Source organism: Manduca sexta, chromosome 17 (genome assembly GCF_014839805.1).
Source record: "Manduca sexta isolate Smith_Timp_Sample1 chromosome 17, JHU_Msex_v1.0, whole genome shotgun sequence".
NCBI lineage: Eukaryota > Metazoa > Arthropoda > Insecta > Lepidoptera > Sphingidae > Manduca > Manduca sexta.
The window spans coordinates 7,187,490-7,327,150 of record NC_051131.1 but is presented as its reverse complement, the minus strand read 5'-3'; the positions used below and the strand labels follow the sequence as shown (position 1 = coordinate 7,327,150).

At 34.9% G+C, this 139,661-nt stretch overlaps 8 protein-coding genes across 12 annotated transcripts; 3 read left to right on the top strand and 5 right to left on the bottom strand.

Moving 5' to 3' along the window:
- Window positions 1–3,210: 3,210 nt before the first annotated feature.
- Window positions 3,211–19,982, bottom strand: LOC115453884 (VPS35 endosomal protein sorting factor-like). Its single transcript, XM_030182609.2, is given in 21 exon segments — window positions 3,211–3,452; window positions 3,618–3,883; window positions 4,097–4,265; window positions 4,352–4,443; window positions 4,446–4,490; window positions 4,890–4,968; window positions 4,970–5,062; window positions 6,267–6,426; window positions 6,673–6,842; window positions 9,421–9,567; window positions 10,854–11,035; window positions 11,374–11,425; window positions 11,427–11,478; window positions 11,557–11,732; window positions 11,852–12,194; window positions 12,507–12,679; window positions 12,950–13,104; window positions 13,224–13,365; window positions 13,608–13,712; window positions 19,491–19,581; window positions 19,661–19,982. Coding segments are annotated over 21 exon segments (2,802 nt in total). The 5' UTR covers window positions 19,681–19,982; the 3' UTR covers window positions 3,211–3,362.
- Window positions 19,983–30,238: 10,256 nt separating this feature from the next.
- Window positions 30,239–33,621, bottom strand: LOC115449073 (mpv17-like protein). The gene is made up of 4 exons (XM_030176778.2): window positions 33,022–33,621; window positions 32,473–32,606; window positions 32,230–32,361; window positions 30,239–32,142 (listed from the first exon to the last, which is right to left on the bottom strand). The coding sequence occupies exons 1-4, from the start codon at window positions 33,146–33,148 to the stop codon at window positions 31,957–31,959; spliced, it is 579 nt and encodes a 192-aa protein (XP_030032638.1). The 5' UTR covers window positions 33,149–33,621; the 3' UTR covers window positions 30,239–31,956.
- A 2,430-nt stretch (window positions 33,622–36,051) lies between these two features.
- On the top strand, window positions 36,052–44,940 carry LOC115449068 (tectonin beta-propeller repeat-containing protein). 2 transcript variants are annotated; one of them, XM_030176768.2, is made up of 6 exons: window positions 36,052–39,219; window positions 40,645–40,841; window positions 41,214–41,381; window positions 41,734–41,820; window positions 42,635–42,950; window positions 43,458–44,940. In XM_030176768.2, exons 1-6 carry the CDS (start codon window positions 36,408–36,410, stop codon window positions 43,637–43,639), a joined length of 3,762 nt encoding a protein of 1,253 aa, XP_030032628.1. In that variant the 5' UTR covers window positions 36,052–36,407; the 3' UTR covers window positions 43,640–44,940. The 2 variants fall into 2 exon arrangements, with proteins under 2 accessions (XP_030032628.1, XP_030032627.1); XM_030176767.2 differs by having other exon boundaries at window positions 41,214–41,423.
- A 10,847-nt stretch (window positions 44,941–55,787) lies between these two features.
- LOC115449064 (splicing factor 3B subunit 1) lies at window positions 55,788–65,213 on the bottom strand. The gene is given in 23 exon segments (XM_037439567.1): window positions 55,788–56,033; window positions 56,115–56,331; window positions 56,738–56,950; window positions 57,330–57,572; window positions 57,644–57,825; window positions 57,919–58,101; window positions 58,189–58,377; window positions 58,503–58,661; window positions 58,755–59,047; window positions 59,250–59,408; window positions 59,490–59,688; window positions 60,059–60,262; window positions 60,391–60,674; window positions 61,070–61,259; window positions 61,463–61,713; window positions 61,811–62,003; window positions 62,772–62,882; window positions 62,884–62,967; window positions 63,515–63,594; window positions 63,703–63,829; window positions 64,393–64,440; window positions 64,442–64,665; window positions 64,912–65,213. Coding segments are annotated over 23 exon segments (4,041 nt in total). The 5' UTR covers window positions 64,961–65,213; the 3' UTR covers window positions 55,788–55,874.
- Window positions 65,214–65,816: 603 nt separating this feature from the next.
- On the top strand, window positions 65,817–85,632 carry LOC115449062 (vigilin). The gene is given in 19 exon segments (XM_030176759.2): window positions 65,817–65,930; window positions 66,013–66,079; window positions 70,579–70,843; window positions 71,955–72,170; window positions 72,476–72,682; window positions 76,481–76,696; window positions 76,907–77,090; window positions 81,129–81,259; window positions 81,430–81,613; window positions 81,857–82,770; window positions 82,772–82,814; window positions 82,945–83,231; window positions 83,319–83,567; window positions 83,647–83,784; window positions 84,059–84,153; window positions 84,302–84,347; window positions 84,349–84,516; window positions 84,648–84,860; window positions 84,955–85,632. Coding segments are annotated over 17 exon segments (3,756 nt in total). The 5' UTR covers window positions 65,817–65,930; window positions 66,013–66,079; window positions 70,579–70,624; the 3' UTR covers window positions 85,201–85,632.
- A 9,771-nt stretch (window positions 85,633–95,403) lies between these two features.
- Window positions 95,404–97,866, top strand: LOC115449072 (phosphatidylinositol N-acetylglucosaminyltransferase subunit P). Of its 4 annotated transcripts, none has more exons than XM_030176774.2 (3): window positions 95,404–95,621; window positions 96,721–96,849; window positions 96,932–97,866. In XM_030176774.2, exon 3 carries the CDS (start codon window positions 97,047–97,049, stop codon window positions 97,542–97,544), a length of 498 nt encoding a protein of 165 aa, XP_030032634.1. In that variant the 5' UTR covers window positions 95,404–95,621; window positions 96,721–96,849; window positions 96,932–97,046; the 3' UTR covers window positions 97,545–97,866. The 4 variants fall into 4 exon arrangements, with proteins under 4 accessions (XP_030032634.1, XP_030032635.1, XP_030032636.1 ...); XM_030176775.2 differs by lacking the exon at window positions 95,404–95,621 and adding an exon at window positions 95,661–95,828; XM_030176776.2 differs by lacking the exon at window positions 95,404–95,621 and adding an exon at window positions 95,664–95,838.
- A 15,010-nt stretch (window positions 97,867–112,876) lies between these two features.
- On the bottom strand, window positions 112,877–115,902 carry LOC115449069 (serine/threonine-protein phosphatase 2B catalytic subunit 3). Its single transcript, XM_030176769.2, has one exon. It carries the CDS (start codon window positions 115,661–115,663, stop codon window positions 114,179–114,181), a length of 1,485 nt encoding a protein of 494 aa, XP_030032629.1. The 5' UTR covers window positions 115,664–115,902; the 3' UTR covers window positions 112,877–114,178.
- Window positions 115,903–121,823: 5,921 nt separating this feature from the next.
- Window positions 121,824–132,457, bottom strand: LOC115449071 (protein RER1). The gene is given in 6 exon segments (XM_030176773.2): window positions 121,824–122,018; window positions 124,307–124,530; window positions 125,865–125,961; window positions 129,107–129,211; window positions 131,853–131,891; window positions 131,893–132,457. Coding segments are annotated over 6 exon segments (588 nt in total). The 5' UTR covers window positions 131,932–132,457; the 3' UTR covers window positions 121,824–121,934.
- Window positions 132,458–139,661: the final 7,204 nt, after the last annotated feature.

The following is a 139,661-nucleotide window of genomic DNA, read 5'->3' as shown; positions in this document are numbered from 1 at the left end:
ACACTATTTATAAAACTACAAACGTCAAAAATGTGATAATGTTGCCAGGTAAAATAAAGGATTAGTTCCATTTCTACACTTTTTGCCAAGCTATAAGGCTACTAATTTATTTATTCCTTAATTTTCGCTTGACCCATTACAAATATGCACCAACAATGATGCGATACGAGAGATTACGTTAAATTTTTCGAGACCTTTGAAATATGTTTTCTGCATTAGTACCATCTAGTGGTCTATATAAAGGATACTTTCGATATGTGTGCGTGCGTATATGTACACGAAATACCGATCTTTCGCTGCTTCAATAGCAAACAGTACTATTCTCAGATATTCGTTATGATGAAGCAAAATAAATATATAGATAAATTGTAGCATAGTATATACCTCTAGCATATAAGCAAAAATAGAAACAAAGAAAAGTATTTGGACGTAATTATAAAAATGTGACTTTTTGTGACTTCAATGCCAACTAGCGAATGAAATTGCGGCGGAGCCATGAACGGATCCATAAGCAGTAATCCATTGCAACGTCATCAGAACGTGTGTTTATAAGGTTCGTACAGCTACTTTTTTTGTACTCTCATTAATATAAAATACCAAGGGACCATTAGGGAACAAAAGAACATCTGCCTGCTATTATTATTATTATTTCTCACCTCTCGTATTGTAAGAATAGCTGATAATATTGTGTTGAAGTTGTCGTTTAACATATCTTTTCGTTGTGCTACATATTTCTGTACGTGCGGATGTATTTTATTCTCTGTTTTTAATTGTGAAGACGATTTCGAATGATTTTAGACACGATTTTAACTTTAATTTGAAAACTACTTTTTTATTAGTATTTTTGACTTTTTAAAAGTCTTTTTAAACTACTTTTTTTTTAAGTTTTTAAACTACTTTTAATAGCATTTTGACTTTAAAGTCTTTCAAAGCACAGCACAACTAAAAGATATAAGTTGAACGATTAACTTCAACACAATATTATCAGCTATTCTTACAATAAGTGATTGATTTTAGAAATAATAATAATAATAGCAGGCAGATGTTCTTTTGTTCCCTAATAGTCCTTGGGTATTTGGGTATTAATGAAATTCTAAAAGTATTAAGGCAATATCAACCACGTTCTGATGGCCGATACAATGGACACTAACTTGAAATTCTTAACATTTTCGCTTATAACTTTTTATTTATAGTTCTACGACAAAAAGTTACTGGACCAAAGTTGTAAGAATTTAATTTGCAACAAAAATGTTTATACATTTTTTTGTCAGATAAATAGTTTAAGAGATACATCGTAAAAACCATTTCAACCCTTATTTTCAAGATGGCGGCCGTAGGACAAGGGGTGGCGACCTACAAACTTGGATTAGCTTTTAGACTGACCCCTCTACTACTTCAAACAAATAAAATTGCGTCTCTAAAAACGCTGTAACCCCAAATGTAACTTTTCTATGGACTAAAAGAGTATAGAGGATGACGAATATGGTCACGTGACATGCGGCACTTTGAATGCATAAAATGCCGTCGACTCCGCCCCTTACAATAGTGATATATTAGTACCACAAACTTTGTATCGATATCGAAAAATGAAAAGAGAGATAAATAAGCCCAAAAAGATCAAATACAAAGGGGTTAGGTTCTACCATACTATAAATATTAGACAAACTGTAACTGATTTATAAGTAACAATTTTTAAAGAAAAGTACCTGTTGTGACAAACGTCCAGTTGTGATTAATTCATTTTGTACATTTGCATGTTGCACTATTCCTTGCTAAAAATATAAGTTACAGATTACGATATTTAATACATGATAAATTGAATGAGATAGCGTAGCCAGAAATTATTTGGTTGGTATTATTTTATAATAAGTTATTATGCTCTTTGATGGAGAAACATAACTATGTCTCAGCAAAACTAAAATCAATGAGCGTAAAGATGGTGGTTAAGATAATCAATTATAATAATTATTTGCAATAACAACAATATGATTATATATCTATTTCCGTGCATGCAAAGGCATTGCTTGAAATATTAGACCGCAATTGTAAAAATATATTTTGTTTCATTGGTTACGCAAAAACAATTCTATTATTATTCATAGCAATATATTACAGTAATATTACTATTAGGTGAAGTATAATAATCATTACTATTTTTCTTACCGGGAATATTGTTGCGGAAACAGTTACCTTTACTAGCGGTATTTTTAACGTGTGGTTTATGCAATTCTTCTCAAAAAGTAAAGAACGAATATATGTATTTGGTGTAGGATTCTAATCACGTCGCCCAATATTCTCAATCCATTTAACACTGGTTTTTAAATTTTATGGTAATCTAAAAAATATTCTAATTTCACTTAGTTTGTCGTTCTGGATAATACAATATTGATGTGTGCTCTAACATTCTTTCAAAGATAAAACCGTAACTGATAGACGGACGTCTGTTGAAATATCGATATCAATAATTTCCAAACAAATCCACCCATCCTTAAGCTCGTGTTTAAACAAACATAATTATTTTAATTTTTATATAACACGTCTAAAAGGGTCCAAAGCTTAACAAACCCGTCCCAGTGTGTTGAAGTGAACGAAATATTGCCATATTCGAAGAAAACAGTTATTTTTGTCCTTTTTGTTGTGTGCCAAATAAGCTTTGAGTAAAAGAGATAGACATATATATTTACAATTCTGCGTCGATTTCCTAACATAAATATAACTTATTCATATAGCTAACTTTTGAGGGTTGGCCTCTTTATTATTTAGTCATTGGTTTCTCAGCTTTGTTTATCTGACGGCTTGCTGTTTGTTCAGCTTTGTTTATCTGCTAGCCAATTAGATTCAGGTTATATCTCAATATTAGCCAATCACAACGGCCCTATGTCTACACACTGCGAAGGCTGCCATGCCGTCAGCACTGAGAAAGAGACTTGTTATCACTGCAATACTCCGTCCTTAGATAAATAACGTCTATGAATAAGAGGAGACATTCTTAATGAAACTTATCTATATAAAGTTTACAGTTGCTAAAGTTATATAATGTAACACTGTAGTGATATAGGGTGAATTTTGAGATAGGGAGTAAGGTCCGCATGGATTCGCATTTATTAACGAATATAAGGTGATCTTTTTGGAATTTCGAACCTTAAAAGTACTCAAACCTCTAATAGTTCTATGGAGTCTTTGACATTTATAATCAACATGAAGAACTGATCAAAATACACTATATAGATTTATGTACAAAATATTCTTAGTTCTAAGAATTTGATAAGCGTTCTGCCTTGTCACTGGGAATCAATAGATGACGCGTGCATTTATGCCTTGCCTACTGTGCCCGTACTCATGAAGGTTTTTTGTCATACGTTTTATGACGTTGCCACGGCATTGTCTAGCTTCTTGAATAATTGAGCGCTGATCAAATTACCGTCATTTTCTAACACGGTTAGAAGAGATTTCTGAAATAGAACATAAATATTATTTTAATTAATTTATCAGCGTTCCAAAATATTTTACAATTTACTTGGATCAAGTTAACACTAAATGAAATAAACATTAATGTATAAAATAAAATATCAAAAAACGAAGTAGGAATGAAATAAAATGTAAACAGTGGTACATACGGCAAATATACTGTTTGTATCTTGCAATTTGAGCCCCAACATCCATAGGTTAACAGCCAAGTTGTACATAGACTTATCTTGTAAATCACCACGCCTTATAACCCGCCAAAATAGCTCCAAAGCCAAATTATACTGTCTATTCTGGTCTTTGCTATCGCCGCGGACATGCAACACAACCAACAGTTCTTGACAAATTTTCGTTGCGTATTTCTCCATGGTTTCTATAAATTTCGCTTCGGAAGCGTATAATTTGTCATTAGAGAGCACTGCGAGAAAAAAAAACACTAATACAAATCCGACAAATGAATATTTAGTATAACACTACTACCTAGCAGGAAAGAATGCTATGGATATGAATTATATATATTTTGTCTCATTGTTAGTATACTGAACAATCAGTTATATTTAGTTAGTGATTTTGATATTACATTGCGATATAAAACGCATGTCTCAGTTAAAATATGGAAAATAAATCAAACCTGAATCTATGTGATAAGAATAATTTTCCTGTGTCAACTCGCACAGGAGATCCAAAGTACGCAAAAGCACGCCATAATACAAAGGCTCTGTTTTGCGCCAGTGTATCCTTTCCATAGTTCTTATAAAACCGTTTAGGATGTAAGCCTTGCAATTACTCTCCACATTATCCTTAAACAATAACACGTTAGACAAGTTTCGTACAAGATCCCTGTTTCTAAAAGACTAAAAATTACCAAGTGAAGACGATAACTCACTGGGAATACCAATAAAGTTGACAAGAAATCACTCAAAATGCCTGCGACCCTAAGGTTAGTTGGTTTTTTCTGGGCATCCTCTAATATGTACTCGGAATATCAGGTATTAGTCCGATGAGTGCCTTAAAATTTGCTTCAGCTGAAATATCAAATTCATTTAAACACATTCTCGTTCTAAAATATTTTAATTTTATTTTTAACTAGCGTAGTAGCGACCCCCGCGGTTCCGTCCCGGTAGCAAAGCACATATTATGTCTACATTAATTTTCTATCGTAGTGTTTATCTCAGCTCAATTCATCGCTCAGTTTATATAGCAATAGTGGGCAACCGCAGAGGGGAGGCACGTTCGTGTGAGAGGTTTATTTTGTCACACGAGGTTGTATTTTACGATAACTCCTAAGATATTCAATTGAATTGTATGGTATAAAACACAATTATAATATTGTGCATAAAATACTTAATGTAACATATTTAACTTACTAAGGATTATCATGTCCGTCTAAATAGATTTCATATAAAATATACGATTTAGTTTACCTTGTCCAATACAATTGTTGAGAAGTGCTACCTGTCCGGAAAGTAAGTACAAATGTGCCTTCGTAAGTGTGCAATGCAGTGGAAGGAACTGTAATGAAACAGTACGCAGCGCATGCCCGTTGTAACCATTTGCCGTTCGAATCATTGGCGCGAGCCGCTAATGTGTTCACGGCCTACAATATAAAATAGTATTAGAACAATGACTCAACTGACCCGCAAAAACTAATTTGAATGCTCCACAATAATTTATGTTAGAAAATACTATATAAGCTGTTGCTGGGCTTCATAGTTACGCTTTAACCTTCAAGGACCAAAGGGAGACTACAAAAATCGCTGTGTTAATTAAGTGTGCCACCCACAACTAAATACTGTATTATGTTATACATACATAGTATCACGAATCTATCCCATATGTGTAGGCAGAGACTATGGATTGCCACTTTACACGATTCTGGCGTTCTTCTCTCGCTTCCTCCACTTTCATCAATCTTTTAATGCATTTCCTCCGCTTTTGAGGGTACTTTTGACCAGGCCTCTACTAAGAATGTCAGATATCTGACATTAGGTTATTATCTGACTGTTCGGTGCGGTCGACCCCTACCAGCTTATCCATTAACATTCGCCTTACTATATATCCTCTTTGTCAATCTCTTATCATCCATCCCCTCCAAATGCCCAAAACCAACATAGCATACCCTTCTCAATTTTGATAACTACATCCTCTGTCACTCAACACATGTCCATCACTTTAGTATTCCGCACTTTATCAATTATAGTCGCCTTACACAGGCTATTTAACGCTCTCTGTTCCACTGCTTTAATTTTTTCTTTCATGCTTTTTCTGCCATAGCCAACTTTCACTAACATACATCAGAGTGGGCAATAACACTCCTCTATAGACAGCAATAGCAGTGATAGCCTAGTTCGGTGTGGAACGGACTGCAGAGACGAATGTCCGCAGGTTCAAATACCAAGGGCACACACCTCTGACTTTTCTAAAATCATGTATGTATTCTTTGTGAATTTATCGTTCGCTTCAACGGTGAAGGAAAACATCGTGAGGAAACCTGCATTATTATAATACAGGGCTGATATTATTATTATAGACAGCTAGTCGTGCCCTTTAGGACACCTTGCGGCTACCCATAAAAGTTGCAACCCCACTCACCACTATCATATCTACCATCACTTGTAAAAACCCAACCCAGATTATATACACTCTTACTCACTGTAGCCTGTCATTACCGATTATAATATTGCAATCTTTTATGCTGTCGTCCCTTTCTAACACCTCAACTTTCTTTATTATTTTATGCTACATTGAAATGAAGTTCTATGAAGTCAAGAACTATTAGTTACAAAATATCGTTAACTCACGTGCACCAATGTTATGAGCACACCATCCAGCTTAATGAAAGAAGATCTGCATTCTACGTAAAAGTTCAACTGTTGTTCTAAGTCTTGGTAAGTCACCGCTTGTACGAATTTGTTGATCAGCTCGCTGCACAGTTTATTCTCATCCTCTACTGTGACTGCACTGTGATAAATATTTCCAATAGGTATTAATTGTCGCATACATAAAATAAAGCAGTGTGCTAAAGTCGAGGGAAATCAATTGTTTGATTAGCAGGTAATTGATTTCGCTCGGTATTAGATAATATTGCATATAACACTATGATCATTGTCTAAGCCAAAAGTGTAATAATGCGCCCACCCAAAAGCCTATGAGCGCTAATGGCTAGAGGCAATAAGTCCACTTGATTAAAATATTTTCCAAACTTACGTGATAGAGTCGTGTAATATACAGCACAATCGCAATAGGCAGGCGATCACAATGTGATCCTCGATATGGACCGAGGTGTGTCTTGTAAAGTAGATAGACAGGACTGTTTTAGCCAACAAGGTACGAGCGTTGGCTGATTGAACCAATTCTACTAACGGCATGAATGCATCCTGTCGAGAGAATTGTTGTTAATAACAATTTTGTTTTATTAACATTAGATGATTCTCGCGGCTTCATTCGCGTGGCAGACATTAACCGAAATAAAAGTACCACTGTATACTTTTTCAGGATCAAAGGTACCTCATGTGCCAAATTTCATCCAATTCCGTTCAGCGGCTACTTCTAAATTTCCTAATATCTTATGTTGCCTCAGAAATCTGAACTCTGCAGTCCATTATAAGAGAGTACGTCACTTCATTATGTTGTTTTCGCTAGGTGTTGCCTCTTTCCGTATTTTACGCCACACAAAGGGCACATTGTTTGTGAAAACGGATGTTAACTTTAGTACAAACTCAACGCAGAGTTAACATTGGCAAAGGGTGTGATTTCTTAGAGTTACTTGAAACATTAGGATCATATTATAAAGTATTTAAAATATTTGGTAATATAATTAAGGTAAATAGAACGCTGTTTCATATCTTCCACTGTACGTTTTACAATGTAGTTTTAAGTCTAGACAACAAGTCCAAAAAGATGTTAATTCTTATCATGCTCATAAAAATAATACAAATTTTAAACTCGTGTATTCCTTTACAAACAATTTCTTAACAAACGAAGTTAAAACAAGATTCCAGCATTACTTAATGTAATTTTTACTTAAGACAATGGAACAAATTTATATTGTCTTAGCGGTGCAGCGCTACTGCAACGCCCTGTACTGTACTCCTGTACTGTAACGCCCGCGCAGTAGTTTATTTTTGGTGTTTAATAACAATGATAAATAATGGACATAAATTACCAGGAATTCAAACTTTATTATTGGAAATTTCTTCTTGTTACTAAATCTTCGAGATACATTATTCTAGAAGTCGTTCCGAATCGAATGAACCGCCGCTCACATTTTTAGGAGCTTTACCAAGAATTAACATTGGTTTGAACTTGTTAACTCGACTAAAAGGTATAGAAGAATTTTTTATTTTATGAACCAGAATGAGTTTTACCAATAGATAACCAATTCCTGTACATTTTTTTTCTATAAGCCAAACTTTCTGTCGAATGTAAATAAGCAATATATTAAACTAGCCACGTCTAATGATGTCTGTTTACGATAACTAACACTTTAAGATTGAGACGTTGATATCGCTTGATCATACAAGAGTGACATAGTTGTGAACTTTACTGCGGCGTGATATAGCGCGACCTTGAAGTCGGGAAGTCAGAACCATATCTTTCACCTAGGTGTTGTTATTATGAAAGAAACGTTTTAGCATTTTAATCAATGAGTGTGTCAATGTTTGGTCAACTCTTAAGCTGAAATTATGTTAGTAGTAGTTGTCGCAAGTATTGAGTAGGTACTGTCACCGATTCGAGGCTTGTGGTTATTGTCCTACGAATCTATACTATTATATAATGCTGAAGAGTTTGTTTGTTTGTTTGAAAGCGCTAATCTCAGGAACTACCAGTCCAAACTGAAAAATTCTTTTTGCGTTGGATAGCCCTTTGTTCGTGGAGTGCTATAGGCTATATATCATCACGCTATACCCAATAGGAGCGGAGCAGTAATGGCTAATCTCAGGAACTATCGGTCCAAACTGAAAAATTATTTTTGCGTTGGATAGCCCTTTGTTCGTGGAGTGTTATAGGTTATATATCATCACGCTATACCCAATAGGAGCGGAGCAGTAATGGCTAATCTCAGGAACTACCGGTCCAAACTGAAAAATTCTTTTTGCGTTGGATAGCCCTTTGTTCGTAGAGTGCTATATGCTATATATCATCACGCTATACCTAATAGGAGCGGAGCAGTAATGGCTAATCTCAGGAACTACCGATTCGAACTGAAAAATTCTTTTTGCGTTGGACAGCCCTTTGTTCGTAGAGTGCTATATGCTATATATCATCACGCTATACCTAATAGGAGCGGAGCAGTAATGGCTAATCTCAGGAACTACCGATTCGAACTGAAAAAATCTTTGTGTGTTCAATAGCCCTTTGTTCGTAGAGTGCTATATGCTATATATCATCACGCTATACCTAATAGGAGCGGAGCAGTAATGGCTAATCTCAGGAACTACCGATTCGAACTGAAAAAATCTTTTTGTGTTGAATAGCCCTTTATTTGTGGAGTACTATAGGCTGTATATCATCACGCTATGACCAATAGGAGCGGAGCAGTAATGAAACATGTTGCAAAAACGGGGACAATTTATTAGTTTTGAGAGCTTCCGTTGCGTGCGCTGCGTAAACGGTTAGAGTTATGCAACAATGATGTATGACGGGATTGTTCCTCTTAAAAGTTCTAAAAATATATTATAAAACAAAGTCCTCCACTGCATCTGTCTGCCTGAACGTGTTAAACTCAAAACTACCCAACGTATTAAGATGAAATTTGGTATGGAGACAGTTTGAGACCCTGGGAAGAACATAGGCTCCCGGAAACTACTACTTTTATAACGGAAAACTTTAGCCTGAAAAACTTTATAACGCGGGCGGAGCCGCGGGCAAAAGCTAGTAATATATATTTCTTCCTTTCCGAAACTGGCAAAATCAAGATAATCCAAATAAATTTACGATAACAATACCACCCACCATCAAAAACAATTCCTCCACATCTGGAATAGACTTTAACATCCTTTTGATGACAATCTGAAACTGCCCCGAGAATTCGTCGGCCGGTGTGCCACACTTTATCATGTACCGAATTGTTCCTCGCAAGATTATGTTCACATATTGCGTCTGAAACAACGAAATCACAATGAATATCTGCATATTAATTTCAGCATCAAATAGCTATCAACTAGCTAGGAATCATTGGTGATGTTTATCAGTACGCATAATACGGCTAAATATACATAACTAAAATAATTTTGTGAGTAACGTAAATTTATGAAATGAAAAGTAAACAAGGGACTTGATTTTAAAGGCCTGTTTCATAAGTTTTAAGTAAATTTTATTTAACAGTTATCGAATTAATATGTTTATAGTATTCATTCTGGAGTAAAAATGATGTGCCTTTTGTATTTGGGCGGTTTATACATTTATGGACGAGTACCATTTACTTGGAAGTTAAGAAACAGGCCCTTAATTAGCCAACGATAATTTTTTTGTTTATTTTATTGCTTTGAATGATGAGACGAGCTTGCCGTTCGCCTAATGGTAAGCGATACGACCGCCCATAAACAGCAGAAACACCATCTAACACCTTGAATTACAAAGTATTGTTTGGTATTCCACTGCGCTCGCCATCCTGAGACATGAGATGTTAAGTCATATTATGTCCAGCAGGTACACTAGCTATAATGCCCTTCAAACCGGAACACAAAAGTGACTACACTGCTGCTTGGCGGTAGAAATAGTCATTGCGGTGGTACCTACACAGGCGGACTCGCACATATGAGAGACAATAGAATATAAATCGTCTCATATATCGCTATTTTCAATGAACGATCCCTATCGCTTTTTACGACATATCTCAAGCATAAACCAATCAGAACAAAGTTATTCTTGACATGGATCTTTTTTTTATTCCTTTAATAACGAGAAGACCTTACCGTTCGCCTAATGGTAAGCAATACGACCGCCCATAAACAGTAGAAACAAAATCCAACACCACGAATTACAAAGTGTTGTTTAGTATTCCACTGCGCTCGCCATCCTAAGACATGAGATGTTAAGTCTTATTATGTCGTCCAGTAGAGACATTCATTCAGTGGTTCATTCTAAGCATCGGGTTGAAAGCTGAGATTTGGATCGTTTATTGAAAGCGGCTTTTAATTGAAAAATAAAATCCGAAACGAAATTTTATAAATTTGAGTTGGAGTAATTCTTATTAAAAAATATATAAATCATGAATAATTTCACAACGCCATACATTGTCTATTAACAGAAGGACAGAAAAGGCACGAACCGGTGCCCGAGTATAACGCAATTGTTGACTCGAAAAGGAACCCTAGCTGGATTATTAGCAAAATAAACGCTAGATATTAATTTTACAGACATTAATAACTTAATATACAACTTACCGATAAATGTGTACACGCAAACTGCAGCCAGGGGCCTAACACTAGTAAAAAGTTAACAGTTGGTCTAATATTGTTCGCAATTTTCCACCACGATTGGATTAAAGCTTCCGAGGCTACTTGACGGTAATTCTCTGTCGTACATAAGTGTTCTCCCAGAGTCATTAAAAGTTCAGTCAACATTACTGCAACAATACAGACAATTGGTAGATGACAAACTAATACACACATTAAGGCAAACTGATTTAATAAGAGGAAGCTGAGCGATAAATCTAAGCCCACTGCACCTGATGGTAGGTAGAGGAAGGTTCAGATAATGTCGATTGACAAGAAATTATTACCCTTCTTTACACATTTCGTATGATGGTTGCTATCCGGGCCGATACACATATTGTATTAACACCAGCAGTGGGTAGATGGGAATTGATCTAAATAATAATTTACCGCTGCATTTAATTAATGTTAAATGCTGATATGCAAACACTGTTACTGTTATGTAAGAATAATAAATATAAATAATTACCCATTTTATCAGCGGAGTTTTGAATGAGTTGTAATATTTGCGATGATTTCTTTTATAACGTCTGGGGCGTCGAATGCAGAAAGGATACAACAAAGGAAGAGATCACTGCAACAATATTTTTACAATAATAAATCTGCATGTAATAATTGATGTATACTTACAACAAACATATTTAGTACATACTTGTTCGGAATTTGTTCACAAGTTTGCAGGAATTCTTCTAAAAGTGCGTGCCTGGAGTCATTCAAGATCAAAGTGCCATACAATAACCAATCCACTGCCGGCACATAGAGACTCAAATATTTGTCGGTTGTTATAAGTTGCGATTCATATTTCTTTCTCATTGTGACATTAAAGATCTGAAACACATGATTAAATATCTGAAATACCAATTTTTGTATCACTTGCCTAAATAACATAATTAACAATTTAACAAGTGTTGCTCTATGCGTTTATTAAACATTATATAATGACTCACCTGCTGATATTCTTCAAGAAATTCTTTGAGATTATTGTAGAAGAACTGAGCACTGTCATTTCCTAATAATTTAGAAGCGACTTTACACAAATAAACTCTCAAGTAAGCCGCGACTAGAGGATTACCGATCCCTCTGATCATATTTGTGATTCTAGCAACGGCAGGTTTTATTTCATCTTTTGATATGAAAATGTAGCATTTTAGTAGTGACATTTCCATGTACAGACGTGGCAATAATTCTCTTATGGATGCCATTTTGTACATCCAGTTTTGGCATGTCTCCTTTGCAGATTCGGGAACTTCATTTGGAACAATGTCATCAATGGTTTTATTGGTTTTAGATCTGTAACGAAGCATAGTTTATCACGCGTCTGGAATAGGAAAGAAAGGGAAAAGGACATTGTTTTAGCTAATTACATGAATAACTCATGGATTAAGGCCATCGAAGGGCCTCAGCCGGCGGCAGCTAAATAGTCCCAAATTTAACTATTTAATAGATAAGGAGCTGTTTTGTTTGACAGGCGAGTAAAAAAAAGCTGCAAGATTCGCCCCCTCCCTCCCCAACGCTCTTCCTAAGGCTACGGCTGCTTCCATGGTATGGAAGTGTCTAATCATCTAATAATAAGGTTCATTATCAATGATGAATTGTACTCACCCAAAACTCTTAACTTTTAGTCTATCAAAAACAAGGTTCCCAAATGTATCCAATATATCAGTGATAAATATAAATTTGCTTGGATAAAACTGCATAACACTCACGTCTGATAACAGTTTTGAACACTGAATACCTATTTTGAATGCTTTTACTCTCTGTTCAGTATCCCATGCCTGAAATTTTTTTTCAAATATTTACTTGGTTGTTAATTTATCCTAAACAAAATTGTGTGCATATTTATCTAAACGTTGTGGTTACAATTTTTTTTTTCCATCTAGTATATTTTCGTGAATAAATTGCCAGTATTATCATTAATACTTGTTTACACTTAAAAGCTAATTGGATACTGCTCTATGTAGCATTGCATAGTTTATTCAAAACAATTTATACACAAAATATTTGCAAGATAAAGTTGACTTCGTACATAAAAACACTTAACATACCTTTTTAATTTCATCACTGAGCATGTTGATCTTGGTGACAAATTCTTGTTGGCTCAGGCCAATGGTCTTTCTGATAGAATCTTCATCGAAATCATCCAATTGTTCTAATCTGTGTTTTACTTTTTCATTTAGATTTGATACCTGTCTTATTAAAGCTGAAAAGGAACTAACTTAAAAGACGAACCAAAAATAATAACAGAAAAATAAATGTTTATTAATTTTGTCAGTGGATTTATATTATACAAGATACACATTAAATAATTTTAATATATACTTTGCTCTCCACCGGGCAAGAAACTACTGACTATAGTCAGTTTCTCTCCTGTTGTGTATTTATTGAGAATTCCTATTCGTCTTGAATTCCATGCTTTTGCAAAACTTTCAGTAGGTTTAACAACTGCAATGGGTTCCATATCCTAAAATATAATTATTACCCAATTAGGTACTGTTAAAATTCAAACTGGGACAAATGGTAAGCCTTATTTTGTCAAAACATAAATTCTTAGCATATGACTGTCAGAGATATATGTGATTATTAGATAAGGCAATTACTAATAAATATTGCACAACACCAGTCCATATGTTAAACAAGACTATCCTAGCTACACATATTTGTGGAGACTACTACTACTGCTGCAGTACTTATGTAAACACTTACATCCTCCAATTCCATTTGGCCAAACTTCAACAATGGATCAACTTCTTCAAAACCTCCACTCCATTTGTTAAAATAATCCATAAAATTTTTAGTAACACTCTCTTTCTGCAAGAAACAATTCAATAAATAACATTAACTTTTAGTAAGGTCAAGAAGTATTTATTTTACTAATTTTAATAAACAAACTAAACATGACATATAGTCCATTGAAATGTTACATTTTTTAGGCCTTACCTTGCGTTTTTTAGAGGACGCAATTTTATTTTTTTGAAATGTAGGGGGGGTCAATGTAAAGCTAAAGCCAAGTTTGTGGGGTCGCCACCCTTGTCCCATGGCTGCCATCTTGAAAATAGGGGTTGAAATGGTTTTTACGATGTATCTCTTAAACTATTTATCTGACTAAAAAAAATTGTAAACATTTTTTGTTGCACATTAAATTCTCTACAACTTTGGTCCAGTAACTTTTTGTCGTAGAACTATAAATAAAAAAGTTATAAGCGAAAATTTTAAGAAATTCAATGTTAAGCAATGTCCATTGTAACGTCATCAGAACGTGTGTTTATAAGGTTCATAATACTGTTTTTGTACTCTCATTACGTACAACACAAACCCGCGGTTGTCGGCTTGTACGCGAATTACTTGGATCCTGAATCGCTTTGGCACAGATGAAGCAAGTATTATGAACCTTCTAAACACACGTTCTGATGACGTGACAATGGACATTGCTTAACATTGAAGTTCTTAACATTTTCGCTTATAACTTTTTTATTTATAGATCCGCGACAAAAAGTTACTGGACCAAAGTTGTAGAGAATTTAATTTGCAACAAAAAATGTTTACAATTTTTTATTGTCAGATAAATAGTTTAAGAGATATATCGTACCCACAAACTGGGTTTTAGCTTTACACTGACCTACGCTTCAAAAAAATAAAATTGCGTGCTCTAAAAAACGCAACCCCAAATGTAACTTTTCAATGGACTAATATTAATCACTTGACATTGAAATTTGGAAATATAATCATTTTTGAAAAGAACAATCATTAAGTGGGTTATGCAGGGGCTGTAACATAATGAACTGTCCCACTGAAGCAAGTTGATAGAGGGTCTAAATGTGCATTGATTTAACAATCATATATTTATTTAGTTAGTATTTGGGAAACATAATATTTTGCCCAACATAAAATAGTTTAAAAGTTATTTTCACACTTAACTTTGTTAATAGCTAAATCTATACACATTAAGATCCTCTATTGCCCTGCTTCAGTTGGACAGTTTATCATGTTACACTACTATATATTATAAACGGTAAAATAAAATAAAATTTAAACATAAGAATATTTTTTTTTTTATTTACATTAAAGACTGTTTTATAAATTCTTGTAGCAAATAATTATGCTTTGAGTATTCTAATTTAATTGTAAACAAAATAAGTATGTCTTAAAAAATCCCAACTATTATGTTTACTGTAAGTATATAAAATAAAATAAAAAAATATATAAATAATACATATTTATCTGAAAACTGTGACCAATGATACTAAGATTCTAAACAAGATTACTAAATGCATATAAGGTGTTTGGGTAAGATCGGATACGAGGTAAGATCGTATAATGAAGAAATACCACGAACCCAGGGTTATTTTTTAGTTTAAGATACATGGGCGGCTACGCTGTTTCTTTTTGCCCCGCCCTATATACCACAGTTGATACTACGACCAAGAACAGGTGCGCTAGGTGCAGTGAAACAAAAAAGGTGGATTTTGCTCTCCTTGAAATTATTGAGACTTCTGTTTCATTTTGTGGACATTTCCATACTAGCTTAAGAAGCGTTATTAGAACGAAGTCCGAACTTACCCCGCGAATGCCAATCTTTTCTAAGCGTTTTAAATTTTTATACAAATATTATCACCTATTTTTAAGCTTACACAGAGAGAATTGGAAGATGATTACATTATCACATAGAATAGCATTAATAATAACCAGTTTTATGTATAAAATGCCGCTACCGCTTGAATTTTTTAGGAGAAAAAATAATTTTTTCCTGACTCCTCGCAACACACCGAAAAATCATCAGAAATTAGCCACACGCACCTTATATTATGTATGTCAGAAACACTGCCGACATAGGTATATGATGGTATTATGTACACTTAATAAAATGCACAATGTTATTTCAAATTTATTGGTTGTTCATTATGTTTCTTTTTTTTAACCTGTCTATATGTTTGTTAGCCCAGCTAACAAACATATAGTCAGGTCAGCTTAAGGAAGTGAAAGCTATACTTATATTTACAAAGCTAACTTGACAGCTAATCCATAAATAACATTGTAATCACCTGACAGTGAAACAAAAACTGAACCAGAGTAGTTTTGCTCTGTGGAGAGATGATCACTGATCTAAACTAAAACTGCAAGCACTGTTTGAAATCAAGAGGTCCTAACAATTTTATGTCTAAACACATTTTGCATGATTGTTATTTCAAAATACCCAACATTTATCCGGACACCCATATTGATATTGACAAAACATTCATCTTTTCAGCTGGGAATCGTCCACTGCTGGACATGAGCCTCCCCCATTGAGCACCACAGGGACCGGTTTTGGGCCGCCCTCATCCATCAGACTCTGGAGACCCTCACCAAACATTATATCCTCCATATAAATAAAAAGTGTCTAAATGATGTATTGGCTGGAATTAAAATCAATTTGGACATTAAGAGTTATTTTAGTAGACCACCGACCATTCATATACTTACTAATCAATATAATCCTGAAACACAAATGGTGTTCAAACTCTTCTCAATATTAAATATTAATACATATGATTTAGATATTAGTCATATTATGATGATGTTACTTATATATATATATTATGCCAATTATTATTTTCTAAATTACCAATGGCCAGATATTATCATGATGTGCTGCTAAGTATTCTTTCTCTTCCGCTAGTTAAGTTGGCGGTTTTACTAGTTAGAATACTCGTTTCTGTTGAGGTTTGCATAGACAAATACAAAGCCTTTTTTATAATGTAATGTAAGCTGGCCGCGTAATAGTATGTATCTTTTTGAATTATTGTATTTGGAATAAAATAACAATGTACTGCTACTAAGCAATGTGTGCTAGTCTAATACGGTTGTCTAACATGTTAACTCTATTAAAAATATAAGTTCCTATTCGACGGAAAACCTTGTTTATTTTTCACACTTACTCTGCAGGGGCGACTCGAAGCCCAAGAGTTTCTACATAGAGCAATATACCGAGGGTATAGTGCTAAATAAGTGCCCAATAAGTGTCAAAAAATCAAAAATCGTTTTATTGGTCTATCTTAAAGAGTTCTTGACGCTCTTTCCATTGGTCTAATCCAATAAGCGGAATTCATAGTATAAAGCGAATTAAGTACTTCATGTAATAACCCAATAAAGTGGCCACCTTGCGCCATTACTAATAAGCTAAAACACTATAAAGTGAGTTAACTAGATATATCATATTTTTTAGTTTACGCTTAAAGCAGTTATAACCCTTTATTGGTTTTGAGTGTCCAATGATTTCCACGCAAACTACCAACAACATAAAGGTAAAATCCATTATTTAGTATTTAACGGGATTTAGCTTTAATTATCTGTATAAGAAAACAAACTAAACCAAAGGTTAAAACAAAATAAATATGTTTTTTTGGGTATTATTTTTCGATTTTATTTCAAAAGATATAAGTTATGTTGAGTTATATGGTATTTGTTTACTTTGTTAACTAACTTTCTTCAAATTATGTTTGGGGAAGAACCCAATAAATCAAATTCCTAGGGCTATTGTGGACAGTTTGTGACGAGCATCACACGTAGCCAGCGAGTTTTGTTTTAATTAATCTCAATTTAGTGCTAATTATTTGTGTTAAGTTCTACGATGGGTGATCGAGGAAGGAAATTTGTACAACTAGGTTGTATTAAAACGCGTAAATTTTATTTTATGAGTACTTTTTCGTATATACCAAGTTACTCAGCTATAATTGCTCTATCCATGAACAAAATATCCAAATCTTTACATTGTCATTACATATTAAAATTTAAATCATATTTAAATTACAAAAAACTTCCAATGATAACGATCGCACACTTAGCAAGAAATACGTTTTGATAAAGAACAATAAACATATCCTAGTCTTCCCCATCTTTTTTAAAGCGACCTTAGATGTTAGTGTAGATATTATCACTGATGCTGTAGATAAAGCAGATTTGTTCAGAGTTTTTAATAGTGACGATCAATGCGGCAACAAAGAACCACCTAAGAAAACAAGCTCTGAAAATGTTGCATTTGAACAACATCTAGCATCATTTCCTGTAGCGGAGTCCCATTACTATTACATATTAAATATGTTACGAAACTTAAATGCTGAACCTACTACTTAGCTTAATAAAAATGTAACATTTGATCAAAATACGAAAAATCCGACTCGAAAAAAAAAATTATAAGAAGTTTAAAAATCATTTAAAACGAAAAAAAATTTGTTAAGCAGATACAGATACAGATAAAATTGTGCTAATATCGAAGACTCATTTATCTCTATCGTATGGATTTGCAAGCGGTGTTGCAGATACCAAATGGAGGAGAAAAAGGTATATCGTAGGTATACTACATGAGAAAATTATTATCATACAATTTTACGATATATTAATCAAATTACCAAATAAAGCCTCTGTTGGAGTAAATTAAATGGTAAAAAAGGGAGTTTTAAAATAGGTTCACCCCTCTATTTGTTTTAATTGACAGTTACCCCAATCTATCAAAGAAATTAGTGTTTTTTCTGATACCTTTAATGGACCAAACAAGATCCAGTACATTTCAACACCTCTGCACTGGACTGTTAAAAAATCGGTCATTTAAATACAATTGAACAGAAATTCTTAGAGGGCAGCCACACTCATATGGAGGTGGACTCCATACATGCTGCTATTGATGCAACATCAAAAAATAAAACAATAAGCAGCGAGAGTGGAAGAACAGTTTTACAGAAACTAGAAAGAAGAGGACCAAGACAATTATGAAAAAAGAAGGAAAAGAAACAAATTAAATCAAATGTTATAAAGTGAAAGAATTCAAATATAATGAAATGTTAGAATTAAAGGAACAGGCCTGCAATAATAAGATACAAAAATATAGAGAACATGAAAGAAACAGGAAACTTGCTAAAAATAAAATGCATTAAATAATATGTTACAGGAGACTTAAATATATATTTTGATTTCCATATGTCCGAGAATTTTCATTACATAGATGTGTGTGAAATGAATTAAATACACCTAAAATAAATAAATAAAACCAGAATTAAAAGACAGTCTAATCTGCCTCCAGTTGATGTTCAATTACCAGATGAAATAGAGCACCTATAATTCATTAAATTACCCATCAGCCTTGCTGAAAACAAAAACCTGATGAATATGTGAGAGAAACACATTATACCCGGGAAACTCCAAGTGTGGATACATGATATGAAGACCTACACCAAACTGCCAACCTCAGTTAGTGATGAAGAGTGATTTATCCTCTTATTTTATGACTTTCATTCAGTAAACTAATTGGTAAATTACAATAAATGTTTCATTTTTATTGGGGTAAAATCCAATAAGTCGGCACCCTTTGTATTAACTTATATTATTTTACGATAAAATGGACTACCCCAGATTCTCAAAAATATTTTATTACACTAATTAAATATATAGAATTTTAGCACAACATACTCATTATAACAATACTATTTGAATTTCATATATGTTGGTGCTTAAAACTTAAACATTGAATATCTCGAAAGTAACAATTTCATACTTATTGGCTTTTAGCACTATACCCTCGATACATTAGAATTGATAAAAAATCAACAAACTTACAAATAGAATGGGGTCAGTTTTTAAGGGATGATTAGACACTTCAAAACTGGGACACTGGTTCATTAAGCGCTTTTGTTTCTTTAAACATTTCCTGAAACAAAAACGTATTTGTTTATTTCAAAATGGAATAAAAACAATAACCATTCAACCACTATCTGGATTCATCCAACCATTCAAAATACGCCGGCATCCTGGTATTTCTTCTTAACTATATACAATCAAATAGTTGTATTCAGCAAGTAGTGACTTTTCATATAATAAAATAATCCAAATTTTTTAGATTGTGTATCATAAAACAATACTTTACAAAGATAAATTTATATCTAGGTAATGTCAATCAGATGTCAAATGTCAATACAAAATTGATCTGGGGGCTTAGACGAAAGCCAAGCGTGACGTTAAGCGTACTCGCTAACGCCTAATCGTCAAATGCTAACGCTTAAACGTCAACGTGACTAAATCGGTAGACAAAGTACACATTGTACGTTAGCCGCCCATTCCGCAGGTTTACACGCTTAGTCGCGTCGAATTCTATTAGTTTATGGTATAGCGTGAGAGATTGTCAAATGCAATCATCCATCTTTGTAGTTTGCATTAATTTCGGCGCGAGATTGCCAGATTTGGAATCTCGAGTACCTATATGCAAGCTATGCAAAATGTGGTTTTGTGGTTTAAAGCTGTACTTTTATGAATATTGTTGTATACCTAAATATAAATAATAAAATAATAACAAATAAATTGAAAATATAAGCATAACAAAATTGTTACACTCTGTAGGTGGAAATGGTATTTTTTTGTTGTTGTTTTGTAATGCTTTCTTATAAATCATTTATGCACAGGTATTGTAATACTTTTTCAAATGAGGACTTTCTTTTTATTATTATTATGCATGGAAGATCATCACATAGACGTCTTCAACCAGACGAAAACATTCTTTACTTAATCGAAAACGATTGTTAAATTGCAATTCTTTCTAAATTACAATTTTCTTCATTTCGCAGCGATATATTCTTGTTCGTCTCTGACAATGATATTTCGTTATTAGCGGCCCACAATAGTTTTAAACTATGCATAATAATGTAAAAAAAAAAATATTTCACTAATTTTCCAGTAGATGAAAACCGTAGCGTGAGGTCTACAACTGTTGATAAATAAAACATGAATCGGTGACGCTAAATAGCAGTTTCAGTTGTCAAAAATTACACTTGTCTACCATTTGTATGTTTCAGTTCTCTATGGACTGTTCATTAGTCACGCTAACGTTAACGTTTCTTTCCGAATGTCGAATTGAAAATTTTTGTCTACCAATTTTTGCTGCAGTCACGTGACTTCTCTTCAGCATATGTCATTTTCATACATTTTGGACTTTCCGTAAGTGTGAACGCTAACAGAAAAGGATTTTTGTCTAGACCCCCTGAACACTCAAAGAGAATACAAATACTACGTAAGATGAACACTGAACAGGGGGCCTAGACAAAAGCCAAGCGTGACGTTAACCGTACTCGCTAACGCCTAATCGTAAAACGCTAACGTCTAAACGTCAACGTGACTAAATCGGTAGACAAAGTACACATTGTACGCTAGCCGCCCATTCCGCACGTTTGCACGCTTAGTCACGCCGAATTCTGTTAGTTAGTCTATGGTATAGCGTGAGAGATTGTCAAATGCAATCATCCATCTTTGTAGTTTGCATTAATTTCGGCGCGAGATTGCCAGATTTGGAATCTCGAGTACCTATATGCAAGCTATGCAAAATGTGGTTTTGTGGTTTAAAGCTGTACTTTTATGAATATTGTTGTATACCTAAATATAAATGATAAAATAATAATAAATAAATTGAAAATATAAGCATAACAAAATTGTTACACTCTGTAGGTGGAAATGGTATTTTTTGTTGTTGTTTTGTAATGCTTTCTTATAAAGCATTTATGCACAGGTATTATAATACTTTTTCAAATGAGAACTTTCTTTTTATTATTATTATGTATGGAAGATCATCACATAGACGTCTTCAATCAGACGAAAACATTCTTTACTTAATCGAAAACGATTGTTAAATTCCAATTCCTGCAAAATTTCAATTTTCTCCATTTCGCAGCGATATATTCTTGTTCGTCTCTGACAATGATATTTCGTTATTAGCGGCCCATAATAGTTTTAAACTATGCATGATGATGTAAAAAAAGAATATTTCACTAATTTTCCAGTTGACGAATACCGTAGCGTGAGGTCTACAACTGTTGATAAATAAAACGTGAATCGGTGACGCTAAATAGCAGTTTCAGTTGTCAAAAATGACACTTGTCTACCATTTGTATGTTTCATTTTTCTATGGACTGTTTATTAGTCACGCTAACGTTAACGTTTCTTTCCGAATGTCGAATTGAAAATTTTTGTCTACCAATTTTTGCAGCAGTCACGTGACTTCTCTTCAGCATATGTCATTTTCATACATTTTGAACTTTCCGTAAGCGTGAACGCTAACAGAAAAGGGTTTTTGTCTAGACCCCCAGAGGGCCTAGACTTCAGAGCCTAGACAAAAGCCAAGCGTGACGTTAACCGTACTTAGTCCATTGAAATGTTACATTTTTTAGGCCTTACCTTGCGTTTTTTAGAGGACGCAATTTTATTTTTTTGAAGTGTAGGGGGGGTCAGTCTAAAGCTAAAACAAAGTTTGTGGGGTCGCCACCCTTGTCCCACGGCCGCCATCTTGAAAATAGGGGTTGAAATGGTTTTTACGATGTATCTCTTAAACTATTTATCTGACAAAAAAATGTATGAACATTTTTTGTTGCAAATTAAATTCTCTACAACTTTGGTCTAGTAACTTTTGTCGTAGAACTATAAATAAAAAGTTATAAGCAAAAATGTTATGAAATTCAATGTTAAGCAATGTCCATTGCAACGTCATCAGAACGTGTGTTTATAAGGTTCATAATACTTTTTTGTACTCTCATTAATACCCAAATACCCAAGGGACCATTAGGGAACAAAAAAACATCTGCCTGCTATTATTATTATTATTTCTAACCTCTCTTATTGTAAGAATAGCTGATAATAAACGCAACCCCAAATGTAACTTTTCAATGGACTAACTCGCTAACGCCTAATCTCAGAACAATGACAAGCATAGAAGTAACACTATGACATTTGAGTGTACTGTGTCTTAGACAGCAAGAAATTTAATTGTGTTGCGATCCCTTCTGACATCTTATCGATATCGATAGATGCTTTGTCTATCGGCTATGGTAAATTCACAGACCTGTTAAAATAAACACTTTTCGGTCAGTCAACTACAAACCGTTGCAAATTGCTATTTTAGTTAAAGGCTAAAAAAAGATATTAAAACCCTGATTTGGTATTCATGTACGATAAAAAGTCTGGGTATATAAAAGCACTCGGTAAAAGCTGTTAAATTACAATAAACTATAGAACTACCGGCGTTCTTCGAGCTAAATTTTGTCCAATTTTCATTTGCTATTTACAGCAGTTTCCATGCCTTCCGAAACGTCATTTACTAAACACAAAAATGGTTTAGCATTTAGATTATTAAATTAAGAAACTGTTAGAAATTTCGGAAGGAATGGAAACCGCTGTAAGCAACAAACAAGAAATCGGCCGGAATTTCGTCTAGGAGAAAGCCAGTACGCCTTCTGTTCTTTTCTGACTTTCTTAGGCATTAAAAGATACCCAAGAGGTGGGATTTGACAGAAGCTACTAAAATGGGACAGTAAAATTAAAACACAGCGGTATCATTCATGTCACATATGTTTGATAACTTATTTCAATGTAAATAAAACTTTGTCAAAATGCTTAGAGCAAACACGGTGCTGTTTTTTCCAAGCCAATTGGGACGAGCTATGGCAACGATCCATTTTTGCCTCATAGCATCATCTGTAGGGAATCTGCAATGAAACACATTGTATGAAACACACTATGAAAATCAGATAGTTTCCTCGACCCCAGCCTTCGCGCACGGTTTCCAAGTGGCTTTTACCACTACACCACCGTATATTGAAAGTAAAAGGCAATTTATGCAAAATAGTAAACTACAATATACCAACATTTATGTTATCGAAAGAATATGCAGCACAACACTATTGAACACGACTACGTAAATTGGTAAAAATGAAAAATACTTAATAATGACTGGATCGAATGGCAAACAGCAGATTATAATATGACTAAAGCATAATAAAGTATAATTAATAACACTTTTTGCACTTATGTACAGGGTTTAAGCAAATATATTAGGTTTTTTGTTTACTCGCCGATGGAAGCTGATGATTTCAGTTTCATTTTCTTTACGAGAAGAATGAGATTTACACCCCACAATAACGCAGGCCATTGCTTGTTCCTAGGGCTATATTTTACTTAAACAGCACTGTGTATTTATTAAAATTAACAACAATAATTTACACAACATGTAGCCACTTTAGAAAAGTACGCGCTGAAGTATAACGTAACTAAATTGTGTGAGTGCGTTTGTGACATTGTTTTGAGATTGGCAAGTTGGAACATTTGACATTTTATTTGCTTTTTAATTCGGCATCATAAAGAGGACCAAAGGTAACCATATGATTATTTTAAAGTGTACGCAAGCCGACCTTAGCAACATAATATTTGTCTCGTTCTTTTCAACGGTTTTGGCCTATTTGAAAAAATAGGATAAGTATATGAGGGTAATTTAGATTCCTTCTATGCTTGTTCTTGTTCTGAGCGCCTAATCGTAAAACGCTAACGCTTAAACGTCAACGTGACTAAATCGGTAGACAAAGTACACATTGTACGCTAGCCGCCCATTCCGCAGGTTTACACGCTTAGTCGCGCCGAATACTATTAGTTAGTCTATGGTATAGCGTGAGAGACTTTGTAGTTTGCATTAATTTCGGCGCGAGATTGCCAGATTTGGAATCTCGAGTACCTATATGCAAGCTATGCAAAATGTGGTTTTGTGGTTCAAAGCTGTACTTTTTTGAATATTGTTGTATACTCACCTAAATATAAATATTAAAATAATAATAAATAAATTGACAATATAAGCATAATAAAATTGTTACACTCTGTAATAATATTTATAGTGCTTGATCAGAGATAAATAAACCAAATAAACTAGGTCTGAATTTTCAGAAAAAAAAATTGTGTTTTATTTTAATGGTATGGCTCTGGAAACTAGTCCGTTGAGGCCTTGAAAGATCTGATGTAGTGTTTTCTAATAAATGACGGTCCAACTCGTCGAAAATTGGTCCAGAAATACATAAAAGTACTTGAAAAAAAGAAAAAAATTATGTGTAATGGTGTTCAATGTTTATACCATACAATTTTGTCAGTATCTATATATATAAAAATGAATTGCTGTTCGTTAGTCTCGCTAAAACTCGAGAACGGCTGAACGGATTTATCTTATCTTGGTCTTGAATTATTCGTGGAGGTCTAGGGAAGGTTTAAAAGGTGAGAAAAATTCGAATAATTGCCGGGAAAATCCTCAAAACAGCATTTTTCTATTTCCCATACAAACGTTTTCTAACTAATACGTAGAGTCAATTTGAGCTTTACTGCTATTGTATAAAGTTCACTGTTGTCTAAGCAATGTAGGTGTGTTCCTAACATCAAAGCAGTGTGCGTTGGAGCACAGAATATAATAATGTAATGTCGCGTTCTGAAACTCAACAAAAGTGATATCGCGGACCTGACTAAATTGAACAGTCACAAAATTTAATATATCATTAGTTATTTGGTTGGCTTCACGATATTATTTCTTTTGTTTTACTTTAAAATGCATGTTTTCGTTATGGTCAATTTTGAGCTACTTTTGCATATCTATACTTATAATAAATCTGTAGAGAGGTCAATTCTGTACATGAAATATATTTCCAAAATAACTGGGGGTGATTAGGGATCGATACTGATGCCAAAAATGCAATTAGTAAAATTTTTGTCTGTCTGTCTGTATAACCGTTATAGAAACAAAAACTACTCGACGGATTTTAACGAAACTTGGTACAATTATTTGTCATACTCCTGTGCTGGTTATAGTATACTTTTCATCATGCTACAATTAATAGGAGCAGAGCAGTGAAGGGAAATCTTGGGAAAACGGGAGAAGTTACTCCATTTTTTAAGCTTTCGTCATTTCGTGTGCAACCTTAATGGTTAAAAGTTCCTTCGATTTCACCAGGATCCCATTATCAGACCCTGACCGGACAATCGGACCACCTGCATACCACCATAAATTAAAAAAACATCCCGACAAATTGAGCACCTTCTCCATTTTTGAAACCCAAAATCCACGCGGGCGAAGCTGCGGGCGGAAGCTAGTATTTTAAATAATATGTTCAATGCAAAATAAAATTGAATTTGTAGTTTTAGACGTCGTAACCATGGTCACAACATATCACAATATTTACCGTATAATAAAAACATTTACTTTGGATCAATTTTTGCCATTTTTTTAGGAAATACTGGTTTCATAAACTGGCAACCTTAAAGAAATGGCAAATAGCAAACTCAAATGTATCCATGGACAGAAATAAATTTAAAAAAAAAAGGCAAACTCAAATGTCAACGAGTTGATTTTACAGGAAGTGACTATAAATCAATGACTAAATATAAAGAGGACAGGCCTCAAAAGTTAGCTATATGAATAAGTTATATTTATGTTAGGGAAATCGACGCAGAATTGTCAATATATATGTCTATCTCTTTTACTCAAAGCTTATTTGGAACGCAACAAAAAGACAAAAATAATTGCTTTCTTCGCATATGGCACTATTTCGTTTACTTCAACACACTGGGACCGCCTTGCGGCAGAAACGCCATTTTATGCGGGCCAGTCAGCAAGTACATGTAGTGTCAGACGATGTAAACAAATCTTCATAAATATTGAATTTAAAGTAATATAATCATATTCTCAATTGTTCAGTGTGTTTATTAGTGTATTTGTTAAGTTTCGAAAATGACTCAGTGTTGTGTGAAAGGATGCAAATCGAATTTACGCAAGAAAGACCCCGAAATATCTTTTCATAGGTTAGTAACTGTTTTTACCGAAAATTAGCAAATATCTTTGTATATTTACTTTTTGGATGTGTTTTTATCAATTAAAATGATATGTGGATCTGGTTTGTTAAGCTTTGGACCCTTTTAGGCGTGATTTATACACATTAAAATCATTATGTTTGTTTACACACGAGCTTAGGGATGGGTGGGTGGATTTGTTTAGAAATTATTGATATCGATATTTTAACAGACGCCCGTTTATCAGTTACGGTCTAAGTAAAATAGTAATGATTATTATACTTCACCTAATAGTAATATTACTTTAATATATTGCTATGAATAAATTTAGAATTGTTATATAAAAGAATAGATAAACATAAAAGAAACAACATAAAGATGAAATGTAAGATATATTTTTACAATTGGCTGTCTTATGTTTCGAGCAACCTTTGCATGCACGGAAATAGATACATAATCATATTGTTGTTATTGCAAATAATTATTATAATTGATTATCTTAACCACCATTTTACGGTCATTGATTTTAGTTTGCTGAACCATAGTTATGTTTCTCAATCAAAGAGCATAATAATAAAATAAAATAAAACCAACCAAATAATTGCTGGCTACGCTATCTTATTCCATTTATCATGTATTAAATAAATATCTTAATCTGTAACTTAAATTTTTAGCAAGGAATAGTGCAACATACAAATATAGATCAAACACAACTGGATGTTTGTCACAACAGGTACTGCTTTGTTTAACAATTGTTACTTATAAATCAGTTTCAGTTTGTTTGTTTACATTATGGTTTGTTATATTTATATTATGGTAGTTCCTAACCCTTTCGTATTTGATCTTTTTGGGGCTTGTTTGTCTCTCTTAATTCTTCGATGTCGATACAAAATTTTCGGTACTAGCATATCACTATTGTAAGGGGCGGAGTCGGCACCATTTTATGCATTAAATGTGCCGCATGTCACGTGACCATATCACCCATCCTCTATACTGTTTTATCATTGCTATAAATCAGAACTATAAATAATGCAAGTTACCGGTGATAGGCGGCATTAATTATCGTTTTAGATCGATCTTTGCCGTTTCTGCATACTTGTAGACACAAGCCGACATTTTTAAACAAAGTAAATGTGGGTGACAATCAATGATAAAAGAAGTATAGAGGATGGGTGATATGGTCACGTTACATGCGGCACATTTAATGCATAAAATGGTGCCGACTCCGCCCCTTACAATAGTGATATGCTAGTACCGAAAATTTTGTATCGACATCGAAGAATTAAGAGAGACAAACAAGCCCCAAAAAGATCAAATACGAAAGGGGTTAGGAACTACCATAATATAAATATAACAAACCATAATGTAAACAAACAAACTGAAACTGATTTATAAGTAACAATTGTTAAACAAAGCAGTACCTGTTGTGACAAACATCCAGTTGTGTTTGATCTATATTTGTATGTTGCACTATTCCTTGCTAAAAATTTAAGTTACAGATTAAGATATTTATTTAATACATGATAAATGGAATAAGATAGCGTAGCCAGCAATTATTTGGTTGGTTTTATTTTATTTTATTATTATGCTCTTTGATCGAGAAACATAACTATGGTTTAGCAAACTAAAATCAATGACCGTAACAATGGTGGTTAAGATAATCAATTATAATAATTATTTGCAATAACAACAATATGATTATGTATCTATTTCCGTGCATGCAAAGGTTGCTCGAAACATAAGACCGCCAATTGTAAAAATATATCTTACATTTCATCTTTATGTTGTTTCTTTTATGTTTATCTATTCTTTTATGTAACAATTTAATTTTATTCATAGCAATATATTAAAGTAATATTACTATTAGGTGAAGTATAATAATCATTACTATTTTACTTATCGGGAATATTGTTGGAAAACAGTTATCTTTACTCGCGTTAATTAAACGTGTGGTTTATGCATATCTTCTCAAAATGTAAAGAAATATGTATTTGGTGTAGGATTCCAATCACGTCGCTCAATATTCTCAATTCATTTTGCCTTGGTTTTTAAATTTTTGGTTATCTTAAAAAATATTCTAATTTCACTTAGTTTGTCGTTCTGAATAATACAATATTGATGTGTGTTCTAACATTCTTTCAAAGACAAAAACCGTAACTGATAAACGGGCGTCTGTTAACTCTTGGTCTCTCGTGGCTCGCCGGCGAGCCAAGACAGCTACATGACATTTGCGTGTGTCACGGGATTATAACCTTATATACTACATAATAAGGTTATTTTTCCGTCACACGCGTAGCTGTCAATGTTTGGCGGCAAACATTCAGCTACCTGTACATATTTGAAAATAAAATTTTGACAAGTCATGACGGGTTAAAATATCGATATCAATAATTTCTAAACAAATCCACCCACCATCCCTAAGCTCGTGTGTAAACAAACATAATGATTTTAATGTGTATAAATCACGCCTAAAAGGGTCCAAAGCTTAACAAACCAGAGCCACATATCATTTTAATTGATAAAAATACATCCAAAAGGTAAATATACAAAGATATTTGCTAATTTTCGGTAAAAACAGTTACTAACCTATGAAAAGATATTTCGGGGTCTTTCTTGCGTGAATTCGATTTGTATCCTTTCACACAACACTGAGTCATTTTCGAAACTTAACAAATACACTAATAAACACACTGAACAATTGAGAATATGATTATATTACTTTAAATTCAATATTTATGAAGATTTGTTTACATCGTCTGACACTACATGTACTTGCTGACTGGCCCGCATAAAATGGCGTTTCTGCCGCAAGGCGGTCCCAGTGTGTTGAAGTAAACGAAATAGTGCCATATGCGAAGAAAGCAATTATTTTTTGTCTTTTTGTTGCGTTCCAAATAAGCTTTGAGTAAAAGAGATAGACATATATATTGACAATTCTGCGTCGATTTCCCTAACATAAATATAACTTATTCATATAGCTAACTTTTGAGGCCTGTCCTCTTTATATTTAGTCATTGGTGACAATAGGTATCAACGCAGTGACACCCCGTCGCGCACTGAATGCGGAATTGGACATAGAGGTGAACACTTCACCTGTATTTTTTTCGACACATTTTAAGCTTTCAGTACATTTCATTATCTACATATCTAGACATATTTTTAATTAAAGAGTAAGTAAACGTTTCCATTTTATAATTTAACAAAAGGAACCAAAAGGTTACCTACATGTTTTATGGAGGTTTTTGTCGATTTTATTCTACTTACCAAGGTGTTCAGCTATCATACTGCACCTATGTGACCATTTATGTAAAATAAAAGTGGTAAAGAAAGATAGGAATCCTTTAAAACAAAACAAAACTTCCACATAAGAAGTATATACTGGTTACCAATATCGGAGTCGGTGACTAATTAAAATGAAACATTTTCTCAATATATTTGTTTATTTATTTATTTTCCCATGTATGCATTACCATATACTTACCTACACCAAAGCTTACACCCAAAAAACTGTTCAGCACTACAATAAAGTAAGAAAAAATGGCAGCAAAAAATAAACACCACCTTAAATAAAAAATATATAATATATTTTTACCTGCACTCACAATTATTATGCTTAACAAAAATATATTATTTAAGTATAATATTTATTATCACATTCTAAGTAGGTACTTATTTATCGTACATATAATACTGAATACACTTTAAAAACGTATCTAATAGGTATAAATACCTCATTTTGCTATAAACAGTGGTTGTTACATTAATTCAGAATGTGTTTCACCAGCACCAGACTAGAGGGGTGGACTAATGTCTAAACCTTGTCAGTAGTAGAGGAGGTTCGTGCTCAGAGATAGGACATTCAATAATACAGGGGTGGTGTAAGAAAAAGAATTGAATGCAGTCAGCAATAAAACTAAAAAGAATTGAAACATTAAATTGGCTGATTAAACATACTTTTTTACATACACTTTCCAAATATTATTTTCTTAAAAACCTCCTTATTAACCCCCTCTCCATTCAGCCTAAGGTTATTTATTGTTATTCAACGATACTTTATCATGTGTCATGGCTAGATTCTATAAAGCCACTATAGTCTTCATATTAAGGCGATACCTCAAGGTCCATTTTCATACATTTTGTTTCACCTTTAATCTGGGTAACTAAACAAGTATTGGCAAGTAAAGAATTTAAATTCACGTCTAGTTAGTGATTAGTTCTCGCAGTTGAAAGAAAAACGTAAAAATAATTAATAATCATGGATATTTCGGCGTTTAAAATTTAATATGACGTAATTTTACAACTAATAGGCATAAATACTGAATATTATATAAACCAGGGTCAGCCAAATATTTCGCTTCCGGCAAGATTTGGCTTATCGGTTTATTTTAAAAGTCACTATGTGTATCAACTTTCACTATGAAAAGCGTTAAATCAATTGATTACAATATGAGAATAATATCCAATAATTACGTAATTTTTTATTAACAATTTTAAATTCAATATTGGAATTGAATAATCTATGGTTGAGTAATACTTGTGTTTAGATGTATAATAAATACAGAAATAGCTGAATGGATTTTGATGTAATTGGGCACACGGGTAGACAGATAGGTATATCCTGAGTGTACACATGGGCTACTTTTTATCATGGTAATTTGCTCCCATGGAAAATAATAATATAATTTTTTAACAGATGTTTTAAATATCTGTTTATAGTGTCATATAAATATGGACAGAATTCTCTATTGTTTTGGGTACATTAGTAGGAGGAAAGGGCTTTCACGCGAGCGAAGCCACAAGCTATAACTATAAAAATAAAAGTTGAGTTATTTAATTTACATTTTCTGAATCAATATAAAGGTACCATCTAGCTATATTACATATCAAATCATGTTTTTTACAGCAACTGAACTAAGAATAATTCGCCACATAAATCAAGTACAAACACATATTTTCAACTAACTAAAATAAAAAAAAAAAAACCAAAAGGATTGCCACAAAAATGTTTCAATATTGGTTGTAAAAAAATAGTTTTAGTTAAAGGAATACGCTAAAAAACAATATATTACAGATTATCATTGCTACTAAAATCATTGACATACTTTCGGGAAAAATGAATTGAGTGTTTTTAAATTTTTGTTTTAACTAAGTATATCTTTACAATTCTAAATGTTATTGCCAGTCCCAATAAAATTGTGTCTAAAAAATTTCAAATGTTTCTAAAATTATAGGTAATTATGTCTATCATAACAATAACATCAACAATTGCCATTGCCATGCTAATAAATAGCTAAACTTTTAATATATTAATATCACATATCTTTAAGACCATTGTTAACACATAAGTTATTAAATCTATGTACTGCATACTGATAAAAATTGTACTATAATAAATTAAATGATTATAAAATTTATATATTACCGTGATAAAATTCGATACCTAGCTTTGAGCTTAGATAAATAATTTAACTGGACTTTGCCCAGGTTTTAAAACTTCACTATTTTGCTCTAAATGTTTCATGTATGCTAAGAAACATGTCCAAATTAAACTGCAAACACTGATAAAAGGTACCCTGTTACGTGGTGGAATTAGACAGAAATTGATCAATGCTACAGCAGGCCAGACTGACGCTCCAACCTGAAATTAATACACAATATGTTGTAGCACTTTAAATGTTAAGTAATTGTAGACAAATAAAGTTGATAATGTCATATTATATAATACCTTATAGGTTGGAAGGAATTTTGCTTTAACTTCTAAAACAGATTCATTAAAAGCTTTTCCTTCTAATAAGCTCATACCAAAGTAAAAACTGCACATTGCAAGCGGTGTATATGAAAGAGTTTCTACAAAAGTCTGAAAACATAACAAAATTATTTTTATTCAATGAATATCATCAATCATTATATGTAAATATAAGAGACCATTATTCTTATATTGAATCTAACATATCATAATTTAACTTACTTTAATTATGCCAGACCGTAATGACGTTCCAGGCCACATAACATTGGCAACAGTCAGCCAGGAGTAAAGAGTAGGAGCAACATAACAGGAGCCATATAATCCAAACCTTGCACATCGCCACCAGTCATAGTTTTCTAAAAGAACATTCAAAGGAACTTTATATGTCAGAAATATAAGTATTTAGGTTAATTTTCTATTTCCACATATATATTATATTGTGATATAAATCAGAGACCTAACTATAGGGTGGCATGACAGCAAAATTCCACTGGGCCCCTGACCGGACAGAAATAGGGCTAAATTACCTACTTTGGGGTTCTGGTGCACAGGCTTAAAGTTCAGGCTATTTTACAAATAAAAAAAGTCTCATTGTGATCTAAAAATATGTCGCTGGATTTTGCACTAGCAAGGGGCCTCATTCTATGTATTTGCCACAGGTATAGTTTTGCCACTGACATGAAGGCTACTTTACGACAGTTTAGTTTGTAATATGTTATAAATAGAATTATAAATCACTATGTTATACTTAATATAAAAATTGTTTCATACCGAAATTTTTTCCTTCAAATGTTTGTTGTATTAAGCTCGAAATTGGCCATATAACACCATAAGATGCCATTCCCCTTAAAAGGGGATATTTTATGAAAACATTTCTCAGCTTACTGTAAGCTCCCATGGCGATTCCAGAAACAATTATAAATAAAGTATTGCTTATATAAGAATCTCATATTTATACAAGGTCTTTGCTAATTTGCACGAGGAAGCTTCGTGGTCTTTGGGCACATGCCAAATCATAGAACATGTGCCAAACAGCAAAGGAATATAAAATAAGTTTGACATTTAGGAAAAATAAACAAACCATCCTCAGATAAACCATCACAAACCATTAACAACCACATAAATAGTGTTGCAAAAATGAAAAATTTCAATGAATCAAAGTGCGTACAGGCAAACGCAAGGTCGGACGCCCGCCTACAAGGTGGACGGACGACCTGGCTAGGGTCGCAGGAAGTCGCTAGATGCAGGCTGCTTCCAACAGGTTGACGTGGAGATCCTTGGGGGAGGCCTATGTTCAGCAGTGGACTTCCTGTGGCTGATATGATGAAAGTGCTTGATTATCTATTTAGCCAAAAAGAATACAAATACTACGTAAGTATTTAGCTCAAACGGATATCGGGTAGATTGTCATACAAAATATTTTAGCTGATGGAACCTAAGATGTTTTTATTAAATTATTACATTTGTAAAACGTTATTTGATGCAACGGTTACTTAATATACCGTTTAAGTATCCATTTTCGGAGTTTCATAATCTGAATTCTGTTTTTGTACTCTGATTTTTTTAAAAAATGGATGGATATGCCCGGGCATCCACTTTGGCCCGGCCAATGGACGTGGAGCCACTAGTTCAGAATCTGAATTACCGAATGTGTAAGCCGGCCTAACTTTCTCCATCTTGCGAAATTTTAAAGAGATGTTGCCTACTCGACAAGCATAGAAATAACACTATGACATTTGAGTGTACTGTCTTAGACAGCAAGAAATTTAATTGTGTTGCGATCCCTTCTGACATCTTATCGATATCGATAGATGCTTTGTCTATCGGCTATGGTAAATTCACAGACCTCCTAAAATAAACACTTGTCGGCCAGTCAACTACAAACCGTTGCGATTGCTATTCTATATAAAGTCTAAAAAAAGATATCAAAACCCTGATTTGATATTCAAGTACCAAAAGAAGTCTGGGTATATAAAAGCACTCGGTAAAAAGCTGTTAAATTACAATAATTTAGAGAACTACCTACATAGGCTATATAGGCTTTCATCGAACTAAATTTTGTCCAATTTTAATTGCTATTTACAGCAGTTTCCATGCCTTCCGAAACGTCATTTACTAAACACAAAAATGGTTTAGCATTGAGATTATTAAATTAAGAAACTGTTAGAAATTTCGGAAGGAATGGAAACCGCTGTAAGTAACAAGAAATCGGCCGGAATTTCGTCTAGGAGAAAGCCAGTACGCCTTCTGTTCTTTTCTGACATTCTTAGGGATTAAAAGATACCCAAGAGGTGTGATTTGACAGAAGCTACTAAAATGGGACAGTAAAATTAAAACACAGCGGTATCATTCATGTCACATATGTTTGATAACTTATTTCAATGTTAATAAAACTTTGTCGAAATGCTTAGAGCAAACACGGTGCTGTTTTTTCCAATGCCAATTGGGACGAGCTATGGCAACGATCCATTTTTGCCTCATAGCCTCATCTGTAGGGAATCTGCAATGAAACACATTGTATGAAACACACTATGAAAATCAGATAGTTTCCTCGACCCCAGCCTTCGCGCACGGTTTCCAAGTGGCTTTTACCGCTACACCACCGTATATTGAAAGTAAAAGGCAATTTATGCAAAATAGTAAACTACAATATACTAACATCTACGTATTTTATCGATAGAATATGCAGTACAACACTATTGAACACGACTACGTAAATTGGTAAAAATGAAAAATACTTAATAATGACTGTATCGAATGGCCAACAGCAGATTATAATATGACTACAGCATAATAAAGTATAATTAATAACACTTTTTGCACTTATGTACAAGGTTTAAGCAAATATATTAGGTTTTTTGTTTACTCACCGATGGAAGCTGATGATTTCAGATTCATTTTCTTTACGAGAAGAATGAAATTTACACCCCACAATAACGCAGGCCATTGCTTGTTCCTAGGGCTATATTTTACTTAAACAGCACTGTGTATTTATTAAAATTAACAACAAAAATATTACACAACATGTAGCCACTTTTGAAAAGCACGCGCTGAAGTATAACGTAACTAAATTATGTGGGCCCGTTTGTGACATTGTTTTGAGGTTGGCAAGTTGGAACATTTGACATTTTATTTGCTTTTTAATTCGGCATCATAAAGAGGACCAAAGGTAACCATTTGATAATTTTAAAGTGTACGCAAGCCGACCTTAGCAACATAATATTCGTCTCGTTCTTTTCAACAGTTTTGGCCTATTTGAAAAAATAGGATAAGTATATGAGGGTAATTTAGATTCCTTCTATGCTTGTTCTTGTTCTGAGTTTGCCTACCATAGGCCCATAATTTAATATTCCAATACATATTTAGCATACTTATTTATTTTTTTAGTGCGAATTCTATAGAATATTTTATAAAGATAATCTAAAGTGTTAACATTAAATCTTAGTTGTATGTAATGAATATTGTTAAGAATTCTATTTTTATCTTTGATAAAACATGTAAGTAAGTACGCTATTTTAATTATTTATTTTTTCATCATTGTATTATCTATTTTATTAGTATTTATTTATCTAAACACAAAACTCATAATATCACGATTTATCCTTAGAGAGGTACGCAAAGGTCCCAACGGGGCACTATGTGTTGTCCATCTCATCATGTAATCGGCGAGCCTTTCGCCATGTCGGGCACAAATACTAGACTTCAGTTTAATACTAAATACAAACACCCAATATCATTTCCATAAAATCTTGGATACTATTTAATTCTTGTAACACTGGATGTTGACTATGCCTTCTCGCTCCCACTGTCGCCAGTCTGACTGTCCATCAGCTGTCACTCACTTTCATCGGTGATCCGAATAGATTTTCGTTTTTTATCATTGACAATCGTCATTACAATTGTTAATACACTATGTTTATCAGGAATCCTTATTCAGAACACAATTAATATTAAAACCATAGAGGAAAAAAGTTGCGATGTTGCGATAAACTTACTTCCGTGGCGGATCTACCATATATATTATAAATCTCTTTGGATCTACCTCTGCAATATAACAAGAAAAATTAAAATGTATCAATACTAGTGGAAAAAATAGCAGGATGCTAATCTTGCAGTAGATAAAATAAAAATAGTTGGGTTAAAGCTAAATTTGCATTATGTCCAGTAATTCCTTATTGTTTTCAATCAACCATGAAGGTAAAGTGTATGCTTTATCTACTAGTGGCTCATGTTGGAGAGAATTTATGTACTTGGGTTTGGAATTCAAAACTTTATCTGCTGTGCCGCATTTTCTGTGGGCTGTAGGAGGCGATAGACAAATTTACCTACATGTTCATGGCTTAGAAATACCGATTCGAGTCAAAGAAGAATCATACGAGAATGAAAGGTGGTTGCCACTAGAAGGATTCAGTGGTAGGCTGTTGCCTACAGACAGGTATCATTTCTCATCACAAGATGGCACAAAGGACCGATCTATTGACCGCATTAGATTACCCTCTATGGCTTGGCAGTGGGAGGGTGACTGGCAGCTAGAATTGACATTGGATGGTCAGCCTTTAGATCATGATGGTTGGAGTTATGCCATAGATTTTCCAGCACAATTTGGTCCAACTAAACAGTGGAAGTCTTGTGTGAGGAGAAGGAAATGGATAAGGTACAGAAAGTTCAGTGCTATGAATTCATGGTGTGCTATAGCTCCTCTACACAAGGATCCCACACAGGAACCATTTATAGATGTCAGTATTGGTGGCAATCAAATACCATATGCCAGTTCTGGCACACTGTCAGTTTGGGCTATAACAGCTCATGGCCGTGTAATGTATCGGACTGGTGTAAGTACAACCTCACCTGAGGGCTTGAAATGGATTAATATTAGCATTCCACCAAACTGTGATATTAAACAGATCTCTGTAGGTTCTACTGGTTTAGTATGGGCACTTCTTTGGACAGGTAGAGTTATTGTAAGAAAAGGGGTTACTAAGGATTGCCCAACAGGTGAGGCTTGGTTGGAAGTGAAGTCACCAAATGAAACTAAATTAACATCTATATCTGTGGGGTATAATGCTATATGGGCTGTGGGGTCTGACACCAGGGTATGGTTTAGAAAGGGTATAGATGGCAATAATGCTGGAAACTCAGAGGCTGCTGCTATAGGTAGTGGATGGTTAGAAATAACAGGCAACATGTCACAAATATCTGTTGGAATAAATGACCAAGTATTTGCCATTGGGGACTCTGATAAGTGCATTTATTGGCGAAGTGGGATTACCCCAACTGAACTAACCGGTAAGAGGTGGAAAATGATTCAAGCTAACATGCAACTCAGTCGCACATCAAGCTCAGCAAGTGTTGTTTCATCAGTATCCAACCCTAAACATCATAGTTTAAGTATGCTAAGTGAAACAGCACCAGAACGTAAGTCAAATATTAATTTACACAATTCTTGGGAAGAGTCTCATTCTGCACCTATAGAACACACCCTGCCAGTTAAATCACAACGAGAATCACGGCCTAAAAGTAACAATATTAATTTGGAAAACATTGATTTAACTGGAAAAAGTTATGAAACCACTCTCAAGAATCCACGTGCTTGGAGTCCCGTGAGAAGTGTAGGTTCAGTGGTGGGCATGGAAGCACAACCAGACAGTGACAGCAGTGTATTCGATGTTGATTCTGGCATGTTTTTTGATGATGAAATAAGTCAAACTGCCTGGGGTACCTGTGAAGCAACTTGGGCTTTTGTGGAAGCTGGAGCTTGTTCTATGGATGTAATGCAAGTACCTCATTGGTTTACTGACTTTCAAAACATAAATAATTCAGATCTTATTGCAAAGTGGAGGATTCAAATTTTGCAGAGTTTGAAAAATAGAAATAGCATTCAAAATCTTGATCTGTCGCATTATGGAGCAGCAGTGGAAGAGAAAGGCTGGACTCGCAGCTGTGAGGCCAGGCTGGTGCATCCAAGCAACATAAGTGAAGAATGTATATTGTCTTTGTATTGGCATGACTTAGAAAATACAGGAACTTTGTCAATTTTCCAAGCTGATGGTACTATAAAATTTATAATAAGTTTATGTGAAGTAACAAGTGTCTATGTGTCATCAGAACCAGGAAATGCCAGAATTAGCCTCTCAGTTCCGCGCCATAGTGAAGGCACAATTAAAATACAATTTATTTCAGAAATGGAACAAGAGGAATGGTTAAATGTTTTGGTTGATATTACATCTCAAATAAATGGTCTTTCTGGCAAACCTTCTGCCAATTCAGTATGGGCTGTAACAATGGCTGGTGATGTCTTAAACTGGGATCCAATGCCTACTAAAGTGAACAGCGAAAAAAATGGTACTTATACTAAAGAATTTCAAGTTTTTGGAAAAGACATACTTTCTGGATTAACAACAAATTTGTATAACAATTTTCCTCCTGGCAGCAGTTTAATCCTCACAGGTTGTTTATGTGATGAAATTAAACGATGTTCTATAAATTTGTGTGGTCCTGAAGTTAAAAAGCAAAGACATAAGATAGAGATGGAAGTTGTGGAAATACCATTCCATTTTAATATAAGATTTGATGAGAATGTTGTAGTTTGTAATACAATGATGTTTGGAAGTTGGGGTGTAGAGGAACGACATGAGTTACCATTGAAACCAGGCCAGGAGTTCTCGATGATAATTATTTGTGAAGTTAATGAGTTGAGAGTCGTCATTAATGGTAAAAGTTATTGTAGCTATAAACACAGAGTGAGTCCTGAAAGCATAACTTCTGTGTCTGTGAAAGGACCATTAAAGCTATTCACAATGGAATATTGCACAACAAGTGTCATTATAGGGGCAGATGAAATGTTCTGGCGCATGATGGGAGGATATTTGCGCCGCGTAGAATGTTCTGAAAACGGCGTAGTGTGGGGCATATCTCATGACCACAGGGCTTGGGTCTACACTGGAGGTTGGGGTGGTGGAGTTCTTAAAGGTATTTATAATTGGGTAGAGACAATTTCTTTTGTTCCTTTTAAAAAAAAAATACGATAGTCAAATAATAGTGCAGTAAGAATTATGAAAATATGCTTAAAAATAAAATTACGAGCATTTGAAATCAGTTGATAAAAAACAGAAAAAAAAATACGCGTAGACTGGCGTGACGTCAACGGTAATAAATATACTTTAAATAAAGATACGGTCATAACTAACAAAGAGATGGGGGATACCGCTACTATGCACTAGTGATGGCAATTAATGCTATTTAGAATTAATTTAATTAGCATGCGAATTTTCATCTCTTAGCATGCTAAATGCTAATATGTTGCATAAGTTAAAATAGTGTGAATTTTAATTTGCGAATTTTATTTCGCAAATTCAAGTGCACACTGAAGATTTACCAATTAGCGCGCAAACAACGGACTAAATTCAAGGCTAAAATTTTTTTTATTTATCGCCAATTTACCTTGTATAAATTTTATTAAAATTTGATATTCATTTATATATTATAGAATATAGAATGAATAGTATTATATAGCAAATCGTGTATGTTTTCCATAAAATTACCTTTAATTCTTTATTCAGACATATAAATTATAATACTACTAGCAAACCCGGCGAACTCCGTTTCGCCACCAGATGGCTTCGTTTTTTGTAACATTTCGTTTGGGGATTAAAAGATGAAGAAAAATATTTTTTTTTGTTTTATATTTGAAAAGGAAAAATTTTATTTCATTTCACAACAGTAATGAATTCATTTCGATTCCAAAAATGAAGTGTAATTTAGTTGAACTTCTCTAAGTAAATAATGAAAGTGAATCCAAAGTAAATACTGAATCGAAGCGTTATACGTGTCCGCAAATTATTAGGAAACTGTTAGGAAACGAATAACTTTAACCTCAATTTCATAATTTCACAGTGAACACAATACCGATTTTAAGTTAGCGTTTGAAAGAACGTGCGCATAATAAATGTCACATGAAATTAACTGAGCAGAGTACAATGAGTAGCTGTCAAACAATGTATCACGCACCGGAGTCATCTACTTAAAATGAAACGTACTTATTTTTGTAAGGGATACTCGCACACCACGTACTGGCGCCGTTGTCGTACATGCTATGTATCAGAGATGGCACTGTATGTGAAAAATGTTTTTCCCTGTTTTCCTGCTTTTCTCTTGAAATTTTTCCTGAATTTTCTTTGCTATAAACCACACGGAGCCCGAGACCTTTCCAACGAATGCAAAACCGTGGAAATCGGTTTGTGCGTTCTGGAGTTATAGCGTCAGGAAGGAAAACCCGACTTATTTTTATATATAAGATTTATAAGATTTGGTTTGGATATACCATGTTCAAGCCTTGTACTTATCAAATTTGGTAGTATTATAAGATTGTAAATACATATTTATAATTTTTTGTAGGTATTGGAAGCAAAGAAGCCATTCATTCAATGACTGATACTCAAACATATTGCGTATACGAAAATCAAAGATGGAACCCGCTCTCTGGTTACACTTCTACAGGGCTCCCCACAGATCGGTACATGTGGAGCGATATAACTGGGAAGCATAAAAGGACTCGTGAACACACCAAACTTCTGAGCCGTCATTGGCATTGGGTTAGAGGATTTTTTTTAAACATAATCATTGTCTTAATCATTGTCACTTAACTGTATATTGATAGCTAACTGTGCCTGCGAGTTAGTTCGCTTGGATTACTTTTTTAATCAAACAATATCTATATTCTGCTACCAATAATACTTGGTCCACCTGTGAAAACTAAATCCAAAATCGTTCCCTAGTTTCGAGGATGTGCGCTAGAAAACAAATAGGAAAGTGACAGTCAGAAAAGTTTCAGTTCTAAAAATCATCGATTTATGTTCCATTACTCTTCCTCAGCCACCCCCCTTTATTTTCTATTATTTTTTTTAATGTGCAAACACACCAAATTTTGCTGTTTTAATATACTGATATATGAATGTTTGTTTAAGATTTCAGAATGGATGATAGATTACAACACACCAGGTGGAGTAGATACAGATGGCTGGCAATATGCAACAGATTTCCCAGCTCCATATCACGGAAAAAAAATCTTTACTGATTGCGTCCGAAGAAGAAGGTGGTATAGAAAAGCTCAAATAATTACCGAAGGACCTTGGGTACGTGCTGGCAGCACAGCATTACTCGATATATCTTTATGGGTATGACATGTTTTTTTTTATTTTGCTTCGGTGGCATAGTAGTATTGCGCAGTACGGTCGTACGGTGTTCGCAGAGGTTGTGGGTTAGGTCTCCAGTTCGGGTAATATTGGGTTTTTCTGGTCAGTCTAATTTATTGGCCTAAAGTAAACTCAATAGGCTCCCTTCTTTTTACAGGGCACCAAACATAGATCTCGAAATTTGGGCATGGTACTCCTTAGCCCATTCTGGAAAAGGGAAAGAAGTTCTCATAACATAATATTTTATATTTTATTGATTTTTTTTAGTATTACACATTTTTTTTCTTTGAAGGTTAATGGTGACGAAGTATCTGTTTGGGCTATTACATTAGGTGGTGATGCAATTTACCGCACAGGAGTTACACCTTCAACACCGGCAGTAAGTTAAAGCTTTATTCATTGTTAGTACCGGTACTACGGGTGAGGGCGGGATCTGTTGTTCGCGGCGTCTGATCTTAGGTCATGAATTCTACCTTGAATGTCATTATCAACATTATCTTAGTGCCTACTAAAATGCAGTTTGGATTAGAAAAGGTCGCCTGTTAGGGGGCGCCTCAGTGCCTGAAGAAAGGTCTTTTATACCGAAGATGACACAGACACGTGGACTTTGACTATGGGCCGCCTAAGACGACTCACAGTCGCTCGGCTAGTATATGAAGAGTTCTATCTATGCTCAGTGTTTCTCTACGCGATTAAATCAGACATCCGTAGTAAAACGAATATCGCCGACATAGTCGAGCAGATAAGCAAGCTAAAGTGACAGTAGGCAGAGCTCATAGAACTGACGACTGGTGGGACAGAAAGTTGCAGCAACCAGCTTGGTGAAAGTCACTCTTAACAGGTTGGTCTGAAAAACTTCAGGGGAGGCTTATGTTCTGTAGTGGACTTGAGATAAATACTGAAGAAGAACAATGGTGCACCAAAATTATATATCGCCCAGGGTTCCAGAAGGTCTGGTGCCATTCCTATTCATTAACATAGAGCCAGGTATTAAAAGATATGGAGTGAAGCGGTGATGTAATTTTACATCCGGGAAACCATTTCTCGTCATTCAATAAATCTATTTAGAAAGCAAGACATACGGAAGAATGAAGTAGCTTTAGATACCCTCTTTATTCCTTGCTCCATGATTTTGTGTTTATAATTATTATACTTTTGTAATTATCTTGCTTAATAACCCTGTATCGCTGTAGGGCCAACATTGGGAACACATAAACAGCCCACAGTCATTAATCGCAATAAGCACATGCAACAATGTTGTTTGGTCGGCTGGACGAAAAGGCGAGTTGTACTGCAGAGATATTTCAAAAGAGAATCCAGGGGGACTCACTTGGAAATTAGTGGAGCAACCAAAGAGTGGCAACCCTTATATTCATAAAAGCGCTGGCGCTAAAGTAGTCTCCCTCACTGAAGTGTCTGCGTGGGTTATTCTCTCGGATGGTGCTATTGCGGTCAGGACCCATATTTCAAAAGAGAAACCAGAAGGCAAGGAATGGAAATATTTATCCGGTAAGTATCTTACAAGCAAGTGGGTCGTCGATCATAAAGCTAGAGAGGGACACCATAATGTTTTTCTTGGATTGTACTCGGGTTTCGTAAAAATAATCTTTCGATCTTGATTTTTTTTTACTATTAGGAAACTACATCCTGGGCGCTATAGGCTAGTTTTTATCTCGAAATAACTTGATCTTATTTAACAAGATAGATACTATTGGGTTTCACTAATTTAAAGGTATTTAAAATGTCTCATGTATAGTTGCATAGTTTGCGATTTTTATAAAAATACTTTTCAAACATGCCTACGTTATCACAAAATACATAAAGTTTTGTTACAATATTTGTAATGTCTGGTGTCCGTGAGTACGCAGGACGAATACGCTAATGCTTACGAACACTAAGCGTTAGATATCACTATTATACAAATATCAATTAATTAAGTATTAATTATCTCAGAAATATAAATTATGACATTATTCAAATTAATTATCAAAAGGTTTAATTACATTTTGGTTCCAGATAGCGACCTGACGTTCAAATACGTATCGAGCATGCACCAAGCAGTTTGGGCTGTTTGTTCGGCTGGGACGCTCCAGCGCCGGCTCGGTGTGACGACAGACAACCCGGCGGGCACTGCCTGGCAACGAGTTCTGTCTGGCTCTATCGTGCACGTGTCTGCGAGAGGACTGGCGCCACGCTAGCAACACAACACGCTATAGCCTGTTTTCTCTGCGAAATCGATAACACATTGAACGCCAATACCTACCAGTGATTGCATTTGTTTGAATGTAATTCAGAATTATTTTTTTCTTTTATTGGATTTTAAAGTAATGAATTGCATTTACGTTGATATGTATTTTAAATACTGTAATGTATTTTTAAGGTCTTCAAATTTCTAAACAATGCAGCGTCGGTGTAATAGTCTTGTAAATGACAAATATATATTGTAGTATCGGAAAATGTGAAGTCATGACTCATTACCTACTAAAGCTATCTAGAGGACCATTGAGTTATTTTTATTTAATTTAAAAAACGAATAAAAAATATTTTGTAGACCCAGTTATCTGGCGTTCAATTTGTTACTTTTATGAATAGCATTGTAATTGTAATTTGTCAACAAATATGTATAAAATTAAGGTGCTATTGTGTATGTAAAAGTTGTTGGCAGCGGGGTTCGGGGACGCTAGCTACGAACTCTCAGGTATCGGAATCCGATTATGGAACACGACTGATACTCGCTAGGCACGAGCAAGAACTTGCATATGGCCATTAATATGTAAACAGCTAATTGAGCCGCAGTTCCATTGCTGCGTAGGATGTGTGCGCAGAATTTACAGTTAGCTGCTTGGGTGCGTAGCCCACAGAGCAGCACATGCGACTGTGATATTGGAATATGTTGAAACATTAAACGAACTAAAACAATCCTCATAGCTATGACTAAGATGCAGCTATAGCATTGAACTACATGGATATGTTCAAAGTAGAACGAAGTACTGGCCCCGATACTTCATCTTTTAAAGCTTTTTTTTTTATTATGTAATCACTGTGTTCGCTCTGGTGACACCTATGTGGCTGCCAATGCCTTTCGCGTACACCTCATAATTGCATCAGAGGCTGAGTATGCTTTGTGGTCAAAAATGCCAATAATGAGCAACTAAAATATATAAAGTATTATGTTTTTTAAGCCAAAATTTAATCAGCTTATGATCTCCGTATTTAGATTTTTATTGATGTATTTATTAGCTTGTAATCTTTCATTAGGTGTTGTTTATTCTTTGTTTTTTAAGAGTAATTGCTCATACTTATGTCAAATAGTTTATTCTACATTTAGTATGTAATGTAAGAAAAGACAATTTTTAATTATTATTATTTTCTAGTCATTTATTTTATTTACTGGAATTACAAATTTTATGAGGTGTCTAGATTTGTATGTGCCAGCAGATATATCAAAATTAAGCTTTCTATTTATAAGCCCATATTAAACTGAGATACAAAATATAAATTAAATCTTTTATTCGAATATAATTTTAATTTAGATATTATAATACATGAAGAGCTGGAATGTATTTTTTACTTTCATTATATATTCATCTATACTATTACGTAAAGCTAAAGTGTTGGTTTGTTTGAATGGGGTAATCTCAAGAACTGCTGGTTGAAATATAAAAATATTTTGGTGTTTGAGAGCTCATTTGTCGAGGAAGTTTATAGGGTATACATGTATAACATGGCGCTATGACAAATCAATGAATTCCCTTTGATACGTTTCGTTGTGAGTGCTGCGGAAACGGTTAAAATTACCCAACAATAATGTATGACGGAATTGTTTTTAAAAAAGTTCTATAAAGTATATAATAAACAAAATATTCTGCCTGTCTGAACGCGATAAACTCAAATGTACGAACGATTTCGATCACATTTGGTATGGAGCATCGATATATATGTACTACGTACTAGATTTGGCGTACCGAACATTCACTGTGTTCATGTGAATTGAACTGTTATCCATTCAAACTGATTTTAGTATGGTATCAATATTGATGCTTATGGCTGTGTACGGAGCGCTCATAATATAAAAACGCTAGTGTGCAAACTTGGATGTGAATAAAAAATATTAGTGAAATAAGTAAAATAGAACCGTTTTTCCCCCGAAGGGTAAAAAAACGGATATTTAGGTTTCAGCCGTAGCTTGAACCACATTGAGATTAACGTTCCAATATTCATTGTCAACATCTTCAACATCCTCTATCTCACTCACTCATTAGGTGCATTCGTGACGTTGTAACATGCCATAACTATACCTGTCCTTGTCACATACTTGGTGAGCAGCGCGCGGCGGGCTCTTCCTTCAGTACCTTGAGCCGGCAAGGCCTTAGGTGTGGTTCAAGCTACGGCTGAAACCTAAATATCCGTTTTTTTACCCTTCGGGGGAAAAACGGTTCTATTTAGGTGTTCGAGCCTATGCTTGAACCACATTGAGACGTGTTTATTATCTGCCGGCGCGCTGTCCGACTAGTCCATAATATGTAAGATTTCAATATGGAACTAGAGCTAAGCGTACTGTGACTATTATTATTTTCGTGTGAAGAGAAAGACAGAGATTGTGAAAGATATTTATTCAAGGATAATATCCTCAATTTGCTTGAACAATTAAAAAGATACCTTATATAATTACCAGAACGATATATTATCAATATGTGATTAAGACCTCAAAATAAGCTTTTCATAAAATCAATTAAATCTTATATTTAATAATAAGCCTACATCACTGGTGTAAAGGAATTACTTAAAGGATTTGGGTTCCTATTAGGTTGCGGTTTTATTTCTCTGAAGTAATGCCGAAAGAATGTATTTTAGACCGCCAATTGCCCTTTTTAGAATTTCATCAATATTGCAATAATTACCAACCCAGTTGTTGGTTGCAACAACTGCTCTAAAGCTACCTGCAGATGCAGATATTCCTGCTTCTTTAAATAACGTTTTTATCCATTCCGCGATCACGGTTCGGGAAGCATTCTTCACTTTACCTTTTGTGGTAATGAACAGAGAATCATTACACGCCATGTTACGGCGCATATTCGTTATTAAAATGGTTTTCTTAATCCAGAAGATAATATCAAGTGGCACATCAAAATTATTTTCTCCTTTCTTCAGCAACCAGCCTGATTGTTTATATGAAACCGAATCAGTTTTAGACCCGAATTTAGGCCAGAGTATGATTTCATTTCCCCTATCTTCGAAGTGATCATTTCCTATCGATAAAAGTGTTAAGTCATGGACTCTTCTGCCGGTAGCGAGCAGGAGAAGCACGCAAGTGTGCCTTGAGACTGCAAAGAGATTGTTGTGATCAAATTGGTAGGTACTTAAAAACGCTAGGAGATCTTCTATAGTCCACGAAATTGACTTTTTAACCGGAGGGGTTTCAGCGAAGACGCCCTTTAATACGTGCTTTACTAGAGGATGGGCGCTGAGCTCGTCAGATCTTAAGGGATTTCCGAAGTTTGCTACAACTGACTTGTGAACGGCTATGGTCTTAGGCGCTAATTTTACGACTCTGTAGAGGTAGCATAGGTATCTAGCTAAATCGTGAGGGCTGGGATCATCTGCAGGTATTCTGTTTGATTGGGCCCAGCTGCACCATCTTGACCAGATTGGTCTATACGTGTTTAAGGATGACGACCTCCAAGATGATTCCAATAGCTTTATTTCACTTTCAGACCAGTTTAATATCTGCTTCGCCCAGCCCGTACCAACCATACCGCCAATTCCAAGCGTTCTACACCTTGAGGAGCACAATTCGTGCGGAGATCTAGAAGGTTTTCGCGAAGATTCGGAATCAACAGCGGAGGTTTCTCTTTCATTTGCTCCAGTTCTGGTTTCCAGAAGACTCTGCTTCAGTTGGGCGCTACTAGAATATATCGTCCCTCCGACTGTTGTAGGTGACGAAGTATTTGCGGAATTAAGGCTGGCGGTAGGAATATCCACCCCGATTGTATTTCCAAATTCTGCTGAATGCATCGCAGAATTGGCTCCCTGTGTCTGTCGAGTCTTCGCTGACATAACTCGAAACGACTGCTGACTCCTTCGTGGCGAAAAGATCTATATCTGGAATTCCGTATTTCTGAAATATCCAGGTTACTATTGTTTCCTTGAGGTGTCATTCTGGCAAGGCCTTTTCTCTCGACAGCCTGTCCGCTATTCCGTTGTATATCCCCGGAATGTATCGAGCTATTAAATGACAATCCATCAAATCGCATAATTCTAAGATTTGTGTCGTGGCTTTTAATAATCTTGCTGATCTGGTGCCCCCGTGTTTGTTTATGTAAGCCACAGTCGTTCGATTGTCCGATGGTACCATTATTGTCCAGTGGCGAATTTCGGCACCCAAACTTTGAAGGACTTCGTGTACAGCCCACAATTCTTTTAGGTTGCTGTGCCATTTTCTTTGACAATGTGTCCACTTTCCCCATAGATGACGGCCATTTGCTATGGCACCCCAACCTCCTTCTGCTGCATCCGTCGTGACAAAGATTGACGGGCCAGGATAATGGATCGGTGACCTCTTGTGCAGATTCTCTATCCACCATTTGAGCTGCTCAGGGGCCGCATCTGGGATATAATGTTTCCGATGGGGTCGAGTTTGTGACAGGAGACGAGCAGACTTCTGTAATTGTCGGCAATGAAGTCGCCCTAAGGGAACCGTGAATGATGCGAAGTTCAATCTTCCTAAAATCAATTTGGCGTCGTACCAGCTCCATTGAGCTTTCCTCCATAGGTCTTGAATAAATTTCTGCAACTGTTGGATTTTTGGAATTGATAACCCCTTCGTGTTCTGACTTGTGTTCCAAGTGATGCCTAGATATTCTATGGTGGTTGAAGGGATCGTCGATGATTTCGCTTGATTGATCTGCCAGCCCAGGTTCTTCAGATATTCCGTAGCGACGGTCGTTTGCTGTTCTAGAATTACGGGGTTTTCGTGCATTAGCAGAAAATCGTCCAGATACACTATCACTCGAAAGCCTTTCTGACGAAGTTGTTGTGCTACCCAGTTCGTAATTTTTGCAAATGCTGAAGGGGCGCTTGCTAGGCCGAAAGGTAGACACGTCATCTCGCATATCTTCCCTTGGTGCGAGAGTGACAGATACCGACGGTGGTTCTGATCGATGGGCACGTGAAAATATGCCTGTGAAAGGTCGATCTTCATCAGGTAATCCTTTTCTCTCAAATGTTCTGGGATCTGATGGTGATTTAGTAAGCGAAATTTTGGCGTAAAAGACATAATCGTTGAGCCTTTTCAGATTGAATATAGGGCGATTCCCTCCATCGGTCTTCTTTCTTAGAAACATAGTGGATAGGAATCCCGATTGGTGTGTACTGATTTGCAGGGCACCGGATTGTAGCATTTTCTTTATCTCTACCGACATTGCCGCTGATGTTCTGGTACGATATCTTTGGGCGTTTACTCGAGAAAATTTTGTTATTGGAGGAACGCTCTTGAATGGGATTCTGTAGCCATTTAATATTTTTAAAAGGTTTTCGGTTGCGCCTTTCCACCGATGTACAAATTTGGCTAGACGCCCCGCAGAAAAGTAGTCACTTTCGACCGCCTCTATCCTTTTTGCTTTGGTGTGTTTTAGAGGGAAAAGTTCTTTGTTGACGTCCCTTCCCTTCTGTATTTCTGGTATAGGGTATATTTCTTTTCGTGGTATTTCGCGTGTCGCGAAAACGATAGGGCACATTTTGAGAGCTTTTAGGTTTAGACCCTTGAGGTATCGCTTTTTGTTAGGGTATGTCTTTTTCTTGCTAGGAAAAAATTTTTGCACACTTAATTCTTTTATAACATCCGTAAGAGATTTGTCTTCGAATAAGTGGGTCCCCGAAGGAGGAATGTCATGAAGAATTTCTCGGAAAGATTTGCTAGAAGATTTGTAGACCTCCCTTCTTTGTTTTATTACTTCTGCACGCCGCCCGCACACATACTGCAGAAGAGCATCTGAATTCTTTCTAAATCCAGAATTTGCTGCTACAAAATCTCGGCCCACAATATTCTTAACCTCTGTTGGTAAGCTCTCCAAAACGTTTTGGAATATAATCCTCTGCTGAATAAGTCCGTTTGTTATAGCCCCTAAAGTTAGATCGAATTTCTCTAAAATCTCTACTGATTTCCAATTCGGAGTAAATTCAGCTAAAAGATTGTTTGTTTTTAAGGAAGTAAATACAAGAGTTGCCTTAAAATGCTTTTGAATCTCTGAGTATCGTACATTACACCAGCTACTGTCGCCTAACCTTTGGCAATTCAAACCATGCTTTACTGCTATTGGGTCTGCTCGTGCGATCTTAGGTTCTTGTTCTGTGGTGGCTGGCGTAAAGTCAAAAGCAGTGATATTAGAATTTTTATCTTCTGCTAATACTGCAAGTTCTTTCTGTGCTTCGGCAATCTTCCGTAGCGCAGCTTCTTTGGGACCCTGAATATCTGGTGTATGAGGATTGTCTCCACCATCTTGGGCTGGCTCATCCATTTCTTCATCGGATTGTGTACTGTCTGGAAGAGAGTCGTAAGACTTATTAAGGCTGCCTTCACAGGGTTGGTGTGCGCTCGACGCGGTGCTCACTTGTTGATTGAGAATGATAGTTTTAATGTTCTCATTTTGTTCTGATTGCATGCTGAGCAATTTGTTAAATAATAGCATTTGTTGGTTCAGAACAGTAGCAAGCAGATGGTCGCTGCTACCTTGTGCTGGCACTCGAGATTCTGATTGAATAGGTGAACTTGAAACATTTGCATAAGAGGAACGTTTTGCTTGGCTATGATACACTTCTGTAGGCGATTCAATTGAGCGTTTCGTACCCGTGGAAGGCCCCAGACTAGTTAGTGGGCTGAGGCGCTCCAATTCCTGTGACGCCTCCCGTCTTTTGGCGAGTTTTGGTTTCAGTTCCTTCACGGTACTCATAAAGACCTCGTAGGCTGGCGAATGGATCTTCTCCATTAGACTGTGTGGCGCATAGAGTAGAGCTCTTCCTAACGGCCATTTCAAGAAAGAAGCCCTTATCGCTCTGTATGACCGCTCGGATAGTGATGTAGCGGAAGGATTGAAAGCCCGTGCCAAATCCACTGTGGGGATGGCAAATCTGAGTTTTGCTTCTATTGCCGGTGGGACTTGACTTCCTCCGAACAGTTCCTCAAAAGTGTAATTAAAGACCTTCCAATCTCTCCAATTAACCGGAAAGTTTTCATCCAACGAGGCAATAACTGCCAATAAACCCTTTTCATTGTTTTCCCAAGGTTCGGCGGCAAGAGCACCCATTGACGTTAGCTCTGCCATGGTTCTGGAAGTGAAAGCGCTATTTCATGCATAGGTACTAGAAAGAAAGAAAGAAAGGACACCTCAATTGGTACGACAATTGTCGCTTAGAAAGAGGCAACATTCAATTTGATGCGACCCGTGTGACGACTCAGATGAGACGACATACTGTCTTACTTGAGACTACACTCAGTGCGACTGGCGTCTGGGCCGGGGCGGCGGTCGTCCAAATCGGGGCGACCGCCATCTCAATCGAAGGACCGTCGTCATAACCGAGGTGAAACGGTCGTCCCAATTGAGACGACGGTCGACTCATTCGAGGAGGCGGTCGTCTCAATCCGAACGATTGGCGCCTCAAACTGTCGTTTTGCCCATTGTCTCGATACGAACATACTTTCTATAAGGTATTTCTATGAAGTATTACATAGCTCATTCATCGCTGGGCCTTGAGGCGCCGAGCGATAAGATATCGTCGTTGGGCTTAAAAGCGCCGAACGGGAGAAGAAGATACTTACACGTATTGATTCAACGAATATTGAAAGCGTACTGAAGGAAGAGCCCGCCGCGCGCTGCTCACCAAGTATGTGACAAGGACAGGTATAGTTATGGCAGGTTACAACGTCACGAATGCACCTAATGAGTGAGTGAGATAGAGGATGTTGAAGATGTTGACAATGAATATTGGAACGTTAATCTCAATGTGGTTCAAACTTCAAACTCAGAACAAGAACAAGCATAGAAGGAATCTATATTACCCTCATATACTTATCCAATTTTTTCAAATAGGCCAATACCGTTGAAAAGAACGAGACAAATATTATGTTGCTAAGTTCGGCTTGCGTACACTTTAAAATAATCAAATGGTTACCTTTGGTCCTCTTTATGATGCCGAATTAAAAAGCAAATAAAATGTCAAATGTTCCAACTTGCCAATCTCAAAACAATGTCACAAACGCGCTCACACAATTTAGTTACGTTATACTTCAGCGCGTACTTTTCTAAAGTGGCTACATGTTGTGTAAAATTATTGTAGTTAATTTTAATAAATACACAGTGCTGTTTAAGTAAAATATAGCCCTAGGAACAAGCAATGGCCTGCGTTATTGTGGGGTGTAAATCTCTTTCTTCTCGTAAAGAAAATGAAACTGAAATCATCAGCTTCCATCGGTGAGTAAACAAAAAACCTAATATATTTGCTTAAACCCTGTACATAAGTGCAAAAAGTGTTATTAATTATACTTTATTATGCTGTAGTCACATTATAATCTGCTGTTGGCCATTCGATCCAGTCATTATTAAGTATTTTTCATTTTTACCAATTTACGTAGTCGTGTTCAATAGTGTTGTGCTGCATATTCTTTCGATAACATAGATGTTGGTATATTGTAGTTTACTATTTTGCATAAATTGCCTTTTACTTTCAATATACGGTGGTGTAGTAGTAAAAGCCACTTGGAAACCGTGCGCGAAGGCTGGGGTCGAGGAAACTATCTGATTTTCATAGTGTGTTTCATACAATGTGTTTCATTACAGATTCCCTACAGATGATGCTATGAGGCAAAAATGGATCGTTGCCATAGCTCGTCCCAATTGGCATTGAAAAAACAGCACCGTGTTTGCTCTAAGCATTTCGACAAAGTTTTATTAACATTGAAATAAGTTATCAAACATATGTGACATGAATGATACCGCTGTGTTTTAATTTTACTGTCCCATTTTAGTAGCTTCCGTCAAATCCCACCTCTTGGGTATCTTTTAATGCCTAAGAAAGTCAGAAAAGAACAGAAGGCGTACTGGCTTTCTCCTAGACGAAATTCCGGCCGATTTCTTGTATGTTACTTACAGCGGTTTCCATTCCTTCCGAAATTTCTAACAGTTTCTTAATTTAATAATCTCAATGCTAAACCATTTTTGTGTTTAGTAAATGACGTTTCGGAAGGCATGGAAACTGCTGTAAATAGCAAATGAAAATTGGACAAAATTTAGCTCGAAGAACGCCGGTAGTTCTATAGTTTATTGTAATTTAACAGCTTTTACCGAGTGCTTTTATATACTCAGACTTTTTTTGGTACTTGAATACCAAATAGGGTTTTGATATCTTTTTTTAGCCTTTATCTAAAATAGCAATTTGCAACGGTTTGTAGTTGACTGACCGAAAAGTGTTTATTTTAGCAGGTCTGTGAATTTACCATAGCCGATAGACAAAGCATCTATCGATATCGATAATAATTTAACATTAAATAGTACTAAATGTCACCATATAAAATTCTCACGTAAGCATAACAACCTTCCTACAGTATACAAAATAAATAATATGCCCTTGCAAGACATCCACACTATACGCGACCTAGGAGTAATCTTTGACACAAAACTTACTTTTCTCCCACACATAGACTCAATTATAAATAAGGCATCCAAAATGCTTGGCTTTGTGTTGAGAAATGGTAAAATATTCAAGAATCCACACACTAAAATAGTACTTTACAACACATATGTCAGATCTATCTTGGAGTATTGCAGTGTGGTTTGGTCACCACATTATAATATACATCAATTACGAATTGAACGTATCCAAAAAAGGTTTACGAGACATCTCGCCTACCATAGCAAGGCTAGCAAAAATCTCAACTCCTATACTGAAAGACTCAACTACTTTAATATGATAAGCTTAAATGATAGGAGAAAAGTTCTGGATATGAAATTCTTGTTCAGAGTTTTGAGAAATCATATTGATTGCCCACTATTGCTGGAGTCCATAAAACTACGTATTCCCAGTCGCTTGCCGCGACAGCCTATGGGTTTGTTGTATCCACAACAAGCTAGAAGCAAACTTAAATACAACTTTGTACTATCCAGGTTATCCAGGATGTATAATTCTCTTGGCCAGTCTATAGACGTGTTCAACAGTTCACTAAGATGTTTTGAAACTGAGGTTTTGAATGATGGTATTATATAACTAATTTATCATTTACAAAATAGAAGGTAAAGGTCATTATGTTCCTATTTAATATAAGCTATTAACATTAAATACAGTTTAATTTTTGTTCCTTAATTTTATGATTGTTAACGTTACTTATTTTATATTTTATAATTGTTTTTCCAACATATCAATGCATGCCGTGGCAACTAAAGGTAATGCATTTAAAATATTGTTAGTTGTTTGTAAGATTCAGTTGTTTTAATGTAATTACCACTGTTTGTCCTTAAAATAAATAAATAAATAAGATGTCAGAAGGGATCGCAACACAATTAAATTTCTTGCTGTCTAAGACACAGTACACTCAAATGTCATAGTGTTACTTCTATGCTTGTCATTGTTCTGAGCTCGAACACCTAAATTATTTGTTATATAGATTATGACAGTGACATTTTGTTTGCCATTTTAGTTAAAGTTACGCAACAATAATGTATGACGGAATTGTTCTTTTTAAAAAGTTCTATAAAGTTCCTGGAAAGGACATCAACATCATCAACCCGTAGCAGTCCACTGCTGGATATAGACTACTACGCCACAGACTGAGCCTGGACTGCGACTTTATGCATCTGCGCTACGTTTGCCGAAACGCAGTCTCCACTCTAAAACACGCTTACTCCAACAGCTATCTGTTCTGCAACATGTGGGGCCACCCCATTGCCACTATAATTTAGTAACTTTCAGAGCTATGTCGGTCACCTTGGTTCGCTAAGGGATTATTTCGCTCAAAATTTTGTCCTTCAGAGACTCCGAGCATAGATATAGCTCTTTCCATAACAAGTGTCCACCTTCCGTCTCCGTATGCCAAGGAAAGGACATAATACATTACTTCTATCCCGGGGCCAAATATAGCAGGACTTTTATCCCAGATTACTCTATCACGCGGGCGAAGCCGCGAACATAGGCTAGTGGAAAATGTACCGTTTTCTACCTTGGGTTCCTTATTATTCCAATAATATTTATGGTTCCGTGCATAGAAATTAACTCTAAAATCATGAAAAGTAATGATGTTTATGAGATTTTGTTGCCGGAAAATGAAAAATAAAAAAAAGAAATGTAGGCTTGCTATGAGAATTTTCTCCCGAAAAAGCTGAACGGCAAATAAAAGTTAAGAACCAATAAATTCGTTACAGTTCATCGATTACAGTGAAATTCATGCTACTTGCTGGCTGTGAACACATACGTTTGGTACATATAACACAATATTACGTGTCAAACACGCGAGTTGTTCAAGAACAGGCGAGCTCGAAAGTTTGCTTATTTTTAATTTTTAAAGACGTTATTGTTTCGGTGTTCATTATTAAAATTATTCCGCAAATTTTAGTTCATGGGACAAATTCTATGGCATTTATTTGGAATAGATATAATTTACTTCCTACAATTTAAAGATATAAAGTAATCGTAAAACATAATAAGGAGTGTTTTACAAAATCATTTCAAAATTCAACAACTAAAACATAATAGTATTTCATAATTTTATGAAAAGCTTAAGTTATATTATGATAATAAAAATTATAACTGAACCGAAAGATATTATCATCGACTTGATTGCATGCATAAACCTGTTTTAGCATCTCAGTTATTGATTCCCAGTCTCTCCAGGAGTCCACGGGAGACTTGACGGAGATCTACGTAGGCATGACCAAAAAAATGGAGGTCGCAAAAACATAAGCGAAGGTCTACGAAAATTTATCTGGTGTGATAGTACAGTACTAAAATGTTGACTTGATTTCACCTATCAAGGTAATCAGATCATATTGATAGGCGTCGTAAGTAATGGTGACCCTAACATAACAATTTAGGGATCTATGAGAGAAATAAAGTTTGGGAATCTGCCAAAAGTTTGAATCGAACTGTACTAGCTCTTACTAGAAAATTTTATGATACCCATTATACTACATTATTCATTTGAAATTTATGTAAATAATGTAAAATCGAAACACCTTATCAGTGGATATTGCGTGCTAAAATGCTTATCATAATTTGAGAAGTCCGAGATTGACCAACAGTTTTTTTTATTCGTTTTTATCTGAAATTTTTATGTTTCCCGTTTTAGATAAGATGAAAAAATGCTTTAATATCTATATTTTATTTCCTAGAATGTTATCAAATTATACAATACTATTCCAGAACACGTAATTATTATTATCAACTATCCTTTCATAGTAAGTAGTCCAGCTCATATCTGTTATAGTGGTTATTTGGATCATTCTGTATTCTCGGATATCCGGCAACCAGTGCATCTTGCCCGCCAATGTATAGGGTGTTGTAAATTTTCCAATACACATCGCGAACTTTCCTTGCAGGATGGAATAACCCCTGCAAAATAAAAATGTATTTAATTTTTTTTATTTGTAGAAAATGATGAACGAAAATATCTTCAATATTTGCAAGATTTACCTGCAGTGCATACTGGAGTATTTTGACAGGACCAAGCGCCACTCTCATACCCTCAACTGCATCCATGAAAGCTTGCACTAAATGTGGTGATGTTTCAAAAATATTGGGCCACACATGGTTTAACAAATGTACAAGCGCATCTTCACATCCAAATCCGTATACACCGAGAGCCATATGCTTAATTGCAGCACACGCGGTCTGTCTGTGCACTAGATCTCTAGAAATACGAAAATGTATATATATACACATTGCATTATTTACCTTATTTAGAGTAAGTAGTTGTAATGGTGAGAAATTACTCAATTATAAAAATTTTAAAACTATTATTAATTGTTTTAAAATTAATAAATTGCCACAATAATTGCGATTTTTTTTGAGCGACGCAAGGACGCAACATCTTTCGTCGTTCAACTTTATATTTTCACCAAATATACTTTCCATTAAATTCAGACTTAACACTTTGTCGTTCCGGAATAGGAAACATGGTAAAACAAAGTTATGTTTTAGGTTTTGTGTCACACATGCCATCTAAAAACCAATCGGTTGACGCAATGTCGTCGTTTTAGAGAAACAAAAAAAACTAGACACAATGAATAACATAAAAACCTATTAGTAAAAATTACCTGTCCATTAAAGCATCTTCAAGGAGTGGACACACGGCGTAAATGTAATCCTTCCCCATTTCGCCGATATACTCGAACAAAAATGACAGCGATTTGAGCACTCCATTTTGTACATTGAGTTCTGGGACCCGATATTCATTCATTAACGCTGGTAAAACGGTAAACGGTGAACAAGTCTCGGCTACGATAGCAATAGCCACAGTAGTACAAACTCTGAAACAGATGAACAACATAAAAACATCGAATCTGTTGCATTAGCAAAATGAGATGTTCATGTTTGAATATGCGGATTTGGAATGAAGATAACAAGATATCCAACAGGACATAGTATTATATATATTAACACATAGGTAACTTTTTATCCCGGTATAACTCCTATGTGCAATCATTATTTTTTATCTGATTTTTCAAATAGGTAGATGACACTGGCGTTACTTATGTGGTGTTATGGAACGGTACAGTCATTTAGGGACTTTTGTATGGGGAAAGAAATTCTACGCTGGTGAAGCCACGAGTAATGTCTAGTTAATTAATCATTTCACTGCTTCCAATAATTTTTAAGTACTCTATTATTTTCACTTGATGTGGTTACCTGTTTTGTCTCTCTTGTACTTTCAAATTGTTGAGTAATGTTGCTAGCACATCATGAGGACCGATGGCTTTAGCTATATAACCAAATGTATTTACGGTCGCTCGTCTTATAGCTTTTTTGTGCGCTTTTAGGAGCTCGAGCAGTTCGAAACATATTCTCATCCATTCCCTAGCAGACACAAACTCAGGACCCCTGTCAGCTATACGCCCGACCAAATCGATGCAGTTCTCTTGCACTTTTCGTGTCTGTGTAGAAATAAAATAATTAGTTATATTATTAACAATTAGTTAACGACAAACATGTAAAAAGGAAATTACCTGTTTTTTAAAATTGGGGTGAGTCTGGGAAGGAGATCTTTAATCGGTGGCGTCATTTTGGTCATTCCGATCACATTAACTATAGCCTTCAATGCTCCAAGTATCGACCCAAGCACTTCTGGATATTCCTCACCCAAATACTCGTACAGCACAACGCCAAGATGCCCCATAAGCTTTTCCTAGTAAAATTTTAATATCATTAGAATCGTACATATCTCACTAATACTGGAATTAAAACAAGATATATGTTTGCAATAATATAAAATGGTTACCTCCTGACAAGTTTTCATAACAACAGCAATTCGTGAAATAAGATCAGCAGCTTGCTGACGAACTTTGGCGGACTTATTGTTCATTCTCCATAGAATGATACCACATATCTGGGGCAGGTATGGCTTGACACGTTTTCCCAGTTGATTGACTATCGTACCGAAACCATTCAACATGACTACATCCTGAAATATGAGTATTATAAAATCGTTATACATATCTATTTTTTTGTAATTAAAATAATTATTTCTTCTTAATAATAAAGTACAAACCTCTGTTGTCTGTTCTTGGAATGCATATAAAATCCCGTCAATAAGGGCTTCCTCAAGTTTCGAATCAATATCTGCCGCACCCAAATTCGCGAGTATCTTTTCTATCGACTCCATCACCATCTTTCTGTATTGCTCATTGTCATCTTTCAAATCGTCTACAATACGGTTAATGATTTCAGATGCACCAACCTACAAAACAGGTTAAAATAGGATAACTATAAATCTTATGTAGATATGCTATAAAAAACAAATAACTTGTGTAGTTATTTTGAGGAAATAGAATTAGTGTACAAATTAATATCTTAATGTTTTACTTTATTTGCGATTTCGACTGTAGTGTCTACAAGTTGACGGTAGTTTCGTCTATCAAGTGCCATGCGATGATTCCAGAAATGTTTGAAGAAATGCGGCAAGATCTCATCCATAATGTACTGGGGCTCCACACCATCTGTGCCACAGCACTGTTTCACTACCTAAAAACAAATTCTTCAAGTCATACATTCCTACAATAGTACAAAGACTAAAAACATACAAATACGATATAAATTCAGAATGTAAAGACATACCTTCAATACGATCTTTTTCATTTCCTCATCAGGCGACTGAAACTCTCGAATAAGGATAAGCATCACTTCCCTGGTATAATAATTGGCATATTCAGCATCCATAAGTGGAATCAGATAACCAATTGCTTTCAAGAACGCAGCCAGACCTTTACCACGATGTGTGCGGATACCTTTCCACAGTGGTTTCAGAACAGAGTCGAAGGATTCAATGCCGTAAGGTGTGGCGGCTTCTGCGAGAGCGGCACTCGCCAACGCCGTGATTGTGCGCACCTTTTGTTGCTCATCTACTAAACCTGAATGGAGAAAGTATTCAGGTAAATACTTGTTATTGGATTTAGTTACATTGTTCTTAGTAATAGAATATCACTGTACACAATAAAATATAATTAAGAAAACCATGATCATTTATAACATTTCTGTACCTGCTAAATGAAATGTTTATTTTCATCATGATACTTAGTACAATAAATTTAATCCTTATGATACTTCACATACCGTGTTCAATGATCTCCACAAGTGATTTTAAATGAGGCAATATAGCACAACCCATTAAAATAGCAATTTGTTGAACAATCTTTATTCCCGTGTGTCTTGCTTGCCAAGATTTCTTTGATCTACAAACAGCTTTCAAAAACGGCAACAGTGATGGTATACCTGTTTACAATAATGTTAATTTACATTGTTAAAATAAAATAAAAATGTGAATATCTAATCAAATTATTTGAATAGCGTTACCTAAAGCAGACGCAACAACGGCAAATGCTCTGGCGGTTGTGTTTCGCACGTATTCATCAATGTTATCAATATCTGGTCTCATTGTGGAGATCATGGTGGCGAGACCAGCAGCTTTGGCTAAATTGGAGATGATTTCACGGCCCTCCACACGGGCATAGTAATCTTCGTCAATGAGAAGGGGTTCAATGACGACTAATATCTAAAAAGAAAATATATTTATAGATATAATAAAGTGATGAGCATTAAACACATTGCATAAAACCACTTGTCAAGCGTAAAATGTTTGTATTTTGTTTTTGTTGTGTATTTTGGGACATTGTGTCAGTGTTGCCAGTCGCCGAGGGGTATTAAATATATTTCTAATATGAAAAGTCTGTATTATATGAATTGCATAAATCTACATTTTTATCAATAGGGCATATATTGTAAAAATCTATACATATGCAGCCAAATTTATATGTCTGACAACACTGCAATATGTTACCTCTTGCAAAATAAATATTATTTAAAAAAAAATAATACCTATCTACATAGTGTAAGACTTGGTTCTTTGGTAGTATTGCACTTACCTTATGGACATATGGTCGGACCAAGTCATCCAATTTGTACAGAATTCTGTCAATAACTTTAACCAATAAATGTCTCTCTTGGTCTTCAAGTGTGGGACTCATAAGCAATGGCAATATTTGATTGAACAGCGGCCCAGCTCCGAATTCCCGAGCTTTGTCTGTGATTTGACGTAGTGCTGCCTTACACATAGGTGGAGTACCATTCTATAAAAAAAATTGCTAACTTAAAAAGGTGTCATAATAAAAAAAAACAAAAATGCAGAAAAGTAAATGAGTTCAATAAATTTTTAATTAACAGTATATTAAAAATGCGAAGATAATTAAAAAGTTACCTTTATTTTCAACAGCAGCTTCATTATCTTCCTCTCCTTCAGTTCCTCGGGGGAAAGAGCATCCTCGTCGACGTCAATGAGAAGTTTGTCAAAATACTGAGCATCTTCAGGCTTCATGAATGGCAGTTGCTGGCTACCTTTGGGCTGCGGGTCGAGCAGGCGCGCTGCGGCCGCCGCGGACCCGCCCAGTTCCTCCGTCTGCATGAAAAAGCCGATTGGGGTACCACCCAAGGGTGTGGGGGTTGCGGTCAGCTTACGAGCCGGAGTCCGAATTGGTACATAACCTGGGCAACAATATACTAAGTTAACGATTGAAGAGTCGAGTAGTGGGGGCGTAAATAAGCACGCACAATTTTTTAAAATACACAATTCAGCAACAGAGAATAAGAAAGCGTAAACTGCAGTAAATCCGATGGCATGAGACTGTAAATTCTGACATCATTCATCTGAAAGAAAAACTTTCTATTAAAATAGATTCTAACTTTCATAATTTAAAACACATGTATCATTTGATCACTTTCGTTGATATTGATCCATATTGTGAAGATGGCTTTGATCAATACATGTGTCCTGAAACTAAATTTTGGATTAATAACTATGGTGTAATTGTGAAGTTTATAAAATTATCAATCAAACATACTGAAATAAAATCATACTTATATTTCTATCGAATGCATACCTGCAGGAGGTGGCAAAACCTTGTACCCAGGTGGGAACATGGCATCCAGTTCTTCATCTGTGTATGGTCTGTTGCGTTCATCTATTTCTTTTTCCCAGCGATAAGCTTGCAACTGCTCTGGAGTCATGGCCGCCACATGTCCAGGGGTTGGTGTAGCCATTCCCATGGCCTTTACACCAACAGGTGTAGACTGTAAAATATTAATTTCCATACAATCAACTATTTTTCGAAACTTGTTCTCTACAGCAAACCCACCAGATTTATTGTAAAATAGTAAAATTTGGATCTATTTTTAAGAGTTATTCATTAATTGCTTTATGTAAACATCATCTTCATATTTCATAAAGAAATATTATATAATTATTTATTCGGATTTTTTGGATAAATACTTACACCTCCAGGAGTGAATACAGGTGTGTGTGGTGTAGGTGTCGCCAGAGAAGGCGTCGCGTGTGACGGGGTCGCGTGCGAGGGGGTGGCGTGAGAAGGAGTCGGTGTGGCCGCGGCCGGCGTTGCGCCCGGAGTCTCGTCCCATCGCGATCGGCGCTTTGCAGAAGGTGTCGGTGTTTCCTGAATAGTATCCACACCTGTGCCGCGGTCAGTGCGTGGTGTCTCAGCCCACCCACTATTGTGTCCAGGAGTCTCTACAAAAGGAATATAGAGAGTAATATATTTTTATAACGCGTACACAAATAGAAACCAACTTATGTATTATAAATGAAACTGATAAAGGAAAATTACCTCTATCCGTCTTTGGGGTTTCATCCCAACGGTTCCGCCTGGAGGTATGCTGAGCTGGTGTTTCTCTGCCAGGTGTAGCATGGCCTGGTGTAATATGTCCAGGAGTAGCATCCCACACCCGCGCTGAAGGCGTAGCACCAGGGGTCTCGCTCCCACGTCCTGCTGCGCCTGGAGTTTCCTCCCAAGCACCTCTCTAACAGTGTACAGCGTAATTTATTACTTTTGTAATTAGTTTAGTAATTGGGATTACATATAATCCATTTACATTAACATCAATTACAATCGTAACTTTCGTGAGTATGTTCAACACTTATTCATGTTGTTTGAAAATAGACTTGTCGTAAAATCTTATTTAAATTAAAAGTATAGTGCCTAAAATATAATTCTTATAGGTTTCCTAAAGTCTAATATTAATTAACATATATTGTGGAATATCTGATTGAATGAGTACTAAAATTCCATCTGTATTCAACTATTGAAATTAAATTACTTAATGGATTTTTTATGCCAACAGATTTGTTTAATTTGACAAATTTATTGTTAAGAATCCTTAAGTACTTTAGTTTCAATGTCTAACAGTCGCCTTCTCATAATAAATCATTACTTCACCTACTCAAAACACATACAAACGTAGGAAATAAGAGTAACCATAATCAAAAAAGTAATAATTTACCAATTAGAATACAATAATGTAATAAAAATCCAATTACAAACAACACAATTTAATTGGAAATGTTAATTGAATTGTGAGATTACTTTGTCAGTAATTGGTAATCGTAATCCTGATTACATTTTGTAATCTTTTTGCCCAATGCTGCTCCCTAAACATTGTAGGTCTGTCAAAATAGACATTCAAGCTTACATAAATCCGCATAAACATTGTGAAGCTAAATAATGTGAAAATCCCCATCAATCCTATGGGGGATTGAAAGGAAATATGTAATAGAAAAAAAAATCTTACCTCCGCATCCCATGAGGGAGTTGCTTGAGAACTAGGAGTGGCAGACACTGTCTTCTTGATAACAGGTGTCTCTTCAGAACTTTGATCCCAACGCCCCTTACGTTTTTGCTGCACTTGGTTTTGATGCCTCTCCATTTGATTGCGCGATAGGTTTAAGGGTGCCCTCACGGACCCTTTCCAATAGCTTTTTTCGTAACTAAGATAAAATTCTTATGTCAGTGGTATTTCTACTTCCAAAACATATTATATACTAATAGTTTATAAACATTATATGATTTTATCACATCACAAATATATGATTTGTGGTTCCATATGTATGAATTTTACAATGTATTGTCAAAATTGAATATATTTGACATTTTATTATATAACATAATAACTACATACTGAGAAATTAAGTACTAAAACTCTGATAACAGTTGCTTATACCATAGCAGTGTTGAGTTACTTATTACTGTTTCAAGACTATGTGAAATAAAAATGAAACCCATAAAACCTGACTTTTTGTAGTTACCAAAATAGGATAAAAATGATCATGGGTCCATTTAATTTTTAGCTAAATGTAAGCTAAATTTGGAAACAATAAATCTGAATAGAGACAGCTAATCTGTCTTGAATGATTTCTTGTACTTGTAATAAACTGCCTAATCATCCATAAAAGCTTAAGTTTGTAAACAAAGACTTTTATATATATTAAGGAATCCAAAATCCTTAAATTTTTAAAATCAATTTTGGTTACTTACTTCAGTTTCTTCAGCACGGAGATACTGTTCTTTCATAATCTCTGTGTAGGTTCTTGAACCAACATCTGGAGTTTTGCCACCTGAGAAATTAAGCATATAATATTACAAAAACATTATACATAACAATTGTATATTACAATAATGAATATTACATTCTCTATTAAAAAAAATTGAATATTAAATCAAACCTTCTGCAAAGGGATCAGTTCTCTCAGGAGATATAATCATCCTACGCCTTTTTTGGCGGTATTCATCTTCTCTGTCCGCAATTGTAGGCCTTCGTTTGTCAGCAAAAGGATCATAATCTTTGTCACTCTGAAATTTTTATTATTTATTGAAATTATTTTTAAGTTATTCATAGATTTAAATCAATTAATTTTCCTTTTAATTGTAAATGAAAATCAGGCAATTTGTTTTTTAAATTGGTTTGTACAATTATTCATGAGTTTTTAGATATTCTCGTGTTTGTAATTTAGAAATAAAAATTGTGTTTATTTAATGATTGGTGCTGTAAGATTTTTTTTTGTGATGGAATTATTTTTCTTATAGAAATATTTTTACTGCATCACAATCCATATGCATAAAATATCAGTTTATTCAAAGTGGAGGAGGCATTGGTTGTTTGCCCCTTGTTTAATCTAATCCAACCAAGCTTACATGAATAATTAAATATTATTATGCAAGAACAAGAAGTTTTAATACCAAATAGTATTAGAAACAGTTGTACTAAATATGTAGTTAATTTATAATTTTTTTAGTTAACTGATTAAAAATTTCAATGTAATTTTTCACAAATAACAATATGTTGGTGCCCTTTACTGTACTCCAGTACCTCCTCCTCCTAATGATGATATTCCGAATTAAATATTATCTTAAACCTGTGCTATATCATTCAGCAACGAAGCAGGAGCTGTGTAGCCTGCCGCTCCTTTTCTGTGCCACTGGCACATTTTCAACATCATCATCTTCAACCTCATCATTGGCAGCAATAGATGTTACATAGCCGTCGTAGCGGGACTTGCCGCCCTGTCCAGCATTATCGTATATGTCACTGTCATAATAGGTCTCTCCCAGAGACACACCCTTATTTGACCCGTTTTCAGGTTGTTCTGCTTTCTTAGATTGTATTTCTCTGATTTGAGCTTCAATGGCTGAAATAAAATATACAATACATACTTGCAGCAAACCATCCAGAATGTCACTCTACAAAGTCATTAATGTGAAAATAATTTAAACATATTAATATTAGAAATACAAATATTGAATCATTATTACACTTATAATATATTATAAATGCTATTATGTTTGGTTATAAATATAAAATACAAATATTTTTAGGCTAGAAATCGAAAGCATCATCAAAATATGGCTGTCAAACTTATAAATATTTCTATTACCTTCATGTGTTCTAGGTATCTTGTCCATTTTACCTAACCTAAGGAGCATAAATAGAATCGACGAAAACAATTATGCATTAATTCCACTTTTCACTGTTTCTATATGTATTTTATTCCAATTTTTATTATTTGAATGCGTCAATCAAAGAGCCAAAGCAGAGCTTTTTTTTTTTGGTTACCAAAGCAGAGAGCATCAATATTTTAGCCAAAGGTTATAAAACATTAGACCAAAGAGAATATTAGACAAAATATCTGAGACAAAATATGTACGGAAATCTTGAATTATAGGTACATACCTATAGTCAAAAACAAAGAGCAACATCATATTCTATAATTCATGTTTATGCACGTAGTCTATGGCCTATGGCTGGGCTCAGACATCCGTATTTTTGTGTCTGAATTTTCCGTAGTAGTAAGTAGTTTCTCTTTGATTTGAATTCAGACTCAAAATCTAGAACATTCCGGATCTACTTTGTTACGAATTATTGTATAAGCTTTTCGGAAGTAATTCCATACAAAATGACCTAACCTCAGATACGTGTTGAATTTTGTCGTGAACGAATGATTATAAATCATACTTATTTTTGTCTATAACACACCATAAACATCTTACTTATGAAATTGTTAAAATCAGAAACTGCTTGTAGCCATATAAAAAAAAATAAGAAACCTTTTTTTAGTACCCGCTCGGGCCTCGCACCGATAATTGCAAGGGATACAATTAAAAAACCATGCAAAAATCGGCACTGTGTCTGGTGGTTGTTATCCAGTCGGATAGAAATATCCTACCACTTGCATAGTGTAAAAACGCGTCTTAGGAAACTTATCATATTATTTTCATTCTATATTTTTTGAAGTCTACAGTAATGTCCACAGTAATTTTATTATTTTTTTTGGATTTTAACAAGGGTATTTCGTATTCTCTTGTTTTATTATCTGTGATGTAATGTCAGGTGTCAGCGACGTTGTCGACATACGTCGTACAAGTTGGCAGCACTGTCTCTCGCTACTGCAGCTGGGTACGTGTGTGTAGTTATCTTTTACAAGAGTTTTATTGTTTTATTTATAAATTTATTGCAATTGTTACTGATTTTTTTGCAGGACTAAGTAATAACGATCCTGGCGTTCAAAGCGTAAGCTTCTAGGTTGATTTGCTACAGTACATTTGGTAAGTAATGCTGTAAATTGTTCACACAAGTTCCACGTCAAATGTGCTGGAAGGTGACACGTATTATCGAAATCGGGATGTTAGCTTCCAAATTTGTGCATCTAACTATAAATTACGTCTTTGCAAATTTTCTGAAACAAATATTAATACTTGGTAAAAATATTTAAACACAGTTGTTCGCGTAATTTCTAAGCTCGTAATATATTAGCTACATATTATATTATACATTATTTTTATTGATAATACTCTTGAGTACGTCACCGACTGATTCGACAAGTCTTTTTGATACTTTCACTATGATAGCCGTTATTACTTATTGGATAAACAATATAGAGAAAATGTATTTTATCATATTTTTTGTATTGATATAACCTGGAATAGGTACAGGTTATTACAGTTGTCGAAGTGTCTGGTCAAATAGAATTATTAAGAAGAAAAAAGGTCATACAATGCATGCTATTGAACTTGTTTAGCCTTAAGTTAGTGTCAAGGGTTTTTGCTGTCATGTTCTTGAGATAAAACAATGTCATAAGTGGACAGGAGGCTTGGAGGATGTATAGAGATCTGTCTGTATACATCCATGTGAGCAGAACACTAAAACTGACACTCTATTGAACAAATAGAACCTGAATTTCAATATGATAAGAATTGCAACAATTACTACTTTTTGAATTATAATGATTCTAAGTTAAAGTTAATACATATATATTATACATGATATTTAAGCCTAATTAGTCAACATGCAATAAAAACAATACTTAATAGAAACTAATTAGTATGATGAACCTAGATACTGATTTGCATAATTTTTCTGCATATTCATATTTGTATTCCAAAATAATAAAATGGCTCTAGTTTATATTTGAGTTTCCTCACTTATGGACAATACATTGACTCATCATGCACCATAAAGCTAGTAGATAGACTTCACATAACTTCTTAAATTATTTCTTACATGACCGGCATTTTCCTTCACCATTTAAAAGTTATATACACCTAACAAGCCTACCCTTAAAAGACAGCTGTAATATTTGTGGAAACAATTTCTTTCTTTTTTTGAACCTAAGAATCAGCATAAGTTTCGTATATAATATAGAATTTAATGTGCGTGCGAAGTCATGTCGTAGCAGCGGCAGTTAATTCGCGCCAGTGTCAATTCAAATAAACTTAATTAGATGTTTATAAATTCTCATGCATGTGCAGTCCACGCGCGAGCTCGGAAGAATTTTAAGGCATTGACGTTATGACTTAATGCAGTGACTTATTCGTATAAAATAAATTATTCACAACTAATTAACACCACGCGTGTTCGTAAAATTTAAAGGCACAAAATTAAAATTAAAATTCAGTCATACGACATCGACATAAGTGTATTGTCGCAATAAGGCCAGCACTCGTATTGGAATTTGGGAGTGTGCGTCTTTCACCCGCGATTCTTCGGAGCTCGCCCGCAGGCTATTTGCTGTACATATAATTTTTTAATAGTATAATCGATTCCTAATTATAAAAGAAAATAAATGATAATAAATTATCAAAAAAAATCATGCAAAGGAATCAGAATGTGATCATAAAATGATAGTGAACTTATTACTGCACCAACACCCGAAACGATTTATCAATATTCAAATTTGCCTTGAGTTGATCGATAAATATGATATTGTACGCGAGATTTACGCTCAATGCCGTTATTAGTTAGTCACAAAAGCATTGAAGTCATACATATAGTGTATACCCGGTTTAAAGTCTGTTTCCTGGATGAAAGTAGATAATTGCTATTACCATGGCACTCAGGGATATGTTGCTTCATATTAGTGAAAGAAGTACCAGAATCACGGGCGCATCCAGAGGGGGGTTATGGGGGTCATGACCCCCACCTTGTCCTGGGTCCAGGACCTAGCTGGACCACTAATTAAAATTGTTAAACTTCCCTAACGTTTTTATATATTTTTTGTCATAATATAGATTTTATTTAAGTAGGTACTTTAAATATTTGATTAATTTAATATAATACTTTTGTTGACGGCAAACGCATTATTAATAAAATACCTTTTTTTTACCTTATCTATTATTTTCAAAATTAAATTATATCTAATTGTGACTTGAGTGCTTGACACGACTATGTGATCTCCCTCTAGCGCCAAAGTTGGATACGACCTTGATCAGAATCACAGATCCAATTTGATAAACTAAACTTACCTCCATAATATTACCATACTTAGAATTATAATTACTTTGTGGATAATATACCTCAACTCTTACCTTTAAAGGAAATCTTAAATCGTTCTTATGGTGACTCTGCAGCGGTTTTTAAGCTACATGTCATACATACCTAAATATTATCCTCGGTAGGCTTAGGTATATGTAAATTTGTTTTTGACTCTGAATTACTTTTATGAGCGGCAAAACTGATGTAATCTGTTGACAGAGGTGCCGGTTGGTGTGCTATTTTAATATCGTGCAAGGGTGCATGTCGCCTCTCCCCAGGGACTGTAGCCTAGACGCCTTAATACTATCGTTTACAGTAATGTTATTTATAGAAATGACATATTCTAGCGACAGGTAGACTGTTCGGATACGTCATTACCATTCATTATTCTTTTAGTGTGAACAATTGTAAAAAGGCGTCTTGGCTATGGTCTCACATAAAATATCGAAAGTGAAAAGGATTTTCAGATTTATTATTTTACAGTTTTCCAACTTGACAGAAACCACCCCGATCTCTAACAAATGCCGGTATAACACGGTTCTTCTATATAAGTAATGTTAAAGTATTTTTTTCTATTAACGATTGGAATAAGTTTGAAAGTAGCATAAATTGTAGATGGTTCTGTGTGCAAAAAGGATAAATGGACCCACATATACCAATCTCCTGTCCTCCTGAATGTTCAGGGTCAACCTTCTTTCATACTATTACACTATTGACAATTGTTTCCACCGCAATTTATCCTTTAAAGTACCTTCATGAACTATTATCATCTAGCACAGCGGTCGGCAACCTTTTGGTGGGCAAGGGCCACAAAGTGACAACGTTAAATAAAGTCGGGCCACGCACGTATAAAATTAACTCTAGATGCCGAATGTATATAGAAATAATTAATCATATCTAATACTATAAGAATCTTTCCCTGACATGGGTACATACTGATTTAAGATTGACTTAGAAACTGTGTTGCACAGCCGTAATAGTTACGTATATTTAGGATTTATGGGTAGAAAAATCGTTTCTGCCCGTGCCCCTCCCACGCGTCGCTGGTTTTTCATTTCTATTTATTAAACAAATTTATTTAGATGTATGATTTATTTACAAAAAAATCACGGGCCCCGCGCAGAACATTCGCGAGCCGCCTGTTGCCGACCGCTAATCTAGCATCATTTTACTCCACAAGGTCCCAAGCACAAAGAGATTGGGGCCCTTTTGAAACTAAAGAGTTTTAACTGTAATAAGTATTTTATATGTAAATAAGTTTTTTTTATAAAGTACTGAATTTCGGTTCAGACGCGCGTAAGTTAGGTCCCAGAGCTTGTGCCCTGGAGGATAAAACCTAAACTCTACATATTTTTAGTGAGTAATTTCGAAGTGCTAAGCTCATTCCATAACGTGGAAATGAAATAAAATACTTTTAATAGTTACATTTAAAATTTAATGCAGTGTTGAGTGTAATCCAAAAAATCATTATCATTCGCGTATATATCAATATTTTTGTATAGTCTGTAGTTATGGATAGGTAAATTAGGGAGGTGAAGGTCAGAGTTTGTTTTGGAAGGCAATAAAATTACTGTGCACAATAGTTTAACATCTTAAACTGATTTCTTATGTTACGCGAATATTAGACACTGAAAACAAACTGGCACTGCAAATAGGATTTTTGAGACATAATAATAGTACCCCTGTCAAACCGAGCTAGAGCGAGCTAGTTCTATTAATAAATATTTCAAATTACTTTATTTTTATATGCGCATATATGCTCAGCGTGTCCCTCTCACCCTTATCGGATAAGGCTAAATCTCATCGTTATCCAGGGTAGAGGGGCACATATTTTTTTGTAAAACGTATAAACAACCAAGCACCGTATTAAATATATTATTATGTTAAAGTTTAGTTAATAAACTGTCCACTTAACTCAAAAATACACTTATTCTTATCATGTCTTATCACTCAATTATTTAACGCAAAGGTCATAAAAACTTTGAGCTCTGCGTGAATATAGATAGGTTAATTTTCCGTATTTTTTTTTATCCGAAATAAACTTACAATAACATTGTTCAATTCAGTGAGTTTAAATGTTTTTTTAATAGGTCTTTCTCTTGCACGGCCATGTCCCGGTTTTACCTTACATATAAAACTGATGACCTTTATAATTCTTAACAATTAATATTACTCGCTCACAAAATTAGTGAAAGAATACTTCAAAATTTACACAATCTAAACACACTTGTTTAAATAAATGTCGTACACATGAAACATATGTATTTAATCAGTGTCCACTGTTTGCCCTCAGTACTGTAACGACTTGGCGCGGACAAGGACTGCAGGAGGAGACGAAAATGATGCATCAGCAATCCATGATGGTTGGCGATATGATACCCGTCCATTCTGACATACCTGTGCATGTTGAGGAAATGAATAATGTTGGATACGAGAATAACGTGTCCTATGCTTACGATGATTTGTTCCCGGCTCTGCCGCACTCCCAGCCCCCAGTGCAGAGGAATATACAACAAGCCACCAATAAACTGAGGGTTGGCTCTTCCCTGCATACCCAGGTTAGGAAATTCATTGAGCCTAGACATTAAATATTCATACTTACAATTGGTAGATTTAAAACTGTTATTCAATTATATCCTATGTTACGTATATCAATCAGTTGATATTTATTGTACACATCGGTACCATTGCTTTATTGATTTACAAGTATGAACACAAACTGTGTTACAAATATTTACTGTGTGCAGACAGCATTTTTATAGAAGTTGCCGAAGTCAAGGTGGCCGTATTTTTATGAACTTGTTAATTCGTCATTAATATTTAATGTATTAGAAGTCACAGTTATAATTCAAAATAATGTATTTATTTGCATTTCTGGCTATCGTTTTAGGTTAAACTTTTAAATAAAACATTGTTTCGACTTAATCAGCGAGAAATGGCTGGGACTAGAATATTCTTGCTTGGATTGGATAATTAAAATGCTGGCAAACTTAATTAAAGTACTAAATGTTTTATTGACATCAATGATTATTTTATACATTACGAGGTGTGCACGCAGTTCCAAGTGGAAAGCCTTTCCTGAAATAAAAGTCCCACAAAGTATTTTTCTGAAATAAAAATTAGTCTATATTATATTAATCCACAACATGGATGTTTGATCCTATGGTCAAACTAAATTATACTGTAAAGTTTATAACTTATTTTCGTTAAGCTATTTATTAGTTTATAATAATAATATCAGCCCTGTATTATATACTTGCCCACTTGCTGAGCGCGAGCCTCCTCTACTACTCAGAGGGATTAGGCCTTAGTCCACCACGCTGGCCTAGTGCGGGTTGGTAGACTTCACACACCTTCGAAATTCTTATAGAGAACTTCTCAGATGTGCAGGTTTCCTCACGATGTTTTCCTTCACCGTTAAAGCGAACGATAAATTCACAAAGAATACACACATGATTTTAGAAAAATCAGAGGTGTGTGCTCTTTGGATTTGAACCTGCGAACATTCGTCTCGACAGTCCGTTCAACACCCAACTAGGCTATCGCCGCCATTATTTATTAGTTTGATGTGTTATAATAACTTATTTTATTTTGTGGGTTTACCTCTTTATAAGTTGGACGTTTATATAATCTTCTTGTCTTAGTTCTTGATTATTGATTTATTTTTAGGTTTTCCATGTGCCATATGAAGAAAGAAAACTAGACAACGCTAACACTTTCGGTGAAGGCGAATCTTTGCGGACCTGCCAGGCGATTACCAAGGAGACTGGAGCTCATATTGAAATATCAACCAGCAAGGATGGCAGCTTGACGTTTCTTATTACCGGAAAGCATAGTGCTGTGCTGGACGCAAGACGCCAAATTTTAACTCACTTCCAACAACAGGTGCGTAAGATATGTAATCACATTGAAATTTATATAATTTCGTTGTCAAATACCTAATTTAATTAAGTTTAGTTTTGAAGTCCTCCTTTAAATTGTCCTCAGTAGGGAAAATCGACCTATGTCTTTGGTTTTCCATCCTTTATTATCCTAATTAAGTAAAATGGGCTTTAAAGGCGACATTTTAAAAGTATAATAGACTGGTTTGAAGAAAATATTTTTTTAACGACATTGTTATGCTGCGTAATAGTTTTCTAGGTAATTTTTATGTCATTATAATCTTCATAATTTTCTGTACTCCAATTAAGGCAAGCAAGCAAATAGCCATACCGAAAGAACATCATCGTTGGATATTGGGCAAGCAAGGGCAAAAATTGAGGGATCTGGAAAAAGTGACTGCAACCAAGATAAGTGTTCCCGGAATAGCTGATAATAGCGAGATCATAACTATAACTGGCACCAAGGAAGGCATTGAGAAGGCTGAACACGAAATAAGAGTGTGTTCTGAGGAACAGGTAAATAATGTTACATATATTAAACACTGATTTATATCCTTTGAACAAGAAAATTAATATTTACATACGCCGTGAGTTCGCTCCCCATATCACTACGAACGCTAGTGTGATTCGCAAATCGACAAGTGAGTCGTCAACTCGTTTGCCTTCGTAGACTTTAAAATAAAACCGTGTTCCAGTGCAGAGTATTTAAAAATCTAGAAAAAAATCTCTTTTATTAAACGATTCTAAAGGAGAGAGAAAATATTTTTTTATTTTTGTTCAGCGATGGTCCGACTTAAATGATTCTTTTTGTGTTGGATATCATATAGCATTGAGATAGTTTCATTATCATTTCTTAGATATATGACTATGAATTTCGAAATAGCGCAGGGAACTCCTCAAAATCAAATAGGATTTTGACGATTCTTTTAGTGTTGGGTTCAGTATAGCTTCAACATTATAATATTAAAAATATTATCTTTTAACCTTCAACATCGAAGATGCAGTAGGAGACTCCTCAAAATAGGATGAGAATGATTATTTTTGTATTGAGTTCAATTAGATGTGTTTTATCTATACTATTATATAAAGCTGAAGAGTTTGTTTGTTTGTTTGTTTGTTTCTTTGTTTGTTTGAACGCGCTAATCTCAGGAACTACCGGTCCAAACTGAAAAATTCTTTTTGCGTTGGATAGCCCTATGTTCGTGGAGTGCTATAGGCTATATATCATCACGCTATACCCAATAGGAGCGGAGCAGTAATGCCTAATCTCAGGAACTACCGATCCGAACTGAAAAAATCTTTTTGCGTTGGATAGCCCTTTGTTCGTGGAGTGCTATAGGCTATATATCATCACGCTATACCCAATAGGAGCGGAGCAGTAATGGCTAATCTCAGGAACTACCGGTCCAAACCGAAAAATTATTTTTGCGTTGGATAGCCTTTTGTTCGTGGAATGCTATAGGCTATATATCATCACGCTATACCTAATAGGAGCAGAGCAGTAATGGCTAATCTCAGGAACTACCGGTTCGAACTTAAAAAAATCATTTTGTATTGGATAGCCCTTTGTTCATGAAGTGCTATAGGCTATATATCATCACGCTATGACTAGTGTTGCCCAAATGCAAGAACAAGACGAGACTTAGCCAGTCTTGGTCTTGGTCTTGCGCCAATACACCTGATCTTGGTCTTGGTCTTGGTCTTGCGCTCCCAGTCTTGGTCTTGGTCTTGGTCTTGCAGCAAGAGTCTTGCAAGTCTTGCAATTACCTATTAGTCTATTACTATTTATTAAAGTTTACTTTAAATCTTAGAAAAACGTATTAGAATTGGAACATTGTGAGCTTGAATTAACATAGCCATAGTAAAGATCAAGCAGATTAATAAATAACTGAAGATTTGATAAGAAATTCGAAAAATCAACTGACCTATATGTCGTTTTCCATGGAAGTAACTGTTTCTTAATAAACATTTATGATTTATAAGCTTACATTTGCTAAAACATGTAAAAAACAAATTAATTACAATAACTTGACTGTATTTTAAAGAACAATACTTATCTGTCTAGAAAGAGATTGAACCTTCAACTTATAAGAAATTTAATAAAAGAGTTTTACGATTTATCATTGTATCCCAAAGTAAAAATGAAAAATTATTATTAATATTTCCCAATTGGGACCCGAGTGGGGCCAAAGTGGGAAATCCCAAAGTAAAAATGAAAAATTATTGTTAACATTTCCTAATTGGGGCTTGAGTGGGATTTAAGTGGGAAATCCCAACGTTGAAATAGTAAATTATTGCTAATAGTTCCGCTTGAATAAATCTAACTAAGATAAACGAAAATACAGAAACAAATATTAAACATTTAACTGCAATATTAGTAATATCATCTAGTTGATTCGATGTACATCAAATAAAGCGACGAATGTAATATTCCCGCTTGGACCAGTGGTAACGTGAACGACTGATGATCAAGAGGACCCGAGTTCGAGCCCAACTGACGACAAGGATGCATTCAACCAATAGTTCACTTTCTAATCGAAATATAAAGTTATAGTACCATCAGAGTCCGTAATTCAAAATTATTTTTGATTTGTTGAAATTTTAGATTTTTTATAAATTTAGATTGGGATCTGATGGGGATTTCCCATTTGGGATTTCCCAATGGGAGCCCAAGAGGGCTTTGCGTGACATCCCAAAGTGGGCCCCAAGAGGGAAGCCCAAGAGGGGCCCCATTGGTCGCACTTTTAAATTTCTAGTCGGGCTATCCTTACCATTTTATCCCAATCATAATACTACTTGCGTGATCAGTATAATGTATTCATTTTCATTCTAAGCACTCTGAAACTTATTTATTCTTTGGAACACCTGTAGGTACTCTTAAAATTCGAAATTATTTTGCATGAGTATACCTACGCCCTATGGCGGCAATCAAATAGTGTCAAATGTTATGATTTCGGCGTGGCGGCAACGATTGTTTTAGATTTCAAAAGAAGCCGCCGGCGCGTGTATCATAACCATGTACTTCCGAAAAGCGGCAAATTTCTTTGAGAAGTAAGTACAAAACCTTTGATGCCGCATTATCAAAGTGCCGATGGTTAAAACATAGCTATGCATGCACTCAGTTTGATTTTAATAGATATTTTTTTATTCGCTATGTTTATGGTATTAGTCGTAATGCGCATAGGTCCAGTTTTTCATATTCTTTGATACAGTTTTTGCGTCTCATAGAATTCCTAAGCGTACCTACCTATACACCGAACTGTTACACCTAACTACTCAGTGAAATAGCGCTAAGTCCTAGCTGCAAGACGCAAGAGTCTTGCAGGCTATGTCTTGTTCTTGCTCAAGTCTTGCACGGTCAGTCTTGGTCTTGGTCTTGCTAAAAATACGCGGTCTTGTTCTTGGTCTTGGTCTTGCAAAAACGCAAGAACAAGACCAAGACTGAATTTGGGCAACACTAGCTATGACCAATAGGAGCGGAGCAGTAATGGCTAATCTCAGAAACTAGGAGTTTGAACTGAATAATTATTTTTGTGTTGGATAGCCCTTTGTTCCTGGAATGCTATAGGCTATATATATCATCACGCTATGTCCAATAGGAGCGGAGCAGTAATCGCTAATCTCAGGAACTACCGGTTCGAACTGAAAAAATATTTTTGTGTTGGATAGCCCTTTGTTCCTGGAGTGCTATAGGTTATATATCGTCACGCTATGACCAATAGGAGCGGAGCAGTAATGAAACATGATTGAGAGCTTCTGTTGCGTGCGCTGCGTAAACGGTTAAAGTTATGCAACAATAATGTATGACGGGATTGTTCCTCTTAAAAAGTTCTACAAAAATATATCATAAAACAAAGTCCCCCGCTGCATCGGTCTGCCCGAACGTGTTAAATTCAAAAACTACCCAACGTATTAGGATAAAATTTGGCATGGAGACAGTTTGAGACCCTGGGAAGAACATAGGCTCCCGGGAAAATATATAGCGTGACTTTTATAACGGAAAACTTTAGCCCGAAAAACTTTATAACGCGGGCGGAGCCGCGGGCAAAAGCTAGTATGTAATAAAAAAGCAGAAATAAAATATTTTTAATAAAAGAAAAACCCTCTCCGAATACCACTACAATCCATAAAATATTTAAACTTTATATACGGTTTCATAAGAAATTATTAAAACACAAGCAAAGTAATCTTTTTTTCAAGTCGTATTTTTATGTACGTTAAATATTTTTTGAAGTCAGTGCCTCATCTATGTCATAGTAAAGTGATCGTAGAGCATAAATATGGTGTTAAAATAGTATTTTTTGTTTGTTTCAGTCACGTAAGGCACTCGAGCGTATAACGATCCCGAAAATCTACCATCCATTCATCCAAGGTCCATACGGCGAGCGCGCGGCGGCGCTGGGCGCGGACACCGGCGCGCGCATACACATCCCGCCCGCCTCTACGCAGAGCGACGAGATCGTCATCGCCGGCGAGAAGAACGGCGTGCTCGCCGCCAAGGCGCAGATCGAACAGATCTATGAGGAAATGGTGAGCGCATATAACATATCTTAAGTGTAGTATATATTATTTTTAATACTCGTCACCTACGCACGATGTTCTATGCTTGATCATGCCGGGTGACAGTGCTCATATCAGGGATATATCCATGCTCAAAAAAATACGTTATTTTGGGTGTGAAGGAATATTGTGTGACATATTATTTCGATGAAATTTTCAACACGTTTTTCATTATTTTAGGTAAAAAAATGCTCTACCGTAAGAGTGGAAGTGCCTAAATCTCAACACAAATATGTGATCGGTGCGCGTGGTACAACCATCCAAGAGATTCTGAAAGAAACCGGAGTTTCAGTAGAGATGCCCCCGCCCGACTCCGCGACTGGTACCATTACGCTTCACGGACCCCACAACAAAATTGGCTTGGGTATGTTTTAATAATTCATAACATAACAGTGTCAATAGTTCATAACGTTACTCTATAATAAATATAATGTAGGAACTCGTATTTTATGTGGTGCGTTATGTAAAAATAAAATAAACCATGCATATAACACGCAAATAATTAATTATACTATAACGCCGTTCGACCGGACTGAAATTATAATTTGACTAAGCCTTATCTCTCACGTTTTACCGGTCGGTTGCTATTTGAAGATAATATTATTTGTCTAAGTATTGTTAATTACTATAATCGAAATATTTTTTTTTTAATTCGTATTAATCTTACTGTGATTGATAATGTATATTGGAAACATTAAATCGTGTTTTTGGACTTGCATATTTAACTATTTTATCAAGACCAAACTTCGTGGTACTTTATACAGGGTCATTTCGACATTGCGTTACTAAATGAAACCACAGGTTCGTGGTGACCTCTGCTAATACCGTGCAAAAGATTATTCATAAGTAACGAATATTTACGTCAATAATCCCGATTTTAGATTTATGGTTTTTGATCACGCTGTCTCTTAGCGCGCTTAACTGAAGTGAATGAACTACGTCACAGCTGATGATATTATTACCGAACCTATAGGGTTCAGAAGGTCAGCTCACAAATGAACTCCCAATACGTTCACTGACTTGGTTGCAGCAGTTCATTGAGTCAATAATTAATTACTACAAAAATATTTCGTTAATTATAAACGTTATTTTCGTTAATAAAATAGTTTTCTTACCAAAAAAGTTACCTACATAATTACTAAAGTTACAAGATTTAAATCTATTGGTATCGTATTTTTTTTAGATTCTACATGATATTCCGACATTTATTTTAATTCCAACATTAATATTTCGGTTTGTCATAATACCTAAAAGAAGACTACGTACACATTATCGAACGTCATATTATGCTTTCTGTACCATTTCTTTGCTAGATAGGTACACTATGGCAATGCGTCCGAGTCTTTGACCGAGTCCGAAGAGCGCGGGATTATTCAATACAATAGTCGTACTCTTTCTCGCCTAAACTCGCAGTGTTGTCAGTATAAACTTTTTTACCAAAAAGCTTGCTAAAACGACACAGCATTTCAAAAATTCTGATATTAGATTTTTTTTTATTACATGATGTTCTAACAGATTTAAGATACAATTGTATTACAAAATAAAATAAGTAATGATTTATGATGAAATGATTAATGAAAAGTGTACCTAATTAAAAATAATACACAGCAATATTTTAGTATTTTTGAAAAATTATTTTAAGTAATAAAGTATAATAGAGATTTTGGATTCAGTGATTCATTTTCAATAGACATACAGGGTATAAAATAAACAAGATATTACACAATAAGGTAATAATAAAAAGTTTGGTAACACTGCGAGGGCACGTGTTAGTTGTAAAACTGTGGCTCGTCAAATATCGTGTACTTCCAGACTAGTGTTGCCAGGTAAAACAAATCGAGATTTAGTGTTGTAGATCGGGACATAAAAAAAGCAAGTATTTTTTTTTTAATTTTAGTTTTATATGTATTGCGTTTTACAAAAAATATCACTGCAAGTCATGCTAAAGTTGAGTTTTAATTTGGATTTCTGTTTTAACATTAAAGAACAGATCGCCGGGGAGTCGCATCTCTAAGCAAGAAAATAAAACAAAACTGTACCTTCAGCGCTAGTGAGGTGATACGTGCTATTTTGGTTGCATTGTCGCACTCAACACAGTGATTAATGCGTAGTTTATTATTTCATAATACTTAATGGTTTTAATAATTTATTGGTGCAAAACGGGTCACGTCCCAGAACTCTGAAAATCGGGACGTCCCGCGCAAATCAGGACATCAGGCAACACTACTCCAGACCTTGCCGCTACTTTGTGGAATTCAATAAACTCGTGTGTCGCGTCTTGGTCGGTCAGGCACAAAGAAATTTAAAGTGGTCCCCTAAATGCGACCTTAACTCGTATAAAATAGAGTCTATTTTTAGAAATATTTTTTGTCATTTTGAATATTTTACGATCGCGAAGTTGCATCATTGACGCGTACGCGAAACTGAACTAATCACAATCTATTGATTATGTTTCTATCCGAGGCTGTCATTACGATTTTAATGTGGATTTATGAATTTGCGATAGTTACTGAATGGAAAAATCCAATATCATTTTGTCCGACCCGGGATTCGATCCCGAGACCTTAGCAAAGCATCCGTACTATAATACAACTGCGGCACCGAGGTAGTCACCAATTAACTGTATTAAAAATACTTTGAAGTATGAAACAACTTTTATAGGAACAAGCAATCTACAAATCATCATTAGGTATTGGTAAACACATTTACTATTTTGAATAATGTTTAGATACCTATTAGACGCCGCGCCGCGCCGCGCCGTGACGCATCCCGTCGCTCGACATTTTTACCTCAAATTATTACATTACCTAATTATTATCAAGATTGTAACTTCGTTATTAATTGTTCGTGTGAATTGCCAGACTTGCAGAATGATATTTTATGAGTGTTATAAATCTAACCGTTGAACGTATTTATTATACCCTACTTATCTACTAAAATGGATGAACTACCTACATTAGAATGTGTGTGTTTTGATTTAAAAGAATGACACCACTTTAAAATTATGGAAATAATGTGTTATGTGTACCTAACTTATGCATTTGTGGTTGTTTGATTAATGTCGTTTACTTATGATGATAGTTTGTGCATAGAAAATATTGTTCTAATGAAATGTGATGATTAGTGCGTGATGTTTATGTTGGCGTTGGATATCCACCTGCAAGGTGGACAGACGACTTGATAGACGTCACGGGAACATATTGGATGCAGGCAGCTTTCGACAGGTCCGTCTGGAAATCTTTAGGGGAGGCCTATGTTCAACAGTGGACTTTATGTAGCTGATGATGATAATGATGTTTAGGTATGTGTCTTTTTGAAACGTCGGCGAAGCGTCGTCGCTGCTGGTCTAATTGTTGATTGAGTGATGTGGCACGACACAAAACCCTAGGTAGTTAAAGCGACGACATCAGCTGTACGGTTGCGGCGCGGCGCGCGGTGCGACGAACTACCCTTGCGCTCCGAGTGTATATCACTTGTTCGTGTGCGTGAGCATAATATTATCAATGACTGTGTGCGATGTTGCCGCTCCGACGAATTCTAGTATAATAGTAGTGACAAAAGGTGTGTAAAAATAAAATGACTATTTGAATATTTATTTTGTTTGAAAATTTTACTTTTTTGTTTTTGACCTTAGGTTAGAGTAACTTATAGTAAACGGCTTCTTTCAAGATGACTTTCTCGCAGTTAAATTTAAGTCTAGGGTGACAAAATGACCCTGTATATTTATAGAATATACTTAGTAATAACTTAAATTAAAAAAAAATTACCGACACAAAAACCCTCGAATCCTAGAATTAAAGTTGTTAAAATACATAAGTTGAGGTGAGTATGTTTTATATTATGTTGAGGTCAGTTCCAGATTTTTTCGTAAAAAAATTAAATAAACCCAGACACAAGAAACTTCTAAAAAGATAAATATACTTAGTTTGACCTTTAAATTTATTATAAGTTTCTATTCACCATCACCTTTTACTAACATCTACTCATTGCAACTGTTCTTATGAGGCCAAACCTGCTATATCTGCTATTAGTTGCTAAGGAGTTGGATATACCGCAGGCTACATCATCATGTAGCCTGTTACTCTTGTGGTATTTCTAAGGCATGTCAATTTTGAGCTGTTGTTGCTGCATCCAGCAACAACAGCTCAAAATTGACATGCCTTAGAAATACCACAAGAGTAATAAATAGTATACTAAATATTAAATCAATTGAACCAATAATACCAATGGTACCTTAAGACGGTATTTGACATGACATGATTATAAGTCTATCCTACATAAATAGCGTAATATTTAAGCCGCAATATTCAGACCGCCATAATGAAAGGGTAACAGAGGAACATGAATCTATATTTACATATATATTCTAATTACACATCTTATGTGAAATATTCTATTTCAGCTTTATCGAAGGTATGCGAAAAGGCTAATTCTGTGAGAACCGTAACTGTAGATGCGCCTACGTGGATTCATAAATATATTATTGGCAAGAATGGTTCCAACATTAAAAAGATCACCCAAGACTTCTCTAAGGTATAATAAATAAATATGATAACATCTTTGTTGAACTAGTTTCTAATTGGTTTAATACATATTATGATTGTGTTGTATCTATTCTTATGTTTTAGTAAACTAAACATATCTGTGATCTATGACTAAAGGTCATAACTGAATTTTGTGTTACATCCAACACTTTTATTCAGGTACATGTCGACATAACGCATTCTGAAGATAAAGTAAAGATTGATGGCCCACCAGAGGAAGTGGAACGCGCACAAGTGGAACTCGACAATTTCGTGAAAAACTTGCTCGCGACCTTGACTTATGTCGAACTCTCTGTGGACCCCAAATTTTATAAACATATTATTGGCAAGAACGGGACTAACAGTAAGTGCTACTACAAATTTTTACAAGAAACTTTTCTTTATAAACTTAACTTTACTTTCACAGTTTTCTCTGACCTATACTTTTGGTTCAGAATTATTGATCACTCGCCCTGAATCCCTCAGCGAAAAGGTTCAACCTGCCCCTTGCTAGAAAACTGTGTTACCTAACATTAAACAAACTTGCACTTAACAATATTACAGTATTGTATTGTATTGCATTACATAGATATGTTCTATTTTTTAGTTAACAGACTGAAGGATGAGACTGGTGTCGTCATTAATATTATAGAAAACGAAGGAAATAATATAATTCGTATCGAAGGCAGCCATCAAGGAGTAGCTGATGCAGAGAGAGAATTAAGAGAGATGGTCATGAAGCTGGAAAACGAAAGATCAAAAGAAGTGTTTGTGGACCACAGGTATATTAAATCGCTTATCGGCGTTAGAGGTGAAAAGATTAAAGAAATCCGTGAAAAATTCGAACATGTTCTTATAACCCTCCCTGATCAAGGACAAAAAAGAAGTCCAATTAAGCTAAGAGGACCGCAGGAGGATATCGAAAAGTGTGAAAAGTATCTGCATAAGTTAATAAAAGAAATAGCCGAGTCGTCATACGTCCAGGAAGTGACGATCTTCAAACAATTTCACAAGTTCATCATTGGCAAAGGAGGTGCTAACTTGCGCAAAATACGCGACGAGACACAGACAGTGATCGATCTTCCCGCCGAGGGCGACGACAGTGACGGCATCACTGTGCGCGGCAAGCGTGAGAATGTCGAGGAGGCGGTGCGTAGGATACAACAAATACACAACGAAAAAGCAAACATTGTCACTGAAGAAGTAACTATTTCACCCAAGTACTACAATTCCCTTATTGGTGCGGGAGGCAAACTAATTCATTCGATAATGGAAGATTGCGGAGGAGTTCTTATTAAATTCCCACCTGCTGAAAGTGACAGCGACAAAGTGATGATTAAGGGTCCAATTGAAGACGTCGAGAAAGCTAAACAACAGTTGCTGGCACACGCGTCCGAGCGAGAACTCACCTCGCACACTGCTACTGTCCGTGCCAAACCAGAGCATCATAAATTCCTAATTGGAAAGAATGGCGCCAATATTAAAAAGATCCGAGAACAGACAGGTGCTCGTATTATCTTCCCCTACTGAAAAGGATGAAGACAAGGAGTCTATCTTCATCATAGGTAAATAAAACTTTATATTATCATGAAATTCGTCACATTAAATAAGAAACGCTTATAATTCACACGCGGCTGGACGTGAGAATGAATTGTAATAATGTATATAACTTTTTTTTTAATCAACTGGTGGCAGGTCGCGAAGAACAAGTGGAAGCAGCTCGAAAGCAACTAGAAACTGCAGTGGCTGAGATTAGCAATGTGTCCGAGGGAGAAATGTCCGTAGCGCCCAAACACCATAGACATTTCGTGGCGCGGCGCGGCGAAGTACTACGACGCATCGCCGACGACTGCGGCGGAGTGCAGATATCCTTCCCGAGACAAGGCGTCAACAGCGACCGTGTTGTACTCAAAGGGCCAAAGGAATGCATTGAAGCTGCTAAGGCTCGTATCAACGAGATCATTGAAGACTTGGAAGCTAAGGTAAAAATTACAAGTAGATATTATTTTTTATTTTATTTGGTATTTTAAAACAGTATTGTGTTACATAACTCATCTATGTATGAATAGGTGACAATCGAATGCGTAATTCCTCAAAGACACCATCGCACTGTGATGGGTGCCCGAGGAGCTAAAGTCAAGGATATTACGGCGGAATTCGACGTTCAAATCAAGTTCCCTGAGCGTGACACGACTGAAGGCGCGGATGTACCTGTCAAAGAGCATGATGAAAATGCGGAACCTGGAGTAAACGATATCATTAGAATTACAGGTCGTCCAGAAAACTGCGAAGCTGCTAAAAAAGCTTTGCTTGATCAGGTACAGCATTTAACAATTAATATAATAATAATGCAATCACATACAATACATATCAATTACAAAATATCTATGTTTATAGGTGCCCATTTCAATCGAAGTAGAAGTGCCAAATGAACTCCATCGTCTTCTTGCTGGTCAAAAGAGGAGAGAACTGATGCAAACATATGATGTTCATATACTACTTCCCCCTGCTGAAGACAACAGTGACTTAGTAAAGGTATATTCATACTATATTTTCACACATATACAGGATGTTTTTTTTGAGATGGGACAGTCAGGCCACTTCCTTAACCCCCACAAGTACAAAAATTTTGACCCAAACCTCATTATGTCAGGGAACCGCTAAGGAAATATTTTCATTCCCCCAGTACGAGTTTCGGTTCTGTCGATTTGGTCCCCCTCTACTGGTCCTTCTCAAAAATATACCTGTTATAATAATATCACGCGTTTAATCTACTGAGAGAGCCAGTAAAATATTATTACTTGTGTAGGTGACGGGAACACCAGCCAATGTAGAGAAAGCCAGGATAGCTCTTTCTGAAAAAATTGGAGACATGGAAAAAGAAAAGGAAGACAGAATTCTCAGGTATTTTTGAAATATTATAGTAATACAATATAAAAGATATTTAAAAATAAAAGAAATTCAAATAATCGGCTATGGTTTTAGTATTTAAAGTGAAAATATTCTTATTCGTATTTATAAGTGTTAATATTTTATCTTATATTTATTTCAGGTCATTCGAACTGAAATTCAAAGTTGATCCCGAATACCACCCCTCTAGTTATAGGCAAAGGTGGCTCTGTCATTACCAAGATTCGTACAGATTATGGAGTACAAATTAACCTGCCCAAACGTGGCGAACCTGATGATGATACCATAACCATTCAGGGATATGAAGACAAAGCATTGCAAGCAAAGGATGCTATTATGGCAATCGTGCGCCAATTGGTACGTCTATGGATTTCTATTGCATGATAAAAAAACATATATCCAATTGGAGAAGTAAATTTTTGATCATTTACTATAAATTCAAATTGCAATAAAAGGTTTGTTGATTAATGATTTAATCTTCTTCATAGGATAACCAATACCGAGAGGAAGTGGACATCGACCCACGGGTTCACAGACGACTTATAGGACTCAGAGGAAAAAATATAAGACGCATCATGGACGACTATAAAGTTGATATTCGCTTCCCGAAAAATAATGAAGATAGCATTGTGATCATAACAGGGGACGAAGATAACGTTCTGGACGCTAAGGACCACCTGCTTAATTTGGCAGAAGAATATGTAAGTGTATATTTTTAAACAATGAAAATATATAAGTTTGATTTAATCAATAACAAATAATGTAATAAATGGTAATGTAACATTGGAACAATAGCTTCAAGACGTCGCAGACCGCTACCAGCCGCCTGCAGGACCGTCGTTGGGCGATTTCGGCAGTGTGCTGGGCGGTGACAGTGGCGGCAGCGCGGCGGGCGCGAGTGCGGCCGCGGCGGGCTTCGTGGTGAAGGGCGGGCCCTGGGAGCAGCGCGCTCCCGACACCGCGTCTACGCATGAGTTCCCCACCATGCCAGGCGCCTCGCAGCCGCAGGCCTCTCCTGCTCCTTGGGGCCCTCGCCGTTAATCACTTGAAGCCTTTCTCTCGTCTGTGCAGGCGACTGCCCATATCCCCGCCTATCCCCCGTCGCCCCGCCGAACTAACGTGAGCATGTTTGCTACGTTAGGACTGTTTCATTACGCATTCCACATTATTCTTGTCTCGAAACTTAAGCCAGTGTGGATCGCTAACGGATATGTGAAAATATCTCTGCCTGTATTATATTGACGTTCCATCAGCTGCAGTTTTGCATAATATAATCAATTAGACTGATTCCTAACACTATATGGAAGTAACCAAGCCATGTTGTTACTACTTTTTATGATTTCTAATTCTGTGAATTCCATTGCCTATTATTTCAACTTTGTGTTTATGTGTAGGACTATATAAGCAATTTGTGCATTCATAGCGAATGCATTAAAAAGTCTTTTGATTCTTTGTACTTATCAAGTATTGATATAATGAAATAACATATTATTATATTTTTTCATATTCATTTTCATGATTTCCTATTACATTTTTATAAGCGTTATCTATAACATTAATAAATCAATAAAATATAGTAAGACGAGAATGAATATTTTTACAAAGTAATTTGTATATAGTAAATTGTGTTTAAATATATTAATAAAATCTTTTACAATATCTAATGTTTTGTTCTTAATGCAAGCCAGATAATAACATTACCTATAAGTGAACCCTTACCTACATGATCAAACTGGTAGCAGTTCTCTAGGTTGACCGTTTCATCATTGAGGCAGGATTAAATTTAAGAATGATTATGCAATGGATGGCATAAATGCGAATTATTTGAAATACATGTATTTTAAATATAAATGCAAAATACCTATTTTTATTTTATATTTGAAATACTTTTTTCGAAATGTATTTAGTATTTTATTTAAAATACTTTATATAAATATTTTGTATTTGTAAAATACAAAATAGTTATTTTTTAATTCATTTTTTTTATTTTTCATTCATCCAAAATTAGTTTATTTATGAACGCTCAGATCGTGATCCTTGATGTGGTCACTATTGTCACCAAAAACAATATTATGCCAACATTGCGCGTCAAACAAATTTGAGGTCAATGGCGATGACTACATTAGATCTGGAAGAACCTACCTCAGAACAATGCTTGTTCTTGTTCTGAGTGGAACCCCTACAATATTTAAAAGATGAAGACAATGCTTTAGAATCCTTGAACAGATGTAATTGACAAAATGTAAAAAAAACTCTTCCTTAAAGGAGACGGGTGGAACTTCATAGAACATTGGGCTTGGTATTACCTCTGTAATACCAAGCCCAATGTTCTATGAAGTTCCGAACGTTCCTAAACGATTTATGCATTATTTTATAGGAATAAGTAATAGAACCATTTCTAAATTAGAAAAAAAATCTATTGTGAGGACTGGTGTATAAATAAAATAGCGCAACTAGTAGTAAACTTAACTCATTTATTTAATTGTTCCACCGTGGATATACTTATACAAGATTTAGTTGAACACCCAATGCACAGCTGAAGCGTATACCCGCTAGGGCAGCCAATAGCAGCAAAGCTAACGGACTTGCATGGACACGATGGTATGCGGCGCCACTGTTGCAGTTGTCGGAAGATCGCAGGGCGCATGCGCGCAGTTGGTATACAAATACCGAGGCGGGCGCACATGGACCAATAATGGAGCGTTCGCGCTCGGTGCGCGATGATGTTACTGTGCTGCTACAGTGCTCCCCCTCAAGCGAAGCGTACAGGAGTCCTCACCATTCTTCCTGATCTCGTTTTCCGCAGAATTTTATCAGACGGTGTCACCGTTTGTGATAAGGCATGTTTCGCGGCAGGAGCTTGGTTGTTGACTTGTGATGTGCATTGTTCTTCCAAGTTCAATGTATATGCTGGTTTTAAGCGGTCAATTGACACATTAATGGTACGCGTAGGCAGCTGGATCTTGAAAATTTTTTCGCTTTTCTCTAGGACAGGATAGGGACCTTCGTAAGGGCGTTGTAATGGCTTGCGTACGCTGTCCACGCGCAGGAAAACTGCTTCACATGTGTTGAGGTCCTTATGAACGAATACATTTTTCTTGTTGGCGTGTGTCACGTAGGTGGGAGTCAGCTGAGTTATGAGACAATGCAGCTGCTCGACATAGTTGTAGTCCATATTTGTAGGTTTCGGTGATGGAGCTATGAAATCGCCTGGTAGTCGTAGCGCTTGGCCATATGTTAGCTGAGCCGCGCTTGTATTGGTGTCGGTACGAGTGGCAGCGCGAAGTCCCATTAATACGGTAGGTAATTCGGCGGTCCACTTGTTACTGGTGCTAAGTCTAGACATGAGTGCGGCCTTCAAAGATCTGTGCCATCGTTCAATGATCCCGTTGCTCTGCGGGTGGTAGGCAGTAGTACGAGTTTTTTCAGCGCCAACCAATCGTGTTAGTTCGAGAAACAGCTGACTTTCAAACTGTCTTCCTTGGTCAGTTGTGATGGTAGTGGGAGCGCCAAAACGGGTTATCCACGCGTCATAGACTATTTTCGCTACAGCTTCGGATGTAATCTCTTCAATAGGGATAGCTTCAGGCCAACGAGTTGCGCGGTCAATCATGGTAAGTAGATAGCGATGTCTTTGAACTGATGTAGGTAGCGGCCCGACTATGTCGATGTGTAGGTGTTGAAATCGGTCACTCGGCGGGAAGTGTGCAATGTCGCTATGTGTATGGCGTTGAATCTTTGATTGTTGACACTCCGTGCATGATTTAGCCCAGAGTCCAATGTCTGCATTCATTGATGGCCAAAAGTATCGTGTTTGCATCAGCTTGCGAGTTGCTCTAATACCGGGATGACTTATGTTGTGCACCGCGTTGAATGCGGGGCGGTGAAAGTCATTAGGTAAATAAGGGCGTATGCTGCGTGTTAATGTCTCACAGTAGATGTACTTGTCCGTCGTAGGTATAGCGATTCTCTTGAGAGTTATATTCGACTGTTTCATGAGCTGAGGTATGGTCGAGTCTTGCTCTTGTGCTGCGGCAAGTTTTGTGTAGTCGATGGAGACGATGGTTGGTAAGATGGTTGGAAGGTTGCACAAGCCTGGGATCCAGTTCTACATTTAATTAAGTCGGAACCCAAAAGACCGGCTGTCAGACTTCAAGACAATGTGAGCTCATTCTGCGTAGATCGGACCACCAACAGCAATTTTTTTTTAAAAGTTGTATATTTGTAAAATGTAGGTAGATATTGTAACTCTGACTTTGCGGATGAACAACACCTCAGTCCCTCCCGTGACCATGAAGTCTGCAAAGTTTTCGAAACGTCGGAAGAAAAGCAAAATATTAAAACCGCGATAAAATCAGTAAAATAGTTTAATTACATTTTTTCGGCCTTTTCACCCTTCAAAGAGTGTCTCCTTTCATTGTACAAGTAATAATTCAGCAAAACTATACTTAAAAGTAATTACATTTATTCAATTTATATGATGTATTAAATATTGGATCCCACTGCTGAGAACATCTCTCCTCTACTACTGAGATGGTTTAGGCATTCACCAAGCTGGCCTAGTGTGGGTTTGTTACTTACTTTTATTAACTACAAAATTTAAACTAATTTCTATTTAACAACAATGGCTAAATAAACAGTGAATGAACGGCGCGAAGGCGGCCGCAGTTCACCAACTGGGACTCCAACCAATCATAACGCAGACTGTCTACTCACTCACTCACACCGAGCGACGACTATGGCCGCGCGCTGGTTTGAATCTCATTCTGTTCCGATCAAAGTTACATCTCGGTTATTGCCGAGAATCTCGGCGGTTTTTAGCCGAGAACCGAGACAAATTTCTCGGTTGGATTTATAGCCGAGAATGCCGAGACCGAGACCGAGACCGAGATTTCGGTCGAGCCCTAGTGGGCGCGTTTGTGACAATGACTAAATATAAAAAGGACATGCCTCAAAAGTTAGCTATATGAATAAGTTATATTTATGTTAGGGAAATCGACGCAGAATTGTCAATATATATAGACATATATATTGACAATTCTGCGTCGATTTCCGATTCGAGAGATAGACATCTCTTTTACTCGAAGCTTATTTGGAACGCAACAAAAAAGGACAAAAATAATTGCTTTCTTCGAATATGGCACTATTTCGTTTACTTCAACACATTGGGACCGCTTTGCGGCAGAAACGCCATTTATTGCAGCCCAGTCAGCAAGTACATGTAGTGTCAGACGATGTAAACAAATCTTCATAAATATTGAATTTAAAGTAATATAATCATATTCATTTAGTTTGTTTATTAGCGTATTTGTTAAGTTTCGAAAATGACTCAGTGTTGTGTGAAAGGATGCAAATCGAATTCACGCAAGAAAGACCCCGAAATATCTTTTCATAGGTTAGTAACTGTTTTACTGAAAATTAGTAAATATCTTTGTATATTTACTTTTTGGATGTGTTTTTATCAATTAAAATTATATGTGGATCTTTTTTGATAAGCTTTGAACTCTTTTAGACGTGATTTATATCCATTAAAATCATTATGTTTGTTTACACGAGCTTAGGGATGAGTGGATTTGTTTAGAAATTATTGATATCGATATTTTAACAGACGCCCGTTCATCAGTTACGGTTTTGTCTTTGAAAGAATGTTAGAGCACACATCAATATTGTATTATCCAGAACAACAAACTAAGTGAAATTAGAATATTTTTTTAAGATAACCAAAAAATTTTAAAACCAAGGCAAAATGAATTGAGAATATTGGGCGACGTGATTGGAATCCTACACCAAATACATATATTCGTTCTTTACATTTTGAGAAGAAATGCATAAACCACACGTTTAATTAACGCGAGTAAAAGATAACTGTTTTCCAACAATATTCCCGATAAGTAAAATAGTAATGATTATTATACTTCACCTAATAGTAATATTACTTTAATATATTGCTATGAATAAAATTAGAATTGTTACATAAAAGAATAGATAAACATAAAAGAAAAAACATAAAGATGAAATGTAAGATATATTTTTACAATTGGCGGTCTTATGTTTCGAGCAACCTTTGCATGCACGGAAATAGATATATAATTATATTGTTGTTATTGCAAATAATTATTATAATTGATTATCTTAACCACCATCTTTACGCTCATTGATTTTAGTTTGCTGAAACATAGTTATGTTTCTCGATCAAAGAGCATAATAATAAAATAAAATAAAACCAACCAAATAATTGCCGGCTACGCTATCTTATTCCATTTATCATGTATTAAGTAAATATCTTAAGAGCGTTTACGCATCCGCGCGCCGTATGTCTCAAAAACAGCACTTTTCGAAGGAGATAATATCCATCAAAACATTATTTTAAAAACATATGAATTAGTAATTATTATAGAAAATTTTGTTGTCTAAAAAGTTAGTAGAGAACATTTTTAGATTTATTGAGTATTTGTAAATTGTTTAATGATTACTGAACAGAGAATTTCAAATTTGCGCTTCGAACGTCTATTTCGAAGCTCAAAATATCTTAAACCACTAAGGAACTTAACAATATGTTATTTTTATCTAACTAAAAAGATCCTGAAGAAAAAGTTAGTAGAGAAAAAATATCTTTTATGTTTAATTCATGAGAAATAAAAATTCAAAGAATTCGAAAATTTCAGAAATGTTGGTCATTTAAATGATTTTTTATCACTATATCTTACTTAATTGAATATAATATTGGATTACTATAATAGAAGAACATCTCCTAAAAACATACAATTTAAAAATTCTACAAAATTAGTTGTGTTATTTTTGTATTAATTTTTTAAATACCAATATAAAACGCAACGCGGAAATCGTTTCAAATTAGTCCGCCTTGAGGCTTTCTATAGAGGGGCTCGTCGCTCCGGCGAGACTCAGTTGGACTTTGCTGTGCGTAGAAAAAATAGTCACGTGTATACAGTGATTGCCACATCTTAGTACTTTAGTAAGTAAAATATTTTTTCTTTAATGATTGACAATAATTTTAGTAGTTACTATAAATTATTATTATATTATTATGTTTCAGACACAATGGGAAGTAAAGCTATTTCTAGGCAAGAAAAGGAAACGTAACAACGCTGAAACTTCGGCTAAAGCAAAAGCTAAAAGATTGATGTACTAATGTTATAACATGCGTTTGTAGTTATGGTTGTTGCTTTTTACTCATTAAACACTTGAGCATAGTTACTCGAAGGAAAAAATGGAACCTTAAGCTAAAACAATTAGCCCATTGAAATGTTACATGAGCTTTGTATTTTTAGAGGACCCAATTTTATTTTTAGAACATGTGTGGGGGTCAATAGAAGCTTAATCTCAAGTTTGTGAGGTCGCCCCCTTGTCCCCTGGCCGCCATCTTTTTTCGCGATATCTCGAAAACTATGCGTCTTACATAAATTTTGTAAAGTCATAATTTGTAGCAAATTGTTTTGCCTACAAATATGTTTATATAACTTTTTGTCCTAAATTAAAAATTAAAGAAGTTATAAGCAAAAATGTGAGAAAATGTTTATAAAAGTTTTCTTTTTTGCTCTATAACTTTTTTACATTTTACAAAAAAATTACCTCATACTAACTTGTAAATGATCTTTTGAGGAAAATTGTTCCCCATAATTTTTTTTTAGTTCATTCATTTAAAACGCTGTTACAGCGCTCCAAAGTTTACCGGGTTCGTCAATGCTCATGAGAATCCGGTCGAAACAAAATGTTTAACTTATTTTTGATTTTTTTTATTGTAAATATATTATTACAATTTTTTTGTTAAATTCGTACAACTTTACTTATTCCTAACTCTTTTCTTTGCCATAGAACTTACCAAATTTAACTTATCGAATGTTATGCAGGTAGAAAATGTATGAGTTACCATTTGGGGATAAAGGAGAAAAAAAACATATTTGTAGGCAAAACAATTTGCTACAAATTATGGCTTTACAAAATTTTTGTAAAACGTATAGTTTCCGAGATATCGCGAAAAAAGTGTTTTCACCCCTTTTTCCAAGATGGCGGCCGGGGAACAAGGGTGGCGACCCCACAAACTTGAGGTTAAGCATCTATTGACCCCCCACACATGGCCCAAAAATAAAATTGCGTCCTCCAAGAAATGAAATATTCGGTCCTTAAATTGTAACATTTCAATGGACTAAACGCACATTTCAAAACTCGTTTTACGCCCGCGGAGTGCGCGGTTGTATGCGGTACCCGCTGTATTGGCGGCCAACTAGTAGAATCGTGTGGGCCACGGTAGCACCAGCGCGCTCTGTGGTTAGTAGGTGGGCGACTGCAGTAGTCGGTAGGGGAGGGGTGGTTACAGAAATCTGACGTCATTTTCCTCCATCGTGATCGTTTCTGATATGTGTCCATGGCGTTCTGGAACTCAACTGACCGTTAACTGTCCATCTTGTAACCGCCCGCCTTGCGATAATCGCTCGCCAAGTTTGCAGGACATAATCGGAACCGCAGTGGTTAGAAATCGCATAGATCTCCGGTCGTCATGAGTTTGGAAATAAAACAGCCGTTTCTCAACCACGGCGGGCGCGAGTAAAAATCGCTTCGTGAGTTCTTAGCCTTATAGAATCACTTTGCTGTCCCGTTGTCAAAACGTTTACAACTCGCCAAATACCCATTGCGCGAGTCCCACTCGCACTTGGCTGATTTTTTGCAAAATGCATAGGTACGCTTACTTTCAAATAACAAGGTTTTTGTGTTCACTGATGCGCACTGTTAAGAAAATTCAAGTGACGAGAGACGGAATCCTATATCTTTCTCCTCTTTGAACCTTAGAAATAAGGGATTTGGTAATTTATGTGGCTAGTGAATAAAACTACTAGTAGTAGTTAGTATACCTATCTTCTTAACTATTTGGGCTAGTTTAGGTTTACACGCTCACATCAATTTTACATATAATTTTATCCTGACGTTTAACCCTGTGCAGGTTTCGGCGTCATTATACTTGTATAAATTAAACGCGTCTAGATCCATATGCAGTTTTACTTAAGTATGTAGTGTTTGCGTAAACTTCGATAACAATAATAGTATATTCTATATATTTTTTTTAATTTTTAGGTAATCGTGCCTGATATTACACACAAAATAAATAAGGTTATTAAAAGCCGCAAAATTATAGATTTTCAATATTTTTTGGATCAAATTAAAACACTCAATAACCACTACAGAGCAACAGGTTGTAGTATCGAACATTTACAACTATTGAAAGAGAATGTTTGCTTGCAGTCAACATTTTAAATGAAATGTAATATGTGCAATATGGAATTTAAGCTATTTAAGCGCTAAGAGATATACTGATAGTATGGACGTATATCGTGGAACTGTGAATGGAGCTATGATGACTGAAGTTGGTAGATCAAATTTAAACGAACAGTTAGCTTCCATAGATTTACCAATATTAACGCAAAATGTTTACATGAAATGTTACGACGAGTTAGCTAAATGAGGCCGCTAGGGAAGAAACTGATAAAGATGTTGCCTGTGGCGATGTAAAAGACGGTATTCCCATACTTACAGTCAAAGCTGACTGCTGTTGGTCAAAAAAAAGTACAGAACTAACTATTTTGCTTCGTCGTGTGTCGCAAATATTATGCAAAACTATGGATATAAAACTGGTAAATTGTTATACATAGATGTACAATCGATCGATTGATGATCGATGTCACTGAGAAGCAATAACTATTAAAAAAAAACTATCCAAAAAAATATAACCAACTTCCGAAAAAAGAAGTCTTTTATTTCTCACTTTTTAGTTATATACCTAAAAATTACATCTCATTACATATACCTTCTGACTCAAAACATAAATTCCAATATGTAATTTCTAATGACTTAATTTAAACTTTCAATACGCTAAATATTAAAAACTGCAGATCTATGGAGTAATTATGTGGTCCATTATAAACATCGTAGCACAGTAATTTTCCTGATTTATTGTCTGATTACGGAGTTCTGGTGCCTATCTTTCTGCTTCATGATGAGCTCCACTTTACTAAAGGGTACTTTCTAAATGCAAATGCTTAAATTTTTTAAGCATTTGAATTTAAAATGTGAAAATAACAATTTGTAAAATTGCCTTTAAAATTTGTTAAAAATGTTTATTTTTTTATAATTACAAAATGATATATATAAACTATTTCATGATGAATTCTTATATATTTAATAATAGAATTCTTCATTTATCATAAATTCATAAATCATAAGTTACATTCCAATTAGATAATTAAAGCGAAAAGATCAAAATTGGTTGGTCTGACTATAAAGATAGCCGACGCGCTAACTCTACGCACACAGCTACGCAACGGCTCTGTGTGAGTGAATTTTGCGAAGAATTACCTATAGTTGACTTCACGCGCGGCACGTAAACGCTCTTAATCTGTAACTTAAATTTTTAGCAAGGAATAGTGCAACATACAAATATAGATCAAACACAACTGGATGTTTGTCACAACAGGTACTTACTGCTTTCTTATAAATCATATCTCATAATCAATTGTTACTTATAAATCAGTTTCAGTTTGTTTGTTTATATTATGGTTTGTTATATTTATATTATGATAGAACCCAACCCCTTTCGTATTTGATCTTTTTGGGCTTGTTTGTCTCTCTTTTAATTCTTCGATGTCGATACAAAATTTTCGGTACTAGCATATCACTATTGTAAGGGGCGGAGTCGGCGCCATTTTATGCATTAAATGTGCCGCATGTCACGTGACCATATCACACATCCTCTATACTCTTTTATCATTGGTTTGTGACATTGTTTAGAGATTGGCAAGTTGGAACATTTGTCATTTTATTTGCTTTTTAATTCGACATCATAAAGATGACCAAAGGAAATTTGATTATTTTAAAGTGTACGCAAGCCGACCTTAGCAACATAATATTTGTCTCGTTCTTTTCAACGGTTTTGGCCTATTTGAAAAAATAGGATAAGTATATGAGGGTAATTTAGATTCCTTCTATGCTTGTTCTTGTTCTGAGGGCCAGATAAGTTTGTGGCACTATAACGTGAAAACCGGTGACAACTAGAACTAGGTGCAATCCGATAACCGGTAATTTATCGGTTATCGGGCCATTCTAAAACTCCATAAGTATTGGAAAAACCGATAAAAATATTGAAAAATACCGATAAATATTGGAAAAATATCGATAAAAATCGATAATAAATACCGATTAAAATTCTCTGCTTAAAACGTAAGACTAGGCAGTATGGTCCAAAAAACTATAGCCTGACCTCTGGACGAACTAAAAAAAATATAATTTAGGAACATTGAAAATTGAAATTATAATTCTCTTTGATTGAATTTTACAACCATTCTTTTCGAATTAATTAGTGCCTTTTGTTGGTAACAAGGCATTTTATAATTTAATTCACTAATATCGATCAGAAAACCATTATATAAAATGACAAATACAGTTCATAAAAATATGTAAGTTAGTGTTTGGTGTTATCCTTTTTTCTTTTAGGCTATTCTTATATGAGAATCACTATATTATTACATTAGGCTGTACGAGATATTTATAATACTGTAATGCTATACTGGTTGACAGTTTAAGAAGGTATTATTCAAGACTGCTACAGTTTCAAAAAGCAAGGTCTGAAATAACCTGAAACATTGGACTTTGGATGCGAATTGGTAAAAATTGGTAGATCAGATATTTACTTTTACTACCCGCCAATGCATAATTTTCCAAAGAATTAAAAATATGTTCCTATTAGTTGCCATAAGTGCATATTTGTAGATCATTACAGAAATTCTTACCATTTCTTTCTTTCTATGTGTGGAGATGATTACAAAAAGTTTGAACACACTCTTAATCTTGGTGTATTTGTTGGCTAATTTCATCCAGCTTCCCAAAATAATCCGTTATCTTTATGAATCATTCCAACATCGTCACACACCTTTCATTTATACTAAGAGTAAACTTTATAATTGAAAATGCCGCAACAAATAAGCCCACATAGCCTGCTCAACAGACCCAGAATTTGTAGTCTGAATAAAATTGTAGCCTTCAGAGTTTGACCACAATAATTTGGTAAAACAGTAATTGTTCTTAAACTCACATTATGCTTTCTCCATTCATTTGCAAAACTGTAATTTTATGCCAGATAATGGGCATTCACGAAATAACCCAGGTAACATCAAAATTAAACCAGTTTTGACATTTTATGATTTTTTGGATTTTATTTTTGTCCTGTGTGTCATCAGCTATTTTATTTGTGATATTTTATTGGAATATTGTAGATATTATAACATTGATTTTTCGGATGACCTACACCTCAGTGTGCCTTGTGACCATGATAGCTACAAAGATTCCAAGACATCATCAAAAAAATTAAAATATAAAAATCTGAAAACTGGTTCTATTTTTATGTCTAACATTCACACAAACATAGAAAGTCAGGTAAACACAGGTAATGCAAGAATACCTATAAGAAATAAGTATTATTCAAATCAATTGCCAATCCATGCTCCATTCATTACACCTGAATTTGATTGGTTTTAAAATATGCTTTTATTATTTCAGATTCATAAGCATTCCATTTCTATCTACTGAAACTGCTTCTTTGGTTTATGATATTTTAAATGTTGATAAAGATTTAAAAGGGAATGGTGTAGAGAGAGAGCTGACAACTGATGGTGCTAATCTTATTATGTTAGTATACTATACAATTGTAATGTTACTGTTTTAGCTAGATATTGTTTCTTTTGTGATTGATTTAGAATCTCCATTTCAGAAATGTCCACGGTGCAGAACTGAAGAAATTAAGAGTGTCTATCAATTCAATTTTTAAAAACATTATATTAATAACTAAAACTATAGAATTATTTGGGAACAAATGAGAAATTATTATGTCTGAACACACACCAGCCCCTACACCAGCACGATCCTTATATGGATTCTTCATGTACCTGTTTAGTAAAACTGTATTATGTTTATATTTTATGTGGGCATTTATACCTGATGACATATTTCATTATTTCAACATATACTACTATCCCCAAAAGTATTGGGCGACAGCAATCCCCATACAATGTTTAGTTGCATTGACAATTTTTGCATTTTTAGTGTACCCTAGTACAAACTTTATGTTGACTACCAATATTGATGATATAAGGACTATTCAGGATAGCTTTACAAATAATACTTGTAGTGCTATAGAAGATAAAACATCCAGTAATTGTATTTGTTGTAATGTTAGTACATGCAAATACAATTGCATGCCTTTATATAATAACTTAGAACAAAATATAGTTCCACAATTATGTGACTTGGACATTAGAGTCATATGTAAAAAGTTATATAACCAAAAACAAGTGCAAGTTAAAAGGTCAATAGCTGCAATCTGATCAATTATTAGGTTTCTATAGAATATACCCAAACTGAAACCCTTGTGAATTGTAATTTAGATGTATATAGGGCTACCATCAACTAAATTGCCGACGCCGATAAACACGGCAAAATCCCCGACATTTGGGCGAAATATGGGCTTTTCCCCAGACACCTCTGAACAAATATTTTTGCAACGCGCGAGGGCACAGGGTGGGGGCGTTCGATGGTCGACTATTTTGCCGTGCCTTCTCGAATGCGGGTTTTTATGAATGAATTTGTAAGTAAGATTTATTTCAAGTTATTGCGTATCTATAAAAAATGGATTTCCCTGATAACAAAAGTGTCTGGTTTAACCCGGACGACCTTCGGACGCCCTACAAACTAGGACAAATCCGGATAATTCGGGACGGATGGCAGCCCTAGATGTATAACACATAACATATTATGGATGTATATAATATTATGTACCTAAATATTTACATCTAAAAAAGTGGTTTAAATTACCCAAACTTTTTGGAATAAAATGAAAGACATAAATCATGTTTTTTTTAACCATGTTCATTTGTTCGTGTTCCGTGAACTACAGAAATAATTAGAAGGGAAACTTTAGTACCTATCATAATCGTCAATACGCCGTATAGTCCGCGGCCTGAGAGTAGCAATAGCCTAAGGAACCGTCTCCACGAGCGAGAGAATCGCGACGCATCTGTGTTTCAAACCTCACCACATATCACCAGGAGGAGGAGGGGGTAAAAAGTCACATCAAGTGATTAATGGACGACCCCTAAGTATTGGAAGGACCTCTTAAGAGCGTTTACGTGCCGCGCGTGAAGTCAACTATAGGTAATTCTTCGCAAAATTCACTCACACAGAGCCGTTGCGTAGCTGAGTGCGTAGAGTTAGCGCGTCGGCTATCTTTATAGTCAGACCAACCAATTTTGATCTTTTCGCTTTAATTATCTAATTGGAATGTAACTTATGATTTATGAATTTATGATAAATGAAGAATTCTATTATTAAATATATAAGAAGTCATCATGAAATAGTTTATATGTATCATTTTGTAATTATAAAAAATAAACATTTTTAAAAAATTTAACGGCCATTTTACAAATTGTTATTTTCAATTTTAAAGCATTTGCATTTAGAAAGTACCCTTTAGTAAAGTGGAGCTCATCATGAAGCCGAAAGATAGGCACCAGAACTCCGTAATCAGACAATAAATCAGGAAAATTACTGTGCTACGATGTTTATAATGGACCACATAATTACTCCATAGATCTGCAGTTTTTAATATTTAGCGTATTGAAAGTTTAAATTAAGTCATTAGAAATTACATATTGGAATTTATATTTTGAGTCAGAAGGTGTATGTAATGAGATGTCATTTTTAGGTGTATAACTAAAAAGAGAAATTAAAGACTTCTTTTCGGAAGTTGGTTATATTTTTGGATAGTTTTTTTAATAGGTATTGCTTCTCAGTGACATCGATCATCAATCGATCGATTGTACATCCATGTATAACAATTTACCAGCTTTATATCCATAGTTTTGCATAATATTTGCGACACACGACGAAGCAAAATAGTTGGTTCTGTACTTTTTTTTGACCAACAGCAGTCATCTTTGACTGTAAGTATGGGAATACCGTCTTTACATCGCCACAGGCAACATCTTTATCAGTTTGTTCCCTAGCGGCCTCTTGCATCCTGTCCTCCGCAGCTAATTTCAATCATTTAGCTAACTCGTCGTAACATTTCATGTAAACATTTTGCGTTAATATTGGTAAATCTATGGAAGCTAACTGTTCGTTTAAATTTGATCTACCAACTTCAGTCATCATAGCTCCATTCACAGTTCCACGATATACGTCCATACTATCAGTATATCTCTTAGAGCTTAAATAGCTTAAATTCCATATTGCACATATTACACTTCATTAAAATGGTGACTGCAAGCAAACATTATTCTCTTTCAATAGTTGTAAATGTTCGATACTACAACCTGTTGCTCTGTTGTGGTTATTGAGTATTTTAATTTGATCCAAAAATATTGAAAATCTATAATTTTGCGGCTTTTAATAACCTTATTTATTTTGAGTGTAATATCAGGCTCGATTACCTAAAAATTAAAAAAAATATATAGAATATACTATTATTGTTATCGAAGTTTACGCAAATACTATATACTTAAGTAAAACTGCATATGGATCTAGACGCGTTTAATTTATACAAGTATAATAACGCCGAAATCTGCACAGGGTTAAACGTCAGGATAAAATAATATGTAAAATTGATGTGAGCGTGTAAACCTAAACTAGCCCAAATAGTTAAGAAGATAGGTATACTAACTCCTACTAGTAGTTTTATTCACTAGCTACATAAATTACCAAATCTCTTATTTCTAAGGTTCAAAGATATAGGATTCCGTCTCTCGTCACTTGAATTTTCTTAACAGTGCGCATCAATGAACACAAAAACTTGTTATTTGAAAGTAAGCGTACCTATGCATTATGCAAAAAATCAGCCAAGTGCGAGTGGGACTCGCGCACTGGGTATTTGGCGAGTTGTAAACGTTTTGACAACGGGACAGCAAAGTGATTCTATAAGGCTAAGAACTCACGAAGCGGTTTTTACTCGCGCCCGCCGTGGTTGAGAACCGGCTGTTTTATTTCCAAACTCATGACGACCGGAGATCTGTGCGATTTGTAACCACCGCGGTCCCGATTATGTCCTGCAAACTTGGCGAGCGATTATCGCAAGGCGGGCGGTTACAAGATGGACAGTTAACGGTCAGTTGAGTTCCAGAACGCCATGGACACATATCAGAAACGATCACGATGGAGGAAAATGGCGTCAGATTTCTGTAACCACCCCTCCCTACCGACTACTGCAGTCGCCCACCTACTAACCACAGAGCGCGCTGGTGCTACCGTGGCCCGCACGATTCTACTAGTTGGCCGCCAATACAGCGGGTACCGCATACAACCACGCACGCCGCGGGCGTAAAACGAGTTTTGAAATGTGCGTTTAGTCCATTGAAATGTTACAATTTAAGGACCGAATATTGCATTTCTTGGAGGACGCAATTTTATTTTTGGGCCATGTGTGGGGGGTCAATAGAAGCTTAACCTCAAGTTTGTGGGGTCGCCACCCTTGTCCCCGGCCGCCATCTTGTAAAAAGGGGTGAAAACACTTTTTTCGCGATATCTCGGAAACTATACGTCTTACAAAAATTTTGTAAAGCCATAATTTGTATCAAATTGTTTTGCCTGCAAATATGTTTTTTTCTCCTGTATCCCGAAATGGTAACTCATACCTTTTCTACCTGCATAACATTCGATAAGTTAAATTTGGTAAGTTCTATGGCAAAGAAAAGAGTTAAGAATAAATAAGTAAAGTTGTACGAATTTAACAAAAAAAATGTAATAATATATTTACAATAAAAAAAATCAAAAATAAGTTAAACATTTTGTTTCGACCAGATTCTCATGGGCATTGACGAACCCGGTAAACTTTGGAGCGCTGTAACAGCGTTTTAAATGAATGAAATAAAAAAAAATTATAGGGAACAATTTTCCTCAAAAGATCATTTACAAGTTACTTTGAGGTAATTTTTTTGTAAATGTAAAAAAGTTATAGAGCAAAAATAAAACTTTTATAAACATTTTCTCACATTTTTGCTTATAACTTCTTTAATTTTTAATTTAGGGCAAAAAGTTATATAAACATATTTGTAGGCAAAACAATTTGCTACAAATTATGACTTTACAAAATTTATGTAAGACGCATAGTTTCCGAGATATCGCGAAAAGTGTTTTCACCCTTTTTCCATGATGGCGGCCAGCACAAGGGGGCGACCAAACTTGAGATTAAGCTTCTATTGACCCCACACATGTTCTAAAAATAAAATTGGGTCCTCTAAAAATACAAAGCTCATGTAACATTTCAATGGGCTAATTGTTTTAGCTTAAGGTTAATTTTTTTTCCTTCGAGTAACTATGCTCAAGTGTTTAATGAGTAAAAAAAGCAACAACCATAACTACAGACGCATGTTATAACATTAGTACATCAATCTTTTAGCTTTTGCTTTAGCCGAAGTTTCAGCGTTGTTACGTTTCCTTTTCTTGCCTAGAAATAGCTTTACTTCCCATTGTGTCTGAAATATAATAATATAATAATAATTTATAGTAACTACTAAAATTATTGTCAATCATTAAGGTGGTAGCTCAAGGTCCATTTTCATACATTTTGTTTCGGCTTTAATCTGGGTAACTAAACAGTAAGTGAATTTAAATTCACGTCTAGTTAGTGATTAGTTCTCGCAGTTGAAAGAAAAACGTAAAATAATTAATAATCATGGATATTTCGGCCTTTAAAATTTAATATGACGAAATTTTAAAGGCGAAATATCCATGATTTTACATTTTTCTTGTATGATAATTATTTGATTGTTTATTACCTAAAGAAAAAAATTACTTAAAAAATATTTTACTTACTAAAGTACTAAGATGTGGCAATCACTGTATACACGTGACTATTTTTTCTACGCACAGCAAAGTCCAACTGGAGTCTCGCCGGAGCGACGAGCGATACGTCCTCTCTCGAGAAAGCCCTCAAGGCGGACTAATTTGAAACGATTTGCGCGTTGCGTTTTATAGTGGTATTTAAAATATTTATAGAAAAATAACAGAACTAATTTTGTAGAATTTTTAATTGTATGTTTTAAGGAGATGTTCTTCTATTATAGTAATCCAATATTATATTCAATTAAGTAAGATATAGTGATAAAAAAAAAATCATTTAAATGACCAACATTTCTGAAATTTTCGAATTCTTTGAATTTTTATTTCTCATGAATTAAACATAAAAAGATATTTTTCTCTACTAACTTTTTCTTCAGGATCTTTTTAGTTAGATAAAAATAACATATTGTTATGTTCCTTAGTGGTTTAAGATATTTTGAGCTTCGAAATAGACGTTCGAAGCGCAAATTTGAAAACCTCTGTTCAGTAATCATTAAACAATTTACAAATACTCAATAAATCTAAAAATGTTCTCTACTAACTTTTTAGACAACAAAATTTTCTATAATAATTACTAATTCATATGTTTTTAAAATAATGTTTTGATGGATATTATCTCCTTCGAAAAGTGCTGTTTTTGAGACATACGGCGCGCGGATGCGTAAACGCTCTTAAGTGGTCGTCTATTAATCACGTGATGCTTTTATTGACTTTTTACCCTCTTCCCTCCCGGTGATATGAGATGAGGTTTTAGACTACCCTCCCTACTCAAAACCTCGTGTTTTTTTGTACAAGGTATATTAAATTTTTACCACCCCCCCACCCCTTTCGAGCCTCACGTAATTAATTCACGACCCCTTAACTATGTGGCCAAACATTTATATTTCTAGTACTTATATTTCTATTCATATTTCTAGAACACTATGAAAAAAAAATCTGCTGTGGACTACAGGTAAGTATCATTTTCTTGTTAGGGCCGTCTTTACCCGGGGGTGCAAGTGGCGCGTGACAAGCGCCACAGCGCCCAAGGAGGTGCATCCGATCGCATGCTAAAAATAATAATTAAACGGCAACAGCTATTGTTGTTTTTGTTCTTGTGACGATTGACCAACAGTTACTAATAGTATGAAAGTGGTCTTACGCGAAGAACACACAAAGCGGTATGTAACCCCGTCCGTCGCGGTAGCGGGCCCGCAGTTCCTGTAGAATGCAAATATCTATATATATATATATAAAAATGAATCCCTATCTCCTTGGTCACGCCATCATGCATGAATGTCTGGTCCGATTTCAGTATTTTTTTTATTGTGTTTGTTATTGTCAGGAGAAGGTTCTTATGAAAGAATAAATTATAAAAATTGCGCGGAAAATTAAAAAAATTAAGAAGACTTAACGAAAATATTGATTTTATATAACTGTCAATTGTTTGAAATAACTGTCAGCGATTGACAGAATGCGCGCTACAAATTCATAGTTAAGACGGGATGTTTGTCGGGTCAACTAGTAAACTTATATATTATGTCAAAAATAAATGCACATTTCACAACGCGTTTTACGCCGGTGGCGCGCGCTGTTGTACGCGCTATGGTAGTGTGCGCTACACACCATATTATTGTTGGCTATAATATAGAAAGCGAGATAATGACATTCTTATTCAGATTGAACTTTAGTAATAACAGAATTCTTTTTCACTTTTATAATAAAGTTAGGATACAATCTAAGCGAGTTATAATAGGTATACTTATATGGAAAGGAAATACTTACCTTAAAAAATAATTATAGTCACATTTATCCGTTTGTCTGTCTGTCTGCCTGTCAAAATCTTTTCACACGGTCATTTAGGATTAACTTATTAAGTAATTTGTTTTTTACCTATCATTTTGTTAAAACATTATTCAGTAGGTACATTGTATAAGGCATAGCACGGGTGTTCTTTGACCCCGAGTTTCGTGTACGTTTTACATTGCGCGCGAATGAAATTTGTAAATACCAAAATCTTATTCATTATCGCTTTTCTTTTAAATGAATATTATGTTTCGTTTATGTTGGTTCAACTATACTACCGTACACCGTACCGTAATTTTACAGCCTGAGTTATGATGGATACAGGATTTGCAAGTTTGTTTACTATATTATATACCTAGTCTACGTAATTACAAACACGATACCGTGACGAGCCGTCGCATATTCTAATTAAAAAGTTAAATCGCATCTAAGATCAGCCGATGGTTAGATAAAATATATTAAACAGACCTACATCAATCCACCATCATCCCACTCTGATACAGGTTTGCTGATACACTTATATCAAGCATGTTGCGGAAATGGTTTGGCTTAATTTTTACGCCAATTGCCTAACGTCTATGGTATTGTTTTACAAAGTAGGTTTTTTTTTTTTGCTTACAGACCCCACAGTTAACACAGAGGGAAACCTGTGAATGAGATACTGGAATCCCCCGGCTTAACGTCTGCAGGGCCTTGGAGGAAAGTTGGGAGGGGATAGATAGTTGGGAAGGAAGTGTGGGAAAAGGATAAGGAACCATCTTAGGATCGGCGGAGGGGAGAGGGCTAGGGAATATTTGCGAGTCCTTATAGGCCTCAATATGAATTTGGCAACCAAGAGGTATACATATTCCACCATGTGTCTAGAGTCGCGACATAATGTCGCCCTATTCATAGGCGTTAAATGTGAATTCGGTGTGGAGACCGAGCGCACAAGAATTGCCTCGGGGGTGGGGGTGGGGCTCCCCTAGGAATGCGTGACAACATGTAAAGGGGGCGTTATTGTAAATTTAGTGAATTAATTTCTTTCCTTCATGAACAGCACATTTTTTTATGGATGAAAAGTACCATGTGTCCTTCTTGTACTTCTGACAACGTATTTGCAAATTTTTATGATCATTGGTTAGAGTAGTAAAGGCATGAAAAGCGTAACAAATAAACAAACTCACTTTCATAATATTGGTGAAGATACTTGGTGCCTCCCTGGCCTTCTTATTTTTGCCTTGAAGAGAAAGGGTGGCGTGGATTTTCTTTTTTATGCAGTAATGTGGCGTGGCAAAAATACTTTGGAGAGGTCTACCTATTCCCTTTGAGGAATCTCAGTCCGGGTAAATTGTTGTGGTGTAAAACTCAACAGAGTGTTGCCTGACTTGAGAATCGAACTTACCTAGTAACTAATAGTTCACGTTCAGATCAGATTCGCCGCAATAAGACTAAGGAGTAAGGAGGCAATCATAGTTACTCAATGAAAAGGTACGAACATAATTTATTATTCGTTTAAAATTCAAATAAGTATAGAACTGAAAAATAATATATTTTGCATGGTCGCACAATTGTTTCTTGCATATTTTCAAATCGTAACAAGCTGAAGTTTAATTAGTTACAGAGTTTGATTCATGGCTTGAATTGCTATGGCTTGGTTTTAGAAACACTATACGTTTGGACAAATAATGCAGTCATTTGGTTAAAAAAAAGGGTTAACTAAAATTTTCCGGTAGTTTTCACAAGAAATAATTTTATAGATTTCGATATGCTCCTTCCAAATTTGAATATTGCCAACCTCGTATCTTTGTCGCTCACTCTTTGTGCTTAAATCAATGTTTTGACAAGTAATTTGCTGCACTTTTGTAGACGAAGCGATGTCATGACTTCTCCACACCAAATGCACGTCCATGCATGCGGGCATATTTGCCGCGACCCTAGGCACACAGCTCAATGTTTATACCTCATGGTTGCTAAATACACATTGAAGCCTATAAGGGTTCGCGAACATTTCCCCTCCCTCTCTCTTTCAACTATCCTGAGATGGCTCCTTCTCCTTCCTCTTTTCTTCCTTCAGCCTATCCCCTCCCTTCTTCCTCCCAGGCCCTGAGACCCTCGGTGATAACGGTAGGGCCTACCAAATCCTTGCAGGGACTGCCGTGGTTGCTAAACCGGGGGATCGCTTGTATACCGTTCGAAGGGTAGCCCCGGTGATAACCACGCCAGATCTCAAAAAAAAAACCACAACTGCGATCCACGCCTCAGATCCACGCGCCCAACATTACCACTCAGTAATATTTTTTCGTACAACAGTAAAGTTTATAGCGAAACAAAAACAGGTGCGTTTCTGTGATCGTAATGTTGTGTATAGCGCACGTAAATTATTTGGAGATTGTACTATTCCTTGTCGATATAGAGCTTTTGTTATTGTACCTACTACAATGATTTCTTATGCTTACGTGAATGTTAGACATTAAAATTAAACTATTTTTCAGATTTCATCACGGTTTATATATTCTAATTTTCTCCCGAAGCTTCGAAGACTTTGCAAACTTCGTGGTCACGGGGGACTGAGGTGTTGGTCATTCACAAAGTCAAAATTACAAAATCTACATATATATTGCACAATTTAAAAATTTTTTTAGCTGTTGGTGGTCCGATCTACGCAGATTAAGCTCACAGTGTCTTGAAGTCTGGCAGCCGGTCTTTTGCGTTCCGATTTAATTAAATGTAGAACTGGATCCCAGGACTGTGCAAGCTTCCAACCATCTTAAACCTATTGAAATTAGGGTGATTTTTAATTCCAATATCCTCGCGAATCATCCTAGGCAGAAATTGGTGTTCTTTGGCAAGGATTGGGGCTTGTCTAGTCGCATATAATGTTTGGAGCCTCCGTCAGAGTGTTCAGCGACTGCAGACTTCATAGAGAGTCAGTGTTTTTACGTCAGCTATAAGTATATGTTCTTTTACGCGAGTCTCTATATTGCTTTTTGTCTGGCTTACATAAGAGAGGCCGCAGTTGCAATATATCTTGTATACTCCCAGTTCTTGCAAAGGTAGGGGAAAGGAAGGCAAAACGAACCACTTAACAAAAAAACAGGTATAGAAAAAAAACTATTCATTTTATTAAACTTCTTTTAAGTAAAAGTAATGAACATTATTAGCTCTATATTATGTACGAATCAGGCTTTGATAAAATCACAGGCAACAAAGATATTGGACGATTTCTAATACCTTCAATATGGCCGTTTTACATATTGCCTTCATGGGTTAGGCAAAACGGACCACAAATGAAGGCAAAACGGACTTACATAAAATTAATTAGTCAGAACATATTTCACATAGAAATACTGTCTCATCATCCTCATCCATTACTCCTGCGCAAGCGCAATGTGTCCATAGATGACATTTAGGACATTTAACCCAACCTCCGCTTGATTCTGAGTATAAATGAGAACGGTACAGGCACTTAGCGTCATCGTCGTCAGACGAACTATAATTTTTCTTTGTTTTTGTGATTTTTATATAAGATTTCTTTCTTGCCTTTCCTTTTTTAGATTTTTTTTGTGTATTTTCACTTTCCTTCTTCCTGATTTTCTTTTTTGCTTTTATTTTTTTTAAGATTTTGTGAAACTAAGTACTCTTTCAAATCTATCCAGTTTTTTCTCTGTTGCTTTATCAATATTTTGAGTAGACCTATATTTCTCCAAATTTCTCTTCAAAGCTGTTTTTAGTATCAGGAACAGAATAGCAGCCTTATTTAGGCCTATTTCTCCAGCAATCACTTTCTCAATTGAATTTTTCATGCTGGACTTATTCCAAGAATTCCGATTGGATTTTCTTTTGTAATTATTTACGATCTAAAACCAAAGCAAAAGAGATTATTATGATATTAAAAACATTATCTTCCCCTAATTTCATTGGAATTACACTAAAATTCTTGTGAGATACTCTATTGAAGGCAAAACGGCACCCCGGTCCATTTTGCCTTTTTTCTATAAACAACAAAAATCTAAAATTTGGAGATTATATTAAGTTGAGATAAAGTCTGCATACTTGGTTATTAGTTTAATCATATATCATTTCACACACAGTTATCATCAGAACACATTATCACAAACCAAACCAAAGTGTAGGCTAAATGAAAAATGAAAATTTTAGATCAAAATCTAAAAAAAATTACTTACCTTGCTAAATCAGTGCTCGTGCGGTCGGTAGAATTGAATACACTGACAGAGAGCGGGAACCTAGCGGCCAACATTTTGATGTGACAAAGTCATAGATGCGGTTACTCGTTTAAAAATTATTAAGGTGGACCGTTTTGTCAACAGGGTCCGTTTTACCTTCCTTTCCCCTATGTGGCACTTAACAGGTGGTAAAAATTGACTAATCTTCTTAAGCGGCTTAAAATATTTTTTTATGGAAGCATGCTTCAGGATGTAGCCAATCTTGTCGGTGACAACTAAGTAACATGTAGATTCAGATTTTTTTTAAGATTTATAACAATTTGGAGTAAGAATGAATTTAAGTTCTTATATAAAATTATTTAGGTAAGTACCTACGTTACTTACTTATGGATCCAACACACCCACAAAAAATTTAAAGACGTGCTCACAATTGCACTGAAGCCCGGTCATCACGTTTTAATACACAAGAAGCTTCTTTTCTCTCTTGGAATAGCTATCTATGACTATCACTAATCGTTTGCTAAATATATGCCTTGTTTAAATTGACCCTCGTTTCATTTGAATCCAGTCACCCCTAATTACGCACTATATTTAAGTAAATTATCTCTGTACTATAAAATAACAAAATAAGTATATCACAGTATACGTTTTCATACACGAATATGCCAGCAATAACTGGCACTGTGTACTGATATACTTAATATCTCGAATATAATTTTTACATAATATAAGGTCAGTCGGGGCAAGTGCGCCGACGGGGTAAGTGCACCTACCCTAAATAAATCGAAAACTATTGATGTTATACAATTACCGCAATCTTATATCGATGCTACTAACTGAAATACAGTTCCACTAAAAACATAAATGGCTATGTTCATTTTAATACGATTTATTCGCCATTTTATTTTAAGTGTCATTTAGACCTGTAAACAGAGATGACCCCGTGAAAGATAACATCAAATATTTCAAGATATTTAACATATTTCTGTAAACCAGTAAGATGAATACATAGTTTAAACCTTTTATTTTAACTTCCTGTCTGAAGTTTATTTATATATACTAAAATAAAGGATTTTTAGCAATGCGAAAAAATGTACTTAAAATTGTCGAGTAGGGCAAGTGCGCCACAGTTAATAGTCGTATGGCGCACTTGCCCCTGATCCATATATAACCAACCTTTTTTGAGAATAAGTTTTACTAATATGAATTATTATTATAAAAATGTTATACTTAACAGCAGAATTTTTTGTACTCAAGGTATTTTGTTTCGAGCCGACTTAAATAAAAGGGCGTATTAGTTAATTCGTTTTTACAAAAGAAAAACTGAAATACCTTGGTCTAGAGCAACTTTACGTGAATAGGTTCCAACTGTTCGATCAGGCACGTTATCTGGATATAATGCAGCTAAAACATATCAAATGTCATAAGGCCAAATTCTAAGTAATTGAGTTATAACGCATTCGAAATTGTTAATTTCTACATTTTTGTATGTTATTTTAGTTTTTAGAAATAAAATGGATTTTATATTAGGGCTACCATTTTTTTATTCCAACATATCCGCACACAAAACTCTAATATAGCAAAAAAAAATCTAAAATGTTTTGAAGCCCTGATTTACATATATATGGCGCACTTACCCCGAATTTCATTTGACAGCCATAGTTTGTTATAATATTGAGTGATTAAAAATTATCCAAGAGCATTACGAGTAAAACTTATTTCTCTATGGACTAAAATGAGTGTTTTCTTTATAATGTTTCATATTGGCGTTTTTTTTTACACAGGCGCACTTACCCCATTTCCGGAGGCAAGTGCGCCTACTACCATTTTTTTTTACTTTGAGCAAAATATTATTAATTTATGGTCCACTTTCCTTGAATGGCTATAGGTTGTTATCACAAAATACCAAATATTCTTAAATTAATAAAATTATATTCTTAAGTCAGCACAAAAAGAAATTATTTTGCATTGAATCCAGCTATGAAAATTTTATGGCGCACTTCCCCCGACTCACCTTAAGTACTTAAATTTTAATAATTTAAAAACTATGGAACACATTGTCAATCTTTTCTTATACGAGCTGAATCAACCACCTTCTACACTTAAACAATCATTAATATATTCGCTAGAAATAGATTTTCCGTTCGCGATAAGTTTAATGAAATAATTGAGTAGGTACGCGTCGTAAAAATACGTTTCCTCTTGCCCCTCAAGCATTTTTTATCAAAACTTTTATTTTTCAAGTTAAAATTTATATATTATACTCGGGACTACAGTTTCTAGCTATGAAAAATCAAATTTGTCAGTCAATGAGATCAAAAGATATACTTACTTGACCGTATATGTCGCATGTTTAGGGATTTACAAGTGACTCAAAACCTATAAGTTACTTCCCGTTGACCTAGAGTTATGAAATTTGGCAAGAAGCAATGTCTTACAGCAAGAAAAAAATCTGAAAAGCGTAAATATGTCTGTGCTAAATCCGCTAAATAAGGTATGGCCTCAGGCAGGCGGCAAAATGAAGATTTTTCGAGAACTCACATAAGTAACAATATAAAAATGATAATATTATGTTAGTAATATTATTCAAAACTTTGTCCTTACAGGAAAAAATACTATAGGGAGGTCATATTTGTTTCTATTTAATAATAGGACATAATACAAAAATTGTACTAGTAGAAATAGTAGGTACGTATTTTACTCCAATTATTGTGAACATAAATGCATTTTTTGTGAACCATGTGGAAAAATAATAGTACTTACTATTATATAGATAGAGTACTTTTAGATCCTCGACTTTGTTTTAAACCCTTTTATTTTATTTCATAATTGACACTTATCTTCCTACAGGCAAACTGTCTTAATAGGATAGTTTTCTTTAGTTTATTAATTTATATGTACTTAATAGAAAACAATATTAAAAAGAAATTCTTTTGTGAAATCAGCATCAAAATTCGTTGAAAAATAAAGCGGTTTGGTATTCATATTTGAAATATTGTTGTGAGCCAAAGTGGGGCCGTGGTGGAGTTATCGCATTGTTCTTTTCTCACTCACGCAGCATTATGGCCGTGGCACTGGGTGACGTCACATTTCCTTATAAATAATTTGACAGCTTCCCTTTCCACCAAATTTCAAAGCTTTTTAACTTATTTATTATTGCGTGGATTTTGAAAATTCTTTTTCCGATAAATTTTAGATAAAATACATTTTTGATACATGTAAAAAATCTCGTCAACTTTCCTATTGTCATACATAGTTTGAACTTTACCCTACCACCCTTTTAGATTCTTATTATAAATTATCAATCTCATCGAGGGAAAAAATACAATAAGTACCTACCTACTTACTTAATTTATAAATAAACGGTATTGGCATTATTGTTGCTCTAAGTAAAATCCTACTTATTAAATACTAGCTTTGTACTTACTTGTACCTGTATTGCAAGCGTAATAGAGGTCGTCAGCATACGAGATGGGAGGACAACATTGGAGAAGAGCAGCGTATGATATAAATCAGTGAAAAGCGTTAGAGGCCAAATGCCAAAAGGCACGCTGAACTACGGGACATTTTATAGGACCTACATTTCTTTATGTTGTAACAAATAGTTCAGAATAAATGGGCTTATTATTGTACTTACTTGGTTATCGGGTAAACTACTTATGTTTAAAAATTCGTACAAAATTACAGACTCTAAAAAGTTCTACCAGTTTATACCTTAGTTAGTTATTGATCTCATTGCATTCTTATGGACTTTTTAAGAAATATTTTGATTGATTTGTATTATCAAAACAATTTTGTTTTAAATTCCCTTTTTTCTAATTAACTATTTTTTTTTCCAAATTTATGACCAGTCTCCGAAGAGTACTTAATTACTAATTTGTTATGTATGGTAGCAAGCATTAGCCCTTACTGCTCATGACAAGAACTCAACCGGTTTCTTTGTTGATTTTCCTGGTGTGATTCGTGTTTTCGAGTAATGATTTATTTGACAACCTTTTTAAACTAGCTTTTTCTCAAGACAACGTCCTGCAAGACAATCTTTTCCCGAAATAGTTACTATGGTCCTAAAAACAATTTGAGACAAAATCTTAACCTATAATAAGATAATCCGAGAGTTGGTCACTCTTTATAGGAAATTTAATTTATATACTTTCACCGGAAAATGCATAACACACTTCTTCGCCTTTCAGCTTCGATGTTCCGAATAGTAGGAATTTTTAGTATTATTTCCGAATATTTTTATTTAATATTAAGTAATTACTGCATGAACAAAGTCGATTAGTACCCAGAGGTACAGGTTTACAGTATAAAAATGGATTGATTAATGCTTGAATAACTTTACTGACGAAGGTTGGATTCAGGCTAGTTACTCATACAGACCAGACACCAGTGACCAAGACTATGATGAAAATTTCCTTCAAATTTTTTAGACTGCAGGTTTGCTACAAAAGAAATGCAAAATATGTGCTTGATGTGAGGGCAAAAATACTTGTAAAATAATGTAATTATTGTAATGTATAGGATACATAATAATGATTTGGCAGCATACAATAGATGTACTTATTTAGAAACAGTGCACAAGCAGCATCTACTGCCTCAATAAACATTTATTAAAACTAAGGCTTCATATTCAAATATGCTACTTTATAAAACTATCGTTATACTACTGAGCTAGATCTTATATTTACTCTTAGAAAAATATATTTCAAATAAAACTATGACATCTTGGTCTTACAGTTATTGAGGTAGGCGTGGCATGTTTATAATATTCTTAAGTTTGTATGTATAATGTAATTTGTTTTTATTTAGTAAATGTGCACTTATATTTGTAGCTGATCCATATTTCTAATGCAGGACTTATTGAAACCATAATATTATGGAGCTCAATGTTAATATATTTTGTAAGGATAAAACAACACTTCCCATGATTAGTACAAAATAAAATTAAATATATTGTTAGTTTTTTACATAGGTAAAATTTATTTAAAAGTACAGAACATATGAAGGACTACACACTGAATTGAGATAAAATACTTAGTACTGACTTTGAAAAATGATGTAAGCCACTTTTAGTATTCACAATATGAACTTATTGCATCAATAATTAATGATTATTTGGCAGACCAAAAGAGATTTTCCAACAGTGCATAGGTCATTAAACCTAATTATTTTAATATATAAGTGAAATTTGGAATAGAAGCTGTAAGAAAATCTGCAATTAGACTAGCCACTACACCTTATATACCGAAACATTATGGCTAAGAATTTTTAATATGTGATGTTCCAGCATACAAGTTCAGCTGCATGCAGGCAACAAGGGGCCAGCATACACCCAAATATAAATTAAATTTAAGTAATAGTTCATAGATAGTAATTTTAATATATTTTGTACAATAAAATACAATTAAGTACAACTTGTAGCAAAGATATTAAAGAGAGTAATATTTATCTCAAGTGTTAAAGCTGCAATAACGTGTGTGTACGCACAAGGCATATTTACACAGCACACACGCATGGCAACAAGACACCATGTGCTGCACACTATAGTACATAATATTATTACTTAATAGAATATAAAGACATGCCCAAGCTGAGAACTTCCCACTTACTTTACAGATTTCAATGCATGATTAGCCAATGAACATGCCTGTACTTCACTAGCAAATTGCTATCAAATAATACATTGATCATCGCTTAATATCACAGCTAATTATGCTTTGAAAAATTATAGACATGTCTAAGTTTCACTAATGTAGATAACAATGTAGAATACAAGTAGACAATCTGAATTAATTTACATTACAATATCATGTCTTTTCATATGAAAATTTAAAAATTACATTACCAAAAATTAAACAGTGCAGCGCATTATAAATAAATGTGCATACCTTAATATTTAATTGACTAAATAAATTTGTTGCCTGCAGATCTGACATATTTAATTTAAATATCGAGAGGTAATATCTTAAGAGAAATTTTAACTTCAACTATTGAAAAAAAGTTAAATCCAAATTTAAAAATATGTTGTATCTATTATGACAATTCCCTTCAAATCCACCTAGTTATTATGAATGTGAAATACCATTCCGAAAGCCGAGTCTCCTTCACATATATTTCACTACCACTATAATCGTGGATCAAAATGTAAGGATCGAAGAGAAATAAAAGCGAGCACTTCACGAATGTGCATTGCTGTTCACATGCGGTTTTTTATCTTGAGCATCAGGTGTACGCTGGCCATCACGCCGTGGTGGCATGCGCTCGTTGATAGCATCCAATCCCTTAGCTTCAGCAAATGAAGTGATCTTGTGGTTGGGTGAAAATCCTTGCAACGCATTTTTGAGAGATGTCTTGCCCCCAGATAGGGCGCCCAAGGGCAAAGCACCAGTAGGAGTGAGCCCTTTGAGCTGCAATACAGATTCACTCTCCTCACGAAGCACAGAGAACACATGAGCCATTTTCCCAATAGCACGAATCTTGTTTCGGATGACTTCTTTTCTGAGATTTGCTTCCTCCAATGCATCATCCCCTTCCGACATCAATTCATCATCAGAGCAAATGTTGAGCACATTGACCAACATTTCAGTTACTTTCTCTCCCACAAATGGAAGAGACCAAGTAAAGACATCCATGAAATTAGGCAACCAGTATGGATGAGGGGAACAGTTGAACTGTCTGATATTCATGACATTATTCTCATACTTTAAAACGGCTGCCTTATTGTTGTACACATCCAGGTAGTTTGGAGCTGAGAATATAGTTATAAGACTGGGGAAGCCTGTGGTTTGGCTTTTGCGATACATCCGGTAGCCAGCATCTTGGGCTTCATGAGCACGTATGATTGACAATAAATTATTTCTTTGAAGAAAATCACAGCAAGCTGCATAGCTATAGAAATATGAACAACCTCTGACCGAGTTGTGCGAAAAATGTTCTGCATTTTTTTCATTACCAAAATCCTCAAGGGGATCTGACCATAGGAGATCACACATAGCCCCAAATGCTGGTGGTTCTTTGAATCTATCTAGTTTACGGATATCATCTAAACTGTTAATTTCAGGAGAAAGACCACCATGCACACATAGGAACTGCTGGTTCATAAGGGCAGCAAGAGGTAAGCAGTCGAACGCCTCCATGCAAGCGTCGTACACTTTTTCGGAATATTTGATTTTGCATTCTTGTTTGAAAGTGAAATATTCTGTCAAGTGTCGGCACTCGTGGTTGCCGCGTAATAGGAATAATGTCTTCGGATAACACAACTTGAGAGCCCAGAGGTAGAGAACACATTCTATACTGAAATAACCTCGGTCGACATAATCACCTAAGAATAAATACTTGGTACAGGAGGGAGAGCCTCCCACCTCGAACAATTTCATCAAATCATAAAACTGCCCATGGACGTCTCCGCATACAGTCACCGGTGAATCTATCTCGATCATAGTTTTTTCTGACCGTAATAAGGTGGCACCATCTTGAATGATTCGCAAAGCCGCAGTTTCCTCGATCCGACCTTCCAAGATAAAATGTTGCTTCAATACATCTGGTAGTGGCTTTCCAGTTTTTTCATCGAATACTTCCGATACAGTGAGTTTGTGGCTGGGAGGGAAAGCGACACTTTGGATCATACGCTGCGTAGTCGACACTTTATCATTCCCGGACATATTTGTCACATAAAAAACACTAGGTCTAATCCATACACGCCACTATTTTCAAAATGGCAGAATAGATATAATACTAAAACAGAATCCCGATTTCACGACAGAGAAACTACTGCGCACTGGAAAACAATGCGCAAACATCTGGCGAGTGGTCAATAAAATAAACAGGGATATCGAGCGCGTTTTATTACTTTTGAAAATATCACTAAAATAGTAACACTGGTAATTTAAGGAACAGTTGCCAGTGCTATTTATAAAAAATTCCTATTTATTATAAAACACAAAGATTCTAAAATGGATTGGATGTTTTGTAACCAACAGAATTGATGAAATGTAAATTGGTGACTATTTGTGTAGCTTATAAAGAATAAACAATCATATAACTGGAATGTATTTAATATTTAGTATAAATAGAATAAGTCATAAGTAAAATTTAAATGTTAGGTAATAGATAGATAAGTATTTTATGTTTTAGTCGATTCATAATTGTAAACTACGTTTATAGTAAAATATTTTAAATTATAACAGTTTCCACTCAATGTATTAGTTTATAATAATTTATTATCTTCTTCATGTTAGTTATTTTATGTAACTTAGGCAGGGTTACCTACATACGCTGCATGTATAGATGAGACATCAATGGCGGGTATTTGAAAAAAGGATTGCAATATTTATTAGGTGCCTACACGGCACGGCAAGCTATAGATAGGTCCACTCAAATGGATTTTCTTTATGAGTCTAATTAAAATACTAGTACAGTAGATGATAACTGGAAGTTACCAATGTGTAATGCAATTATGCGTACCTACTTATATTGGACAATAATAGATGTTAAGTATTTTCAAATTATATTTATTATTACTATTTACTACATAAAAGCTTATAACAGCTATTGATGGTTAAAATTGTTAAGGTATCTACCTAATACATTTTTTTCTATTATTATTTTTTGAAATAATAGTTATTATTCTAAATAAAACCCAATAATATGTACTTACCTAAAATAAATAAGTACCTAGTTGCAGTTTAATGTACTCGTTATATTCTCTTTGGATACAGTCATCTCGTAACCTGGATAAGTATCAAATTTTCTATACCTACGAAGCTATCTCGTTATTCTTTATAATAATAACCATAAAGGGGTACCTACGTATTTATTTGTTTACTTACTATTTGAATTTTTAACCGTAAGAAATGAATCGCACTAATTTTCTTGGTATTATCTTAACGTTCATGGATATGATCTAGGAAGTTTGTTATTTTTAAGTCCACGTGATTTAGCCTTCGCGCTATGTCATAGATCAAATTACATTGGACTGAACTGTAATAATGTGTTAGTAGTGTTACGGCATTGCGTGGCCGTGAAACTGTAAGAGTACAAGGGCTTCGGGTAACCATTTCGACTTCTGTCCCACGGCACCTTAGTGTATTGTGTGTGTTTATTTTTAAATGCATTTGTTCGACACAAAAGATAAAATAAAATAATGGTTAATTTAATTATTATCAAGGAAATAGGCTAAAGTAATTTGGCAGGTAGATATTTCATTGCAATTGCATTAGTTGTTTTCAGGGGTGATGGTTACTTATTTTGGCATCTGGCTGGACATGCGTAAACATAATAATAGGTACATATGGGTGAAAGGAAGTCACGATAAAAGCATCCACAGGATTCAAATAATGGTTTAGTACATAAAACCTATACAATATGATAAATTTGTGTTTGGCGGTTTTATTCATACCTACTTACCTACAATAATGAAGATAGTGAAGTACTTACATATATGTACTACATACATAGCATTTAAAAAATTAAGTACAATTAAGTAGGTAATACTTATCAATAATTTTTATTTAGTCTATTTCTGTGATGTATTGTAATACAACTGCGGGGTTATTCTCTCGGGTTCGATCCCAGAGTTGGGTAAAATGATGGGGTTCTTTTTTAAGTCGGTTAAACACCAACGCAAAAACACAATGTGTTTCGCACGCGATACTACTTTCGCGCTAAAATGTTACGCTTCTGCCTATCTCTGAAAAGGGGAAAAGGTGTTATGCTATATTTATAAGTATGTCAGAAGTAGACTCAACAACACCCAACGGAAAAACAACAAAAATCGTTACAAGAAAGCCAAATTCGCAATTTCGTTTATTTGGATGACATAATTATTCTAGTTCGTTTAGTTTTAAAACAATACTAGTGAGGCGATTTTGAAAATAAAATCGTTGGGACAAATTTGGAGGTATAGTGTGTTCGGGTAAGATCGGATACGGGGTAAGATCGTATAACGAAAAAATACCATGAATGTATGCTTATTTTATAGTTTAAGGTACATAGGCGGTTACGCTGTTTCTTTTTACACCGCCCTATATACCATAGTTGATGCTACGATCAACGGTTACGCTATGTGCATTGAAACAAAAAAGGTGGATTTCGCTCTTCTTAACATTTTTGAGACTTCTACTTGATTTTGTGGACCTTATCATACTAGCATTAGAAGCGTTATTAGAACAAAGTCTGAACTTACCCTGCGAAGGTCCGATCTTTTCTACGGGTTTTAAATTTCTATACTGATATTATCATCTATTTTTAAGCTAACACCGAGAGAATTAGAAGATGATTAAATTATCACATAAACTAGCATTAATAATAACCAATCCATGTATAAAATGCCGATACCCAAATGAGAAAAAAAATATTTTCCTGACTCCTCGCAACACACCGAAAAACCGTCCGAAATTAGCCGAACGCACCTTATACATTCTTTCGAATAAAAAAACATTTTCTCCAAAACGGTTCAAAAATCACCGAGTTCTGAGGTAACAGACATTAAAAAAACACGTCGAATTGATAACCTCTTTTTTTAAGTCGGTTAATTATTGCCTACTGTTGTTTGCATTAAGTAAGTACTTAGTGTAAACTGTAAACAATGTTTATTTATTTTTTATGTTCACGAAAATAAGGATTTCATGAAAACATTAGATTGAACATTGAAAAGTTTGGTTCATATTGATCTTAAGTTTGCACGCTTCATTTTTTATTATTTATGTTCATTCTATAAGGTTATCTCATTCTCGGTTACCGAGTGCCTAATGCTTTTAATACATTGATACCGGGCCGGCGCTTTGCGTCGCGTAGACTAGTTCAAATGTGCCACAAGGCCATGTCATCCGAGCGTAATACTATAACTCACACGCACAAAATGATGCTGGGATTATTGTAGCGATCTTCTCTTCATAATAACAAAAGAGATCGAATCATGAAAATTATTAAGGTAAATAGGTAGGTATTTATTATGACACCGGATTATTCTACCCATCGTATTATTTAAGTAGGTATGCCAAATAAAATATTACAGTGTGCCGCGGGTATTACCCATTATACACAAGCAGAGGTCAGCCGTGCAGCTCAAGCTCTTTCTCATCTTGATTACGATTTATAGTGTCGATGCACTAATATGACTTCAAACATTCGGTAGGTATATAGACATTAAGAACTTAATGTTTCAGCCACATTAATCACTGTACAATAAGTACATGTGCAGTACGTACAATATTTGGGTGGTCCCCGTCTACAAACCGCGCGATCGTAACCGACTGTAGGTATATTTATATTTGTACAGTAGAAACGTTACTACCTATTGTTTTTATAGCTGGGTAGCGGCTATTTTTAACGTCTTTATTTCTAGACATCTAACAAATTACTCTTTCATTTAAATGCTCATTAAGCAAGACCAGTGTTATAATAATAGTACTAGGTATTTAATATTGATGATATCATATGAAACTGTAAAATCAATGCCAGATAAATGTTTACTACTTATAATATCTATTTAAATATAACAGCGAAATAATTGTTAGCATTCCATTATCAGATAAATTACTGAGAAACAAAATCGCATAAGTACTATAAAAACAAGTTAAGGCGCTACTCCCAGTAAAACGACGCATTAAGTGTTTTTCGGAGTTGCCTATTCGAAATGCTTAATACACATAGAAGCATTATTAAACTTCACATTTGTGCATTTTAAGTATTTGAAGTAAGTATATTATTACTTTGGTTGTTAATATACTTATATATTTTTATGTGGATATTGTTTCATTAATTTCATAATTAAATGTCGCTATAAGTAATTATAATTGGTACCGTGCATCTCTTCCTAAAGCATTGTTATTTTAATAGGTCAATTTAAAAAAAATCAATTAATTTTTTAATAAATTATTCGTAATTCTGGGAGTATGCAAAGATATTCCCAGCTGCAGTATTTTCCCATAAAACTCCGTCATTACAGATCGCAGAGTACGCCTGTCGGGGAAGAAACGCACCAAGGTTACTACCTTACTGGTGGTGTGGAAACGTGTGCATATTATGTGAATGTAGAATCCTTAATAGTCTAAGAGCCCGTGAACCCCAGACCTTCGTTATTTTATAAAAGCTGGAAGTGTCAGCGCATGCTCCCAACACAGGTAACAACGATGGGCCATTATGAAGTTTGGGCTACAGTGACTTTGGCAGGTACACAGTATTAAAGGTGTGTAAAAGGTGTGTGTGTATCAAAAACGTCTGGCTAACGAGGAAACATTATTTACTTATTACCCAAGTACTATATATAAAATCAGCTTTTATACTATAACGTAAATAAAATTATAACTTCATGAACATTAAGGGTGCCTGGCAAGGGATTGCCACGATGTTAAGTGTCTGTCAATGAATAACGTGATTTTTAATAATTTTCTGAAGGTAATACCATAAAATCTCAGTTTATTATTTGATGAAACTAAATCAGTATTTTACACACCTTTAGTACCGTGTACCTGCCAAAGCCACTGTAGCCCAAACTTCATGATGGCCCATCGTTGTTACCTGTGTTGGGAGCATGCGCTGACAAACTTTCAGCTTTTATAAAATAACGAAGGTCTGGGATTCACGGGCTCTTGCTCTATAAATTTTTAGAACGGCGATAAATTAGGAATAGTGGTTCTTTGGAAGAATAAAGTCATAGGACCATTTTTGTAAGTCATTTTATGATCTACATTTTTACTCTTGGTTATATTTTAGATAAAACATATCGTTTTTGAGGAAGAAAAATATCGAAAAAATTTACCTTTGATTTTAAAATAACTATTTTTACTACACATGGGTACTATAGGTACTTTTGACCCTTTATCTCCACTGGTGTACCGACGGTCTCTACCAAAATTAAGCTTGTCGAAATTTTTGCCATTTGTTATGTCTATTTTGACCGGAGTAATTACCCATTTATAATAAGCCTATTACTTATTAGATGAAAAGTTGTATTACAAAAATATTTTTTTGATTCTTGATCTACTTTCCGTGATTTAAATTAATGAGATAACATTTGCGTCACTTTGCATATAGATACAGCATGGATTTTATAATAACAAGGAATCTATTCAAACGCAGCAGTTCATGTTCGCATATAACTAATAAAAACGTAAGAAAAAATAATAATAAATGACGGAGTAAACCTAAAAACAGTAAAATCGTGAAAAGGCTCCCAACGTATGCTAGCTACTTATTTGACTTATCTAATAGGTAATTATGTATGAATATGACCTTTAAGCAGTTGTATCATTACACGTGTGAACGTCTGTGACAAATTCCTGAAATGAGCCTCCTCGCCAGTGCAAAAACTAACGACCGTTATTTTTAGGTCACGATAAGACTATTTTTGTTTATAATATCTATCTGTTAAATAGCTTGAGCGTCAAGCCTGTGAGCCTGGGTCCCTAGAAAAAATCGGTCCTTTTCGTCTCAGAATTATCAGTCAGGCTGGTAGTGCAGCAAGGAGCTGAATGAGAGTTCCCATTATTGGCACTATTTATATAATTGTGTAATGTTTCTTTTATATATTATTTTTCGGATCAGTTATAGTAAAAATTTTCTTTCTTCTTCTTCATTTATTTATCATATCGGCATTATTTGTGTGTTTTAAGAACAGTCTATAGCATATTCAAAAAAAAAATATGGCATCTCAATGCATACAAATCCCAACTTATTTTAAGGACAAGAATAAGGAAATTGGATAATAGGCGACAATGTTTTAAAAAAAGAAGAAAATTTATTTATAAATTATAAAGTAATTAAGATGATTATCTTAAACAACATTATACTTACATTAACGGAATCAAATTAAAAATAAGGAAACATTATAATAAAAACTGTATTTCTAGAAATATTTCATACAACAGTTTTTAAGTTAATTTATCTATGACTTTCCGGTCGTTAATTTACAAGTAGAATGATAGAGTAACATCAGTTTACGGTTACTGCAGAGTCCACAGTTTTATACTTTGGCTTGCTGTGAGTGAACGGTAGATACCGGTACTTGATCATATGCTGAAAAAAAAATAACGTTAAAGAAAATGGTCAATAAAATGTGCTTTTGTTCGGTTCCTGTTTTAGGCGTGTACAATTTATTTCTTACTGCTTGATCACGTGTGGCGATGGCAATTACGGGCAATGCTATATCGCTATGCGCGGATTATATGTATGAATTATATAAATTATGCATGTGAAAATTATTTGAATTATTAAAGTTAAGAAATATACGAGACGAAATAATTCGTTATTTCTGCTACCCGCGCCGCCTAGCTAAAGCAGATGCACGCATGATTTTAAATTCTTATTTTAGTTGTGGTCATAATATGAAACAGCGGACAGGGTTTAATCCCTGATGCCAATGTATTTAAAAATTAACTACAATTGGGAATTTTTGACCAGACATACCCCGTAAAACAGAAACAAGTTCTTGGAATTCTACAAATAAGTACATTAGAATGTCAACAATGGCGAAGTCGAGGCAGAGATAAAAGATAAGGTTTGCTAAATATACACATTTCACGTCGCCTCTTATGGGATTTTTGCTAGTGCATTGATATTCCATTAAACGGAAAATCAATATTTACGAAGTAGGTACGGCTGAAACGCTTATATGTCACAGAATAATTAACAAGATTTAATAAAACTCTCCTGCTCCTACGGTAGTAATTTGATGGAATCCTAATGATATTAAAAGCGTTAAGATGGAGAAATATCACACAAATTATATTAATAATATAATTGTGTACTTAATACGAACAAATGCTAGATACGCTTAAAGTGATAAGCAGAGATGAAATTTGTCATAACAAAGCACAACAAAAAGGAGACAAATTTTTTCATCTGCTGTTCACAATTTAAGCCACATTTAGTCAAATAAGCTGCGTGGCGTTCCGACCCATATTTTCAACATATTTCATCGCTACTTGGGATCCAATTTAAAATTCACTATACTTAGTCTGGCCATAAATACTGTTACACTTAATTATAAAAAAATATTACATTTGAATTTCGAATCTGTCATTTTTATACGATTGTTCATTGTGTTTTCTCATTTTGGCGCCAATACATTGTAAAATATTTTGCGATATTAAAATGGTGTGGGGTGATAAAGAGAACCGAATCGCTGTGATAGCATTACACAAAGTAGGTATGGAGCCAAATGCAATTTTAAAACTCTCCATACACTTGGTATTAGTAAAATGTTTGTGTACCGGGCTATTAATAGGTACAATGAGACCTCCTCTGTTTGTGACAGAAAAGATCTGGCCGTCCACGTAGTGTTCGTACGAAAAAGGTGGTCAAAGCAGTAAGGGAAAGAATTCGAAGAAATCCTGTCCGAAAGCAAAAGATTTTATCTCGGGAAATGAAGATAGCACCTAGAACCATGTCGCGTATTTTAAAAGATGACTTAGGACTTGCAGCCTATAAGAGACGCACTGGCCATTTCTTAACTGATAATTTAAAGAAGAATAGGGTGGTAAAATCGAAACAACTACTGAAGCGGTACGCAAAGGGAGGTCACAGAAAAATTTTGTTTACGGATGAGAAAATTTTTACAATTGAGCAACATTTTAACAAACAAAATGACCGTATTTATGCTCAAAGCTCTAAGGAAGCTTCCCAATTAGTCGACAGAGTGCAACGTGGACATTATCCGACTTCAGTGATGGTTTGGTGGGGTGTTAGCTATGAAGGAGTGACTGAGCCATATTTTTGTGAAAAGGTATCAAAACATCGGCACAAGTGTATCAAGATACCATTCTTGAGAAGGTAGTTAAGCCCCTTAACATCACCATGTTCAATAACCAAGTATGGTCCTTCCAGCAAGACTCGGCGCCGGGTCATAAAGCTCGGTCCACGCAGTCTTGGTTGGAATCGAACGTTTCGGACTTCATCAGAGCTGAAGACTGGCCGTCGTCTAGTCCCGATCTTAATCCGCTGGATTATGATTTGTGGTCAGTTTTAGAGAGTACAGCTTGCTCTAAACGCCATGATAATTTGAGTCCCTAAAACAATCTATACGATTGGCAGTGAAGAATTTTCCCATGGAAAGAGTGCGTGCTTCTATTGATAACTGGCCTCATCGTTTAAAGGACTGTATTGCAGCCAATGGAGACCACTTCGAATAAGCTTTTATATTTTTAATTGTTTTATATTTATGTATTAAACTGACACACTGTAAAAGTAATAAATGTTATTTGCAGTTAACAATTTTCTTTTTTCTTTATTACAATATTTATGGCAAGACTAGGTATTTACTACTTTGTTAAATTAGTATTATCAAAATTATAAAAGTGCAATACCTTGATTTGTCTCTTCATAGTAATACAGAAAAGTGTGATAAAATACATAACTAAGATTGGCCAGAATACTGGAACATTAAATGCGTCGATAAAAGTACAGCAGAATGCAATTAGTGTACTTTTAGTGACAGACAGCCAAAATTTAAACTCTGGTAATCTTCTTATAAACGGTCTAAATTCTTCCGTCGCTCTCGTGGGTAAAGCAGGGCCATTTTCATCATCCGCTGAAACAAAAATGCAATAACTTATGTATTGCTATCGCTACCGGCTCTTATTATGTTAAACATACACGCCCGTATTTATAAACGTTATTTATCTAAGGGCGAAGCATTGCTGTGATAACAAGTGTTTCTATCAAGCATTTCTCCCTTAAAATATTCTGCAGTAATACATATTATTTCAATCCTATTGTTTGTATGTGTCGGCTATATTTATTTATAAAGATACACTAAACAGATTACAATAATTATCTAAATTACATTACAGTGGATATATATTGTAATAATAAATGAGAATCCCTCTGTAGATTTATTTCATAACATTAATACTACTTCGTATAAGAGTCTGATCTATAATGTCTTACTTTAACTTTTGCTTGAATTTAGTATTCCACTTTACAAACTTATTTTCAAGCACCCGTCAAGTCTCCCATGGACCTCTGGGGGTCGACCTGTACCACTTTGGGAATCAATAGTATAACCCATTGTAGTTAGCACTATAGTAACGATTAGGTAATTTCACCATTATTATCTTGTTAACACATAATATTTACCCCGAAACACAAGGTTTTGGGTTATAATTATGTTAAAAAAATTAGCAAATTTTGTATACAATGTGTACCCGATTATAAGCCGTTTAGTGTGTAATAAATAAAATAAGTACAGCCAAGTATTGTTAAAGTTGGTATTGAGTGCGCGAACTAAATTTACTACCTGGGATATATGATTACTAAAATCCAAGTACCAGTTTTGTATCCGCGGTTTGTACCCAATGTCTGATAAATATATTACAAGGCCAACATTATAGGACTTATTCAAATAATTTATATACTTACTTTACCTAGCCTTGTCTATAAAATGTATGTTTAGTCAAATACATAAAAGGAAAATACTGTAATATATAAAATTAAGAGTTCATTGGTAATTAAATGTAATATGTCATTAAATGTTATCTGTAAGAGGATGTTAAAAGCATGACCCAGATAAATGATAATAATGTATGTGTGTTGCTACAAAAAATCTTCAAAACTGGTTGTTCTTCCATACAAGTAGCGAAGATTATCTTCTTTTTGTAACAGTGTGATAGTAATTTGAACCATAATCTTTATAAGCTACAAAACCAGGAAGGCGGCCATTACAAAAAGGGTAAATTATTTACTAAGAACGGATAATGGTACTTTATTGCTGAAACAATAAAATTGATCCTAGTTTGCTTGAGCAAACTTTCACAACTTGTCAAGGACAATTCTCTCACTCAAAAGGGAAAAAGTATGAATCTAATTTATATAATTTACTGTTATTCTTATTATGGAATATCTTAATTAAAAAAATAATATTACCATCAAAATCCATGGCAGGATCAATCTTCGGTGTTAAGAATGCGATGAACAAATTCAAATGATATATGCCGAGCGCATATGTTACTATGTACCATCCCTGTAACACAAATAATATAGTTATAGAAAACCAGAAAACATCAAAGTTAGTTTTGCAAAACAGATAAGCTGCTTCCAAGATAATATAGATTACAAAAAAAACATCTGACTCCAAAAACAATAAAATCCAAAGAAATATTTAAGTATAAATAGCTTAGAAATACAATAATTCTTTATTATTTCAGTTTCATATAAGATATTATTTATTATTATAATAGTATAATTTTTTCTTCTATAATTCTTCTATGACTATTTAAGATTCCAAAGCTTATTTTTTTTAATATTACATTCTAAAGATATTATTTATTTCAATTGTAATTCTAGTTTATGTTGTACCTGTGTTAAATTTAATTAGACTAAGTTATAATTTTGTAGTTTTAAAAGATTTTAGGTTTGTATTAATTTTATAAACTAGCGATCCGCCCCGGCTTCGCACGGGTGCAATGCTAATACTAAATACACTACAGAAAAACTGTGAACGTTGTATATAAATACATAGCGGCCCGCCCTGGCTTCGCACGGGTATAACATAACAAAATAACAGTATTTCTCCACTATTTAACGGATGTTATAATACATATAAACCTTCCTCTTGAATCACTCTATCTATTAAAATAAAACCGCATCAAAATTCGTTGCGTAGTTTTAATGATTTAAGCATACAAAGGGACATAGGAACAGACAAAGCAACTTTGTTTTATACTCTGTAGTGATGATAATTTATATGTGATTTCAATTTTCTGTTATACAAAAAAATATTTTGCCAATAGTGTTGTATACACCTGTAATGACTTATCACCTAGAATAAGTACCTTATATTGTAGATCCTTCATTTGTATTTTTCTGTGATAAATCGTTGGTGTGTCCATTATTAAATAAATAAATAAATAAATAGTACGAACACTGTACTAAACGAAATGGCTCCAGATATGGGCAAGGCATGTATGTCTTTTTGGGGTCTGCTTTTTATTTTGTTAAAACTTTTTATTATTCATTTTGTTGTTAGTTATAAAACGCATCTAATTAAACAAAATACAAAAAGAATTATCAAAATCCTACTTGATTTTGAGGAGTTCCCTTCTGAATATTTGAAGTCCGAATTCCTACATCAATGAAAATAGATAAGATTATTCCGTAGCAATACAAAATCGAACGCAAAAAGAATTTTTTAAATCGGAATACAGGGTGAAATAACATATCTGAACAAACAAAAAAAAACAAAAATACGACGAATAACTGATGAACATTCCTCGAGTAGCTTTAATAGGTGGTAGTTCGGGAAATGACGCAAATTAAAGAAACGTTGCCAGACGAAGTAGGTTTGCCGATTAGAAATGGCACCGCGCGGGTGTGTCCGGTCCTAGCCGTGTGGCGAGATCCTAGCAAGGTTGAATAACATTCAATCTCGTAAAACGACAAAGCCGATTCAGTATAATTTTTAGAGGCGAGTTAATACCTATTAAAATATTTTCCCCTTTTTAAATTTCCTTGTTGTTTTACTTAACATTTAAAATGTTTAATCTCTTTCGTTTCTTTCGATATTTACATAAAACAATATTTAATTTTAGAGGATTCCAATATTTTTAATTCTTTAATAATTTATGGGAAAATTTGATAAATTTGCCTCCGAACTAAATATTTTTAGAAAAGTAAAATACAAAGCTAGCTAGGTGTTAGAGAACAAGTTGTCATTTCCCATCTAAGATGTTTTTATTACATAGATACGTTGTCCGAGCTTAATACTGGCAAGATGAAAGTAAGGTAATTGCCCGACATTCACTTAGTCAACCTTCAACCACTGTCGCGGTTAGTCGGCTTACTAACTTTTCTATTTTTATAAATAAAATGCCTTCCTGTGTTTATAGACGATGTACAAATTATACTCCAACTGTGAATAAAAAAAAGTTTCATTTCATACGTTATTAATAAGTATACACTATTTAACTTATTCTTTTACTAATAAATGCATTATATTCGACTGTCATGGCGACGGGGCGGTCGACGCTCGGACTCATTCGGGCACACTCAGGCCCACTCGTGCCGTTTCAATGCGAGCCGCTAGGGCTGTGACTATAGTAAATAGTGCGCTGTTTTTATGTGCAATTTTGTTAGTGTATGACGCGTCTATTTGTAAAGCATCATTGTTTCCCATAGTTTCAAATTTAAATGTATCGCCACTCGCTAGTAGACGTGGTAAGGCAAATGTGGTGTACTGCACGTTTTAGCCGTGTCTACTTCCGATTATCATCAAACGCCTGACGTCAAGGGCAAACACTAAACAGTTATAAATAATTATGAATTGACTGCCTCGGTGGCGTAGTTGTATTGCATGTCCGGTACAATAGCGCTCTGAGGTCCTGGGTTCGAATCCCGGGTTTTTCTGCTCAGTATCAGCCCGGAGTCTGGAATTTGTGCCCGATATGGCGATAAGGCTCGCCCCCTATCACATCATGGGACGGAACATACTTGGCGAAAAGTGGGTGCCCTAGTTGCGCCTCTGCATACCCCTTCGGGGATAAATGCGTGATGTTATGTATGTATGTGTGAATTGATGTAATTGTTTAAAAGTTGTGCTATATTATTTCGCCATCTGGTCGATCAAATTTTATTTAGCAACGTGTTTATTGACATAGTAACAGTTAAACTGTCATTAAACTTATTTATATTTAATTTATCAACATCTAATATTGTGTACGTAGTCTTTATACTATAAAAGCTATGTGCTGAGTTAAATGTTTCAATATCTTAAAGCAATAATATCTAGAACGAAATATTCAAAATAAACTGATCGAAGCCACGCCTACTATGATGATATCATGGTAGGCCTATGGCGGAAGGTACAATCATATTTCAAAAAAATTGGTGAATAATAATTTTCTAGCCAAAGTAATAATGATGGACACAGGAATAAAATCATACCTTCGAATGTCGCATGTGATTAATCTGCAGTCAGCATATGATTAGTGATCCCTAGGAAAAATGACGTCAGACCAGTTGTAAAAGCATTACTAGTGGTATGTGTACATAATATATGTGTCACAGTCACAAGTGATTTTACATAAGTCAGACATACACACTTTACTTAGAGTTTAAACCAGCCATAACTATTTTTAAATATCTTTTTATGTATTCATTTAAGTACTTACTTGTTTTGTAAATATTCTAATCAGAAATATTGCTAAAAGTACTGCACTCCCAAACCACCGCGCTCTCGCATGTGGCGTCCATTTATCTAATGTACCCTGGTATATCTGAAAAATAAAATAATTGAAAATTTAATTAGGTTTAATTATAGGACTGAATTTGTAACAAACTCTAAATAAGAGACCTTATTAGCAATATTACTCTATCCTCAGTTTTTACTTCTAACATGAATGAGCAAGTTGATACAACCTCTCATAGAAGTAGATTAGATAAAAATGATTATATTTAACCTAACTAATAGCATACTGGAAAAATAAATGGATATTGACTTAATTTTCGCTATTTGTAAACTAATTGATAGACATATTTGTTTGGGACAATGATGCTGGTTCATATTATTTTATTATGCCAACATCAAACATTCCCTCTGAAATGTATTTTTTGAAGATCTACACAGCATGTTCGGCTTCACTATACATCTTTGTCAAATATTCTAAATTGTTATCTTGTCTTGCTTTCTTTTACTCTGATATCCTTCCCAGTACTATAACTACTCTTTTATGCACACAGTTGGAGCTTCTTTAACAAAACCTATGAATCACCCAAAACTTGGGCTTTATTTTGGATGTTCAGGATCTACACTTTACATCTGGACACTGCCTTAGTTATAGCACAGGTTGTTCCTTATTCAATTCACCCATCTATTATTTAACCTTCCCTTACTTTGCATGCATAAAATTTATAATTCTCTATTTTTTATGACAATGTTTTCTTTTCATATTAGACCCATACCAAGATAATCATCTTTTATTACAACACTATTTGTTTTGCCATTTATACATTCTTAAATCACCCCATAGGTTGACATACAACTAATACACAGTGACATACATGTTTATTGTACAGTATTAACATACAGTACTTTTGAGGGTAGAGACCACTCTATTCCTCTTATGAAATGAAATGAAAGTTATCAGAATGTGTAAAATGTTATATATTATTTAGATTCCAACAATATGAACTCTACCACCAGATTGTAAAGCAGTTCCCACTAGAGAAGTATGGGTAAGAAATTAGTGTTGCTCGCTTCAGAGGCAGTTTGAGGTATAAACTACAGTGCAACACAACTGTATTTTTTTTTGCTGGTTAGAGAAGTCGATTTTTATAGACTCAAAGTACTTAATAATTTTTAAATTTCCATATGAATGCACAACCCTCTCAGGAATCATGAAATAATTACACCTGAAGTTCCCTAATATATACGTCTGGAACTTAAATATGGTAAGCAAAATGGTCAGAATAGTCTACACAAGCAACGAGCCCATTCAAGATTATGACATATTTCCCAGCTATCGGCTTCCTCAACCATGTTGCAGGGAAGTAACTTAGTAGAGAAACCCAATAGGGTAAATGGCACTAATCCATAAATCAAAAATTTATGTAAACCAAATTCTAGCATAGAAGTATTTATATCCACTCAAAAATAAATGTAACAAAGCATTAGAAATTTAATAAAAGTGGTAAGTGTCAATACATATTACAAAGGCATGACATCCATAGATAGTAATTATTATAGTGTTTAATATTGCTAGTGTAGAAAAAAAAAAATCAAAAAGAAATCTACTGGCTACCATGTCAGCTCTTGCTTATATTGAAATATGGATTTATGTTGTATTTACTAATTAACTTATGCTGTTTTGACAAAAAGGTTTATGTATTTTGCATATTTTCACAGATGCTGTCCAGTGGTCAAAATTGAACAGTTGAATAAACATGATTTTTAACTTAATTTAGTATGTTTGTAATTTTAGTTATTAGCCTAGTCGGGTGGGGAACAGACTGCTGAGACAAATGTCTGCAGGTTCAGATCCCAAGGGCACACATCTCCGACTTTTCTATAAATTATGTGCGAGTTACTTATGAATGATTATTTGCTTTAACCTTGAAGGGAAACAAAATTAGAAAATCTGCATAGCTGAAAAGTTCTTTAAAAGAACTTTAATTATGCCAAATCTCATATTTTTTCTTCACATATTAATCTCTATACATGAAATAGTGTACAAAATTGACATAGGAATATATCCTGTTCTTAAAGCAGTGTCCATGTAGGTGGATTATCTACTGCTAGTATAGTATTTTAAATCATAAATAAAATAACATATTAAATTCAATCAATAACAGCTAGGGGCTCTTTTGTAAAAATATAAGAATAGTAGAGGAGGGAACTGGAATCCCAAAGTTTTAAAAAAGAATACTAGATGTAATGATTATTATATATCATATAAAATCCTATTACAGCAATAAAGATTAATTAATTTTACTTTTTGTGAAAACATTGCATAGTTACAAAAACATATTTATGATAAGATCAAAGATAATAAATAACCTAATATATATGTGTGACATTGAGTATTTCCTGTTTACAATATTATCTTTATAAAGAAGAAATGATTTTTTAATTAATAAAATAACAAATTAAAATCTATTAAAATATGGTCCAAATAGTGATGACGATAAACCGTGTCTTGATAACATTTCGCAAATATTTATGAAATCCTGGTCATAGATACGTTGTTCCAACGTTACAGTTGTTAAATAATATAAAATGGGGTATTTTATACGTAGGTATGGAGTTAGTATGTAACGAGACTACCGAATGTTGTGTTAAGGAGATTCAATTAATTTTGACTGCGTGGTCAAGTGACATGTCTATGTAGATTCTTACAAGTAGTTTAACATGTTGTATACCTGAGAAATACGTGTCCATCCTTGTGAAAATATACTTTTTACGTGTAGTTTCAGAAGATAAATCATTTGCGTCCATCATATTCTCAAAATGTGGTCTTCATAAAGTTAAATAATGATTATTTTAGACACATTAGACACATCAACAAATCACAAACTATGAACAGGGAAACCTATGATAATATAATGATATTTATACATAGAACAGCACTTTGATAACAAAATAACCCTTTTTTAGATAATTTTATTGAAAGTTAAAGATACATTGGAACAATTACACATCACTGGATGGAAAATTTAAGAGAATTTGCTATTGGACACTATTGGAATCAGAAAATGATCAGTGTTGCAATTTAAATGAAATATGGGTATTGGTTAGGAAGTTTGATGGAATTTGTAGCTTAATTTCCTGTTTCTTCAGATAGCGTAGTGTTATTAAACAATATAAATAAATTGTGGAATCTTGGCTTTCTCAGTATTCTCGTGTAAGGAAGTTGGAAAATTAACATTATTATGACAACACTGTTCAAAATTACATCTTTCAGATCCGACAGATTTATCACTTTTTCGGGGCGAAATAAAATAGCCGAATTTTATATATAGGTCAACGGTTTTTTTTTAGGGTAGAGTAGGGTAGGTATAGTTAGACTTATTGGCAACTTGGGCAAAATCACGATACGGGTAAGAAACTGAGGAACCTTAGGCCGGACTTATACATTCGGAATAACGGTCTGAATTCAGAAATGTAAACGACAATCTGAAATATAGGTACTTACGGATAGTCTAATCTATTTAGACGTCGTATAGATTAACGTTGAGTAAGAAAAAGTTATAGTATGTCGATTATATGTTTTTACATGGGAGAATAATAGGGATTTTCAAAAATCCTCTAAGCAACACCATCAAAAGTATATAGTACCACTGATAAATCTTAAATACTTGAGCTGAGGATTATTTTAAAATAAAATTCACAAAAAATGACATGTTTAATCGACAGACTATAATTCCATAGTACTCTATATACATGTATCCCGAAGGTAAACGTATCATTAAAAACATGGCAACTCCAATGTACCGCATATATTTACGCGATATTGTGAGTATCTTTTACCAAATATAAGATGTATACGAAAAGATGTTTTACAAATAGACGCGTCATAGGCTAACAGAATTGCACATAAAAACGGCGCTCTATTTACTATAGCCATTAGCCACATGACTGTACATATAATTACAAATTGGCTCGAAGAAGGAATACAAAGATTAGGCATACGTTCGTTAGAAAAGGATATAATATATATATATATATATATATATATATATATATATATATATATATATATATATATATATATATATATCTACAGTTACAGCTCGCATTGACACGTCCCGAACGTCGACCGCCATCGCCATGACAGTCGAATAAAATGCAATTGTTAAAAATAAGTTAGTGTATACTTATTACTAACGTATGAAATGAAACGTTTTTTTCATTCACAGTTAGAGTATAATTTGTACATCGTCTAAAAACACAGGAAGACATTTTTAATAAATTAGTAAGCCGACTAGCCGCGACAGTAGTTGGAGGTTGACTAAGTGAATGTCGGGCAATTACCTTGCTTTCTACTTGCCAATGTTGAGCTCGGACAACGTATCTATGTAATAAAAACATCTTAGCGTATAGGTATATTTATGCGGGTATTATGAGTATGTTCTATCGTATATGTGTAAATGCAGGTATTTTGAGTATCTTGTCGTATATCAGGGGCGTAGCTACCGCTGTGTCAGCCGTATCTATGATACGGGACCCCCGTGCTTTGGAGCCCCTCTTGGCTAGTGCTGCTATCCGTCCGGAATTCCCTGGATTTGTCCTAGTTTAAAGGGCGTCCGGGGGCCGTCCGGCTGGGGTTTTTAAAAAGTGTCCGGGCACTTTTGTTGGTTAGGGGAAATCCATTGTTTTTTTATAGATAGCGATAAATTGAAATAAATCTTAGTTCAAATTCATTCGTAACTAGCTGACCCGGCGAACTTCGTACCGTCTAACAATCGACATATTGACATTAATATTTATACGATACTAACGTCACTCAATTGTTTTGCCTTCCCGGAACTCCTCTACTAACAATTAAATTTTATGGTATGGTATTAAATTCCAAATTGACTTGTAAGTATTATTACGAATCTTTTGTAAAGCAATATAGGCAAGTGTTGTTTTTAGACTTTTTCAAGCAATTTTTTAAATTTATCTATTATATCGGGGAAAAACCCATATTTCGCCCAAATGTCCGGGATTTTTGCCGTCTTTATCCGACGTCGGCAATTTAGGTGATGGCAGCCCTTCTCTTGGCCCATAGTCATACCTACATTAAACTAAGCAGGCGCCCAATAGTTCCAAATGCCCTGAAAGGCCCTAACAACATTTTGATATAGAGCCCCTCTATGGCAAGCTACGCTACTGTCGTATATAATTATATCTATACAGATATTGTAAATATCGTCTTCATACAAATTTGTGGGTGAATATAATAATAATATCAGCCTTGTATTATATACTTGCCCACTGCTGAGCACGGGCCTCCTCTACTACTGAAGGGATTAGGCCTTAGTCCACCACGCTGGCCTAGTGCGGATTGGTAGACTTCACACACCTTCGAAATTCCTATAGAGAACTTCTCAGATGTGCAGGTTTCCTCACGATGTTTCATCACAAAGAATACACACAGGATTTTTTAGAAAAGTCAGAGGTGTGTGCCCTTGGGATTTGAACCTGCGGACACTCGTCTTGGCAGTCCGTTCCACACCGAACTAGGCTATCGCCTCTCGAGTGAATGAATATCATCCATAAAAAGAATACTATAGTGTCTATGTATTGAGACTTGTGAGTGACATTTGCAGTTTTTTGTTGAGAGTACCGTGCACAGAACGCTTGTGTCCCACAAAGCTTTGTGCTTTCGCCCACGCTATTTCTTCTGCATGTCAATTATATATGTTGTAAATTGATGGCATACATTGCTATACATTGATTTGCTATGCGGATGATAGCACGGGTGATGCTTTATATACCGGCCGAACCAATATGTCTCGGGAAAAAGTCGACGAGTGCCGAAACAAACTTGTGTTTGAATTCGAGATCTCACTGTCAGAGTCTTGAATTTGGGCCGACAAATTGGCCCAATTCAATCCCACGAAGATACTCTAGTCTCAATACCAAGGCTCTAACTGCCACCGCCAGTAACAGAATTTTTAGAGTCAAAAAGATCGACATTTTAAACTTTCGCATGCCCGATAGGGCTTATAAATTGTAACCGACCTAAACGAATATCTCAGTGTGTGTGTGCTCGCCTGAAGAGATTCTGTGTGGAGGGGAACTTACAATCACACAAACTGAGATGTGGTGCTCTGAGCGATTTTGTGTGGAAGGTAACTTACAACCGCATCAACTGGCATGTGGTGGCTGGTGCTCTGAGCGATTCCGTGTGGCGGGAACTTACAACCATACCAACTAGAACCGAACGAACTGCGCGAGCGAGAATGTGGAGAGCCATTTACTAGGTTATTTTCATTTCTTATTGCGGTAAATAATAAGTATGTATATAGTGTTTAAGAAATTTATTGAAATTGTTTTACTAATTACATTTTATACATTGTTCATTGTATTTTACATTCTGTAAATAATTTTATTTCCATGTATTCTTATGTCGAGACTATTAAATAAATAACATGAAATTAAAACTCATGTTTTATTTAGTCCCTAAGTCTACGACTATTATTGCAAGTTTTTATTTACATTTTTTAATAATAATAAAGTAGTGGTTATACAATAGAACATAATAATAAGATTTAATTCAAAATGTTATCGATACGAACATAACGAAATTTTGGTCCAGCTAAATCCTATCCATACTAAATGCAATTCCTAGAAAAAGATATTGCCATAGATTTATATAATACACTGGAATTATGTGAGTTATATTATCAACATTATTATTCACTATATATATGACATCGTAAATTGCTTAGTTTATGTATGATGAATAGGCGCTACTTCTCAAATTTAATTTGATCTTTGATCTAATGAACCTCAGCATGATGTCATGTGAAGCTCTTGATTGTTATAACTCGTCACTAATATTAAACCTTACTAACACTACAATTAAACAGTACAATTTATATCAACAAATACTGACAAATTATAACAACGTTTTTAAACAAATTACATTCTTATATCAAAGTACATACTTAATATATCTACGTTTCTAATTTCCATATAATAAGGCGAAGTGATTTGGAATTTTATATATTTGCAGTCTATTTATAAAATATATTTAACTTTATACTTATTTGCATGTTACATCATTTCTGTCATAATTTAAACGGCTTTCACTAAAATGAGAGCTATTAGCGCAATTAAATAGATAAGACTAAATTGAAAAATCTATAGTCGTAACATAAACTTATACCACAGTTTTCACTGCCGTCTAAGGGTGTCCTCACATTTAAGCCGATCGTCCACCGCCAACTAAGCTAAGTTACTTTAGCTTACCTCGCATACTTGAGTCAGTTTTTTATACATTGGCATAGTTTGAGGTGGACGCACATGTCTGTAAAACTGGCTTAATTATGCAAGCTAAGCTAATTCAAGTTTAGTTGGCGGTGGAAGATCGGCTTTATTCACATGCACTCTACATACTATGCTGAATGCGTATCACCACATAACTATTATGAAAGATAGCTGCTGCTAAAGCTGTAGAGTTCCTCGAACAGTTGTGGCGAAAGCTATAATCTCGCGGTCCGCATCGACGTGCGCCATAGCATTAAGTATGTCAATAGATGTTTGACTGCGGTATGTCGCCTAGTCGATTCACACAGCGGTTGGGAAGCTTATCAACCACGTTCTCATTAAGTCAACTTCGACACGAGCTGTTTCTAACCAAAAGCTCTTTCTGAGCAATTTAAGGAGATTCAGCGTTTATTGATGTGGGGAAACTATGATTCGCGTAATTTGTCATTCAAAACTAAAATATACTGAGTAATCTCGGGGTACGGATACAACAGCGCGTGTGATATTCTTTTTGCACAATTGAGTTTTTCGTGGTCAATAACGTTAATCGAGAGAGTATTATGTATGATGTGCTTGAGACACTAGACAACGTGAGCCATAATATCAAACTTATATTGAGATTATTATAGTGTCACATGTTCTCCGGAATTCTTCTGATATAATGTTAAAATAAATGGACGCAAAATTGAATTAACTAATGGATATCACAAAGGCGTGTCAACAGCTATATAAAAAATGCACCAGAATACAATACTAAATTTATTAATATAATTATTTATAGATGTCGGTATTTAAAATTATACTTTGACACCCTTGCAGTAGAGTACATTCTTACGACTCATTGTCTGTATTTTTCTATACAGGATGCTACCTGGTTCTATAAAAGTCTCCGTGCCATTACGATAATAAATTTTAATATAAAGCCAACGGCATAAAAGTAAACATTACCTATTCCGATGTCTAAAACTAACAAACGTATACAATTTACAAGACCGTTCTCGGCTTCGAAGTTTTTTTGCAGAATAAAGTATGTTACTTTATTCCGGTTGTCATACAGGATTGTCTAAAACAGAACCCACTTATCAAAATTCTTAACATTTGAATAAACAGAGAAAACACATATTAAACTGGTAACATTGTTTCTGGAAGCACGAAGTTTTGCTCAACGAAGTACCATTTACCACCAGGTGTGTTTGGCGGCCCTCGCGTGATGTTATCTAAACATGTCTTTTTTATTGCTTTATTCTCAGGATAGTATCAAACTTTTTTTTATTACAATTAGTTCATTGAAAACGGGTGTAAACCAAACGCTAGTATGGCTCCATAGAACTAGCGTTCCAGTGTGAACACTACGGCTGTACGTGTGATGCCGCACAAATGTGCTGTAAAAAACATGCCAAGAGTGTGGGAATACACGCCTAGCGTGTTATAATGGATGTAACAGTAATGATAGCGACACACGCGGTGTGTGGTGAGCCGCACCGAAGGTATTTTCTGTGCCGCAGGCGGACGCGTTAAGAAATCTTTCCCCAATCATTTCCCATACGTCTACCGGGCACGATTATGATAAAAAAACAACTATCTAGCAACAACAATATCGATTTTGAAACAAAGCTGCTTTTCGTTTTGTTACAAGGTAAAGATATAATTAAATTAGCGCAAAGTTGGAACATATCCTCTGACGCCGTTTATCCACGGGTACAATTGTCTTAGTTTTAAAATAAAGAAACCTACAACATTACAAAGATTTCTTAAACTGCACTATTTCTACTACAATTTGAAGTTTTTGTACTCCTAAGAGTTAAGTCTGCCTCATTTGGCCGCGATATCATCTTAATAAGATGATTTTTTATACTCAGAGTCCTGCGTTTGTCGAGACGTGCGATATCCATTGTTAGTTGATTAAAGCTTTAGCCTCAAAGTTCACGAAAGGGAACTATAGTGATCCAAACTGAATTAAATTCTTTTGCGTATGGATATCATATTGATTCGTCGAGACTATAGGCTTTATTTTCATATACCCAATGGAGCGGGCATTTAATGGCTAATATCAAACTATTTGTGCAAACTGAGAAATTTTGCATTTGGTTGCTGCTTTGTTGGACGCCACCCATGAACTAAACACATCCCTGAAACCAATAAAGGAAAAATAAAAATAATCACAATACATTTATGCGAGTAATAAAATGATGTTATAATTTAACAAGTATTTTGCGAAATAATAGAACCTTTTTGGTATGTATATTATATGTATTGCAATATTCTTGATGATAATAAATATTTATTTATTTTTAAGTTATGCATTATTAAGTAGTTAAATAAGTTTTATGTATAGTTTATTTGTGGACCGCAATAGAGCTATACATCATTCGTTAGAGCCAATAGGCAGCTGGAGCATAATGGCGAATCTCAGGAACTACCGGTCCAAATGAATAAATTCTTTTTCGTTGATAGTAATTTTTCGTGGAGCTATTGGCTATATATTAAACGCTATATTCAATAGGAGCGGAGGGTAATGATTAATTCAGGAACTACTGATTCGAACTAAAAAATATTTTGTGTGAATAGTAATTTGATTTGTGGAGTGTATAGTTATATATCATCAGCAATGACCAATAGGAGCGGAGCAGTAATGGCTAATCTCAGGAACTACCGGTTTCAACTGAAAATTCGTTTTGTGTTGGATAGCCCTTTATTTGTGGACCGCTATAAGCTATATATCATCACGCTATGACCAATAGGAGCGGAGCAGTAATGGCTAATCTCAGGAACTACCGGTTCGAACTGAAAAATCTTTTGTGTTGGATAGCCCTTTGTTCCTGGAGTGCTATAGGCTATATATCATCACGCTATGACCAATAGGAGCGGAGCAGTAATGAAACATGTTGCAAAAACGGGGAAAATTATTAGTTTTGAGAGCTTCCGTTGCCTGCGCTGCGTAAACGGTTAAAGTTATGCAACAATGATGTATGACGGGATTGTTCCACTTAAAAGTTCTAAATAATATAACAAAGTCCCCGCTGCATCTGTCTGCCTTAACGTGTTAAACTCAAAACTACCTAACGTATTAAGATGAAATTTGGTATGGAGACAGTTTGAGACCCTGGGAAGAACATAGGCTCCCGGGAAACTACTATTTTTATAACGGAAAACTTTAGCCTGAATAACTTTATAACGCGGGCGGAGCCGCGAGCAAAAGCTAGTATTAAATAATAAGATGAGTTTTTTTTATACTCAGAGTCCTGCGTTTG

Bases quoted from the DNA above. Each gene is read 5' to 3' on its own strand.
- LOC115449073 (XM_030176778.2), bottom strand. From the start codon at position 33,148: ATGGGAGCTTACAGTAAGCTGAGAAATGTTTTCATAAAATATCCCCTT. The intron at 32,607-33,021 runs GTATGAAACAAT...ATGTTCTTTTAG, and splicing joins ATTTGAAGGAAAAAATTTCG to AAAACTATGACTGGTGGCGA. The intron at 32,143-32,229 runs GTATTATATAAT...TATTAATTTCAG, and splicing joins AATTCCTTCCAACCTATAAG to GTTGGAGCGTCAGTCTGGCC.
- LOC115449068 (XM_030176767.2), top strand. From the start codon at position 36,408: ATGTCCAGTAATTCCTTATTGTTTTCAATCAACCATGAAGGTAAAGTG. The intron at 41,424-41,733 runs GTATGACATGTT...TTTTCTTTGAAG, and splicing joins TACTCGATATATCTTTATGG to GTTAATGGTGACGAAGTATC. The intron at 41,821-42,634 runs GTAAGTTAAAGC...GTATCGCTGTAG, and splicing joins TTACACCTTCAACACCGGCA to GGCCAACATTGGGAACACAT.
- LOC115449072 (XM_030176774.2), top strand. From the start codon at position 97,047: ATGTCTGAACACACACCAGCCCCTACACCAGCACGATCCTTATATGGA.
- LOC115449069 (XM_030176769.2), bottom strand. From the start codon at position 115,663: ATGTCCGGGAATGATAAAGTGTCGACTACGCAGCGTATGATCCAAAGT.